Source organism: Etheostoma cragini, chromosome 6 (assembly GCF_013103735.1).
Source record: "Etheostoma cragini isolate CJK2018 chromosome 6, CSU_Ecrag_1.0, whole genome shotgun sequence".
Classification (NCBI taxonomy): Eukaryota; Metazoa; Chordata; class Actinopteri; order Perciformes; family Percidae; genus Etheostoma; species Etheostoma cragini.
Window position 1 is genome coordinate 22,029,752 of NC_048412.1, and position 132,946 is coordinate 22,162,697.

General features: G+C 38.6%; 5 protein-coding genes across 9 annotated transcripts; 1 reads left to right on the top strand and 4 right to left on the bottom strand.

The window, feature by feature from the left end:
- Positions 1-7,129: 7,129 nt before the first annotated feature.
- On the top strand, positions 7,130-11,052 carry pnrc2 (proline-rich nuclear receptor coactivator 2). Its single transcript, XM_034875346.1, has 3 exons — positions 7,130-7,364; positions 7,821-8,033; positions 8,281-11,052. Exon 3 carries the CDS (start codon positions 8,304-8,306, stop codon positions 8,772-8,774), a length of 471 nt encoding a protein of 156 aa, XP_034731237.1. The 5' UTR covers positions 7,130-7,364; positions 7,821-8,033; positions 8,281-8,303; the 3' UTR covers positions 8,775-11,052.
- A 385-nt stretch (positions 11,053-11,437) lies between these two features.
- On the bottom strand, positions 11,438-17,763 carry srsf10a (serine and arginine rich splicing factor 10a). Of its 2 annotated transcripts, none has more exons than XM_034875342.1 (6): positions 17,477-17,763; positions 15,858-15,962; positions 14,945-15,048; positions 14,653-14,821; positions 12,159-12,209; positions 11,438-12,051 (listed from the first exon to the last, which is right to left on the bottom strand). In XM_034875342.1, exons 1-6 carry the CDS (start codon positions 17,539-17,541, stop codon positions 11,778-11,780), a joined length of 768 nt encoding a protein of 255 aa, XP_034731233.1. In that variant the 5' UTR covers positions 17,542-17,763; the 3' UTR covers positions 11,438-11,777. The 2 variants fall into 2 exon arrangements, with proteins under 2 accessions (XP_034731233.1, XP_034731234.1); XM_034875343.1 differs by lacking the exon at positions 15,858-15,962 and adding an exon at positions 15,334-15,646 and having other exon boundaries at positions 14,945-15,040; positions 17,477-17,698.
- Positions 17,764-17,868: 105 nt separating this feature from the next.
- fabp10a (fatty acid binding protein 10a, liver basic) lies at positions 17,869-18,978 on the bottom strand. Its single transcript, XM_034875348.1, has 4 exons — positions 18,777-18,978; positions 18,432-18,604; positions 18,106-18,195; positions 17,869-17,971 (listed from the first exon to the last, which is right to left on the bottom strand). The coding sequence occupies exons 1-4, from the start codon at positions 18,841-18,843 to the stop codon at positions 17,921-17,923; spliced, it is 381 nt and encodes a 126-aa protein (XP_034731239.1). The 5' UTR covers positions 18,844-18,978; the 3' UTR covers positions 17,869-17,920.
- A 1,421-nt stretch (positions 18,979-20,399) lies between these two features.
- myom3 (myomesin 3) lies at positions 20,400-77,406 on the bottom strand. Of its 3 annotated transcripts, none has more exons than XM_034874822.1 (37): positions 77,149-77,405; positions 75,174-75,300; positions 71,000-71,104; positions 62,990-63,143; positions 61,435-61,592; positions 58,596-58,688; positions 58,116-58,204; positions 54,290-54,334; positions 51,534-51,674; positions 51,292-51,453; positions 48,814-48,955; positions 47,072-47,271; positions 45,505-45,558; positions 43,379-43,506; positions 41,528-41,711; positions 40,901-41,072; positions 40,571-40,695; positions 39,276-39,463; positions 35,392-35,518; positions 32,508-32,689; positions 32,066-32,180; positions 31,360-31,516; positions 30,682-30,788; positions 30,102-30,146; positions 29,862-29,998; positions 27,219-27,363; positions 25,777-25,836; positions 25,194-25,261; positions 24,481-24,591; positions 23,902-23,989; positions 23,616-23,654; positions 23,266-23,371; positions 21,764-21,927; positions 21,623-21,659; positions 21,427-21,449; positions 21,261-21,316; positions 20,400-21,124 (listed from the first exon to the last, which is right to left on the bottom strand). In XM_034874822.1, exons 2-37 carry the CDS (start codon positions 75,278-75,280, stop codon positions 20,849-20,851), a joined length of 4,290 nt encoding a protein of 1,429 aa, XP_034730713.1. In that variant the 5' UTR covers positions 75,281-75,300; positions 77,149-77,405; the 3' UTR covers positions 20,400-20,848. The 3 variants fall into 3 exon arrangements, 2 of the variants coding, with proteins under 2 accessions (XP_034730713.1, XP_034730714.1); XM_034874823.1 differs by having other exon boundaries at positions 40,571-40,692; positions 40,898-41,072; XR_004657054.1 differs by having other exon boundaries at positions 20,965-21,124; positions 21,544-21,659; positions 77,149-77,406.
- An 8,316-nt stretch (positions 77,407-85,722) lies between these two features.
- Positions 85,723-93,747, bottom strand: ifnlr1 (interferon lambda receptor 1). 2 transcript variants are annotated; one of them, XR_004657098.1, is made up of 8 exons: positions 93,429-93,747; positions 92,274-92,400; positions 90,402-90,574; positions 90,123-90,307; positions 89,683-89,824; positions 88,616-88,746; positions 86,020-88,198; positions 85,723-85,987 (listed from the first exon to the last, which is right to left on the bottom strand). XR_004657098.1 is itself a non-coding variant. In XM_034875125.1 (7 exons), exons 1-7 carry the CDS (start codon positions 93,469-93,471, stop codon positions 87,224-87,226), a joined length of 1,776 nt encoding a protein of 591 aa, XP_034731016.1. In that variant the 5' UTR covers positions 93,472-93,747; the 3' UTR covers positions 85,723-87,223. The 2 variants fall into 2 exon arrangements, 1 of the variants encoding a protein (XP_034731016.1); XM_034875125.1 differs by having other exon boundaries at positions 85,723-88,198.
- Positions 93,748-132,946: the final 39,199 nt, after the last annotated feature.

The following is a 132,946-nucleotide window of genomic DNA, read 5'->3' on the forward strand; positions in this document are numbered from 1 at the left end:
CATCACCTGTATGCAATCAATAGATTAAACTAAGTGTGCAGCCAGGAAGTTGCTGTTAGAGGATTTGATTAAAATGATGTGATAAACTGAAAGTGGTCGCCTTTAATTACGAAGCGGCTTAAACAGAAAGAATATATTTTGCAAGCCAAAACATGACCCAAACACATAAAATCAATGTAAATAACACCAATCTTAAAAAAAAAGAATAAGCTGAGAGTTATGGAGTAAATTACATAAAAAGCAACATTAAAATGCATCAAGGAAAGAAGTAGGCTTTTAGACATGAGCTTTTAGATATGATGTGTATAAGTGATTAAGAAGGGAACACTTCCACCTAATCAGTTCACTGTGCTTTTCAACCAATTGTTTTCTGTTTTATTCTTTTTCCAACGACCACTGTTTTGGTTTTTTATTACAAATGTGACACTGCGTTATAAAAGCACAGAAGTAGTGCAGAAGTGGTGGAAGTAAAATGACTTTCCAGAAAGGCCCTTTATTGACTGCAGGGACAATATTTCCCAATTGAACCATGGGCTATGGGTGCAAGCACTTGTGGGTATTACACCACCTCAGGCTCTGTTCTACCTTGTGAAAAATCTGGATTGCCAAATGGCAATTTTTTTACACTAACAAACCAGTTATTCTTTTAAAAAAAACATCGCCTATTGAAGAAAGCAGCAGCACACACAAAAAACTTAACTAAAAATGAAATAAACAGACAGGCATCTATTTTATTCAAATCACTGGCGACATGCACACTAAAAGATTATGTGGAAATAACCCCTTGAGACACTGTTTCACATTGCCACACTGTTTCAAAATATAACAGAGCCCTGAACAAGTAGAAAAAAATGAAATCATTAATCATTTTGTAGTAAAAGCAAAAAATATTAGCATTATAAAATAGGTCAAATGCAGCAGGTCTACTGCATAAATACACATGTTGAATACAATAACAAAAACAGACTACGTATTTTTTCTCACGACTTCTTAAAAGTATGTCTAATTTCACAGAGATATCTCCATCGGTTTAATTACAAATTTATTTTGTTACTAGAATTATCACTGCTGTTACTAGATTTCAAACCTGTAATAAAATAACTTTTAAGATCTTACCTTATGTGCTCTTTTGTGTGTGGTTTTCTAGTTTATTTCCTGTTTTAGGGGAACCAAAGGAAGTCTCTTAGCAACTGAATAACCAGCATGACTGCACGGACCTACAGATCTGACTGGTTCATGAGTGAGGGGAAGAAAACGAGGTTGTTTGTGATGACACGAGAGGGGGAGGGAGGGAGGGAGGGAGAGAGAGTGAGAAAACCAGATTGAGAGAAATGAAAGAGCCTAAATGATCTATTAGAAGTACGGCTGGAGTCTGTGATGAAACTCTCATAGCAGTGAAGTCCAATTTGTATTTGTTTGGTTAAATGTACTATGTGTGAAAGGGACAAGAAATAACACGTATCCAGTAATAGAGACCAACTGTAGTAATCACACATCTTGCAGCAAACAGGGTCAGGATGAACTCAGGGGAGGAGAGCACTCAAGCAAGTGTGAAAAAACATGATGATGAAAAAGAAGGAGAAACACACCACCTTTTATTCAACAAAAATAGGACTAAAGTTACCTTAAAAAATTATCTTTGGCTTTTAAATCCATTACTCCAAAGCTGAGAGTGTTCAATATGCATTAAGTACCTGATAAGTGAACCTTGTGCCAAAAATAGGACATGTTTTACACAGTCAAGGCAGCTACAAAAGACGTTTTGCCATTGAATTATTCTTAATTTGGCAAGAACCGTTTTCCCTTCCACCTCTACAGCTAATTAGTTTCTACTTATCTTCATTTAACAGACAACATATATCATCCCACATGCACGCATACACAGTCCTTATGCTATACATATATATATACATACATATATATATATATATATTACAGCATACTATTTCAAGGATGACACAATACACTAATTGCTAAAAAAAAAAAGACTTAACTCTTCCTGCTATTTTATTTTAAAGATTACACATGTGCACATTTATTCTTGCTGTCACACTTCGTGTTTGATAGATACTTGTTTACATCTACTCCACAGTAAGTACGGAGGTGTGTAAACCAGCCTTCCTCGAAAATTCACAAAGATTTAGAATGTCTACTGAAGCCAGTGGGTGGGTCTGGGTGTAATACTGCTTGCAGTACAGGAGGGGGCAATGCTAAGCAACCATGCACTAGTGGACATGACGAGGGACTCAGTAACCTCCAGTGAAAGGTTGCTCAGTCTTTTAATCTTAATCATTCTTCATGTGAACTCAACAAGTGGTTCCTACAGCAATTAAGGCTGTTTAATTTGGCTGGTGCCCCTCTGGTAAATTTAAACTGCATTAGTGGTTTGATACCAATTAATCAGGTCATGAAATCACATACCTAAGGCATTCTGAAATGAATTAACATCCCATTTTAGAATAAAACTATGCTGGAGGAAACTGAAACTGGGACTAACAAATACATCAAATGACAAGACACGAAAATAGGACAGAAAGAAAGCTTTTGTTAGTTTATACAGCTTTGAAGTAAATTGTGCTTTGAAGCTAGACGAGTCTTGAAATAAGAAGTGAAATCTGTTGCACTGTGTCCTCTCCTCCTCTCACCAGATAGATCCAGAAGGCAGGAAATGTGATTAGGAGCTGACAGCACGGCTTGAATAAGATTTCTTCTCAGTCGCTGTCTGGCCGGAATGAAGCACAAGAGCACAGACCACAGGACAGAATGAAGCCTGAAATGTTCACTTATTAGTTGGATTACGTCATCCACACAATGCCCTTTTTAGATATCACCCTGGACACAAATATCAGGGCTCGGTTTGCTGTTTCATTCGTTTAATTAATTAAATTTCCTCTCCTCATTTCCACATGGTCAGATCTTCAGACAGCAAGATCAGATCACTGATATGAAAAACACAAGAAAAATGGAACAAATGACACAAAAATCTAATTACTTCACTGTAAATGCTTTAATAACCCTAAATAGGATTTGGTTCTTAGAATAATGTAATGCAATTGTAAAATGTTTAAATTTTGAAATTAAAAATCGTAATTGACTAAAAAACACTTTACACAGGAACATGTAGGAATTCTTTAAAATGTTGTAAATGTTTCAAAGAATTCTTGCGGTTTTGTTCCTTTTTCTTTTTGCCTTTCCCATCCATTTACAATATTCATGTAGGTTAGTAAACTGTAAAACAAATTTCTGACGTCATGTTCTCAACAATTGTTTGATCATTTGGATTTGTCCATGGTTTTGCCATGGTTTAAAGCAAGCCATAAACCACTTCTCAAGAAACAATAACTGAATTTTGTTTGATAAATGTTTAAATGCACATATCTCATGAATGTTCAAGAACGATGAACGATGCCTAAAACCCAGAGTATGATGCTGTTGTCTTTTTATCAAGTGTGCACAATGAAACTTAAAAACCTCTTTGCAAGACATTCTCTGTAATTTAAACGATTATATAAATGAACTGAGCTAGTCAGAGAATTTAAATTGAATCCATTTTTTCTCAATCACTTTGGTAGCAATTTTTCTGTAAGTGCATTTAATTATCTGCAACTGAACATTATAACAAAGTCATGTTGTTGGCCCATTATCATATTTAACAGGATGAAGACTGCCCCCTTTTGGAATTAGATGTGATTGTGTTGCAGCAAAACTGATTCGGTGGGTGAAGGTCACTATAGAGATGAACAATCTTATGTAGTGGGTCCAATGAATGAATGATATTAAGAATAATCAGCTCACCACAACTCTCACTGTATTTCTCAGTATGGCTGTGTTCAGAAGACTGTGTTGTCTGGTGACTTGCAGAAGCTTGAGTGAAGATAATTAGCCTACTTCTTCTGTAGAGTCCATCATATTTTTTTTAATCCTCCGTTTCCTCCTTGGCTACTAGCAACTGTGTGAAGGAGTGAGGGGGGGCTTGTATCATTTGGACATGGGGACAGTTTTGTTGTCATTACTTAGGATACCTCATGAGGGCGACAGATACCTTGCACCATAATTGACTGAGGTTGCCCTCATTAAAAGTGACGTTGACTAACAGACAAGTCAAAAGCAGTTACACAACAAGATGAAAACAACAACGATCCAGATACACATTGATATCCAGTGGTTTGTGATCATGGTTTTGAACTGTGCATAGGTAGGATGAGTATCAATCTTAAAGTGTGTTGAAGGTAGTTCCAAAAACCAGGAGCGTTAAAAGATGAAGCAGGCTTTCCCAGATTAGATCAATCAATCAATGATCAATCATGCATTATTGAGTGTTACCTTTTTTTACTCAACAGAAATGTCTCAAATTCCAAGAGAGAAATACAGAAGACTTCACCTTAGTGTCCTCAATATTTACAGTCCTGATTGCACTGATGTCCAATAACAAACAGCACCCAGTCTTGTTTTCTTCTGGCTCATTGTTTTACTGCCTTCCATTACAGAGCAGTTGAAAAGAGCAGGAAGTGTGTTGAGTTTTATGAACATGTCAGTGCATTTAGAGTTTTGCTTATAAGGCATTTAAATCTTGAGAAAGACATCTGAAAGTCAGACATCTCAGAACCTGGAAAACAAAATGTTGAGTTAATGATCCAACAAACCTGTAAAAATCTTGATTCTCCATATGGCCTGCTTGAAGGAGGGTGGAACTGAAATATTGTGTCATATGGGACATCTACTTGAAACACATGATGATACATTTCATGTGTATATATATTGTTTCTTTTCAGAAGACATATAGGGAATGTTTATTTCTGTGCTAATCTGCCACAGTTCAATGTTTATTTGTTGTATCGATTGTAAAGATGGAGATGTGTGTCTTTGAATAGACTATATGCAGGTGTTCAATCAAGGCAATGAGTGCATTCAGGCTCCTTTGTTATGCCACTGTACCCCCACCAAGCTAGACGGGAGAGATATAGCAAAACTTGGCAACAAATGGGGGAGATGTTATTTGAATGTGTTTGCAGGTATTACAAAAGATCTTTGATATGGGCCAAACTTGCTGATTGGTGTGAAACTGTTTCTTTCCCACCTCACTTTGCGTGGGTGTTTCACAACACATTTCAGACTCTTCAAATTCATGTGAAAAACATTCACACAATAAATACTGCAAATGGCCTATGAGACAGAGATTTGGAGACTGTCTTTCTGTATGCAGCCCATCTATGCTGTGTAAAAGAAAACTATGGGTGTGTTGTTTTGAATATATTTTCCATTACAATTTTCAAGATGGCCTTAACTACATTTACGTCTGACATGTTTATACTGAAACTCTTTGCCACCAGTAGTTTTGTACAGAAGCCTACGTGTGACCACTCAGATATGGAGATTTGTCCACCTACTATGTTCTGTACGACCTAAAGACGCCTCAGTGACCTACTTTCTATAGTTGTCTCTTGATGGGAACTGCCCCCTTTCGGTGGTTGCTTTGCTTTGGGGTGTGTCCTTCCATGGCCTGCAGCTGTGAGCACTAGCTGACACAGGATGTGTTGTGCAACATCTTGACGCTTTAAACAACGTAGAAGGGGAAATAACTTTGAATTGTACATGAGTTAATCTTACAACCTAGTTTTGTATTCTTTAGACTTGGACCTGCAGACTCCCATAAAACTAACTGTAAGGGCATAGTATCATCCACATGTCCAATGTCCTTTTAAAGACTGGGGGGAAGGGAAATTCAAAAGAAAACATGAAGTGCTTGGAAAGACAAAAAAGTCCAGGGTGCTCAGGAAGTTAAGTCAGATTTTTGAAAGTGCTCTTTAGGGTCAGGAATTCAATTAAGTATAGAAAAAAGGGAATCCAAGGCACTGTTCTTCAAAATATTTTAAAAAGTCTATTTAAAGAGGAACAACCCATGCATAGCGGCACAGAAAACTTTCTTCAGGGTGTAATTAATTAAGTGCTGTAAGAAATAAAACACTCAGGTCAAATGACACAGAGGCAAAATTTTAAGCTTTAAACAATTATTTAAAACCAGATAACACAAACAATATTCCAAAGTTCAGTTACCGCATCAGATGATGCAAAAAAAATTGGTCTTAGCTTTAAATTGTCTTGTGGGGTAAACAAGCCTGATCTTTTTTTAGAAACCCCCACACACATCTGCTCTCTACTGGAGTCCATTGTAAACCATTTGAGGTGTTGTGGCTCTGGGTTAATTCAACAAAGCATCAAGGCAAGACATATGTTCCTACCTCAAACCCCCAGCAACATGTCCACATGATTTATAACAGCGTTAATATCAGACTGTATGAGGTTGACATGATAGGCTAGGTATATGGTAGTGTTTTAACTCTGAATTGGGCCTTTGTGTCAAAGCTCACATTGGATTATAGAACAAAGAGTGGTAACATCATTTGTACCATGTTTATTTGATGAAAAGAATATACCAATATTTATACATATTGATCAAAAGGCCTTTCCTATTTCGATTTCACTGTTCTTGCGCCAGCTGGAAATTGATAATAGGGCTAAAAGACCTGTTTGAATGGTCAAGGTTTATAGTTTCAGCAAGAGGGCAGAGGAGGTGGGGGGATGGGCAGCCCATAGACAACTGTAGTGTATCATTACAGCCTGTTGCAGCTGTTTCTAAGCAGCACAAAAGGTTTAACCCATCGCTATATAGCGAATCTTTGGTTTAACCTACGTACACAGGAACCGTCGTACAACAAATCCGTTTTAATAGGAGTAGAAAAGGTACGAAGTAGCCAGCCTATGTCAATAATTATAAACTCTTGACGTGTTTACGTTATTTTTCTAACAAAGGATTGACATTGCATAACACTAAACTACAAATAGTGATACCCCAAACCTTCATACGATGTAAGCGTTAATGTATTTCTTATGTAACATGAATATAACGTGAACGCGAAACTGTTTTGGTTGTTGTTCGTTGTTCATTTCTCACTACGCTCAGGAAATACCCCGATCTCCAACAAAGGAAATGAGAGGAGGTTCAGCGATTGACGTCACCAGTCTGGCAACAGGCGTGAATGCGTCTGGCTGTCTCTTCGGTGATTGGCCTTACGGTTCGGTTCGTACACGGTACGTGATTGGTCCATTCTGGGTTAGAACGAACTACATATATCTGCTGTAGATTCCATTTTGTTGCAATTCGACGGAGTCGGGAGGTAGAGAGAAGTGTCGTCATACGGCTACTTTTAACACCACATAACAGCTAGCCAATCTTCAAGGGAGACGGCTTTGTAAGAAATAAAGCTTGCTGTGTTTCCTTACATAGTCCACCGAGGGATCGCAAAGGCTAATCGCATATTTTCCCGGAGGAAGGGCTTTTTTAACACCCAAGCCTGAGGAAGTCGGTAAGGAACCCTTGTTTGTGCCTCGTCGCCATATTGAGCTCATCGTTTCTTTGTTTTGTTGTGGTGCCAAAGCAGTTTAACCGAGGCTGTAAACACGTTAGGGGCTTTTTTAAAACACAATTCACACAGATATTTTTTTCCAACTGTTTTTAAACCTTAACCTGAAACTACTAAATCGACTACACTTCACGTTATGCTAAGCTAGAGGTGCACAGACAAAAGTCAGTTGGTTATGTAACGTTTTGTTACTGCATTTAGATTATTTTTTAAAATGTATAGATAATGACAATGTTATAACTAAAGGATAGCTATCTGATGTTAGTAGTTTATTCATTTTAACGGCTCGATGTAATGACACACTGATATAAAAGCACGTCCCCTCCTACCAAGACAACAATAATGCAATGGTGGCCAACTAAATTTAGCATCTCTAACTGACCTTTTCTTGCCCCAAAGAGTTTCGACTTCTTGGATCATCGTGTGTCGAGGTGAATTGATGTTCAGCTCGGCTCCACGGGAAAACAACGCTCATTGGCACATGAAAGCTTTAGACCTTGCTGGACACAGAAGTACAGCGAGAAGTAGACAGAAAACTACTTCGAGGAACTGGGACCCGATTGGAGGTGAAATATTGAGGAGAGACTGCATCAACTTTCTGACAACAAAGAGGTGAGCTGGGACTGTTTTGCTCTTGGTTGTGTGTGGGGGAGGGGCGACGCAGGCGGGGCTGTCTGGTGATTCTGCACGTAGGCTCTGTGCTTGTTTTCACTGAGACGCGGTGCAAGTCTGTGCGTGCAGTGTGGAGGGATTAGGCTAATCAAGTTTTACCCTAATAACAATTTGAATATTGAGCGGATCACAATACATTCCCAGAAATTCCATGCACATTTAGTAATCTTATATTCTCATCACGCAGGTGACACTTAGTGCAGAAGCATTATGGGAGGTGGAGAGAGATACAACATTCCAGTTTCCCACCATGAGCGCCCTTTTCCCAAGAAGAACCATCAACTTGGTCGGGCTAAGCAGAGAAGCCGTGACCAGAACGGAACAGCAACATCTGCAGGCGGAGCAGGTGGCCTTCATCATCATGGCCACCGCCGAAGCGACAAAGGCGTGACATACCACAGATCTCCAGAGGCACGGCAGGCCGCGTCTGCAGAGAAGACCGCTTCTGATCGCTTTGCCACCAACTATGATCACAACTGGGAGGGCGCAGTGTCTCACCTGAACACGCTCCTGGCCACACAGGGAAGTCCGAGCTATGCAGGTCCTAAGTTCAGCGAGCCACCCTTGCCTAGCGTGTTGCCCAAACCCCCCAGCCACTGGGTGTCCTTCCCAATTGGCTCCTGTGACAACAGGGAGATGATGGCCTTCCAGCTCAAGAGTCTCCTCAAAGTGCAGGCCTGAGAGGCATACCCACACTTAAAAGAAAAGCCAATGTAAGAACTGGGACTCTTTTGAGGGCACCCACCCACCAGGAACACCTCCAGTGCTGTAATCCTTTTTAGCTGTTTTTAGATTGAACTGTTATGAGGCATTTGCAGTAATCTTTGCTGCAAATGTTTATTAACACTATTTTAGATATTTTGAGATTACAGCCTTGAAGCCTTGCTGGTCGGTAATGCCTTTAGTAGAGTCAGTTTCTGTGACTAATGACAAACTGGATATCCTATTTGACTTCTGTTTTTGTTTTGTTCTTTTTAATGTTGGCTGTCAATGCAGATTGAGTGTGCTTTTCCCTCCCAAACAAGGGTTATAGTATAGGTCAGGTAAATTCCCATCACTTTTTTACAGTTCATTTCTGTGGACAGACATGCTTTTTCAGTTTTATGATCACCTCACTTAAAGCTTCAGGTGCTGAAGTAAACTCACATTTGTAGCAAATTATTTTGGTTATAACCCACCTTTTCTTGTATGGATCACAATCCTTGTTTGGTATGGAAAATACACTCAACTGCAATTCTGCAGGGAAAAAAGCTATCTTACTGGAGGTAATACGATGTACAGTACAGGTCAAAAGTATAACCTCAAACTGAAGGGTAAAAAGAGACCATGGCACACAGGCCTTGGACAGTTAACTCCTGTACTTTTTTTTTATTGCGCTGTGCGCACATGCACTATAGGAGTTGAACTTGTCTGAGGCCCATAACACTCTATCATAGCATTATTTTGTACAAGTCCTTTTTATTGTTGTGGTTGAAAGATATATGAAGTGCTGTGTGTAACCAAAGCAATGTTTTTTGCTGTTTTTTTTTTCCTCTTCTTTTTCTCCTCTTCCTTCTGTTTTGGACATGGCCTGTGGTCGGCATTGTTGCCATTGCCACTTTACCTTGCCAGCCCGTGGTGAATGGGTCAGGGCCCCTAAAGTTACTTCTAAACTGTTCATCGTTCAATCAGTTCTGTTATTGCTCCTCGGCCTTTTCAGGACAGCGCTGCAGCTTTAACACGCGGAAGAGGGCCAGGCTAAGCTGTTAAGTTCCGCTTTCTCTCAAAGTCATGGTCCTGTTGTTGGCTGCATGCATTCGTACGCAAGGTAAGGAGGAGCTGAGGGAGGTTTCTGAAGTGAAGTAACCCCAGGGACTTAACATGAGGCAGGAGGCTGGTGTTATGTTTACAAAATAAGACTCAGTGGTTGACCATCCCATAACTCTGCCTCTTGTTTACCCTCTTACACTGCAATCAGACTAGTTTTAATAAGTTACAGGCCAGGATGCTATTGAACTGATGGAGGCGTAATTGACTATCCCCCTATGGATTCTCTATTTTTGTGATTCAATCCTCTGAGGCTCTTTTTGCTTTCCCCTTGCAGAATTGGTGTGTTTTTTTGTGGCCAGCTTAAAGATGACAAAACAAAGTAAAGAGCTTGTTAGTGTTCAAGAGCCATGTAAATAATGACATGTAAAAAGTACTTGTAGCATATGTAGATTTGCAGGCCGAGTTTGAGGCTTGTCTGACAAAAGTATTTTTAGTATATAACACTGAATGTATAAGACATGCTAAGGACATGTCTTGACTTCAATGTCTTGACTTCAATACTGAAGAATATTTTTGTTAAAAAAATGCCATTGCATTTCTCAGAACCCCTGCACTGTAATCTTTCCAGAGATCTTGCACATGTTTTTTTTTATTGTTTTGTATTATGCAGTGTAGGGTGAAATATGCTAAGGGCAAATCTAAGACTGCAAAATACCAATTGGATCCTGGAGGAGACTTGCCTATGTATGAATTTGAATTGTGAATGTGCTTACATTATGTAAGCGTAATGCTTTTCATTAAGTTGACCTGTTTGTGCCTAAGTTGAAATCCATGCTGAAACTATTTTCATTAGGTGGCAATGCTACAAATTTGACCAAATGTTTTCATCACACCATCTTCAATTCTCAGCTGTTCTTCCGCCAGCTGACAACTGAACGTGGCCCCTCGCGGTTTAGGTTTTAGTTATACTGGTTATTCATTTGAACATTTTCTGTTTTGCTAAGTCGTTCATGGCAGTCTCCTTTTTTTATTCTAAATTTTGAAATGTGTAATGAATTGGCTTTTAATTTATCCCCCCCCGATGATGTCACTGACTATGAAAAGAATATGCCCTGTTTTAAGATTAGTAACAATTGGTGTGTAAAAAGAATACAATCTGTGAATTGATGACCAAATTTGACCAAAAATAATAAATCCCTTTCCCTCCCCCATATGTGTCTGTGCTTGAGTATCTTAACTGGTGCGAATACTTGTTCTATTCTTGGCCTGTCCTACTACACTTTTGTAATTGACATTTTATCAAATGATGCTTCTGATTTCTTGCAATCCTAGGCACAGTATGTGTTAAACACTTTATTGACAAAGCATACAAGTTAAACTAGGAAAACGGTACTATGAACATTTTCAACTGACTGATTCACTCAAAGTACATGAGAAATGAATGCAGTTAATCTTAAATATCAATACTGGAAAACGGTAGCACCAACGTTCCATACATTGTGGCACCACTCTAATTACAGCCACTACAGTATACAGTTTGCTTGCTGTATAACAGAAGGGACAGCATAGTTGGGAAATACTGGCAAGTCAGGACCTGAAGTTTAAATGTAAGTTTTATTCATGTTGACAAACAATAGAGCCAAATGGAGACAAGCAGATTAAGAAATGTATGAACGTAAACATTGCTAACTCAAAGTACAAAAATATTATTGGCAACGCCAAACTGTTTCACCTTTAGCAACGCACACTACACAAGGTTAAAAAAAAAGTTAAGGATTAACTGCTTTCATGAATCCCTTTAAAAGAAATCTGAGCTTCCTTACCCCCCTTTGGCCACATACTCTAATGTAATAAACAAATTCAAAATAGAGCATAACACTCTTGTTGTCATAGCTGAACAGAGACAGATTAACAGGACGTTGGGGGAACAGACAATCAGTGGCCTCCAGACTTACGTCCAGCCCAGGACCTGGATCGAGAGCGAGACCGGGACATGGATCTTGAGTAGGAGCGGGATGGAGACCGTCCCACAGGTTGTTTCTGGGAGCTGGAGGTTGGATGGAAATCTTCAGCCGGGCTGTGAGACCTGGACTGGCTCTTTTTACCTTTGGGCATGGGCCTTGAGGTCGAAGGCGAGCGGGACGCTGAGTGGCTACGTGAGCCTGGTTCATGATGTGTCCTGTGGTTATCACGAGGGGGACCTCTGTACCTGGTGAAGGACATAATTATTGATTAAAAAAATTTGCATTATAAAATATAGAATAGTACAATTCCCCTTGCATATTTTACATACTAAAAAATGACAAATTTGCCTACTTGTCATTTTCATGGGTTCTGCTCCGTCTGTGTCGACTGTAGGACCGAGATCTGTAGAGAGAACAAAGACAAACTGTTTTTTTGGAGTGTAACTTAGATACTATTAAGGATTTATATCTAGGATAAGAAAACAATGAGTTCTTTTACTTAAAATAGTTTGCACCCATGTGGAGTATTATCTTGAGCCCCTGCCAATTTGCTTATGAGAAAGGGAGAGAGACAGAGGATGCTGTTGTCTTTAAACTGGACAGTGTCTACAGTCACCTGGATGCAGGGGGAGAATTCTGTCCTATAATTTTAGCTCAGCGTTCGACACGATAAAACCACACATAGTAAATAAGCTTTTAATGATGAAGGTTCCAAGTGTTTTTATCTACTTCATTCTAAATTTCTAAGAGAACAGGTCTTAATTTGTTAAGCTGATACGTTGTTAAATTTGCTGACGACACAGCGCTCATTGGGTTCTTTGAAAAAATAAGGACTAACTGTATTAAAATGAGATAAAAGCTTTTGTTGATTATTGCGACCGTCTTTTCCAAATACTCAATGCTAAGTAAACTAAAGAATTAGTAATTGATTACAGGAGAAATAAGATGACAGCTGAAACAGTGGAAATCAAAAGGTTCGATAGTAGTGGGTGAAGTATTTGGGCATTGTTTTTAATGACAGGCTATGGTCTGATCACATTGACTTATTGAAGTTATGGAAAAATTAAGTCCACTTGTATATTGTATGAGGAAGTTGCAGTCTTTTAAGGTGAATACTGATGTGGTGAGAAAGTTTTGTATGTCAGTGATAGTGTTTACTGTGTGGTGGGAATGCTGGGGCAACTGACAAGGCCAGGATTGATGGAGTGACTACAAGGGCTGGAAAAATGGTGGGAAAGTTAAATGCAGTGAATAAAGTATATGATGACTGCCTGGCAAAAAAAAAAAAATCGAGGTACCCGGGGCACCTTATGGAACCAGTGGTAGGCTAAGGCCTCCTGTGACATAAACCCATCGGTATGCTCTCTCTTTTAAGGCCCTGACACACTAACCCGATAATCGGCCGTTGGACAGTCTGGTGAGGTCGGTGATTCGAGTCTGTTTGGTGTGTTCTGTGCCGTTGTCCGGAGGGGCCGGCGGCCTTCATTTTGGCCGACCTGACGTGCTTGGTTGAAAGGCGGGCACTGCCGGAACTCGGACTGAAAGGACCAATCTGGTATGAGCACTGTAATTTCCATTTCTATGAACTTTCGGGAACAAATCTTTCCGATTATTCTGACCCCACATGAATGCAGCACAAATTCCCTATATTGCATTGTTGAGGAAAGTGAAAAATAACTGGTGCATCTGTGTAAGTCACAGTTTTAGGATTTACTTTAAAACATCACTAGGGTTGGGTGTTCAAACTATCTGATACAGGAGCCAATATGATAACGTCATTTCAGTACTCATACAAAAACAATACTTTTCCCAGCACCATAGTTTGTTGTTGAAGAGCCGGTGTTGTATTTGTTTGTGCGTTCTGGGCTACTGTAGAAAGAGGCACCACTCCCTATGCAGATATCAACGCGAATAGCAACAATGCATCAACAAAAACTTTGCCCAATATAAAATATAGTACACCGTTTGAAAAGTTTTCCGGGGCTTGTTGTACAAAAGTAGAATGAAGATTTACAGGATGGGTTTAATGTGTAGGAATTTCTACCCATCTAGTGTGGGGATCATATATTGCAATCAATTCTCTCGCGACACTGAGTTCAAAAAGCCGGTCTCTTGCTCTTTTAAATAAGACTCCTGTTCCTGATATTTGGATTTTGAATACCAGTATGTGTGGTACTCCTTGATTTTGAGGTGGATTTGTTTGTCTGTATATCAGTATACTGAATGAGTTAAAAAAAAAAAAAGGTTCTCCATGTTTCATACTTCAAACTTGCCGGGGCTGGGAAGCAATGATACCCATTAGCAGCACCTGTGAGTGTATCATGTGACAGCAAAAATGGGAAAGGCGGAGCAGTATATCCTGTATGTCCCTTACTTGATAACTTATTTTAATATAGCACATGAATACACCAGTGCATGCAATTGGAAATGTAAAATTTCAAGCAAATAGGAATACTTGGAATTGATGGTGGTGGTAACGCTGCGTTCCAGGCAACCCGTAACTCGTGTTTTCACAACCTTCTACCCGTGAAAGTGCCCTGGAACGGCAGTAACTTACTACACGAGAACTCGTACAAGATCGTTGTACTCCCAGTTACAGTTTTGACGTCACACACAAACAATGTTGACCCCTGGACCCACATACAATTGTGTACTACTACAGGTTATGTTATATTAAATGAAGCCCAAAACAGGTCGCTGACTAGAAAACGCCCCTAACTTACGGGCTGAAAATTGTGTCTGGAACGCAGCATAAAGATTCATGAAAAGGGACAAGTTTGTGAATGGGCACACTGGACCTTTAAGTTATTGCATGTGCAGCAAAAACAAAGTTGCCAACAACTCACTCTCTGGGGCTCTCAGACCTCCGAGGACGACGCTCATAGGAGGGGCTTCGGGATCTGCGTCGATCATAGCTGCGGCTCCGGGATCGTCTTCGGCGGCTATCCCGCTCATCATCGTAGCGGGAGGAGCTGCGAGGGGAATGCCGCTCCTTGGTCTTCATCTGGTTAGGGGCTTGACAGAATTTTTTTTTACATTAGAACATTGGGCAATTATGAACTCCATATCTGCCAAACAACGCTGAATGAGGCTTTACAGAATGTGTGCTGCTCAGATAGGAATACAAATTCTTCCTACTTTTTCTGTCACCCTGGGCGAACTGGATCTCGATTTGACGCCCACAAACCCATTTATGATCCAGGTTGTGAAGAGCGTCCTCTGCATCCCGGACATCTTCAAACGTGCTGTATTGTTAAGGCCTTTTATTTTTGTAATTTGGAAAGTTGGGACAGAGAAGGTTGCACACATGCACAACAATCTATAAGAAAAATAACAAAAAGGCTGCAACACATGTTGACAGCTAAAGTCTATGAAACACAACTATTTGATCAGTTATTTCAGAAAAATAAGTGAGAAAATGTCTTTAATCTGCAAATAAAAAACATAAAACTGAATTAACGGGCCCATTTGTGATCTCAAATTTAAGACAAGACAAATATTGATGGTGATCAGATTTGGTAGGATACAAAATGTTTGGCTTGTTACCTTTAACATGCTTGACCTTTGACCTTCAGCTTGATCTTTATTGTCTTGGCAGAAGAACTTGAGGTTTCCTGCTTGTCTTTGCCCAATAAACACTTTGCTTTTCCTCCCTTTGGTAGACAAATGGAAGCCTGGGTGCTCTCTTTTCTCCTCTTTGTATCTTCATGCTTTTGCTCTCTCTTTATTTTCCCAATTCCACTATTGCTTGTCGCCTGGGTGTCTTTGGCTTGAATCTACTCTACAACCGCCTTTCAACTTTCTTTGGTGTGGGATCTCCAGAACTGTATCTTTACCATTCTAAGGCAACAACAGAAGAAATATTGGTTAGGAATAAGTTTTAATCTTAATACAACAAGTATTAGAAACAAATAATTCTTAGAAAATACAATTACATAAAACAAAACACATTGGCAAGGAGTCACTGAACCAGCTGCAACCACAAAAATGAGATTGAATGCCTCACAATCCCTTACATTTCCAAATGAAAATGAAAAAGAATAAAGGATATTGAATGTAAGCAAATCCTCTTGCCCGCCGCGTATAGAAGTCAAGTGGAATGTAGACATCTACAATAGGCCCATAACGACCAAACTCACGTCGTAAATCCTCTGGCCTAAAGTGTCATGAAATAAGCACATTTATTCTGCTGGCTGTCATTTGAATATAGCTGGAGCCAATTGTGCAAGGTATGCACAAGAGATGGTGCCAGCACAGCATGTGAAAATACTTAATTGCAGACAAATCAAATTATTCTCCCACTTCAGAAGGAAGTTTCCTCAAAAGGTATAATAGTACAAATAAAAATGCGGCCAGCCAACTTCACACATCTGCAGGAGCAATACAAGCTAGAAATGGCATGTATCATCAATTAAAAGAGGTGGCAAAGTCACAGAGGTTAGAAAATGGCGCTGCTTTGCTGAATTTATCACAGTTACATTTCAAAAGCACTGGTGATGTAACAGAAAGACTTATCAAAGTGTGATACTGTATGGTGGGGAAAACAATGGTTAACTCGCCATCCTAAGGGGAATTATGTACATACATTTTCAAGAACAATTTCTTCTGTACAAAACGGACTAAAAACTGTGCAGAGTATGTCTGTGTGCTTTGGGTTTTTTTCACATGTATTTTTTCCTTGAGGAGAAATTACATTAACATGTAGGTGTGGTAAAAGAAGTTTTAGAGATGGATAGCTCAAAACTCATTGGAACATAACTACCAAACTGTCTGCATGGACTTAAAATAAGTATTCTTATAAAGATATCAAAACACACACACACACACACACACACACTTGGCATTTGTTAAGGGCTGTGTTAATGGAAAATGCTTTTTGCAATTCAAATAATTCGGTCATTCTTGAGTTTTAGAGATGAAGAAAATCAAAATGATAAAACTTATTTTAGAGGAAAAGGCTAAAAAAGGTGAGGCAATAAATACCAAAAGTAGACAACAGAAAAGGGCTTCTGTTTATATTTCCCCTGTCCTGCTTGACCCCGTCTTTTATTGTCCGTTTAATACGGCATTTTGTATTATCTTGTATTTCCCCACACAAAATAGACAGTAACCGTAGTTTGACATTTTACTGGTGTATGTCGGCGCACGTCTGTAGTCTGCTATTGGGTAACGTTACAATGATTTCTAACTTGCTACTGACTAAACTGGGGGCGTAGCTAAATTTGAAAATAGGTTGACGCTGGTTGCTAACATAAAAATAGACTGCTCAAAATAAGCCTCGCTGTATGCGTGTACACTGCAGACCAGAATTGTAGTCTCGCTAGATTACTGATTTACGTCCATAAACTAAAAAAAACCAACTTGCTTGTTTGGGGGAGTGACGTCACCTGCTACAACAGTCTCTCAGTTTCTTGTTAGCCTTGGTGTTAACCTAGCCTTAGCTTGATGCAGGCAGGGGGAATGTGTTTTATGATATGTTGTACGCTGTTATCTGGAGAGTATTATTCGGTTAAAAAGTGACTACCAGGATTTTTTTTCTCCAACCCTGATTGGGATAAATCGTAACGTTGACATCGGTTAGCCATTTTGGTCATGTTTGCTAACTAACTAGCATTATGTTAGCCTAACCATGCTTGGATGTACGCCTGCAGGGATAAAATGACAACATACCTGGAGTCGTCGGCGATGTTTCGAACGAAGAGAGATGTATTCGGTGGCCTCAAGTACCTCGCCATTTTCGTAAAGGCCCGTTGCTACTAATTGGAGGCCGTGAATTTGTTCACTACAACTATTTTATTCACAAATCCTGATGCTTTACTGCAGCCGACTATCTATCTACGTGGTCAAAGTGGTCTCCTCACACGGCGCATGCGCACAGACGTACAGCCACATGGGACATGCGCGCAGACACTCATGACCTAACATGGTATTCATTTATTCATTGTTTGATTTTTAGATTATTCCATTGTTTTTCTGCATAGTGTGTGTTGACTGCTTGTCTGACAGACATAATGAGGATGTTGGGACTATAAAGATAGCCATTTGCTCAAAAAAGACCACACTTATTAAGCAACACTTTTATTTAAATAGACATTGGTTTCTTCACTGCCAAGTTTACATCTTTTTGCTCTTCCTGATGAGAGTTGTTGAACCCATGGTCAATGTCTGAAAGGGGATAAGGGAAAATTAAACACATTTCATTTATGGATAGCATATAGGCTACGTTACATTATTTAAGCTTATGATACATCAATGTGAAACAGAAAGAGTGAGTTCTGGTAAGACATAGGCTGCCACACCTCTACCATCTCTGCTCCCTTAAGCTCTTGGATGTGACAGAACTTTCCTGTATTGCAAACCAGTTTGCCACCCTCCAGATTGACAATGCACTGCAGATCAAAGGAGGAGACAATACATATCACAAATATCCCCAAAACAGGCAGGAGTTCATGAGACACAGGCACACTTGTAGGCTCGTAAGTGACACATAATACTTACCAACTTTTGGAAAATGTTTACACAGATCTCGGCTTTAAACACAGTTATACTGTACTACATTTAGATAAACAAATCATATACTAAAACACTCGTGACATAAAAATAAAGGTAAATTAGAATTACAAACCTTGAGCTTCTTGCCGTCCATGGTGGTGATCTCAGCCTCCTTGCCGACGGTAAAGGAGTTGGTCACAGACTTTCCAGGGGTCTTGGAGGTGACAACAAAGTCATTGCCTTTCTGCTTGATCTCAGTAATTGGCTTAATGTCTTTGGCCATCTTAATTATATCTTCTGGGAGTTCTGGTAAGCAAAGCACATGTGTTTTGTTAATTGCACAGTACAAGTAAGGACTGATGAGTCTGTGGACTGCAAGGCTTTGTTGCCTACTAAACATTAGAAGGGTGTAACCACATCAAAAATAGCCACGTTGTCTTCAGCTACCAAAGATAGTAGATGTAGTTATATTGCTCACCCATGGCCCTGAGGAACTCCTCGTAGTTCTCTTGGGAGTAAACCTGCCATGTTCCATTGAAGTCCATGTTTTCTAGAAGATCTGGGTTCTCCTTTACCAATGTGGGCTGGAGGCTGAGACAGCTGTGTGAAGATCAACACAATGTGGAGAATGTGACTGGAGTGCTGCATCTTCTTATACAGGAAAGCAAGGGGGGGTGGATAGCATCGTGTCTAATGAGCAACAAACTCTGCTAGTTGAACAACCTCGAGGTCACTTACTCCAGTTTGGACAAACCTCAGCTTCCACCAAAGATGCATTTAGATTGGGTTGAAGAGCTTCAGTGATGATGAGAAATATGTACATATTTTTGTATACGTGCACCATGGCTTGCAGAAGGGTTTTGTATTGCATAATTAAAATGACAATTATTTACATGATCTTCATTTAATGTAAAGTTCACAGAGCCCGAGTGGAGTTTGAGGATGGTAAGCTCCAGAACTAAAATGAGAAAATGATTTACTTAACTACTGAGCCAACGTGACTTTACCTGACCAACGGGCCCAGTAGTAGGGTTGATGACACTACGGACTGTTTGCTTCTAAAGTGCAAGATAATAATAATCTCTGCTTACATAATACACAAACAAAGATTCAGGCCGCATTTTCTTTAACACTTGATTATAAATTGGACTAAAAGTTGACTTGACACAGATTTAAAGTTGAAATATAGTATTTGTAAGTGCTCATAAAAATAATCCAGTTAAAAATAGCTTAAACTTGCTTTATTCACAACCCACACAAACAAATGACACATCTGATTCACCAAAAGCTTAAGTAGCTGAGGGGTTTGCAGTTATCGTCATGACAGGTGCTTAGTGAACTTAAAAACAAAAGACAATAAAAAGGGTAAATAATAAATGTAATGTAACAGTCGCACAAGTAGAGAAGAGTCAAAGTCAGCAAATTGGCAACATAAGGGTTAATGCCTGACGTGGTGTCCCTTATCGGGAATTATACCATGGACCAGGGTGAATACACAATTCTGTTTGGCTGCAGGGTGTGCATTAAAAAGTGAATTAGGACACCTACTATTGAGTTCTGGTGAAGTTGACTGTTTACCGTTCTAAATGCATATGATACAGTAAATGGCTAAATAAAATCGGACTATTTTCAACACTTGGTGTAGTCCATCAATGACTCATCTTCACGCTACACTAACACACAAGCTGCAAGAAGTACTCTGACTTAGTTTCACAACAATCATTTCACATTGTGTCCGCTGTTCAACTCTCAAATGATTTCAGGCTGCGGCCGACAGTTTACATGCTGTTGAATTTGTTCTGTAAATTTGGTTAAAATGACATGGCTGGCTAGTTAACCTGTGTTGTTGGTAAACATACTGTCAAATTATATTTTTGAATTTTTAACTGCTCACACAATGTTCGTGACTGCTAGCGTAATGTTAGCTGGCTGGCTTGTAGCTAAGCCAAAGGGTTCTATGAGCTGAGCAGACTAGAAATATCTCATATCAGAATGTATCTATGGTCCGTCCTTTTTACTGAAGCAGTGAACAAGGTACCAGTCCATACTCTGTCCTCTGGTCTGTTTGGGGACCCTCTCAACCCAACTCCCAACAGAGTGTTATAAGTTGATTAATGGTGCGTTTTCCTGCTTATGAATTCAGCTAGTCATTTGTTAGAATTTCTTATATTAGAAATAACATAGTTTTCTTTTATTGAAAAAACAATCTTTATATGAAACGTCCATGAAGGACCTAGCAATTCTGCAACTCTGTCACAGGAGAAGCCTGAGCATAACATACTGTTTTTACGGCATACACTAGGCTATTTAAACGATATAGACAGTTTGCAGACTGTCAGATTACATTTGTGATTAAACCTCACTGGGCATTTTTCAAAAGCTCAATAAAGTTCCCCCATGCTGAATAAAGTTTTCTTATAAATGAACAATCAAGCATCATTCCATCTCATCCTCCAACATAATCTATCTATCCATCCACCTTCATTTTCATCTTTCTCTCTATGCATAAAAAGCTGAAGAATAGAAAAACCCTCATTTTGGACCCAGTTTTCAATCTAAACCCATCAAAACTGCGTGGATTGGAGGCTTCTCCCCATGCATGTAAACGCTCACTGTCACATCAACAGTTTCAGAGCCATACTGGTTGCGCACAAAGATGCTGTATTTTCCAGAATCTTCCAGGCTGACGTTGTTAATGTTGATAGTGCTGCACTTGGGCTCCTTAGTGAGGGTAAAATGGGTCTCGTTAACAATCTCCTTGTCGTTCCGAAGCCAGACAATCTCTGGGGTTGGTTCACCATCAATGTAGCACGTCAGACACAAAGACTGAAGAGAGGACGAGGAGAAGTCAAGCACTTATGAAATAATAGGCCACATAAAGGCTCAAATCAGTAAGAAAATATAAATATTATTGTGTTTGAAATTGTCTCTAAGTAGTCACGTCTTCCTGACTATGTCATACCTTGCCCTCCATGATGGCTACCACATCAGGAAGACCCTTGGTCACTTTGGCTCGATCTGAAACAAAAAAAACAACTATAACTCTCTGCAGCACTTCACCGTAGAGTCTTTTAACCTTTGTTGAGGACAGAAAAAAACTCAGGATTTACATATAACCTGTGACTCACTTTTCTCAGCAATGGCCGCCTGTCTGAGGGATGAAAACACAAAAAGTCAAATCAATATGACATTGATAAATAATCTGTGCGAGATGTTTTCAATATTTTAAACTAATGGTCTGTTACCTCTGACTGCTCAGTGCGTTCTGTTAGTGTCACAGCAAGCCATGTTAGACTCATCTACTGCGTGCAGTGGAGCACTTACTTTAACCTCTGGTACTCCAGCAAGGCATCAGCGAAGACTGTTGGAAATAATAATAATCAAGATCTCATAATGTATGCTCTAAAATCTTCTCTTAATCTGCCATTGTGTTTTAGATCCTTCAATTCAAACTTGCTCACCCACCTTGTTCAGACAGGTCAAGAGACCGTTTGTGTGTCTCTTTGCCGTCAAACATCTCCAAGGTGTATTTTCCTTTATCTTTCTCTGTTGGGTTAAAGATTTCAATCCAGACATTCTGCATATTGCTGCCAGGCTTTGTCTTGGCTTCCTGGTCAATCCTCTTCTCCCTACACGGAAGGAAGCAAATATATTTTTTTGCTACTGCTACATATGCTTTAGACAGAAACTTTCTAAAACCAGCAGATCCTTACAAAATACATGTTATGGACATACTCCTGCTTTTCCCCTAGCCCAAAGTACTGGTATCAGATCTAGAAAATAAAGGGTATCTGTTTCTTCCTTATCACTGTAACCTCAGTCACAGGAGCATAAGCACACAGGTTTATAAACTTATAAAGATTTGAACTAAAAATTCTGTTGTAGGAACATGTTACAGTTCAGACTGGAATCATACAAAACTAACTTTATTAATAAAATGTATTTAAAATCTGTCAGTCAGCGTCACACTAGTCAGATTTTCTCCAGTGTTTTGTTACGCAATTGTAAAGGCTATTCTTTAATCCCCCAGCAGGTGGTGCTAGTAGCCTTACTAAAGAAAGCAGTATCAGCCTCAAGCATGTAATTAATTATCTTTTAGTATACAGTACCTTTAAATAACATCACAGGATCATTCACTTTAATGAAATGCACGTGAAATCAGTCAATTCTTACGCTTTCTCTGTTATTTTACATGTGTTGTTCACCATGTTATACACATTATTCAGAATTCAGACTGCGATACATTTGGTATCTTTGGTAATACCTCCCCCAGACGTTCTCTGGGTTTCAACAGTGTTTGGCCGCACAGGATGATGTGTAGTATTGATTTTAACAGATAAGTAGGCTGAATCAGGTGATTTAGTGTCCAGATGTGGCCCCAGCCGCCACGTTTGCATGCAGACTTGAAGATCCGCTGTACCCAGTTAGATCCTGAACCTTTTAAGCTGTCAGTAGTTAAACTTTGATAAGCACTTTAGGGAACTTTAGTAAAGAAGGCCCAGACAAGGAAAGAGAAATGTTGCAGTAGATGAGTATACCTCTTACCTCTATTGGTTTGTGTGTGTTTGTGTGTGTGCAGCAGTCAAGCCAGTATGTGTGACTTCCTTTTATGGTCTTTGACCTGCAACTGCGGCCGTGTTGTTTACCTACAGTTTCCTACCAGCGAAAAAAGACTGCTGCCATGCTGATCACTCATAGAGCACCACCACAGCATTATCTTCCTGTCTTTAGCTTGACATTTACAGCGTTGCACTCCTGTGGCTTGCAGTAAACAATGTGACCACACTACCAAATGGCACTGCCGTCTAAATAAACTTTAAGCTACTTTTTATTTACTTTCCTGTGCAAAATTTGTATTCAGGTCTGTCTGTCTTAACAGAATTTAAGTTAAGTTTGGAATATTTCCTCCTTGGTAGTAGTTGCACATAGCGTCTTAGGTCAGAGAGGTGATCTGCATGTGGACTCACTTGAAGTACCAGCTGGTTTTCATGTAGGATATATAGTATTTGAGTGAGCAGTAGAGCTTAAAACCTTCAGCGGTGCTCTGAATCTTTAGTGGGCTGGCAGACAACGCTGCAGAGACAGAGAGGAAAAGAGAGAAGGCAGAGCTTCTGGTTATTTGATGCCACAGATTGCATACATTTCAGTTTGCTTGGCAATTTTAATTTAAACACATTAGTATTCTGAAACAACACACACAGCAATTAATTAACATGGCTTTTAGTTGTATTATCCTTATCCCAACACACCTGCTGCTAAAAAAAGACATCATTGGCACATTTCACAAAGGTAAAGCTTAAGACTGTGAATAACTCACCACACTGTTTACTCAGCTGCTGGAGAAGCTTGTCATACTCTGTAAATCAAATGAACAATTAAGTGTTCAGATAGTGTTTTCTATTACTTATGGAATACTAAACACAAGATTAGAGGTAGGTAGCTGAATACCGAGGACACATAATGAGACAAGGAGGCACAAAATAAAAGACAATCACCTCACTTCTATTATGGATGGGAAATGTGTGCCAACTGAATTGCACATAAACAACTGGGGGACTATCGTTTGTGGATACTTGTTCGCTGGTGACAAGGTCGTGTCTTACCATCATCCAGTAACTCTAAGATGCTGACATCCTCTCCTCTCCCATCTGACACCACAGCTCTGTATGAACCTGACTCTTTCTTGGTAACCTGAGGGAAAACCATCCAACGTATAAAAGTTCAACTTATTCATAGCTTCTCAAATGGAAGATTACTAACTAGAGAACCACCAACAGGGTTCAACGTTAAGGTTTTTTCTTCACTTCAAATCTGCCCTGGACTCAAACTTTGTAGTTGTTTCATTCATCCTCTAATGCCACCCAAGAAAACATTGTTTTTGAAACACTCTTTTTAGCTTGTATGCGGCTATCATCTTCTTCTTTTTCTAACAAGACAGCTGCCAGTCATGTGTCACTAGTGCCAACTTTGTTTATGATTGGCCAACTGCACATTCAAATCAAATCATTAAACAAGTGTTCTCTGACGGGGCCAAAGACGTGGTGTTAGACTCATTAACTCTTTGCTTCTCTTGATTTCTCTCACTACACTAGCTACCATTTCTACATGCTCATTTTCCTGAGTTCCCAACTCCCCTCTCCAGTCCTAGTAGTCTGAAAATAGAGCAGAATCCTTTTGGATACCTGTGGGATGGTGAGTGTGCTGACCCCTGATGACTGCTCATACACAAGTTGGGTCACCGCCACGCCTTCTTTAAACCACTTGAGTGACGTGTCCTTGTTTGTGTTTGTCACCTGTGAATGGATAGATTTACATACAACTCCTCTAAAATGGATTGGTTTAAAACTATATAGTCTATATAGACAAATAGTCAAATATATGTAATAGATGTCATTAAAAGAGTTTCTGTAATGACTGGTAACTGATAATAATTAGTTACCAGTAATCATTTAAAGTAAGAGTTTAAACTTATTTGCTTTCCTGTAAAAAGTCAGATGAGAAGATTGATTCCACTCTCAATAGTCTGTCCACTTAATACAAAGCTGGAGCCAGAAGCCAAAAACCAGTTAGCTCAGCTTAGCTTAGCTTAGCTTAGCTTAACATAAGAACTGGAAAACTAGCCTGGCTCTGTCCAAAGGTAACTAAATCTGCCATCCAGCATCTGTAAAGTTTGCTAATTAACACCTTGTTTCTTTTATTTGTACAAAACCAGAGAAGTCTTTCTTTAAGAAGTAATCACAAAAGTACAACACTGTCTTGCCCCGAGTGAGCTTTGCAACACACAAATAATAGCAGAAATGAATAATGAAAGATGAAACATTTCTGGGCTCTTAATGTTATGTTAGTTCTCTTATTACAATTAGCAAATGTATTCTATAAAATGTACAAAAAATACCTTGCACTTTATAATCACTTCACAATCCTCATTTACACTCCACGACAAGTATTCCTGGAAATAAGGCCCTGGGGAAAACCGAACACATGGATATCCATCTAGAAACAGTGACCTTCAGACAATAATTTATTCACAGCAACCAATGAAACACAAATGCATCATAATAAGGCAATTTATATCAATTATAGCTGTGTGATAAAACATAATGCTGAAAGTGAAAGCTGCCTGAAATAAAGTGCATGACTGTAAAGTAGCAAATGTTTGTCTTACATTAATATCTGTTTTGCATCATGTTGTTCTGCAGGTTATAGACAATATGTGATATGTGGGCTTTAAGTCTCACATGGACTTTGGATCGTAGACATAGTGTGAGATGGTCTGTTTGCACAAGTGGGCACTGGGACTGGGACTCAGGTGATAAAAACATGGAGTTGAGTAGCACATCCTTTCAACTATTTAGTTTCAAGAGGTTTCAAAACGAAGCAGCGGGGTCACTATAAAGACCCTCAAAAAGCTACTGCAACTGGTAGTTGTAATTGTATTAACTATACTGTATCTGTTACTGATGTTTGGAGACTCTCACCGGACTTTCTCTGGTGGTCGCGTCGGTTTTTATCAGCCAAGGCCAGCGTCTGACGAAACTCTGAAAGAGACAAAAACAGAGTGCAAAAACAGTAGAATCACACAAGTCATATGGGGAGTAGTGATGATAACTTGTTGCTCTAAAAGGTTATTGTTTCCAGAATAATATCATCTTCGTTTTTAACTGCTCTGCCATTTGTAGGAGGGGAAAATAGACTTCTGAGAGAAAGTTGCAAGGAGACATTATAATGTTATGAACTGAGAACAGGTCAGAACATTTACAAAGCAAGACAAGAATATTGATAGTTATACGATCATTTATTCATTAAATAGGAAAAAATTAAATAGGAAATCTTTACTGTAGTCATTGTGCTACAAATCAGGTCCTCTAATTGATGTTGAAAGACTGAGGAAATTAAGAAGATCAGATATAGTGATACTATCTTTAATGTGACCTCATGCAGCACATTCAGTGTAAACGATAATTGCAATCAAAAACACCATACCACATTTCTGAACTACCTCTCTTATAAAAAATCATCATATTTTCCATCACTCATTTCCCTTTGATTAATACTTTAATTGTGAAATTATTAATTAATCCTAGTGGGTTAGTGAATAAGATGTATTACAAGTACATCACAAGTCCAGAGTTAGGCTAGTCATTTTCTGGATTTACTGATCTTCCACTAAAAGAACAGAGGCTGATCAGTTTAATAACGGACGCACACAAAAGTTAATGCAACTGTCTTCTGCAAGAAGTTTACAGTAATTAAGGTCCTCTTCTCTTAAAACAGCAGAGAACATTTTGGGAGAAAATGCAAATGAGTTGAACCCCATGGATGTACAACAGAGCGTTTGCATTGCAAATAAGCAAGTTCCTTTTAATCTATTTCCACTAAGATATTGGATTTCTTTTCCATCCATCCATCCATCCATCCATCCATCCATCTATCCATGTCTCTTCCAGGGCTGTAACTAGGATTTAAAAAATACACAAAAAAAAAAAAAGCATTTCAATTAATTCAAATATGTTTTTTGTAAACTTTACTTCATTAAAAATGTGGTTGGAAAATTCCAAATGATTGATTTATGTGTCCTAAAGCTGTCAAAATGTATTAGTTTGATTCTAAATTCTAGAGTAACTGTAATTAATTAATTGCAGGATGATTGCTAAAGTCGCTGAACACCCCACATTCTCAGAAGACACACAAGACGACATGAGCTCAATGGTAGCTTCAGCCTTAGTTCCCAATATCCTGTTTCAAAGAAGAAAATGTCACAACAAGGAAAGGGAGATAGCATTTCATCACTGCGTGATGTCACATTTACACAGATTCCTGTTCTGTTCTATTGTCCCTCTACATTTGTGCTTATCTCTCATCACGGTATGAAACACAAAAAGTATTTGACAACTTAGTGGCAACTGAATTCAGAACTTACTTTGATCCACAAAGACGAAAGTGAACTGGTTCTTGGCGCGGCCGTCCTTCAGCTGAGCCGTGTACTGGCCCTCGTCCTCCTGAGAGAGCTGCTCCAACACAATCTCTACCAGACCTTTGGCCTTGTCGAAGGTGATCTTACGGTGCTGTAGAAGAGCAAACAAGCATTGCCACACATACAGCACATACACAGCAGACAGATGATCCCGGATGGCAGGTAGACATGCCGCTTGCAATCTACTGTATGGATGGCTAATCATACACAGTGTGTGTCAGTGCATGAAAATGGTCTGAAAAAATGCACACTGTAGATGAAACATTCCTGTTTTCTAACACACACGCACACACCATGCACGCACGGAAGCACACACACATGCACGCACGCACGCACGCACGCACGCACACACTCACAAACAAACAGGAAGCAGCCTTTAAGCTCATTTTCACGACTGTTATGTTGATCAAGATAAGTGCATGCCTTGCATGTTGATGGGCCTCGGTGCTGGATGTGATTTGTGATGTATGGCAAGCCGGAGGGCCCTAATCAGTTAAATGGCTTTTGAATTTGCAAACCTCAGCTGCGATCATTTAGAAATAACGTGTAATCAGTACTGTTCAGATGGAGCTCTGATATGGAGTAATAATGGAATAAATGAAAATGAAATTGAAGCGATGAATGGAAGCTGCTGAATATAAAGCAGTCGCCCACCTCCCACAAACACGAGACAACACAGACACACAAAATGTATCTGACGGAGTTGTGAAAACACAATAAATATACTGTGTTGTGTTTGCTTTTCCCTCTGTGGACACATTACTGCACGGTTCAATAACCATGACGGCAGTGCTGATTATTTTTAACTCAGCGTCATAACGCATATGAGTGCTGAGGAGGTTAGTTCACATTCAGTTAGTGTGCCTTGATGATTATACCGTTTTATTTTAGGTCATCTTGCAGTGGCAGGTGAAATAACTGAGTGCCTATTTTCCATATTTCCAAATTGCTTTTTGTTCTTGTTCCAAATAGCTACTGCTTTCACTGAGCTGTTTTATGAAAGTAAAGGAATTCTGAGGGCATTTTTGAGAAATATGAAAGACAATAAGTGCAAGCATACAAACATCAGCCTGACTTGCAAAATATGCCATACACTGAAAAAAGGGAACATTTCTTTATTATTAATATGTCATCATATTTATTTACATATCATGCCTTACATGGCTACAGTTTTCCATTTCACAGGGCAATTTCACCCCACCCCTAGAGACCGTATCTTAAGTGATGACATACGGTTGATTTGCTACCGTGACAATCTGACGGAAAAACAAAAGACAGAACGCTGTCCAAACTCTCTATTCATTCCACCTTTGCCGTTGTGGTAAAAATTCTAATACCTTGTAGGGCATCTAACCAAAAGTGACACGTGTACCAGATGTTGGCTCTTTCTCCACCTTAAGGCCAGTTGATCCGCCTGTCTCCCGGACTTTGTGAAATTAGCTAATTTCTCAGACCTTTCTGTTGCCTTGTACACCTGTTCTGCTGCGTTGTTGGCAGCCTCACTTTGCTTCCTTCCAGTATGGTTAACAAAACACTAATTGCTGTTTTCGATATGTAGTGACTTGTCATGATAGCCATGCATGTTAGGCTTCATAAGCCTTGTAGAGTTGTACTTTTTCAACAATAAATAAAGTGACTTTATAGATACAGTTAATGTCCTTCATGCAAAATCTTTGATTAAAAATCATGAATCTAAAAAAGGGAAGGTTTTAGCTTAATAATCAGACTGAATTGTCTTTTCGTTTCCGCCTGGAAGAAGCACTCAGATCTAAGAAACATTTGATTTACTGCTGAAACTGTACTTAATACAAGGTAAGGTAGTTTAGGTCAGGGCCCCTACAGAGGGCCATAAGATAAACCTGATGGTTAATTAGGTAGAAAAGAGAAAGTTCTGGGACACAGATCTGTATATATATATATATATATTTTTGGGACTATTCTTCAATCTTTGCTTTTCTTTTTACATATGGAATGTGGGAGAGTTTGACCTTTTTGGGTCTCAAACAGTTATTTAAATGAAACCATCCGAGAAGTTAGGGAAGGGAAAAGAGGGAACTGTCTCTGTAGTGGAATTGCTAACTCATTGCCATCTGAAACGTGACCAAGGTCAAATGTTTCTCTTGAGCGTATAATATTATTCACCTAACTATCTTAACCTAACTGAACCAAACACTAAAGTCATGACCACAAATAATGTAGCATTTTGCACACACTTCACACTTCTGCAGTGGTAAAATGATTTAGTTAAGTTATGGTTTGGCTAGTAAGGATGGGCCCCACATATTTCCCCTAATCTTTTAAATGTCATATCGTAACCTAGCAGCCATGAATTAAGCAACTTAATGAGTGGCAGGCTGACAAGATTAAAGGACTTTGCCATGTGCTCATCAAATTAAAGTAACAATTAATATCCTTTCTAGAATATAAAAGCAAAACACATGCCTGAATCATTTAATTCCAAAATATCTTACAGTACAAAAAGTGTTTAAGAACTCTGGATATTTAAATCCTCTAACCCTGATTGGGTTAGTGTCATGCTCGGACTTTCTCAAGTGCTGTATCGCAGGATGGCCTGTGCAGTGTGCTCACCGGAGTGCTGGTGATTTCTCGGTCATTGAAGATAAGACGGAGCTCAGCAGCGTCACTCAGACTCTCAGTCTGAAGCCAAAGACGCACATCGCCTTTCTCAGAAACATCCACCTGCCAGCCCGACTTCAGAGCTATCACTGCCAACAACAACAAACAGAGCATTTCAGGGCGTGCTCCATTGGATTAGATGAGCATTTAATCAACGCAGAATTGTTGTGCAATGTCTACGTTGGTGCGTACAGGGATTTCTGACTTGCCAGCTGAGTTCTTTGAGTTGCTCAAGGTCTGCAAAGAAGTAAAGCCATAGCTGAAGGTTAATTACACTTTATACCTACATATTGTCAAAAACAATGGCTAGTACAGCTCTATTTTTATAAAGATATTTTTTGTTGGCATTTTAGGCCTTTATTGGACAGAAAAGCTCAGACATGATAGGGGAGAGAGAGTAGAGGAGGAGTGACATGCAGAAATGTGCAGCAGGTTGGACTCGAATATGCGTTTGCTGTGTCGAGGACAGAGCTTCTGTATATAGGCGCTCGCTCTACGAGGCAAGCTACCCAGGCGCTCTATTTTTAAGTTGATTGAGAACATATGCTTAGTTAGACGGGTGACCTTGTGGAAGCGGTTGTGAGGTGCATAATTATTTGCTTGAGAGAAAAGCTTGATAACCCTTAAAATTAAAAGTCCTGCTCTTCATGCTGCCGTCAGCTTTTTTCAATAACACTAGAGACAACTGAACTGTGTTCTTATCTCTGTGCCTGAGGGGAAGGTGTGAATTGGACAAGACAGTTTCCTGACCTTCCACTCTCTTTCAGTTTACCTTCAGCGGTGAAGTCGTAGCTTGACGACAGGTTTGGGTTGTCGCTCATCTCCACTGTGTAGAGACCCAGATCCTCCTCAGAGGGGTCCATGAAGGTGAGGACCGACCTGATGGACGAATTGAAAAAACAGACAGATGCATCTACAGAGCCTATTGGGCTTGTTGTTTTATCTCTCCAACCTGAAGCCCTGGGGGATGTAGGTACTGTTTTGTGCCGTCAGCAATTACACTTCACAGTGCTTTCTGTCACAATAGTGTTACCTTTCAGCCAGCTGAGCTTAAAATGAAATTACTGTTTAACATGCTATTATCAGTGGAACAGTGTAAATGTAAGCTGGCAAGCAGGCTTCCCTAAAGCTAAGGGAAGGGTTGAGTTGAGAATTAAAAGAGACTGGCCTTTAATTGGTATCCCAGTCACAAATACTTCAAAGCAAATGGCACTTTACAGAGCAAATTCAATTGATCCAGAGCACATCTAATGTTAATCTTTATATTTCAATACTATTACTGAAAACTATAGCAGCATCTGTAAGATGAACTGTATCCAAAGTTGCAGGGTAACCAGCATTTACATTTTGAGATATACACCACTTGATCCTGCAGACTGACATAGATTTCTTGGAATTCAAATACATATGTAAAGACGTGGAGTTCATGTTGCACATGAACAACCCGTACCCGTTCTTCTTGGTTTCTTCCCGAGCTCTCCCGGCATCGATGCTCTCGGTGTAGTTTTTGCTCCACAGAATCATGCTCTCGTCATCCTTCTCATCAGCCTCGTAGCCCAGAAATATGAAACCATCGTTGTCAACTCCAATCTCAATGTCTTTGGCACCTGAGGGTGACAGAGTCAGCTCGTGTGGCTGTAATGAGCTGCAGACATCATCAGCAATTTCGTAGCATTATAGATGAGAAAACCCACAGTGTTAAAAATGCTACTGGAATTAATTCTATGTATCCCCTACACATAATGTACATACTAAATATTTTGTTGTACTTTATACTTTCACTTTTTTGTATCCTGAAAATATTATCATTTTATTTCTATTTGATTTAGTATTTTGTACCACTAAATTGCACCTGCATATGCTATAATAAAATATGTTCCCATATTGCATTGGGTTGGTTGCATTTTAATTAACATGTTACTAGGCTACATGTGCTGTGTGATTTAAATGTCTTTCTGCGATGTCACCACTGGAACAAAGATGGTCTCTGATCACAAACTTGTCTCTATGAATAACTATTAGGCTACACAAAGTGAAGTACGTGGATGTTTTTTTTTTAATTATTATATAGTCTTATGTTGAGCCTCTTCAACAAGCCTTGGATGGGATTTGTTTTATTGCAATATTTTGGAGAATCTGGATCCATGGAGGCTGACCTGGTCTGGTCTGAGCTGTTATTGGCTCAGTGGGAAGGGAAGCACGGCCGACTCCTGCCTCGTTGACAGCCGACACACGGAGACGGTAGGTCTGACCTGCCTGAAGACCTGACACCTGGATGTCATAAAAAACACATTAAATATTTACAGATTGTGGTCATAATTTACCATGACTATTTAAACGTAAATACTGAGCCACAGAAACACAGAGGAATGAAATACTGGAGCACTTCAAGTTTCTGCAAGGTGGAAGTAATAATACATTTGTAAAAATTTGAGTAATAATAATTTACTGGCACTTACAGTTATTACATATGCTCATACTTTAACAGGTAATAAACAAATCTTTATTATAACTCGTGACAAAGTTTATAATGAGTGTATTTACCTTGTTTACTTTCTGTATCTTGAACTTGATTTTTCTTTTTACAGCTTTACTCACCTTGTAATGGGTTTCAGAGATTGGCCTTTCATTCAAAGCAGTCCAGTTGTCCGATATGTCACCCTGGCTAATTTCCAGCAAATAGCCAGTGACGGGGCTCTGTCCTTCGTACAACGGAGCTGCCCACAGCAGCGCCAGGGAGTTGTTTCTCACCTCCCGGAACTCCACGTCACAGGGGCAACCTAAGAGAGAGAGAGAGAGAGAGAGAGAGAGAGAGAGAGAGAGAGAGAGAGAGAGAGAGAGAGAGAGAGAGAGAGAGAGAGAGAGAGAGAGAGAGAGAGAGAGAGAGGAGCCAGGGCCAGATAGGCTGTGTATCAGGGTGAATGCTTTTGCACGGAGGATATCAAAGTGCAAAGGAACAGAGAGTGTGTGTTTGTGTGGCCAAAAAACTGTAACAAAATATCACAGTGAAAGAAACTACAAGAATAAAAAAAAAAAAGGAACTATTGTTCTGGATATGTTCCCTTTATGACAATATATAATGTACTCATTTGTCTCAATGGGAAGTCTTGACAAACCAGTAAAGTCAAAATGAGTACAGCGACTTTCCTTAATCTACCCCCACTGTGTTCATGCTAGCACCTGGTAGGCTAGTTAATTTGCCTAATGATTTTGGGTCACTTTTGAATTATTAACGGCACAGAGGAAAGACCATTTGCCGAGATTAATGAGTTGGGCTTTGAAAGTGGCATGTACAAGAGAGACGCTCTCCATTTTCAATATTAATGTCACAAGAAGCTGATGGGAGTGGGACACAACCACTGGGCTGACTGCTGAACCAACACATTGCCTACTGGAATGACTTTGTGTGTGAGTCAGCAAGTGTGTGTTTGTGTGTGTGTTTGTAATAAAAATTGGGTGTAATTTCCATTTGGCTTAGACATTTTATTGTTTCAGGTTGATGTAGTTAGTAAAATGTACACTGTCATCAGCAACCAGAGGAGCCTGTTGAGTGGAAGGCTGCTCCTTCCCAAGTGTAGGACCAACAGAATTAAGTACTCCTTTATCCCTCATGCCATTACACTCAACAACTCCTCTCTCGGGGGGGAGGAGGAAATAGGGCAAAGAGGACAGTACACACCTGGACTCCCATAAATACCTGGACACTTTAACCCTTTAACACTTGACTCGACACTGATACTTTATGATAATTTATGGTAAATGTCTTTTTTTTTTACTGCCAAAGGTTTTTTATTGTTGTTATCATTACTGTTATATCTATACTGTCTCCCTTTTTTCCCGCTTGTACTGTATTCCTGCTAAAAACGGATGCTGAAAATTTTAATTTCCTTGCGGGAGTCATCCCAAAAGGATTAATAAAAAGAAGTCTCAGTCTTAAAACATAAGACTTAGCACGTTAAGACGTTAACATTTCCACCCGAGTCTCCTTCAGGTATAACCATAGACTGTATGTTAATTCAATATTAACAGTTTATGGGTATAACTGACTTTTTCAGGCTACACACAGCGGCACTTACTTGTTGGTGGATGTTGGTAGGGATGCATGCAGCCTGAAAAGAATACTTTAGTGTAGACACTTCTCGGGTTGAAAAAGTACCTCCACCACCTTGTTTCAAAATAAATAAATGTTCACGTAGCATCTAAGATAAGGCCGTAAAGGATTGAGTTCCTTGCTTTAAAGATGCACACTAAACATGGCATCAACAATACAGGAAAGGTTTAATATAGAATATTTAATTATAATTGTTCAAATGTTTTTGCTCTACTACCATTAATATGAATGGACATTAAAAAAACTATTTCATGATTATTTCTTAAGGGCTAGATTAATTGTAAATAAAAATACAGGTTGAATTGTGAAATATTTATTGATGGGACTCTTTCTGAGTCCTGAAGGGGAATCTGTTTTTGTGCCCTTTCAGAGCAGCTGATTGTTTCGGGACAATCAAGCAGCACAGACAGCGCAGCCAGGGAAATAAAGAACAAGTCGTGGAAAAGCCTTAAAATACCAAAATTATTATTGCTGGCAGAGTATTTGTATGTGTCTTAAAACATGTGTGGAGGGGATATTTCAATAATTATACCAGCAGTGAGAATTATTTTTATCAGATGCACCTGTCACACATTTACACTAATTTGGCAGAGAAATCTTTAGAATTATTCCTAAAGTTAAACTTGTTCCGCTTTCTGTATTGTTATGGAAAATGTGCCTCTGTGCAGTACATAACAAAGGTTTGGGAGACTTTGATTGACTTACACAGAAGCAGTTGATGAAATCTTGGTTGAGGAGACTTAAGATTTAACAATACAGTTTAAACACAATGTGGTGTTGTATAGTGCCATCCCAACTCTGAATTTCCTGTCTTCCTGAAGGTGCCTTTAAACTCATTCTGGACAAGATCACAGAATACCAAATATGGTCCGTCTTTACTCATCTGTGCATGTGTGAAGATGCTAATGGATCATTTACAACAACTTTTCTTACCTACGTAACAAGTCACATTGTGGCATTGTGGTACCCCACATTCATCTGTGACCGTCTGGGTCAAAAACATCTTATCCACTGTCATCACTGCAGTTTCTGTGTAAGTATGAATGTGAGTGAGTGTATGTGTATGTGTATGCACGTGAATGTATGTGAATGTAACTTCCTTCCCTGACCTTTGCGGGATGTGAGCGCTGTCTGTGAGACATGCACTGTCTCATAATACAGCTGTGATGCCTCCCATCCTCAATGGTGATAAAGAGTTAAACTACTACTCTGCCTGAGACAGGTTAGGACCTCCTGCTGTCATGTTGGACACTGACCTGAACGAAACCTGGTGTACAACTGTCTCAACTTACACAGCATGAGTTCGCAAGCTGGAAATTCTACCAGGTGTGTGAAATGATCTGAAAGTGAAGTGACATTTTCTCTCCTTACCTGGCTCTGGCATCGTCCACTTCTCACACAGGAAAGCTTCACTGGCTTCAGAGGGCTTCCCCACGCCAGCTATGTTGGCAGCACACACATGGAATTGGTAGAAGTGTCCACTAGTCAGGTTGCAAACCTGTGGATTTGCATCAGGCACAGAAAAGCTAATTAAATCTTGTAAAATGATGTGTAATAGTTAAATAGTGTCCATAAGTCAAGCTAATCATAAACAAGTGAAAAATACAGTGTATACTATTCATTTTAAGTCTTTCCAAAGAAGACAAGTGGTTTAAAGATACTATGTCTACATCATGTTTTACATCTCACATCTCACTTCATCAAAAGGTCTTTAGTTGCACATTTAGGAAGTGTTTTTCTGTCTCTGGTCACTGAGGTTGGCAGGTTGAAGAGAGGAGGAAACAGATAGTGTTATGGAAGAATGTCTATTTCCCATTAAATGGTTTGACAAAACGCTAAAATATTCTGGTATAGAGATAATCCAACATGGGATGGTTACTTAGTTGTTATGTTTTTTAGTTATTTAACTCAAAAGCCTGGAAGAGAAGGCCAGATGGACTTTCTAATCTGTATACTGTATATTCTGAATCCTCCACTATACTACAGTACATGTTTTATCAGAGATTTGTTAATTTTGTTGTAGAAATTGGGTTTCTTTGGTTTTTTTATGGCATTGTTTAAAAATGTATTTAACGCAATAGAACTTCATTCCTTTACACAAATGAAAAGATTTACAACGTTTTAAAAGGAAAAACACGGCTCAGTCAGCACATCACATAAGCGCAAAAGTTCCATGGTTGTACAGTTACACCTCTCGAGACTCAAGCAGGCATTTAACAAGGCATTAGCTCTGCTGCTGCTGCTGTCACTGCATTTTTTGCTGAGCCCCCGAGACACTTTTGCTTTGGGAAGAGAAGGGATTAAGCCTTATTGATCTGTTCATTGATCTTCCTATTCACAGCCACTTAGACTTTAAGGCCCTTATCGCCTCTGTGAACAGATTTGAACTTGTGCTGCTTCTCTCTTCTCTCTCCCGGCAACTAATTGATACAACCAGAGGGAACCTATTTCACAGTAATAGCAATCCCTATCTAAAAAACTTTCCCCCCACCTACCACCCACTTCATTATCTATAGATCCGCCTCTAACCACATTTAGGTAGAACAACTACCTTCTTATCAGATCAATGTACAGTCCACACAGAGAAATGCAAAGGTTGTCTGACAAAATAAGTGAAGGAAAGTACAGCTTTCAGCCACTAGATGGCAAACAGGCTGCATTTGATTCATTTGACACATATTTTTCAACTTTCAATGAGAAATCTAACTTTGCTCGTGATGCTTTATGATGACCAAATTATTTTTATTATTATTATAATTATATTATTTTCTTTATTTGGTATATACTGTATTTTAAATGATGTTGTTGTCTTTGTTGTCATGTACCGTGTGTCAGTTTCTTGCTACTGCAGCAAATGAATCGCCCCTTGGGGACAAATAAAGGTTTTGATTGATTGATTGATTGAAATTAATCACAACAAAGCATCAACTTCACTTGAGTATGTCCATTTAAGGTTTCTTTTACTTTCACTCTACTACATTTCACAAGGAAATATTGTACTCTTTACTCCACTACTACAGCTGGGGTCACAAGTTCCACTGCAGGTTAATATTTTACAGTTAAGATTTTAGCTTCTAAAACATAACGCATTGTCAAGATTAAAACAGTTGTCGCCAACATTTTTGGTTTGTAGATGTGTAAGTAGTTAGAAGTTCCACAAAGAAATATTTCTTTTCTAAACTTCTTTGATTTGATTGAAAAGTGCATGTTGCTTATGCATTGATGCATTGGTAGTAACAATCTAATAATGTGTTGTAATACATCACTGCTTTCTTTGTAGAATGAGTATTTTTACTTTTGATATAAAGAGAACATTTAGCCGATAATAGATTTCTGTACTTTAAGGTGACTTTAAACGGAATTTTACTAGTAAAGGACTATTGTTTACAGTGTTTTATTGGTATTTTCACTTAAGCAAACGCTCTGTGTACTTCTAGACAATTTAGGAGAGAAAAACCCTTTGTGGATATAATATAGCACGATTGGTGACACATTGACAGCAAAATTGAGTAAGCTTTCAGGGTAATGTCATTTACATTTTCTGCACAACTTCAACCCAGAAAAGAAAATCAATATTTCCAATTATTCTGCTTTACATCCAAAAAGTCAGCAACCTGATTTAAATACCAGCATAAAAGAGCTGTTGTGGGAAGTGGAGATTGCACTTTCAGAGAATGCAAAGTTGTTGGAATTGCTCATTTACCCCAAAAGGTAGAGCTGCATTTTCTCATCAGAGGTTTTTTTTTTCTTGGAAAGGGGTCTTGGATGCCCAAAACTCTGCAACGGGTAGGACTAATACTAATAGGACTATAATATTTGTATCCTTGACTGTAAATTAAATGGACAGAGCATCCGGTTTGGCGAAATGCGGCAAATCACAAGTGCCATAAACCTGCATTCTATCTGAGTTCCAGCAGAGGGCGACATGTGGGGTTGCAAATGGAGGCCGGTTTTTGTAGAAGTCTATAATCAAGTGACGCACTTCTCACTTTATTTATTATCCTAGTAAACATTTTCATAATAGGTTTATGGTCACAATCACTACTTTCAAGTCTTCTGCAACACAGAATGATATTTATTTGAATATGGTCTCATTGATTTAAATATCTTTGATAAAGCTGGGGGTGTTTTAGGGCGTGGCTATACTCTGATTGCTAGTGAAAATGTGTATCATAACGCAGAGTGTAAGGGCTCCTCGCTCACTCCTCCCTGTTGTCTAAAATTGTCACATCCGCAACCAGGATGGCTTCGCCCGTAACGGCAAAGTTGATGACTCACAGCAGATCTTCACAAATCAATGGGTGACGTCACACATGCTCTATCCATTAAAATACAGTTAGTGCTTTGTATTCGGTCATTTACTTTCTAATTGGATTTGTCTTTGTAAAAATAACCACTCACTCATAACACATTTTCACAATGTCTAATTACCGAGCACCTGTAATCTCCCTGAAACAGGTTAAAGATTTAACTTTCCTCGAGGTCTCCATGGACACCGCTTGTTGCCTAGTGACACAGCCAATGTAGATAAGGGAGCTTGAGCCAATATTTCAATATTTTAGGCCACTGCAGTGCTAAATAAAGTGGTGAGTTAACGTAATTATGGTTCTGTTTTTATACTGTCAGTGAACAGAAAAAACACTGCCAGATGTGAAAAGATGTGAAAGGAAAAAAGTCTACATGTTGAAACAAGAGTCTCCGGCAGCTGTGTGAGGCTTTACTTAGGCACAGTGGTGCCTAAAGCTAAATGTTTAAGTCGGCACGCTAACATGCTCATGATGACAATACCAAGATGCTGATGTTTAGCAGGTTAAACTGTTATCATGTTCACAAAGTTTAGAGCATTAGCATGCTAATATTTGCTAATTAGCACAAAATACAAAGTACAACTGACACTGATGGGAAAACCATTAGCTTTGCATGTATTTGGTTCATAAACTTTAATAAATTATTGGACAAATCAAACTTTTAACCTGATCTGGACGGATCAGCGAACTCATCAGGATACATTGTCTGGGAACAATGATTTTCCGTACAAAAATTTGCCTAATAGTTATATTTCACAAAGATCCAAAAATGTCAACCCATTGTTGGCCCTAGAGGAAAAGTTAGAGGATCACCAACGTTATTAGGATTCATTCTCTGGACACCATGAATGTCTTTAAAACTTGTATGGCAATCTATCCAACTGACTGACCGACATGCCGCCAGCATCACACTACACCATACTTGCATTGTGCTGGAGTTTTACTTACTTTGAACTGCCTTTCTTTAGTGGACTTAACGTTGACCTCTCTCCATGTATCCGTGTCTTTTTCTCTCTTGTCCAGGTAGTATCCACGCACAGGGTCTCCCCCGTTACATGTGGGGGCCCTCCAGCCCAACACCATCTCTGATCCAGTGCACAGCAGCAGGGTGATGCCAGAGGGAGCTGAGGGAACAGCTGGAGCCAGCAGGAGGAAGTTAAACAGAATTATTTATTTTTTCATAGGTGATAGAAGAGCAAATCTCAGCCAGCAACTATTCTCGCTAAATAGGCAGAGAAAAGCCAATAACTCCCCAACCGACTACAACTACATATTCATAACTCTAGGCCCATACTGAGCGTTCCTGAATGAGAATAAAATAAGATATAATACATTCAACTCATATTCTCTTTGATAAAACATGTATTCCTCACAAAGAATTGAACTGCAGCCATTTATCCTCAGGTAATGGCTGAGTGGAAGAGTGGATGTGAGGAGACTCTGGTGAGTGAGATGCAAGCAAAATGAGTCATCATTGTACTTTACTGCAGGCTGCAGAGAGCCCATTATCTGAACCTTCAACACAGCATGTAAGAAGGTTCAACAGGTGCGTCTCAACACAACTACAGTACAAACCAACCACAATAAGAGAGAGCATTCATCTGATGGGGAGGTGATGGCACAGTGGATATAACACATACCTCTGGTGTGGGAGACCCGGGTTTGATTCCCACTGTGATACATCAATCAGAGTGCCCCTGAGCATCCCCTAGTTGCTCCAGAGGTGTGCAACCTTTGATTTATAGCAATTGTAAGTAGCTTTGGACAAAAGCGTCAGCTGAATGACATGTAATCTAATGAAATGTAATGATGTACAGTCATCTGATTAGGGCTACATATGGAGACTGACATGTGGAAGGAGCACAATCTCAATTGAATAGTTTGCCAGTAGCATTAGACAGCTTTGTGGGACAATATTATGAGCTATCTTTCCCACACTCGGTTTAAAATATAAACAAAAATGTCTCTGATGTAAGTACAGCATTTATCTATCTCTTTTCTTCACTGTGTTGGTGTTGGGTAGATCTAAGCATGCGAATGGCAATGGCACATCTTTACTACACCTTTGACAAAAATGCGCTGATTGATAGATTTAACAATGAAATACTACATTTTATATAAGCTGCTTCAAAGTAAACCACTGCAGGAGTTGCCTCATTGGTAAAATCATCAGAAAAGACTTGAAAAATCCTTGAGTTTTGTGATGTTGACTATTTTGGGATCTGGCTTGCGGGTGCACTTACAAATGGCCGATTTGACGAGAATGGGACGAGACTCATCTGAATAGTTGCTGTTTCCAGCTCGGCTCACTGACTTCACCCTGAACACATATTCCCTTCGATTCTTGAGTCCATGGACTGTAAATCTGAGGAGCAGAGATGAAGTTCAGGCAGGTTGAACTGTTGGTCTAATCCTGGTCAACCAAAACATCTTTAGCTCAATGAATTTACCTCGTTGTATTAATAGAAATATTTAGTTGAATTTGCTTTTAGCTGGATTCTCCCCGCAGCCAACCAAAAACATGAGAATAAAACATTCTAAGACATTGTTTTAATTTATGTCCCCATTACCGAGTTTTGGTAACAGGCTTGTTGTTGACAGTCTTCCAGTCTTGTTTGCCAGTTTCAGTGTAGTACAGGTAGTAGCCCTGGATATCGTCTCTTTCTTTGGGTTCCTTCCACTGGAGCAGCACCGAGGTGTCTGTGTCTCTGATGGCCATGACAGAGTGAGGTGGAGCTGGCACCGCTGATGGGAATCAGATAAAAAGCCATCAGGTTCAACTTTAGCATCAATCATTGAATGGTAATTAAATACAAAATAGAACCAAATCAACTCTTCATTGATTTTGGAAAATTCACACAGAACTTGGAAAGTGACAAAGTGATTTACTCAAACACTGCATTTTAGTGATAAATCTCTTTACCATGTTCAGGTCAGTTGAACTAAGCATACATTGAAGATATCATAGGGTTATTCAAATCACTCCATAAATCAGTGTTCTTTTCAAGCTTGAGATATACATTTTTATCTTCCCATATCTTTAGAGAATGTAAACAAAACTCTAGAAAATCCAGGTGAATACAACCTGTTCTGGTCATCTATGTGTGCACAACACTACTACAAAATTCAATTGACCTTTACAACAGGCAGATGAGTAAATGAATAAATGGTTACAGAAAGGTACATAGTACACTTCTCACCTTGTGGCTTTCCCAAGGAGATGGGTGTACTCGGCTCAGATGGGTCGCTGACACCGTACTTGTTGATGGAGCGCACTCTGAAGCAGTACTGCTTGCCTTTGACCAGGTCAAACACCGTGAACCTGGGAGAGTTTACCATCATGTCCATACTGGCCAGCTCCCAGCTGCTCTTCCCTACCAGGGACTGATCCATGTACGGCAAAATAAAGAAGAAGATAAAAAACAAAGACGTTATCAAAAGCTTAATCTACATCTATCCCAAGGACATTGTGCATTATTCAGTCTCCTTTAATTATGCTGGAGGATTCAATCTACCAAGACAGCCAAATACTCATGGGCGGTGCTAAGCGCCGAGTGGAGCCACAGTGCCGTTGCATAATAACCTTCTGGAAGGAACTTGTTTAGGAAGACGGTGTACGTTCACTGGTTGTTTTAGTCATGCAAGAGACTCAGAATGGACAGATAGTCTAGCTAGCTGTCTGGATAAACCCTGCAGATATCTGAGGAGCTGTTAACCATAGTCCTCAGAAATCCACCGCAGTTTAAAATTACAACACAGAGAAAGCATAAGGAAGCGGCCGAAAAAGAGTGAAATTTGTGGTACGTCGTGGTTATAGACTAGGTGGGATGTTTTAGGCAAAAACTTCCATGCAGAAATATTATTACATTTTCACTGTCAAAATGTGCAAGATATATATACAAGAAAACAGGTAAATTGTGGACAGCCACTGACTCATCTTGACATGTTTTCTTCATCTAAACTTCTTTATTTTACTTTCTGCTTTTCTCTGAGGATTTACCATTATTTTCTTATCCAACTCCCTGTTTAAGAAGGAAAAACCTAACAAAAGAAAACCGGTACTTAAAAGAGATCAGTGATTATGAATCGCTTGCTTAAGGGCAAAAGGATATTTGAATGTTCCCATCATTATATAAGCGGAAGTGAAGCAGCAGACTTTAGTAATTTCAGAAGCCTTTGACAGATTTGACAGTTTTATTACACTGGCAACTTATACAAGTCCAATAAAAATCTATTTCCTGTGGCAGTTTTTGTGATTATTGGAGCTAGAAGCTGTGGGGTGTCTGGGTTGATATTGGAGAGCCAAAGCCGCTTGTTGTTGTTAGGAACCGGTCAGTCCCCACACTTTGATACGTTCAAGGACAATGTTGTTATTTTGGCATTCTTTGTGTTGGGGAGAAAAACTCAACAGTTAAAATGGCTTTTCTTTTATAGACACTACCTTGAATGCACAAAGTTAAAACTAGAATCAACTTTTGACTGATTTTGAAGCAGACAACACCTTCTGATCTCAGATCCAGGTAGTTTTAAATCAACATTCAGAAAAAAAACTCGACTCCACAAATCCCCATTTAGACTGACGCTGCAGTGACAGATAGAAGAGTATGTGTGTGTGTGTGTCTGTCTGTCTGTCTGTCTGTATGTATGTGTGTGTGCAGCAGTCAATGTATGGCTTCTTTTTATGGTGTATGATCTGCAACTGTGGATGTGTTGTTTACCTGCTACAGTATCGTACCAGCCAAAGAGACAACTGTGTGTGTGTGTGTGTGTGTGTGTGTGTGTGTGTGTGTGCATGCGTGCGTGCGGGCCTACGCTCACATTTCAGATGGCAATGCTCGCTTAAAATCATTCCTTGAATAATCAACTTCCACCAAAATAAATTGGATTTCTTATTTTAATTCAGTTTCAAGTTTCTCTGCAAGTTATCCTTTAGAAGGTAAGATGTTATGTTTAGGAGAGTTACAAATGGTTAACTGTCATCAACTAAATTCCCAGAGTTATTGCAATATGAACATTTGTGTGTCTATGTGTGCGTGGGAGTAAAGACTGACCCGCTCCACGTAGAAGGTGAGAGGCTCCCTGCCTCTGGGTTCAGGCTCGGCCCAGCTCAGCACCACGTAGGTGTCGCTCACCTCAGAGGCGTGGACATTTGTGGGAGGGAAAGGAGCTTTAACCTGACCTTCAGAGCAAAGAGAGGAGGAGGAGGAAGAGGAGGCAGAAAAATAGTTGCAGTAAGCTCAGTGAGAATGTAAATTACTGGTCTTCTGAGTCTTTTTAATGCTCTTTTTGTTAAAATATTTGAATCAGGAAATGTAATTATGTAATTGTTCTAATTGTGTAATAATGCTTTGTCTGGTGGATTAAAGTCACTCGCACAATGGGGTGAGATTTACCTTGCTCCCCCAAATTTCCCCTATGCATTCCTAATACATAAGTATACCGAATACAATACAGTCACATGGCTTTGGTCGGCACACTTTCAATGACTCCCAAAGTGACTTAATGTTGATGGAAATGTTCAGATTTTGTTGAAAGTCCTAATTTTTTGTGCCCGTCTGACTCTGTGGAAGTCTGGCCTCTTTGCCGTGAAGCCGTAAAAGGGCCCATTCTGATCCGGTAGAAACAGCAAGCCTGTGTGTGTGACAGTGTGTGTCTGTTTGTATTTTTTACAATGGGTGAACATATACGACTCGTATCCCTTTTTATTTTAGGACAATACAGCCGGAGAATGATCCTAAACATGCAGCTTAGAGGCCAAAAAGTGAAAGTGTTTCTTTTTGACCACTTAAAGTAATACTGTACATTATTTTATATTATATTATATTATATTTAAAGGAATAGTTTGACATTTCTTTCCTGAGAGTTGGATGAGAAAACCAATACCACTCTCATGTCTGTATGTAAAGTGTGAAGTTGGACCCAGTTGGCAACTAGCTAAAGTTTGCATAAATAAATAGTTGCAGCAAGTAACTTCCAGTTAAACCACAAAATATCACTTTTACATTCCTGTTTATGAACTGGTTAACAGGATGAACATGTGTTAAAAAGTTCAGGTAGGCGTTCTTTTTAACTAGCAGCTTGCAGCCCAGCCTTCATGCTAAGCTAAGTTAACTGCCTCCTGGCTCTAGCTCCATGCCTAATGACATAAGAGTGGAATTGGTCTTCTAATGTTATCGGAATTAAAGAAAAAAAGCATATTTGCTTGTTGTATGTCTTTAAGGAAGTAATTAACAAGCATAGCGTGACCAGGGGAGACGCCTGTGGATGTTTCATAGATTTTATTGACAGCAAACAATTTGCAACTAAATATGAAATTTAATGACATTATTTAGGCGTATTTTTGTCCGATAAATGTTGGTTCTCTAAATATGTTATTTGCGTATGTTTCCCTTAATTGGGGGACTATTTAAAAATGGTTGGTTCTTGATGTCCATGTGTACACCTCAGTTGAAAGTTGGAACTCTAACCTCATCACTGTTTCTATTGTGAGTTGTGCAGAGTAAAGAGTACATCAGTTATTCAGATTACACTAAGTGTGTGTACGTTTGGTAAAATAAAGTGTTTCACAAGTGTGTAGGAAGTTATGTATATAATTATGTGTAGTCCAAGTTTAATGGAAGAATAATCTCACAATTTTGCTTAAATGCTACTTGAAAAAAAGCTGCCGACAAACCCCATCCGATGCTTTTTCTCTTTCTTTCACACCTGCATAACTACGTTCTGCTACATTAAGGAACAGGACAAAGGAAGTATAAATGCAGTGTATTTGCTAAATTAATTTTCTGGCTTTCTCCTCAAACACATCTTCCTCTTCATCTCCCTTTATCTCTGTCTATGGGTTGCATTGCCAAGGTTATCAGCCCTCTTCACAGGCATTTGCACTACCTGGGGCCGTTATGTGCATTTACCAGGACACCACCCGGGACTGTTCATTCTTTTTGCTCTTGCAAATGGGGGAAATGTTCAATGCCTCAGCCATACAATTACTTCAGCTCATTGTTAAATATAATATGAAGACGCATTAAGCCACAAGCCCGAGGCAGCCTAAAGACGAGGAGATGGCACTATGTGTGCCAATAAAATATAGATGATGATTGAAATCAGGGTTGAAAATGTTCTAGTGGCATCTTTTTGTGATACAATTATACATGGGGAAATAAAGATATTGCATTCTCACCTTCAATTTCATCTTTTGTAATGGTAACCGTCCTTCCTCTGTCTACTTTGACCACTGGGGGGGAGAGAAACAAGAGAAGAAAAGAGAGAGAGAAAAGAGAGAGAAGAGAGAGAGAGAGAAAGAGGTGGAGTGAGAAATAGGTTGGGGGGGCAGAGGGAATAAAGAAGGAAGTAATATCAGGGTAATGAAGTTATATGAGAGCCCATGATAACACTATTAGTGTTAATAGTAGAGGAGCAGCCACTGGTAAGAGAGCCAGAGACACAAAGAGGTGAGAGAGAGAGACGGAGAGCAGGCTGGCGGCAAGTCAACCTTCTGTCTGTCCTTCATTTGTGTTTAATGATCCGCAACATTTGACCAGAGCCCATCTGTCCCCCCTCTAACACACACACTCATTCCTCCTTTGTATATAATGTATTTAACAAAACCTAAAAGCCTTAAAAGTCATGATTTAAGAAACAAAGTTCCATTCCAGGATGCTATTAAGAAGCTGTTGCATTAACAGCTGCAAGAACCTTCCGGCTTTATAAAAGGATTTTCACATCTACAGTACACACATCTGTTTTCTCTCGTGGTCCTGATGGTCTTTGCAGGTGTAAATACAGCAACTGAGACAGATGAGGTGAATAACCAGCAGGAATGATTCGCTGATATTGCGCTGATGCGCTTTGTAGCAGATGCAAACAAGTCACAAATTAAAGAACACCTACATAAATGAGTGGAGAAACGTGAATCCCATACACAAGAGGTCACTGAATGGTTAGACGAGTGTGGAAATGATGGGACTCATGTGCTATGATCTTTACAGTCACCAGATTTCAACGCAACTGAATACCAATGGAAGATTTTGGAGTAAGATTTTGGTATATATATCTTTTGTAAGAATGTCCCTCCAGTAGATTAAAAGAGACGTGGAGAAACAAAGCCAAGGACCACTGAAGCTGTTCTGGTGGCCCAATATCATCAGTGCTACATGGACCCTAGTGGGGAATCAAATTGTGGGGATTAACAGCAGGCCACGCTGCACTTTTACTGCACCGCATGTTTATTTATCTTCTCAGATGAGCTCACAAAGGAATTGTTGAGTATGAGCATTAATAATATAGACTGCAACTGAACCTCATTATGAACAGGTGTCTTTTAATGTAACATTACTGCGGGGGATAGTTGTGGGATTGCTACTTATTTTACTCACTTTGTATTAGGGAACTGGTAAAGTACAAGCTGGGGGAAACAAGCTCAGCACGCCTCTGTTTTTAATAGCTCTTCTGATTGAAAAGCTTACGTGGTTACTAGATGATATTGCATACATTTTTCAAAAGTTCATGATCAGCATATGGATTTATTAGTGGTTATAACAACATTGTGACAATCATATATCCTGTGGTTTGGTAATTCAAACTACAAATGAAGTTTGTCTGAACCAAACAGTCAGGATATTTTGTTTTTGCTATAATTGTGTCACCAACTTGTGTTTTCACCAACTTGTGTTTTCTAGCTGTTGTGTTGTAACATGTCACAGTCTTTTTTATATGTAAATTCAACAGTCAGAGTGTGTAATGTCTACCCATGGTCCGGGTGTGTTCCAGGGGGTCTGCTGTGAGGACGGGCTCGGTAGCCTTGGAGGGACGCCCTGCTCCAGCCTGGTTAACGGCACGAACTCTGAACTGGTACAGAGTTCCTTCCTTTAGCCCACACACTGGGTAGCAGCACATTTTCTGAATATGCACATTGCAGCGCACCCACTTACCATGACCGAGGTCATATCTGAGAGCAAGAGAGAGAGCGTGAGAGGAAAGATAGGAAAAGAGAAAGAATTAGAGGTAAACAAAGAAGAAATACATGATGTTTGAACAACTTAATGTGCAGTCTGCACCCAATGCAGTAAAAACAGATTTTAAAATAGAATGCGAGCTCAGATTATACAACATCGATAACAAATTGTTGCCATTTGCAATAAACAAAGACAGAACAGAGTTCAGTATTCTGACCATGAGGAGGTTGCTAGGGAACTGGGAGAAATCTTATATTTTCCTCCTCACCCAAAAACCATAACCTTCAGGAGCATTTAAGAACACTAATGCACTAATGAACAAGCTTCCTCTCTTCACACACACACACACACACACACACACACACACACACACACACACACACACACACACACACACACACACACACACACACACACACACACACACACACACACACACACACACACACACACACACACACACACACACACACACACACACACAGGACAATCCTGATTGATTGGTGTTGGTAATATGTGCAGCACCTGTTCTCCTGTGGGAGTCTTTGACTCTGCTGTCAACACAATGTCGAAGGCTGATAATTACCATGTATACCATCTATCTCATGTGAACTCTGCCAAATGGATACAACACCACTGCTGGCCGCCACCACCGCCATCTTCATCTTCATCTCTTATAACACCAATCCAATTTCTGCAGCCCCATGCAGAGCAAGATGAGGTTTAGCAGGATAGTCTGTAGGTCTATTGTTGACTTGTAATACAGAAAATGACTTAAATACAAACAAAAATAAGATTTTCTATGGCGATTCAATCAATGTGAGTTTACTGTAGGAGATCTACTGAATTTTGGCAATGGAAAATAAAATGAAGTCAATAAACTTTATACCAATACACCCATTTGTCAATCACAGTTATTTTCAAAATTAATTAATTGTTTTAGCCATTTCTCAAGCAAAAATGCCATAAAATGTCTAGTTCCAGTTTCTCACCTTAAAAGAATATGCTGCTTTTCTTTGTCTAATTTGACAGCAAAGTATATTTTTGGCTTTTGGCCAACTGATTGGACCAAATTAGAACTGATAATTTGATTTGAGATTTTCCCTTTTGAAATAACATTTACATTCTTCTCTGCTGATCTTTCCATTGTCAATCATATTCCAGATGGTACAGAAGCTGTCACTGGTCTGTATTCCCACGTGTGGATATAATGGCACGTTTGATACATATTCTGAGCTGCAATAAGCTCAATAATCAGACTTCATTACCAGAGAAGTGAAAAACAGAAGTCCTTAAAATTCTCAGCAAATTGGAAATTTGAACATCTACATGTCCTTGACAACTGGGCAAACTCTGTCTGCTGATGAAGGTTGGGCAAACAGCTACTAAGTTGACCTGGTGGTGTTAACTATTGTTTTCAAGTTCAAGCATGAATTAACATCTCACCGTCATTTTATTTCACTTCACTTGAATTACTTGAATTTGAATTGCTGAAAAATCCAATGATATAAGCTGTGATTTAGGCCAATCTTTACCTTTCCACATAATAACCCTCAACAGCTGAGGCTCCATCAGCACTAGGTGGCTGCCAGGTAAGGAAGACGTAGTCCTTGTTGATGTCAGATACCTGGACGGCCAGAGGAGAGGCGGGGCCTCCCACCACTGCAGCTGATGCATCTACAGCATGATGAGGAGAGAATTGGTTAGAGGAGGGGGAAAAAAACTGAGGAAGATGGAGAGACTGGATAAATGGAAGAAATACTTTGGGCAGCAAATAAGCAAAAATTAGGAGTTATACAGATAGAAGGATATTAGTCTGAAGTTGATAGGGGGCAAAAAGGAAAGAGTAGCAGAGAGAAAAGTGATGAGAAATAGGAAAGAGGGAAGAACAAAGTAGATTGAAAAATGAGCAGATGATAGGAAGGAAGTATTTAATGTATTCCAGCTCATCCAAATTATGTGGGCCAGAATGTGAAACGTTAAGGCTGTGGCTGGAGGAAGTAACATATTAACAGAATCAACATATTCTATAGAATCACAACCAGCTTATGTGATAAAACAGAGGGGAACGGAGAAAAAGAAATGAGAAAATTATGCTAAGCGAATAGAAGTGATCAGATGTGTTCCCGGACCTTATCTTCTGGCTGGGAATAGATGCTTCTTAAAAAAAAGATTCAACATCAAGAACATCTCTTTCTTGTTTTTAAATTTGCATCCTGGTCCTGTTTCCTCCTTTCTCATTAGTCTTTGCTCCCTGTAAAGCCCATTTGTAATGCAAATATGATGAATGAAAGAAGGAGAAAACCCACAAGCAGGGAAGTTTGCTGATTCACTAATAAGTCCCTACAGCTCTGGTAGAAAACCTATTTTAGATTATTTTTTAGATTTTTTGGGGGGCTTTTATGGCTTTTAATTTACAGGATAGCTTGAAGACAAGAAAGGGGGAAAAGACGGGGGGACTGCATGTGGCAATGGGGGCCCGGGTCAGATTCGCACCCGGGGCGCTGCCAAGGGTAAGTCTACATGGTGCAGACACTCTACTGAGTGAGCTAGAGGTGGACCTGAAAAGCTTCTTAATAAGAAAGAGGGACCTGAGCTAAGATTTTAAAGGTGAATGATGATGAGATGAATCAAAAAAGATACATCTGTGTGTGTTTGGACTGGTACGTGTGAAGCTTTGATGTATAGTTGCTCACCAAGTTCATGAATGATTCAGTGTACATTCTGCTAGGACTGTGGCAGTTGAGGTGCATTGCATACATAAGCAAGCACTGGAATTTCATTGAAAGATGCCAAACCTCCTTGCAGAGCTGCCCAGACACATTTCAAATGTTTGATGAGTCACGTGGGAGTTGTTCTCTGGTTTATTTGCATGCGGCAAACAATGTACGAGACAAAATAGCAGTCTGTGAAGAATATATAGTTTCATTGCACAGAGTTAACAAGCCCTCTAAAGCAGAACAGCTTGATTGATGGAGCAAATTCACCGTAGGAATCATGCTAGCCTGCTGACAGGAAATGAAAGTAGCACCAAAATCTGGTGAATACAAATAGTGTTTAGAGTAAAGGTTTCAGTCAAAACACCATTTATCCAGCTCGGAACATGAAATGATGATTCCATTCTCCAGAAATATGGGTATTTTTGTATGCAAAGTTCTTTGAGTCTCTCCAAATCCATTCTCAGGTTTTCAGAAGTATATAATTTGAAACAAGGTCGGCATGTTGTTTAGAGACACCATTCACTATTTTTCTGATGTGATCTGGTGTGACAGCTATTTACATGTCTGCCCAAGAGCAGATATTTACGTTATAAAGGACACCATAAAAGTAGTAGTTTCACATTTTTCTGGGGGTGTCTGTGATGACAAGACTCCAGAAAGATCATGGCCAAGAAATATTCTGTCAAATAATCCCTGTACAACCACAACTTGTTTCTTTTTGCACTTTTACCCAAACAAGATATAACATTGTTTATAATAATGTTTATTAATGAGCTTTAGAGGGGCTCGTGGGGGAATTTCTTTGGACCGACCTAAGCCCGTTTTCAGTCTTTGTGCTAAGGTAAGCTAAACTAAACAAACTGACAGAGTGATATTGATCTTCTTATCTAACTCTCGGCAAGAAATTAGATATGCATAGTTTCCTAAATGGTGAACTTTACCCTAAATGTTGACAAAACATTCTCAACACAAGGACCCTTAATTAGCCTATTCCATGGCCATCAACCATCTCAGTCTTCATGATAGCCCTGGTAAGAAGCTAGAAAGTGTAACTTGTGTTAAGATTGTTTTGCCAGACTATGTTTTGAAAGGTTTAGGATTGAACCATTATGCTCAATACACTGAACATTTATGGTTAAATGTAATTAATACCAATACATTTTATTAAATATATTTTTATCATTTTGTTATAATAATAAAACACTTTGATGTCTGAGAAACACATGAATAATTACACCTATTAAAAGTGAATGATAAAAGACCAACGATTGTGCAGTACTTGTTTGTCCTCACCTTTGACGTAGACAAAAGCACTGTGCTCCTGGATATTATCCCCGGTCCTCAGTCGGGTAGTGTAGACACCTTCATGATCCTTTTGTGCATCTTTTAAAGTGATAGAGGACTTGTTGTTGAGTGTCTTAATCTCCAAAGTGCTAGACTGATGCAGCTGGATGCCTAGAGAACGAGAAAATAACTGACAAACCTAAAGCACACATCTTAATTCAAAAAATTGGCTTGTCTTCGACAGTACTTACCATCTCTGAACCAGCTGACATCCTGCTGGAAGGGCAGCAGAGCTGAGGTGAAGGTACATTGCAGGGTGAGGCTGTCACCCTCCTCCACCCATGTTGGGGGAAAGGTGTTGCCAAACTGGGCTTCTTGCTCAAGCTTCAAGGCTAGGGGAGTAAAGATGGAGGAGGAGGTGAAGCAATTAGGAGGAAAGGAAAGATAAAGGGTAGGAAGGATGATGATGTAGAAGTAGAAGAAAGACAGCATGAGCCCATAGGAGGAACACTGGCAGACAAATCACTAAAAGAAAAGTAAAAAGAAGAGTTTTGAAAGAGAAATGAAAAGGATAAAAGCACTTTCATTAATACACACACAGTCACTTTCCTTACTAGTGCTGGACAAAGATAAAATTGATGTTAAAAAAATAGGTCCAATTCAGAGACACGCTCAATGCAGCAAAAAAAGAAAAGAAAAAGACATTCCAGACAGTAATAATTTTGGGTGGATGTTGCACTAAAAAATGCACTGACCTCCTTTTGGCCACTAAGCAGCATGACACATAAAGAGGAGAGGAATCAAAAAGCAGAGGATGTGCTGATGTAAGTTACAGGCAGGAAGAAGTATGCTGATTCTGGATAAGAGATGAGAGCTGCTTCCATTGTCTCTCCAGACCTAGCTCTCATGTCTCTATAACATTGTTTGTGTGCTATGACATCAGCTTTTCACTTTTCTCTGCAAGTTAGCTGTAACAAGCGCTTCCTTCCTCAGTTTCTCTCACTAGTGGCAGGAAATGAAACTGAACAAAGCAACTTAGAGGGTCTTAATTAACTAAAAAGACCATCTTACGCTGACACGCAAAGCCATAATAGACCAAAACCCTCTGCTTCACCCAAGAGTGCAATGAGATGGAGGACAGTGAGGAGAAGTGTCCCTGGCAACAGAAGACGCCATAAAAAGCTGAATATGTGACAATTATTTTTTAAAGTGAACGTCCTGACAAGTCATTCCTACAGCTGCCATTCTCTTACTTGTCAAAGCACTGAAGCAACACAATCTGGAAGTGAGAGATATGTGTGCCATAAGGTCCTGTCCATCCCATTCTCAGGGAGGCATCTGAGGGACTGTGACATGTTTTTTTATATAACGATCTTGTTCTGCTTAGCAGCCCAGGAATGTGCATATAGCATCATCAAAAACACACCGCTTTGATCTTTGTTTCACATCACTCAAACCTGCCCTCAGTGTAATGATGATTATGATAAATTCACCACAGTTGCGCTTTTGTTTATTGAGTGATTCATGTTGTAAAATATGATGTGCTTCATATAATCAAGTATCAGTTACATAACAATGGCAGCGTGCAATTCTTCAGCACATTCACGCAGCAAGGAGGCCCCACGGACATTTCATGGTGATGAAGGTTCAGTCAAAATGATCGCTTCTTAATTTTTGATCGTGGGAAGACTGTATTGCATTGTATTGCACCTACATATTACAATTTATATTTTGCAAACTAGTTAACAATAGATTAATAAAGACATCCCTGCATAAGGAATGATGACTTGTATCTGTATTGGTCCTTGTTAGATGTGTGTACTGCTGGTAGACTTTACTTTGGCAGTTCTTTTGGCCCTTTGAAATTCTTTAGTTCTTAGCTCTTTAATTTCATAGTAAAACAAAAATGGAAGGGATAGGTCTTTAACTTACTCTTAAGTCAGTCCATAATTTTCTTTTTCTTTTTGATGACTCACAGCCAAATATGAGAGTAATAGAATGAATTTTATTTCAAGGGAACATGACCAAATATCTTTGTCCATATGTAGATTCTTGTAGGATGCTTTACAAACAAATGGAGTCCAAAAGGGCAAGCAACACAAGTGGTCAGAGAAGCAGACAACAGTTAAACATATTTGTACTTGAATTCAATTACGTAAGCTTATACTGGATGTGAAAATGAGACAATGATCACGATTGGGACCACGGTTAAAAGGAGAACAACTTGGTTAAGATATTGCGGTCATGAACAAAATAAATAATTGTTGGAAGGAAATGGTTGAAGGTGGTCTCCCCTGTTAAATTTACATTGCTGACCCATCCTCAACCCTCATGTCCTGCCTGAGAGAATTAGTGACACTAAAACATGTTCATGCTTCTGATTTGCTTCTGATAAACAAATGTCATAATTCGCATTGCAACAAGAGGCTCTTTATAGGTAAACACATTTTTGCTGTTGTTTTTGTAGTTAAGGTCTCCCCATTCTTGGCAAAATACCATCACAACACTCATTTGCATGCCTGATCAGATACTGAGCACATAACAGGCTGAAAATGTCATGATCCCCACACATAGTGCAGACTAATCTAGGCCAAAGAGTGCCACAGCCAATATGAGACGCTCCACAGCTTGGAGCAAAACGAAGTAAATCCCCTGCTGTCCCTGAAATGAAATATACATGACTGTCGTTTTTGCTCAACTGGAAGCAAGTCTTTTTATCCCTGCAGCAACTATCCCACAAATAGTCTTACTTACATCCAAGGACACGCTCACCCACACAGAAACAGAAACTCCTATGACAAACAAACATTGTCTGTGCGCAGCTCCATTTCAGTGCATCAATATCTTTTTTCATGAGGTGCAGCAAGGACAGCAGAGCAGAGAGCTGTGACACAGTCTTCAAAGCTAACCCAGCCCTCCCTCGTTTACTGGTGGAGGGAAGAACTTCAAAGGGTGGCAGAGAAAATGAAAGGGGACACTTTTCATTAGGGCCTAGTTTGAAACTTACCGGGGGTCTGCGAGTGCTCTGAACCAGCCACGACTCCTTGATATGCTGAATCGCACGGTGGCAGAGCAGGAGAGATTGGAGAAAGGCAGGAAGGGTCAGAGATGGAGACATAAAAGAAAGACACATGTGAGATAGAGAAACACGGCGGCCAAATCAAACCTGGCAAATTGTCACATCTAATATTCCCTTTAACCTATTTTTAACAACCGAAGAAAGCGTGTGAATTATAGATGACAAGCAGATGTCTGGAATTGCATCATTAAAGCTCTGACCATCTAATTGATCTACAACATTGGGGAACTTTACTGCCAGGCACCTTTTAAGACTGGGTGGGTCCGTTAAAAGGTGCAAAGAAAAATCATTATTGTGAATGTCTCTGTCACAATGTTGAAAGGCCACAATGCCCACTGTAGATGTTTGCCTATTAGTCACCACTACACCCACTGTCCTCATTATAATTCATAATGCATGAGATCTGTTTTTCTCATCGTTTTAGTCTGGTGCTGATTCTCTTGCAAAAATCTAAATTATATAGAGGGTAGGATAATGGGGATTGAAAACTACATTATAAAATCATTCCCTTGGGGCTTTCTTGAAAAAGAAAGAAAAAATATATGACTGGAGGCTCGAGCAATGACAAGATTGGAGATATTAGAATGGAGATACAGCTATGTGGTCAAATTTGGCCAAGCCGGAGGAGTTGGCATCAATTCATGTTTGTCCCCCTGCAAAATAAAGGAACATTTAATTGTTTTGTAGCCCGATTTCTAGGGCAAATGAAATGCAATTTTGATATTTTAAATTTTAAAAATCTGATGATAATATATCACCCAATTTTCACATTTCAACCAACAACATAACACATTCATAATAATTAAATTTGATTATGAGATTTGGGAGCTGTGACCATATGTGATGACCATACATTTTACTACTGATAAAGAAACTTCAGTGCCCTCTAGTGGACAAACACCCAATTTCTAAATTACCTAAGTTTAACATATTTGGCATTGATGCTCCAATTTCTTGTTACTCATTGGCAGGCAGACACATATAATGTCAGTATAATTGGCCAATTTATCAGATGGGATATATCATGAGTCTTGGCCTTTGATTTGCAGTAAACGCCTAATGGAGCTTCAGTTGTTGAAGGCTAACAAAATAACCGTTGTTCCCAAGTAAAGTAGCTAGCCTATTTGGAGAGATGGTAAACAGATTCTGGCACATCTTCTCTTTGACAGTCTAAACATAGGCACGCTACGTTTCATCTGGTGTGCAACAGCATCCTTGCACTCTTTTTGTTTTTACATGATTCATGTTTTATTTCATTAAAGTGTAGTACTTGAAAAAGCTACGGGCGGGGTTTTGGATAAGTGGATACTAGCACTTCGCTACGCTACCAACGTTAATTTCAATGAAGTAGCTAAGCTAGCCAAATTCAAAAGTGTACATTTCGTAAAGTATATCGTTACTCTAGCAGTAGGAAGGCCGGACGTTGAAGCACGTGGGAACAATTTGGCACGATTGGAGTGCAAAACGGAAGGAACTCTGGCCACTAAATTAGCAGCTAACTAGCTAGTGTTGGACAGGTACTGTCGTTTCCACCAGTCGTGTGTACCGCCAATACATGCTATGGAACCTTTAAATAATATACAGCATTTCCCAGACTGTTTATCCAAAAGTTACAAGCGCTCATATACGATGTTATCGGGACAAAGACTGACTGCAAGATACTGTCAAGACATAGCTAAGCTGCATATTGTTTGTACAGTTCTGACTTAACATCCAGGAGCCACGCTTCACAAACAGATGGCCTACCGTTACCTGCTGAGTGACTCCAGCGGAAAGCACAGACGGATATCGTGAGACGCTTCAAATCCAACACTGGCTAACTTCAACAAATAGTGAGTAACGAAACGTTACGCTTTATTTATTTACTGTTTAACGAATCTGTTGTTTGTAATATCGCTGCATCTCTGGTTTTTGGATGTATGTCAACATTTGTTGCTGCCATGTCGTTGAGTTGCTGATGACACAGGCCTAACGTGTGTGTCTTGCTCTGTGCCATGTTGCTGGTTTCTGGGCTTGTGTATTCCTTTCGCCGTTTGGTTATTCCTTCATGTAAAACTGTCCCTACCTGTCTGTAAACCTTGTTGATTTTTTTTATGTATCCTATAAAATGCAATGTTAATGTAGCATGTATAAAACAGAATGTAGGCATAGGTTATAAATAACTACCAGCTAACAATTTTTGGTTCCCATAAGGTTAGGTTTGGTTGTGCTTTGGTTGATCGGAATTGGAACGTTAGTTTTTGGTTACATCGAACGTTCTCAGAACGTTGCCCTAACGTTGCAACCTTTAGAGAACGTTACTAGAACGTTCTTTTTTACATTCCCCAAACCTTTAAAAACCTTTAACAACCATGATACTAATTGTATTATTACTTTAAACTTGGCATGAATTAATGAAGAGGCAAATTTGATGGGATTTCAAACTTGAATATACAATATAAACTTTAATATACAATTACAAAACATATATACAATAATCAGAATCAATTTTATTGGCAATATAGACACAATAGTGCAAATGTAGTGTGCAAGAAGCATATTGGAATGATAAAGTACAGTATTTTAACATGTATATAACACTGGACTATAGTTGCATTCGGTAGGACGTGTCCGTTATGTTAACGCTAACACATAAACAGTTATTCAACTAGCTATACGAGAGCACATAAAACAACAAGCTGAATACGGTAGGTGCCCGCTATCTTAACGTAACACATTAACAATTATTGAACTACGCAAAGAACTAGCACAAAGAACAACTACCGGGGCGTGGATTAGTAAATACCGTTAAACCCTCTCAGTCCAGGCAGCACGTTGTTTGTGCGCCCATGTGGACCCGTCCTCCAGCTCTGGCCTTGCTGTCAGCCCGTGATTAGCTTCCGTTGTTTTCTTCATTTCAGTAAGAGTAACTGTTGGACAGGTTTCTGACTCACTCTAAACTTTCTTTCCTGCTCGATTACCATTTTCGGCTGCATATTTTACTACCTGCAGTTTGTAATCTGCAGACAAGGATTTTCTTTTTGGGGGCATTTGTTTGTGTTCAATCTTTCTCAGTTGTCTTTAGGAAAAGCATCGAGTTTTCACCAACCCAGAGCGACCTCTCGTGGCTTTAGACGGTAATGTTTTAATTACGAATAAACATTTAAAAACATGTTAAATTATATATATTTTCATATATAAGTCTCACCGAAATATAAGTCACAGGACCAGGCAAACTACAAAAAAAGTGTCTGTCTGTAAAATACAGTATGTAATGTGTAGGTGAATGACCAAAGTGGGGATGACCACAAAGTGTCTGGTGGTTTTTAATTAAATTATAATATAATAAAGTCCCCCTAAGTTTTTATTGATCTCCAAAGGGGAAGTTGAGGTGTGTGTGTGTGTGTGTGTGTGTGTGTGTGTGTGTGTGTGTGTGTGTGTGTGTGTGTGTGTGTGTGTGTGTGTGTGTGTGTGTTGAATGGACCAGTTGTGCCAAATACAGTTGATGATGCAGACCAGTGTATGTTTTGTAAGAGAGGAAAGGTGTGTGGACCAAGTTTGAATAGTGTAAATTCTCTTTGGACTGGTTTTACAGCCTTTAATCTTACAGCTGCTGCTTCTTAGAGGATTTAACTGATATCCTACTTCAGTGACCTGTTACCAGTTTAAAGCCTGCAACTGAACTCTCAGAAGTCATTTTATTGTAACCCATCTTTGTATTTTTGTAATAGTTTGCCAACAAGGTGTAGCTAATATGAAACAGGAATTTACTTACAGTTCACCAGAAGTGTTCCAAATGTCATAGCTTCCCCCAGGGGACTCTTGGCTACTACTTTATACTTGCCAGCATCATCAGGAGAGCACCTAAAGGATACAGAAATGTATTTGTCTGGAGCTGAAAATGTATCTGTAGTGGTACAAATATGTGCTCTAATGGCACATTTTTAGCAGTAGCATACTTTACTACATTGTGATGGCTTATAATTTATACAGCATAAATAAAGATGTGGTGCCATAACATCAGACCACTCAACTAAATTAACTCTTCATTCTTAGGTAATTGAGCAGACATACAAATCAGCACCAGCATTCCTTTCTCAGTTAAAAAGCTACGTTTTATCTAATTTTATAAATCAATGGCCAGGTTTTGCTACCCACACATGCCCCATCTTACTCACCCATGCCTCATACTCAAACCACAGTTTTCTGCATGAAGATTTTCAGCGTTAATTAGGGATTAAAGCAAGTGACCTACCGTCTGATCTCCAGTGAGTTTAGACCAAATCTTTGTTTAAGGCTGTAATTCCATGGTTGGTCAGACACTCTCAGTGGCACATCATCCTTATACCTGAGGAAAGGAAGGTAGAAATAAATCTAAATGGGTTTAAATTGGGTTTTTTTGAAAAAAAAAGAAAAAGGGAACAATGGGCTAGATCAAGGTCAAAGTTTATTTATATAGAACCTTTACAAACCGTCACTTCTGCCCCAAAGTGCTGTACAAATACAGATAACATCATAAGATAAAAAGCATAATAAATAGCTGGAAAAAAAACCTTCTAAAACAGAATATGCCAAAAAACAGACAACAGATAAAAACGTTACTCAAGGCAGTTACAACAATAAATGTCACAGTTTAGCTTACGTTAAAAGCCAGTGCAAGAAGATGAGTTTTTAAAAGTGATTTAAAACTCTCATTAGAGGTAGCTGCTCTAATGTTAAGAGGAAGAGAGTTCCAGAGATTAGGACCTGCCACTGAAAAAGCTCTGTCCCCTCTGGTTTTCAGTCTGGATTTGTGACAGTCTAAAAGCAACTGGTCTGCAGACCAAAGTGCTCTGATTGAAGGGTGCAAAATCAGCATATCAGATAAATATGATGGTGCCAGCCCATTAATAAGATCTTAAAGTGGATTCTAAAAACAACAGGCGGCCAGTGGAGAGACGACAGTACAGGGGTGATGTAATCACTGCGCCTTTTTCCTGTCAGCAGGCGTGCAGCCACATTCTGATCTAATTGTAATCAAGAACTGAAGACTGATCAAGGCCCTAGTGCAATGAGTTCCTGTAGTCCAGGCAATTTGTGGTCAGGGCATGCACAACCTTTTCCAGTTGGCTATAGGGCAGGTAAGGCTTGACCTTCCCAAGAAGTCTGAGCTGAAAGAAGCTTGTTTTTACCACTGAGCTAATCTGTTTGTTTAGTTTAAAAGAACTGTCAATACAAATACCAAGACTTTTTACAAATGGGCATCAGTTTGAGGATAATGGGCCAAGAACACTGTTAAAATCAGACCACCAACACGACAGACTCGCCAACATTTACAACTTAGTTTTTTTTGGCATTTAAGGTTAAAAAATTCAGTGACATCAAGTCTTTTACTTCATGTAGGCATTTTCTCAGTGCTTCAACTGAGTTTGTTTTGGTATTCAAAGGTAGGTAAATTTGGACGTCATCTGCAAAGCAGTGAAAGGAAATGTTGTATATTTGGATATTGATCTCAGGGGCAGCATGTACAGCGAGAACAAGACTGGGCCTAAAATTGAGCATTGAGGAACCCCACTTTCGATCGGGGCTTTATTTGAGTAAAAAGGCCCGAGGTTTACAGAAGAAGACTTATCTGTCGGATATGACTGAAACCACTTCAGAGCTGTGCCTTTAATGCCTGCACAGCCCTCAAGTTTTGACAATAAGATCTTGTGGTCAACAGTATCGAACGCTGCAGTCAAATCTAAAAGCACAGCAGAGCTACCAGAATCAGACAAGAGAAAATCATTAAAAACTTTTAAAAGAGCAGTTTCTGTGCTGTGACCAGATTTAAAACCAGACTGAAATTTTTCAAAGATGTTGTTAGAGTTAAGGGGCCATTGAAGTTGGGAATATACCACTTTTTCATTAACTTTAGATAAAAAAGGTAGTTTAGAAACTGGCCTGTAGTTAGACAAAGCAGAGGGGTCCAAATTGTGCTTTTTCAGGAAGGGTTGTAAAATGGCCTTTTTAAAATTAACCGGAACACACCCAGTTAAAAGAGACGGTTTATGATCGTGCCCGCTGATTACTTGATGCACGTCTTTCACTAATCAAATGTTAGTTTAATAACAACCAGAGGGGCCCCTCTGATCTCTCATTCTGTCTTGTGCTGGGCACTGGTGAAGGCAGTTCATTGGGCCCCATGTGGGAAGGTTAAACCCACGAGCTTCGGGTTATCTGGATCTCAGCTTATGTTAATGAATATTGAGCACACTGTCTATTCATCAGCTAGTCACACAGCAGCTCAAGTATCAAGGTCGACAGGTTGGCACGTTGTCTGAATTAACACAGGTAATTTCATATTAATTCAGAGGGCGATATTCAAGTCAGTGTTAAGAACTGTAATGTCATGACTTTAAGTCTAACTTTGCATGCAATCATTTGCGTACATGTGTAATACATAACTTACATACTTACCTCTCACGCTATATAGCCTACGCCTAATGATTGCATGAAAAATCCAACAGGGTTTCACGGTGTTATGGATGAGTCATTAATTAACGATGCAATGCAGGGCTGCAACTAAGGACTATTTTATTGTTTTTCAGTAAAGCAATTAATCTTATCTGTATAAAAGGTCAGAAAATTGAGACATAAAATAAAATGCAATGCCTTATAACCAAAAGTGTTGTTTGTTGTTTTGTCTGACAGTCCAAAACCCAAATGTCTAATTTGCAGTGATATCAAAAAGAAAAGCAGCAAACAATCAGAGGCAACAAGTGATGAATGACTTAATTTGTGATCCATCAGAATTGTTACATTTTTGTTCTTTGACTGATCTAACAATGTGTTAAGTAAGATGTGTGCCCTTTATTATACACCTTAAGGCTGAATTAGTACATTCCAAGCAGAACCATAAATCAAGGTTCATTCAGTGTTCCCTGAAAGCAATAACTTTGTGCCCAGAGACTTTCTCTGCTCAAATCCACTCCAACCAAGTGAGAAACTTAATGAAAATGACACCAGTGTGCATTGCGACCGGAGCAATAGACTTTAATAGAAACCGTTTTTAAAAATGAACCACTGTAGGCCAATTGAGGCCAAACAAATGCAGCAGAGTAGGAAGTTCTTACCATGTGACCTTTGGGGGTGGACAGCCCTGGACGGTACAGGAGAGTGTGACCGTCATGCCCTCCCAGACTGTGTGAGCCCTCAGGGGGATTGGGAAGTCTGGGGCCTTCTGACTCAGACGCTCCAGGTACTTCAAGTGGGCAGATGCCTTTTTTTCTGCCTGGAGCACAGACAGAGCCAGAAAAATGATAAATAGATGTTGAGAGAGGAAAAGTAATTGGCTGATATTTGATGTGTCTCTTAAAGCTTTAGGGCTAATTAAGACTATCAGCTCCACAAAACTCTCTGTGTTTCAGTATGACTATGTTCAGAAGACGCGTCGTCCAGCGACTTTTGCGTGCAGAAGCTCAAGTGAACGTAATGACCTCTTCTGAAGCGTTGTTTTTGTTTTTTTTTTAATCCTCTGTGTCCTCCTTGGCTACTTGAGTAGAGTAGAGGTGGGGGACTGTGAGCAATCATGGAAGGCTTATATTACATAGACACGTCAAATGTTTTTTCATTACTTACATATTCTCATGGGGGCAACAGTAACTACGCAATAAAGCTTAAAGTAAACTTTATTTATTTTCTACAGCAAACGTTCAAGTGCTTCACAATTCACTCAAACAGAAGGAGAGAAACAAACTCGGGAAACACAAAAATGAAAGTAGACAAATACCCTGGAAAATGCAATGCTGGAGGAGAAACATCTTAGTAAACAAGAAGTGAAAATACATATATTTAGATGCCAACAAATAACACTGACATTTTTGTCACTTACATATCACAGTTGATTAAACTAGGTTGCTGATGTAAGCATATTTTCAAGGGTGCTGTATATTTCTTCTTTTTTTAACATCCGTCCTGCAGCCCATCTCAAAGTAGATGCAGACACTTGCTTTGTATGTATTTCAATAAGTGCAGACAAATGTCAAAATATCCACTGTGTTCTAGTTTTATTAAAGATATAAAATAAACAACCTGGAAGATTTTAATTTATGTGTGCAAATAACTAGATATGTTAAATGTTTTTAATTGCCAAACAGAATGATCTGATATTTCACACATGATAAACCATACACAATAATGAGTGACTGTGACTATTTATCACTGAGACTTAACAGGGTTTTTCATGCACATAGGAATTTTGGCACCCCCCAAAGAGGATTTAGCCACGCAGAGCCAAAGAAAAATAACCAGTGCCACAATGATTAGAATTGAGAATAAAAACATCAATTTGTATTTATTTTACCAAACAACAAGCAGAACATATAAACGTGAACATGATCTCAGTTTACCATCCAGACTCAGGCTGTGTTGCACCGTCCTGGTGATTTTTACGGTAGTATTTAAATAATAATAGTACTGCGGTTTAGTAGTATTGCGGTTTCATTTTACTCACGCATAATAGACATTTTTGCATATCAAATTGTCTGAAATTACAGGAATTTGCATAGATTTTTGTAAAATGAGATGACAGAATCATTGCCTTTATTGTACACAAGACGATCACTGCGCCCAGTAAATCATCTGGTCATCATTATGTTGACAAAGCTGAGACCAAAACTTGACTCTCACCTGCTTGCGAATGGCCAATTTATCAACGCGCATGCGTAACAAGTGCTGGTTCCTGATCACGTCCAGCTCCACCTTTTCAGCCTCGTTCCCAAACATGGTCCACTGATCTCTGTGATACTCTTCCTCAGCATTCAGAGTTTCATTCAGGATTTCCCTGGTGGAACATAACACAACACTTTCAACATATTTAAGACTAATATTTTTTAATGTTTTGTGTAAATGTAACTAGTTAACACGGCTGTTGAATGTAGATGCAAGACACACAGATTGCAGACTTGTTGCAAACTTTCAAGATAATCCAGACCACCATTAGAGGAGGTGACAAGTAGAGCAGTTCAGATGATGGTTTGAACACAGGAGTCGACCTCTGAGAGAAACAACAATTTAACATTGATTTCTTTTGGCACGTAAACGTTTCTTTCTGTCCCAGTCCATTTGCAGACAAGTGCTAGTTTTATGATATTTGGCCGTTTGTCGTTTAAAAGGCTCAGTGATGAGGTTGTTTTTTTCTGCTCCATTTAAACCTACGTGTCATTTAACATGAGCACCATATTCTCCAATGTTCAAAAGTTTTGAAGAGTTGGTCTTTTTATGAGTGGAATACCAAGCCCTGCTGCCACTGTTGATTCACATCACTCTGATGAGATGTGGTGCTGGTACTCACATCCCTCACATCATGATGTGTGTTTCTGCAGGACTCCTTTAGGTGTGGAAAGATCAAATTGTTTCAGTGGCACTGCCTGTGTGAAATCCTTGCCTTCCTTTTCATCAAGTTGTTTTTCTTGGAGATGGCAGGTTGTTGTGATAGTCTATTCTCTCAGAAGAAACACATGTTTTCTTTCTTTGTATGGGCAGCAAGTAGGCATAGTAAGTAGGGTGACTGTCAGAACTGATCTATGGCTGTTGAAACTGAGCTCATTGTAAAGATGGTCATCAAAACCAGAAGGCCCCCCTGTTGGTCTATAATAAAACTAAGCACACAAAGTAATGGAATTTGTTTTTGGTAGATTATTTCTCTGTAATAACAATGCTTTTTGGAAATACATCTTAAAATGTTGAAAAGCCTGTTTAGTTCCCTTTCAAATGGTGCCCCGTTTGTAAGGAACATACATTTATGGGATGAGCAGCAGAGCTGAGTATGTGGCTTGTGCCCATGAAAGATTTGCCAAATTTTCTCTGCCAATGCCAAACAGCTTATTCTGCCATTGACGTGTTTGGTGGATTGGATGACTGAAGTTTGAAGAAACAAGACATATTGGCAATTTAACAATTTATTAATTTCACAAACAGCCTCAGTAGCTTGTGAAAGAACCATTCACAGCCAGAACAGCCTGGCACATCCTCCTCATGCTGGTCACCAGCCTGGTCACACACTGCTGTGGGACAGCATCACATTCTTTAACCAGCATTAGACACTTACTGACTGTAGCTGTACTTACAGTAGTAGGGCTCACGCTCACAGGTGCTGCCAATGAGGCACCTGATTGGCAGCACCGGGGGGGTACCAGAAGCTCAAAACAAGTGTCAATAGCAACAGCAAAATAAGCTGTTTGGCAAAAGCAGAGAAGATTTGGCAAATTTTTCATTGGTGCAACCCACATACTCAGTAGGGCTGCACAATTAATAAAAATTTTGATTCACGATTTTGACTTCCCACGATCAAATTTGCGTGGTCGAGCATTTTTTTGTTGTTGTCCGGTACTAGTTAGCATTTACTAACATAGACATTTGTGTACAGTTTTGTTATTAACACAGCTGTATATTGTTAGATATGAGGGGCAAACCTGTATTTGTACCAGTGTTTCCGCTGGTAACTCTGCTATCGCGGCCGCCAGGGAGAAAAACACAGAAGAAGTTATTGAATGCAACTAACTTCAGTTGGTAGAGTAACAGCGTGTGAGACGGAGCTGCTGGACCTGGACCAGAGATGTGACCCATGGCCAGAATATCATAGTTCATAAAAATGCAGCGCAGTGACGATACAGACATTTCATACACACGATGTGTGTATCCGTCGTTCGACCTGTGCTGGACCCGTTCATAATGAGTCAGCCGTCTCTTTGAGCCTGATCAAAATAATCGTGATTATAATTTTGGACATAATCATGCAGCCCTAATACTCAGCGCTGCTGCTCATCCCACAAATTCATATTCCTTACAAATGGAGCAACATTTGAAAGGGAACCAAACAGGCTTTCCAGTGGTATAGGATTTATTGCCAAGAAAGCATTGTTACCAAAGAGAAATAATCTACCAAACACAAATTTCGTTACTTTTTGTGCTAAATTTAAATACACATGTGTGCGGTATGTTGTAGTTGTGAATATATGTACATGGCATCGTACTTCTCTTGTGTACATGCAGTTCATCCATATGTATTCAATTATATGCACTCCCAACACGCACAATCATGAATGTTGACTCCCTTTAAATGCAGCATTTTAACACTCCTCTTCTCTAATCGCCAGAGGGGTTTGTATCCTGAACCATGTTTTGATTGGCAGTCCCCAGGGCTTAATTATTTGAACATGTACTTCACACACACACACACACACACACACACACACACACACACACACACACACACACACACACAACAAACACTTTTCTGAGCTTTGATGGCCACTAGAGCATGGATGGCCCTACAAATGCTTGCGATAATTCAGTGAAATGCGCAAACGGCATGAATAAATTCACGAATAAATATATGGATACACAGAAGTGCTTGCGCACAGTCACACTCCCAGGTGCTCAGAAACATGGTTTTGACTTTTACTGCCACAGGCTCGTTTAGTAAAGTGTGAGCTTGTCAATATTTTTATTCTCTGTAGGCTCAAAGATTTTAAGCCTTAAGAGAATAAACCACTGGAAAACATCAAGTCAGTGGGTATGAGAGGTGTTATGGATTAATTATTGCTCCAAATGGAAATTTTATTATTGCTTATTGGTGCAAACACCTCCTGCCAAGACAAACCAGGCATGCATGAGCCTGCTGCATAATTTACATGTTACCCACAAGGAGAAGATAGTAAAGGAACCATTACGTGAGTCACATAGTAATGTGCAGTTGGAGCCACACTTGCCAAGACACAAAGATTAGGCACATTCATTTCCACACAAATCAAATGTCATGCTCCTCTATCTCAGGCCCTTCCAGAAATAGTGTGCCAATCCGCGAGAGCTTTTAACCTCATCCGTCCGTCCTTCCTCTTTTACACTGCGAGGAGTCACTCATTTCCAGCATTACTAGATGTTAAACCTCCACCCTAAAATTCTTTCATGCACACCCTGTTCGTCTCGGCGCTTCAAAGGGGGATAAGATTGGTGAACTGAGGTTTGATGGAGAAATTGCGCTCCAGAGGGTGTCAACCTTGCTAGTTGAAGGGCTGTAACGTGTAAAAATTTGAAAGTGAAACGAGACCCGATGAATTAGACCTTAGCACATTGGCGGATAGGATAGACACTCAATGATGAAATGGAGGGATGTGGTGGTGGCATAAGAGAGGGCTTCTAATGAGATGGAAAGTTGGCAGGGCCACATCACTGCAGCTGATGCTTATTACTGCCGGATGTCTTTTGTCTTTCAAGAGGGTGAAGTTGCACCCTCTATGACCCCCCCCCCCCCCCCCCCCCCCCCCCCCCCCCCCCCCCCCCCCCCCCCCCCCCCCCCCCCCCCCCCCCCCCCCCCTTCACTCTCTCCCTTGGAAACTGTCTTCTAGTATAATGCATCTTCTCCTTCAGTAGTCAGTTTGACCTCTGTCCTTCCATTTATTTACTGTTGCCAGCCAAAGCTTCCTTTCATGGCTTAAAGGAGAACATATCTGTTATCTTTAGCATTGATGAAGAAGTCAACATACATTAGAGATGTCAAATCCTTTTTCACACAACAAGACTCTAATCAATTTCTGGACGGATTAGACAGGCTGCCACTATGTCCAAATGTAAATGTGATGTTGAGTCACAGAGACTACGTGACCAAGACAGTTCAAGGCACCCCAACAGTAGGAAAAGGAATTTTGGTCAAACAAATCCTGTCAAAGGCTAGAATCCCCTCATTTCCTGTTCTTAGTGACCTAAGCATGCCTTTTTGGGGATTTATGTTTAGATATATGAAATCCTCTCTATGACAGATGAACAGTAATCCCATCCTCCCAACATGATCATAAGACGCTTAAAAAAATAAAAGATGGCTCATACATGTAAAAAAAAAAAGTTGACTGATGCACAACAATCATGGAAATTGGTCCAGTATTAAGCAAGAATTCTGTAACTGGCAGCTGTGAACCCAGGCTGCAATGCACTGTAACTAGGGGTGGGAAAAATGATCGATTCCTAGAGAGGATGGTATAATGAACAACTTAGTTTTGCCAAGAGTGCAAAACCCCCCAAAAATGGCCAAAAGTAAAACATAGTGTGTGTGTATGTATGTATATGTCTGTGATTTATTTTTTGTTTTTATTTTTTTATATTTATATGCTGTTCATGCTCATGTTTCATGTTCTAAGATGCCAATTCTCCATCTTGAAGCATGACTGAGCCTCTGACATGGAAGATTACTGTGAAAAAAGGTGTCTCTCACGAGCATGTCTAACACTTGAGTTGTCTTCCCATTGAATTAAAAAACAACACTTTGTTGAGGCTTTTTTATCAATGTTTTCAACTGTTTTTGATGTTTGACACTTTTTTCTGATGTTTGACACTACATAAAAACTACCTTATTAGCCTTAGTTTTACACTTATTTTTGGAATTCATGTTCAATAAACCTAATTTATAGGAATTATACCTAATGTTTGAGTTAGAAAAGCTGAAATTAGGAATTATTTTGACTAAAATAAAGGAATGTATGGATAATCACAGACTGGAATATTTCAACTTTTATTCAATAGTATTTCAAAACCACTTCAATTTTTTTCAAATGCTATAAAATTGAATAAGACCCCCCAAAATGAATGAAAGTAGAGATTTGTACTTGCCAAAGAGCATTGTGTGGAATCAATCATGTTATTTGGGGTCGTTAAAAAGAACATTGATATAGGAAAACGGGTCAATTTGAACCGAGGACAACATGAGGGGTAAGCCTTAAGTATGGAACGACTACAAAATTAAAAACCTCAGTGGACAAAACATTCCATTGAAACTTGTGTGTGACAAATACTGTATGTGTCAAAATCTAACAAACTCAGATTTATGTATATTTTTGTAAATCACGCATGGAAATGAACGTACAAAAGTGAGCAGCAGAGAATGTTACACAGGAAATTTTCCATGAAGATCAATTTTCTACAACACTAGAATATGATGCGTAATATCTCTCTCACTAGCTTTCTCCCTCTCTCTAATGGGCTAAAATATAAATTACCTAGGTCATTAACTGCCACTGCTCGCTTTTATGCATTTTAATGCGAAATGTAGAACTTTTCATTTTTGCAAATTACAAGTGACTCATTGAATGGTTTCAGTTAAACGCAGTAATTCATAAATGTATATTTTTAGACTATCATTTAGTTGGACCACTGTTATCTGCAGCGCTTTTTCTCACAAGTTTTTTTTTAACAGAGGCGGAGTTTCCTTTATATAATATATGCTTTGCTCCCTCGTGTGTATGAACATAGAAAAAAAGACACTAAAGAATTTAGACTCTAAAATCTAAAAACTAAAGATAATTAAGTAATAAATGTCATGCACATTGTAAATATGAATGTAACAGTTAACAATGAAATGTTATTTCCCTCAAGCAAACTTTCAGGTCAAAAACCATTGGGTTGTCCTCCTTGTTGTATAGCCACTGATCCAGTGAACTAAGTTTATCATTTAGGAGGATTGTACAATTAGATATGTTCCCTAAAATTTTACAATCCTCCCAAATTATAGTTGTATACAAAAAGAATACAAAAAGATAAATCCATTAAAATAATTTAAGGTGCAATGCTCCACTATAGATACACTCAAATATGTCACTTTATGTATTGCCCTTAGTAACAGACTTCATTGAAACACATCTTGCAACTTTATCAGCCTTTTTTTATTATCTCAACAACTGCCATAATATATTCATCAAACAACAATATGAACAGCAGTCTTCATACAGCAATATAACAGTAACATTGTCATATGAATAACTATAAAAAAATGGTCTTTAATTTAAATAATCACAGTACTTAAGTGGTCAGCAAATAAACCTGTTGTATTTTAATGAAGCCTGATAACAATAAGGTAAAACCATTTCTCAGTAAATAGAAAAGGCTCCAGATGAATAAATCCTGGCTGTTAGCCTGGTCAAGAGCATTTGTGAAACCGAGTCAAGGCTAAATTGAGCAGGGATAACTAAAACAAATCCAGGTTTAATCCCTTATCTTGGATTTGTGGGGTAGCCCTTTATAAACTACACTTTGTCTATTGTTTTTTCTCCAGACGTAAGTGAGTAGGTGGGTGTGGAGAGAGGAAAAAAATACTTTGGGAAATCACCAATCCTGCATCTGATTTTGATAGTTGAAATCAGAATTTTGTTTTAAGCAATTTTTGACATTTGAGAAACTAGAACTAGAAAATATATGGCTTTTTTTGCTCGATGAATGACGTAAAGATTATTAGATTTTAGAAATTGTTGCAGATTGAATTAAAAACTTCCTTTCAGTAGGATGTGAGGCTTCTTCCTCTTCTCCATCAATACAAAAATACAAATACAAAGGTTCCACTGCATGCTGAATGGGTATGGCTTATTGTCTTCAATACATCCGTGAGAAAGCAAATAATGGGAGATGTCCCCATCTGGCCTTTTACAGACAGAGGAGAGTGAAGAAATAGCCCTGTTTCTGATTTATCAAGACTTTCTGTTGGCATAAGAGCCTAACTTAGCAGTGAATCTTGCCCCCTCCACTTTCTCAAATAAAGTGAAAAGAGAGAATGTGGTGGTGACTGATGGAGAGGCAGAATTCTATAACAAGCACACATCCAGGAAGGAAGGAAGTCTTCCGGAGAAGAGTGGAGGCTTACAGTCCTTTTTTGGTACAGCATGAGAAGAAGAAACCCATCCGCAAATTATCCCCATCCCAGATGAAAAATAAAAATAATGTGCCTAAGCTGAAAGCTGCAGATGGAGGCGTTTAGAAGTAGGGCTGCAATTATGATTATCTTCATTATCAATTAATCTGTAGCAACAGAGAGAGAATACCTGAATTGTCTCCATGCAACAATTTGTTGTTTTAAACATTGGTTATTAGTTTTGAGACTACATTTACTGCTACATTTCCAGTAGGGATGTACAGCTTATCTGTTGTATTCATTTAATACAAATAGCTCTTAAGTATACCAATTTGAAACCTATGAATAACTGTGTGACCCATATTTGAGAATGATGTGCTACAAATGTCTTGAGCAGATCCTAAGTATCGATGGGTATATTTTAAAGGATTGGTATCTTCTGAAATTTAGTTGATCAAATGCAGGTCTTACGTACGTTTACCATTTGCATGGTGGGTTTGGGTTGTTGATTAGCACAGATTTTTGAATTTTGGGCATTTACAGATTGTCTTCCATAATGGGCTGATTGGGTGCGACTGACTAATGAACACAATCACAACAAAGCTGCATTTTTAATCATTCAACCACTGTTTTACCTCCAATAATAACAAAAACACTACCTCCTTAGCAGAGGTAAAATGGCTGACAAAATTATAAGAAGTTAAAAGAAAGAAAACATTTTGACTAAAATCGACTAAAACTGAAATAAATCATTTTGTTATCAACATTTAAAATTACTAAATTGAAACTAAAACTTATGAGCATTTTGTCTCAAGACTGAATCTAAAATAGCTGCCAAAATGAACATTGACCCTCAAGAATTAATTGATTTTCCAAAAGATCTATTATTTCGAAATATAAAAGGATATTATGATATATATCTACATACACCCCAGTAGAGGTTTTTATCAATATCATCCACCCCTAACATATTTTTTAATGATGATCAACAAAATGGCCATATTATTAAGCTGGTTCTTATATCTCACCATGTCCTGTGGCGGGGGAAGTTGTCCATGTTCAGGATCTCCTTGACGGACATCAGATCAGCAGGGATGTTGGGATAGATATTGGAGTAGGAGGCTTCCTCATCACTATTACATTCAGAGAATGTTGGGGGGGGGGGGGGGGGGGGGGGGAACAACAAAACCTGATTAACACAAGATATTCTGCATATTATCAAATGACACAGGTGAAAGATCAAAAAAAGATACTTATCCTTGTCATCCTTCACAGTTATTTATTCTGTTGTAGAAGGATTGAGTGTTCATATTAGCATGCCTATTCATTTTATCACGGTTTACGGCACATTATCCTATCAAGATCATCAGACTATATTCTGCTCTGCCACTAGAAAGCAGCAGTGGTTCTCCTATTCTACAGCTGAGGTGGCCTTACATCAGAGAGAGCTCCGGTAGATGTAGGCAAACATATAAACCCCCTTTCATTTATTCAAGCACTCCAGGGATTCAGTTTAAAACTGGCAACTGTTATCTTATCTTCAGACTAAAAACGGCTTTAATGGATATTTTTTGTGTGCTCTCTTCCTGTTGTTGTGAAGAACAAGCAAGGTAAACATTGACAAACCAAAATCAAACAGAACATGAACGGCAAAGAAGTGAGAATCCACGAAAGACAGACCCCACTTTAAAATACAATGTCAATATAGTATTAGTATAGTCACACTAATACCCTCTGCTATCTATGCAGCTCAGGGGTAAGCCACCAAATGTGGTTCATTGTGTGGCACAGCAGATTTGTCACTGTTCAGTATAAACACACTAATGTTTTCTAACATATTACAATGGAATTTGCAGATCCAGATGTAAATGTATTGTAATTTGAACCATCTTTTCTTAAAAAACAATAGATGAGAAAGAGACCCCAGTTACAATGTCAGCGGTTTTGTGTTACACAGCTGTTACTTCAGTGTCTTATCAGGTTGATCCATTGCCTCCCATGAGTTGGGTTTAAAGCCTAATCTACTCAATCCATAACCCTTTTTTCTCTTAAGTGCGTGAGAAATGTTATGGGCATTATCAGCTGCTTCTGCTCTGTCGGAGTTCCCCTTTCACTCACTGGTGTACAAAAAACAAATGCTATCGTCTACATGGAGCTTATATAATCAGGAGGAACAGGGACTGCTGATGTGCACACATAGGCATTTGCTGACAATGTGGTGTTTATGAGCCAAAGGCTTTTGGATCTGAGCCAATAGATTGTTCACGGTACAATGGCAGTTGTAATTGTTTGGGCATCATAGCATGCAATTATCTGCAATGTTCAGTTTTTAATCCACAATGTGTCTGTGGCAATTGGTGGGAAAGCTGAACATGATGACCCAACACAGAGCAGTCACTGGACAGTGAAGTGATCTAAATCAGAAGCGTTGACAGGTGCTGTGTCGTAGGACCTTAAAATTAGTGTATGCATGACTATGGTAAAAGACACTAACATACAGACAATAGGCACCCATGTGTAAGCCTACACTAAAGCATGAGCTTTCCATTTGAAGCACCGAGCTGACCTTTTCTATGGGCACCCCTATAAACAGAAGAGGGGCATTTGTTATCAGCGACAAGGTCACTTGAGGCAATGAACAATAATTTTTGTAACGAGAGGCATTCATTTTTGCTCTCCCTTAATCCACAGATGACAGTTGCTCTTCTAAGAAGAGTAATTACCACTACAGTGGGAGGATATTTTAACTTTGAATGCATTCCTTGTTTTTCACATGTTATAGGATCTATATTCACACCAGGATTTGGCCTAACGTTGAAGTGAAGTACACTGCTGTACAACACAGCTCCATTGAAAAGAATAGATAAAAGTTTGTGTGCCAGAACTGTGTTAACCCAGGTGTTTATTACACAACCCCCAACTACCGTTGCTGCTAACATCTAGCCTCAGGCATTACTTTCATCAAACCATCCTTCGATTGACAATGCAAATTAGCTTGACTTCTCGTTTTCCTTTGTTTGGAAGCTGGTGTATTTCCCCATTTCACGGTGTTCAGAGGACAACTTCTGCTTTTGCCGTCTTATTTTTATCTTTCCCTTTGTTTAGGTTCCCTTTGGTGTTTCTGTGAGGCTCGGACCGTTGAATAATGTAATGCAGAGCCTACGGCTGGGCAGTATTGCTTAAGTACAGCGCACAGATATGTACACACTGGGACACAAACACTCACGGCATGCATACAAAGAGGAACATGTGCACACGTGCACCCACGCAAGCAAGCAAACACTTGCCTAGCTGATACTGCTTCTGTGTGCAGAAACATGGAAGTTGTACATGCATGTGTTTATAGGCTTCCTCAAAATATTAACTACAATAAAAATAAAAAAGAGGAGAACCTCGAGAGGCACTGTATGATCAGCCCTCATTGTTGAATGCATGTCAACAACTTGTTGTAAGACTAGTCCTATACCTACTGTGCAAACAAGAAAAACTAAACTGGGCAAAAGTGTTCTCTTCAAGTTTGCTAAACCTTCCCAGAGGACATATTGTTCAATCCAACATGAGGATACATTTAAGTGTCCTCTCACTGTACTGAAGATGATTTAAGCAAAAGTTCTCATGCTTCTTTTTTAAAAAGCGAAAAACATGTTTAAAACTTGCCCTGTTTAAGACTGTTGGGTGCTAACTGTACCAGGAGGATAACATGTTGTTGGCACTCCAAATTTACAAACAGAGCTACATGTTGAAATTGACCGGAATTCTCCTTTTTAAAGGTGGTGGCTTGAACGGCTGCAAATGGGTTGACTTAAAAAACACATTTTAACAGGAACAGAATAATCCTAATAAGGAACAGAATGTCTTGGGTGAAACACATTAAGTATTTATTGTCTAACCCTAACCCTTGTCTTGGTTGGTAGGGTTCAAAGTTCATCTTGACCTTGACATTCTTTTTGCCGACTGCTGTTTTCAAGCTCAAGAATGAACTTTGACAGTCAATCGCAGACGTCACTCAAGGACATAGTAGAGCCATTAAATTGTGTGTGTGTGTGTGTTTACTGAAATTTATCATTATTGACATATTGAGAAACTGAATGTGTATGACTGTCAGCTTGAGGTGGTGAATCATCCCCAACCAGAAGCATCTTAAAACCAGAGACAGACTGTTTGTGAATACTGCATGTGAATGTGTTGTGCTAGCAGCTACCACCAGTGGCCCACAGGTTGAGTGGATGCAATGTCTCATTGAGCTCAGAATAACCAGCCTGCCATATGCTACTTTGTCATCCTTTAACAAAAAAACATATCAGCTGTGATCAATCAGGACAACTTTAAGCAAGAATACTTCTCAGATGTACCTACTCTGTCATTAACAATAGTTTAAATATGCATTTAGTGCAGAAACTGTAAACACCACAGGAACGTCATTTTTCTGAAGCATGTAAATGTTCTCTATCTGTAAAATGTAGGTCTATTTCAAAACAATCTATCTTAACATGTGATGTAATTCTTACATCATAATTTTTTTTTAAACAAATGAATAAATCTGCCAATGAGGGTGAGATAATTTTGTTGATATAAGTGCAATTTTTCTGATTCATTCAGTGATATCTGCTTTTGTCTGATTTCAACAAACTCTTTTCTGAAAAATGCATAAAACAAGAGATGCCGCACTGGTGACAAAACTGACTTCTCTTAACTCATTGGCAGACCTTTCCTCTAGTTCTAATTACAATCAGGGTTAGGGGTTGAATTTAAGACTTGATGACTTGTCTGGATGATCATTCTTTTCAGTGATTTAATGTGAAACCTCACGTTATAACCAAACCATACTGATCATACAGCTTCTTTTTTTGGCAGGAAATACAGAAACAGTGTTGTTCCAAAGTTGACGGCAGTTTGTGTTCACTAGGTTCAGGTTCCCAAACAAACTAAAATAGGTGGTAAAAATACATGAGTCAATGTCTTGTCTACCCTGCAACAGAACAAGCTGCTTATACATTGAGGCATCAGTGTTAATAATTTGATAATGTCATAACAGTATATTAGTCACAGGAACAAAATAAGTCCTTTAACTTTCATTATTTAAATACATTTCTGCTGATAATATTTGTATCTGTGATGTATTTCTGTTGTATTGGTACCTTCACTTAAGTAAATGGTGTGAAAATCTCTTGCACTACTGAAGTCAGGAGAGCATGTTTGCACCTGGAACTGAAGGTGTTCTTCTTGATCTGAGAGGACAATTGCACGCTGCGAGACATCTGGGACGACTGCTCCTCCTGCTCCAGCTGCATCAATGTTCTGGTTTCCATGGTAACCCCCCAACTGGCACCTGTAGAGGGAGGGGAGGCTAGAAGTGAGGATTCAGAGGTGTGTAGGAGACAGCACGATAGTGTCAATGATAGACAGTCAGACACAAAAGCCGCAGTAGACAACTCACTGCTGTATGTTTCATATTGAATGCAGATGAGTTGCCAAATTAATGGCCACTTAAAACTGTAGACACTTTTGTCTTGGCAAGAGACACAACTATTTATATTTTGCTTAGTGTTCAGATGGGACCCAACAGTATTAGTACAGTACAGTTGGGGTGTTAGAGTAATGACTATTCCACATGGTGGTGGTGCAGCCTCATCCCGAGAGAATTATAATGGAGCCCAAAAATGTAAACCGTGCCTGTTTGTAGTGATTTCTAGGGAACAGAGTGTAAATTGAACTTTCTCCACTGGGATCAGTATAAAAATAAATGTCATTTATGCACATTGGAGAGGAAATTTGGTGTCTGAAATTCAATACTTAAAAAACAGAAGCAGTCTTAGATATGAGATAGTTTTTAAGAATTAGAAAATTCTGAACTTTTACTAACTAGGGCTGCATTTTATGATTATTTTCAGAATTGATTATCTACTCAATTAACATGTTTTGTCCAAGCCCCAGATCAAAACTCAAAGATTTAGTTTACAAGACCATGGATAAAAGCAAATATTCACATTCGAGAAGGTGGAATCAATAATAAATTTGGCTTTTTTGCTGATGTTTTTTTGATTAATTGATTGATCATCTCAGCTTTCTTTTGGTTGAACATTTTTGTCTTTTGTCTTGGTCATTTTGAAATGAAATACCTTAATTCATATAAACTACCGTGCATGTTGTGTTTTTCTTTTCACCATTGGAGCCCAGTGTGGTTTTAGGTAGTTGTGGAGACAAGGTGTGTATTAGTCCCACGCTACATGAATCACCCCTTCGTGGGCCGCTGAATCACTAATAATTCATCAGTTGAGGTCCGCCATGCTGCTGCCCTTACCCTGCCCATCATTAATCATGTGGCTGCTCTGGGAAGGTGATTGTGGAACGCGCCTAACAAACAGAATCAGGTCGCGCCTGACTGATGGCTTCATTCAACTACTCCCAAAAGCAACCACCTGTGTTAGCGCCATAAACAAGCCTAATGTGTTATTTCTTTTCATCTCCCTCAATTACACCATTTTTCTCTTTTTTTTTGGCTCACTGTAGTGCAAAAAGAGGTGTTTGTTTGAACAATGTTAATGGAAGGTCGACCTCTGGCATATTAAAATTGATCAATCTCCATCGGTAGACCTCGATCCTGGGCCCCTGTAGGGAGTGAAAAATAGCAACAGCAAAGCTCTTTTCTACACAGTGCAGTTTTCAGTCTTTGTAATGAATTGAGAGCTTTTTTTATTTTATTTTTTTATTTTTTAAATCTATCATAATAAAAAAACAAATACTGTATCAACACAGCAATAAGGGGACAATGATTTACTATTCTACTCATTGGAGATAAAGGGGTTTTCTGAACAGGAGCTTGCTATATGCCAGACCCCAGAGAGTAATTAAAAGCTATAGATTCACCGAGGCCACAAAAGATGAGACCATTAAGAAGTTCAACTGGCAGAAGAAACAAGCCAAGACTCAAGAGAAGAAACCTTTCTGACAACACAAAGAGAGAAATTCCATCATTATGCAGATGTACTGTAGATGCAGTGTGTGCATTTTATTTTTTACTAGTCTTAGTGTTTTTTTTATATATATATATATTTCTTTGAGGGTTATCACATATGAGGGTGTCATTAGTCTTATCTGATGCAAGGCAAAAATAAAATAAGACTATGCCATTTGTGCTGGATCTAGAAGAAGGTTGAGCAAAGAAAATCCCACTCACGTTTTCTTTAAAGAAACAATCCTCTGGGTTTTGAAGATCTGTAGGACGGATATATCCCACTTCCTTTTCTGTCTACCTGTCTTTCTCACTCCTTGAAGATCTTGTTAAGTCTTGCTGTCTCACCTCTCCGTATTTCCTGTCACTGTCTGTCTGTCTGCGTATAGTACCTCACTCATTCCTGCCTCTATTCCTCTCTTGATAAAGTGGTGAGGGTGACCCTGAACACAAAGTGTCCTTCAGTGCCAAGAATGTGGACAGCACAATGCTCTTTCATTCTTAATTAAATATAGACCAATGACAGCTCCCCTGAAAACGTGCGCGCACACACACACACACACACGCTTTTACAACACACTCAGTCCTAACACAAAACCACCACAGGCACACACATAGACACAGATCATTGCCATCCGCCCGATCGATTTACAGACAGCTCCAATGACAGGCGGCTAAGAGATGACACAATGGCTCCCTGTATAATATGACCGGGGCAGCTGAAAGAAACAACTGGAATGGCCTCAGGAGAACAACTGGCTGCATTGGAACAACAAATGTCTGCTCAATAAACGTTGCTAAAAGAAATATAAATTTATTTCAGCCCGCTCAGCCCTATCCCACCTGGGTACAAAGAATACAAAGTTAAAGGCTGGGAAATGACAAACGGGAAGAGAGAGGAGACAGAGCACTGTGGGGAGCGAGGGACGTTGGAAAGAGAAAAAGGAGAAGGATGTAAAGAGGGCATCAGAATGGAAAACAAAGGGAAAGGAACAAGTCAGTTGTAAGTAAGAGAAAGTCTGAGAGTAAGACTTGGACCATTTGGTCCCTCCTCATTAAAAATCTTACCTTGGACTCTAAAAAGCAAGAGGTTAACAACACTCACCCAAGACTTTCCTGCTGATTCTACTTCCTTTTCTTTGAATCCTTTATCTCTTCATCCACTTATTGTATATTTCCTGTGTGGCTCCTACATAAAATACAATCTGTTCCTAATGCCATTTTTGCTTTTTTTTTGCATAAATAACGTATGATGCTGTTCTTACCCAGGGAGCAGTAGAATGCTATATCTTATCTACTGTACATACAGACATTATTGCTTAATTACTGTATTCTGGCTCAAGGTTTTTTCTCATTGACCAGTTTAGTTAGATTAGTTGACTTGATTCTTGCACTATTTCCTTTTCCACATCATAGCTGTCGGGCAGACACTTTTGTATCTCCATATTTCATCATTTTAATTTCTTTTCATAGATGAATTCTCTTGGTCAACCTTTAAATCGGTCTGTGTGTTTCACAAGTATTTAAATGTTGACAAGGCAATTTCATCTGGCTTTGTCTGAGCTAAATGTCTATTTAAAATATTTCAATTGTTAGCCTTTTTTTCATTTCCTGAAAAGCAACGCTTTCGGACCTACGTTTGTGCCCGCAAGCAATAATATTCTTTTCCAGTAATCTTTGAGAAGTTTGTGGAACTTGTTCGTTGTTCGTCTCTATAAATGCAATATTCTCTGTCTGGAGTTCATTAGAATTGTGTGTGATATCCTGGTTTCTTCTATTTGCTCTGCTAACAAGAACTTAAAGGAATCAGTCTGTGTGTGTGTCAAAGTGTTTTTCATTCTTCTGTACAAATAATTTGGAAGAAAGCCCACATTTTTATAATTATCTGTGTTGTCAAGGCTGTGTATATATTTGTTGTCCAGCAGCACTGACTGACGGGAACCAAAAGCACACAGGCTGTGAGGAAAGAAGGCATCACTCAAGGCTACAGCATTGTGTGAGGATGGGTGGGTTATTTATAAGCTTTTAGTGGCTACACCTGCCTCTGGAATATCAGCAAACAATACGAGCTACTGTTGCCAAGCCTTATCTTCTCATCATACACCAGCCGTGACTGTCTGACTAAGAATAACTACAGAGACAAAACGGCTAAAGGTTACTGTTCTTAAAGACTCCTTAGCTTCCAAGTCCACCATCTCATGTCAGTGTTGTCTCTTTCTTACAGCTCATAGTTAAAAGTGGGGGTGCTGCTGTGTTATTGAAAGATCTGAGACAAAACTTTTTTTTAGTTTTAGTTTTTTGAAGTGCGGGTTGAATCCAGCAGGTCATTGGCGTTACATACGTCTCGTTTATGAAATTGCCTTTTTATGAACAATGATAATCTTGTCTTGGGTCAAATTTCTTGTCTGTGTCCAGGCAGCATCTAATTTGTTCTCACACCTAGAACTGAATTTAACATTAGTAGTACTAGTAACTACAGTTTTTCTTTCTTTATTTGTTTTGCCATAGCGGCTGCTACTGCAGAAAATTTTTTGGGTTTTCTCCTCCTGCCTATCAAAATATACAGCTGTGAAAATAACAATTTAAAATGTAGGTAAAGAAATGGCGCTGTTGCAGAAGAGTTGCCTGGAAAATATGAAATAGAAAGGTGCAAACACAGGCCCAGCTCTACGGAAGAAATGGGTTGTCAAACGCAACAATAAACTATAGGCCTATCAATAAAATTGGAATTGGCTTATCCCACATCTTGCCCTAGTCCAGAAATCTACTCAATATTGGCAAGCTCAGATTTGACACTCCTTAGTGTTCAATGGACTGTCAGTTTCAAGACTAAAGCGGACATTGTTCCACAGGGAATTGTCCTGGTGGACACTAAGCATTACACAACTTTCTTTTCATCTTCTCACTCCCCTGTGATTGGCCCAGAATGAAACTTAATAGACAGTAAAATCTCCTGGACGATCCATCATTTCCTGGCAAGCCTCGACAGCTGTTTTCATGCCTTTTTCTAATCAAGGACCTATTAAGAGCTCCTTAAAATGCAAGAGAGGAGAGGGAGGGGGCGATGTGATTGTATCCAAGTACAGACTTCAATTCATCAAGGGATTTGGTCTGGGAGAGGTGTAGGTGAGTTTTTCAATGGGGATGGCAGGAAAAGTGCTGTGTAATGTTATTCACTCATGCCACATCGAAGTGGAAAAGCACAATGATGTTTTTCTGTTGGATGCAGATAAACTTCACACTGCCAGTCATCAGTTTGACAGAAACAATGTACATATCACTTCATTGGTATAACAGAAACCGATACATGATACTAAATGAAGCTTTTACTAGACAGTAACCCAGTCTCTAGGGTTATGCACCAAATTCATTACATTTTAAGTAGACTGAATTGCCTCTACAGTATTAAAAAAAAAATGCCTGGTCATTTAATACCCAAGGAGCAAATCTCATCAGCAAGAGTGAGCCAATAAGCATGCAGCAGGCTTTTACCAAGGTCTAAGACTGTTAGGGATTGGCTGTCTAACGTTACACGTCATAGAGGCAGGCAGGAAAAACGCTACCTTACGCACAGAGACAGGGCTGATGTAGTGGGAGCTATAAAAATTTATAAGATTTATGCTGTTGTATTCTTTTTTTATAAAATTATAGTATAATTTATAAAATATATAGTATAGAAAAAAAATACCTGTATCAAAACATTTTTAACAATGAACACCCCTACTGTTTCCATCCTTTCGAATAAGCGCCTACATCTCAGATCTGTTTCATCATTCAAATAGGTCTGGTACAGAGTGCCCCTAGGGTCAGCTGAGAAGAAAAAACAAAAAAAACGTGAGCACAGAATAAAAATCCGTTCCCTCAGATTAAACTCATAAACTGTTAAAACATATTCACAGATTCAAATTTACGGGATCAATTAGTCTATAGCAAAATGTTATTAAAGCCCAAATGACTCAGTTTTCCTAATGTAGTAAGATTAACAACGAGCTAAAAACTATTTTCATAAAACAAGCTGTCCTCCAACCTGGGGAAATAACATTGGGCTCCACGAGCCCCCGGCGGTGAGATTAGTGCTTAGGGACCGCCTACAAACTGCAACACCGAAAAGAGAAATACAAATATGTATTTATTAAAATGAACTTACCTCAATTATAACTTGTCTTCAACTAGTTGTACTGCAGTACTAAAAATAAGCATATTCATGATTTGGGTGAATATATATGTTTTATTTTAACCGAGGGAGCGGACATCTATTCTGTGCACACAGTTTAGTTTTTCCTTTCTCAGTTGACCCCAGGGGGGCTCTGTAGTCTTGTTTTGTTATGGATGGCTGTATCTGCCAGGTGGAGAAACTGTTTAGCAGTCAGATTAAGGTGGTAAAATTAAAAATGATGTCTTACTAGCTGCTCAGCTGTAGAGATTATTGTCTTGACTTTTACTTTTACTTTTTTATATATATATATATATATATATATATATATATATATATATATATATATATATATATATATATATATATGCTGTCAGTCAACATAGACTACAGAACTCCTAAGTGGACCATTTTCTTTTCTTGTTCAGGATGACCATGACTAGCACCATGTCAAATTGGATTTTATTTTACTGTACTATTGTGGAGAGAATTTAAGGGGACATCTGACTCAATTTAGGCCTACATCATAGCATAGCATTCAAAGTGTCCTCATATTTGAACTGTAAGTTACTTCGTTCAGATCTAGCCGTGGTGGAAATGCAGAGAAAAAAGGACAAATGCACCAAAAATTGTTTAGTGCAAGTAAACCATTTTGGTGGATGTACTGTAATGGTATTAGTTCCAAAAATTATTTTGAGCGCTGTGAACCAAGGGAGTGCTGATACTCTTGCTAGTGGCATTGCCTTATATGCCTGCAACACAATCTTAACTAGCAACTCATGCGAGTGATCTCCTTTAGAAACACCGGAACAGTCTTTTTATAGTCAAACTTTTTCTTCCCATTATCAACTAAAAGAGAAACGGTCACAAAGTAAAGTTATGGATCTTTATCAAGCTTAGAGATCAGAGTACCGAATCATTAGCATGCATATATTTCAGTGGATTCAGTTATCTCTGCACCTTATCAGATAAGACAAATGTAGGAAAAAGATGGCTACCATCAAGATAGGATGAGTGTTGCATGATAGTTTTATGACAAAGACACCCAAACCTAACCTTTCTTTCAGTATCTTCTAAAGGGGTGTCATTTCTTTCAAAGGATGTCTCCATGTGGATAGTGAACATAGTAAATTAGGCAATCATAACTGTGAATACTCTTAAACATCCTATTGTAGACTGCTTTGGAGTTTATACCTCCAAGGAATCTTTAAATGTTAATGTGAGTCTCTACCAATACACTGTATCAAGAAAATCCAAGGGCATACCAAGTTTTCAGGACACATTGCAGTGTGTTTTTATTATTCTGAAGGAAGAAAGAATCAAGTATGCATGTATGGATTTTTACCCTGCCTTGAACTTTTTACAAGAGTGGAACCTAGTTTCCTTCTGTCATGTGCCATGTCCTTTCCAAACATGGCCAAAACACTAATTTCCCTTTAGTGTGTTGTCAGGGTTGATTAGCTATGAGATATAATCCTCTTTTGTTTCCTTTGTTCACTCCTCTTTGTCGTTGAATGTTGTGTTAGATTCTTGTGGACTTAGTTGTCCCTAATGTTTCTTAAGTGGATCTACCCCAATTTCTTTGTCTATCTACCTCCCACTTACTCCCCACTCACACAAGCCAATTCAGACAGTCATTTCTTCGTCATATTCTTTTTTTTGGTAGTTGTAACATTGGACTTTGCTAGTGCTTTGCCAGTTCCAGTGTTCTGCTCTCTGATCCTCTTTAACAAGGACATTTTTTTCTGTTCTTTATCAGCCTTATTCTCACTACAAGCACATAGCCCACTCATATGTCAAGGGCGGCATAGCTGACTTGATCTCAAATTGCAGAACAGAAGCATTTTGGTCATTGATATATTGGGCTTTGATGAAGAGAAGGTCACAGGAGGCCTTAGGGCTAAAAAACAAAACGTGCACTATACTGGTTTATACCTTTTTGTTCTGTTTGCATAGAAAAATGTATTGGCAGCCCTCAACAACATTCACTTTTGCTGTAGCTATTTTCCTACAGTACAAATGAGCAAAACCTTTTCCACCGTGTCCCTGGTCCTAAAAAAACAAATTTTTACACTTTTACAAGGTTTTAATTAAAGCATTATCCTTTGAAAGTTGAATCAGACAATATTACTCCTTTGCATTCATGCAGAGGCTTATCATCTATACAGGGATAGTAGTAAACAGTTGTTAAAGTATTGTTAAATAAATGACACACTGGTATCGGCTCAGTACTCGGCATTGGTCGATAAACAAGTTCGGGTATCAGAATTGGTATTAGGAAGCAAAAAATGGGATTGGACCATCTTTAATAAGGGGCAAGATTCCCAATCTGCCCATCAGAGCTTTCATTTTCTCAAAGGCAGAGCAGGATTTACACCTATCGACATTTCTAGCCACTGGGGGACCATAGGCAGGCTGGGGAAAGTCATTAATGTGAAAATTAAAAAAATAAAAAGTGAATTTTTCATGACATGGGAACTTTTTTAAAATATAAAAATATAAATATCGGAATCAAGTTATCCTTAAGTTCCTGTCATTTCCTTAAAAGTGCCCTGCCACATAAAACCATTTTTACTTGCATTTTTTAGTAAATGTTAGTGTTATGTGTTTATGTTGTGAATGTGAAAATGAACTGCTACCTTGTCAGCTCTAGCCACTGAAATGAAATAAGCGGAGAAATCAGGCCATTTATAAAAACTGGTCAGTCTGGCGTCTTGTTGCCTGAGCTCATCACTATTCATGAGCTCGCCCAGTTGCGCTGGGAAAATTATACTTATAGCCGGGCTCTCATTGGCTAGCTGTTAGCCAATCTGAGTCAAGCAGCTTACCTTGTTGAATAATAATGAGAACTGGCACAAATCAAGTCTTCCTGCAGGGTTTCACGCTAGAATGGCTTGAAACAAGGTAACCAAGGCAGTTTTTTCAACAAAAAATGTTACAGAGACCATGGTAGAACTTCAGTCATTACCACAAAATAATGAAATACGTGTGGCAGGGCACCTCTAAGACGCTCTTTCCAAGTCTTTAAACATTGGATATCTGCCAAAAGCAAGTCCGATCCTTAGGATTGTCTTAGGACAGAGCAGATCTACTGCACATGTTTTGGTCATGTTCCAGGTTGAGAGATTTCTGTACATCAATATTTAAAGTCTTAAATGAAGCCTTTGATTTAGATTTACAACCTAGCCCTACATTGGCTGTGTTTTGGGTACAACGGGGTGATTTTTGTAATGCCTAATAGGAAGAAAAGTGTTGATGCTTTTGCAACCTTAATAGCACTGTGGAGAATACTTATGGAATGGAAATCATCTACACCACCAAAAGCCTCCACATGGCTTTCTAATACTATGTTTATAAAAATAGAAAAAAAAATCAATTATTCCTTACAGGATCAACCAGAACATTTTACAAAAATTGGGACCCTTTTTCTGGCTTACTTTGAAGACTTGCTACTTCCCACTATTAATAACTGCTAATAATGGTAAAGCACAATGATTACACAATATGCTATCATGAGTAATAGAAGAAAGGTGGTTTTATTATTTATTTATTTTTCCTTTTGTTCTTATTTTTTCCTTTTTTTATCCTTTTTCTTTTTCTCAAATTCTCTTCTCTTCAAGTGTTTGTTGTGGGTGGGATTAATAGAAAGATTTCTTGTTATAATTGACGTTGTAATGTTGCACTGTATATTGTACCTGCTCTAAAACAATAAAAATACTTGAAAAATTGATTATTTTGGGACACCTCTAGAAAACAACAAATAGAGTTGTCTGACCTCTTTTTAAAGGTAACAAATATTTGGCTTCTACTGTAATAGTGACCCTTATAGTGACTTATAGTGATTTCTTAGATCCTTTAAATGAGACACTATTACTTCTATCATGTTACCTGTGGGTGTGTATATAGGTCAGGCTTTTATTGTAAAACTATTCATTAGGGTATCTGTTAGCAGTTACACAAGCAAGCACACAATAGGTTTTAAACCAGAGATCGACCCAAGGCTCATATTATCCCTAGGAAAACATCCAATGCATGGAGATAGATGCACTGTTCCTCTCCTCCGTGTTGGACAGTTAAATGGGAGAATCACTTCCTCTTCTTGCTGCTCGAAAAAAGGGCAATCAAAATGTCAAACTGTGGGGAATCCCCTTCCAGTTCACAAAAGTTGCACTGTATTATTGAGGTAATTTCAAACCAGATTTTAAACTGTATAAACTTTCTTTGATATTCTGCAAAAATAATCTTGATTGATAATGAACATTGCTTGGCAACAAACCAGCTGTTGAATTGAACTTTGGATCCTTGGCACAATCCCTTCCACCTCACTTCCTTATTGTCCTCCACCTAACTATTATTATGAACGGACATTTCAACCTTTCTGGTTTAAAAAATTACAGTGTGCACAGCTGTCAGTTTTCCGAAAGGTGTTTGTTTACATGTACCCTTGTACATATGCCGGTATGCAACAGAGCTTTGCCTTTTTAAATACAACACCTTTTTTATATTTAATATGCAACAGAAGTTCATTTCGGGATGTGTTATTCTCCTCACCTGGCAACTAAGGAACTGAAGTTAATAATATAACTCACACTTTCCAACATGCATTTAAACAGTACAAAAATCACAATCTGTAAATACAGAATAAAACAAAGGTGTAATTTTGTAGACTATTTATTCATTTATTTGCCTTCCATCTGCACACTTTTGTCCACAATACAGATGTACAACACAGTCTGTATTGTACATCTACAATGTGTCAATATGTGACTCCTGTCACACTGTTTCAATACACCCGACGTCATTATTTTGCAACTGTGTATAAAAGATTGTGCTCAGGCTATTGCAAACCTTGCTGTTATCAGTTTGGTTTAGGTTGCACCATGACCCCACCTTCTCTATTAACTTTACAAACTGTATTTTATTTCCCTGAAAGAAAAGCAAACAATAAGACTATCAAAAGAAGTTCATGACCTGTGTGAGTCAGAGATATGTACGTTTCTTTTTATGTACTAAAAATTCTTAAATATGTTGGTGAGTGTAAAAATATGAATATGTTAATTTCTAGTATACATTCAGCCATTTCAACCCCATTTTAAACAGCTTAAAGGGTGACAGTAGGTGTCAGACTTTATTGAATGCTTTGTTCAGCCACAAAGCAATCGGGTTTGTTTTCACATCTAATCTTTTAGGCTGACTGTCCACATTGTAATTTTAAAATGACCAGATTGGGTTTGTGTACTTTAAAAGGGTGTATTAAGACGCTATAGTGATGGCACACAAATGCCCAGGCTTACTGTGTGATTGCAGCTCTTTTGAAAAAGAAAATGCTTATAAACGGATTTGAGTGGTCAGACTGAGTTGAACTGGAAAAAAGTAATCAATATAAAAAATATATTTAATGCATTTCAAACCACTTACAACATGACAGATATGATTTGTTTTTTCATTATGCAAACCAAAAAGATTCTAGCTGTCTGAACTCAACTTTTAGACAATCATAGCAAGTTTATGTTTAATATACTGAGATACACTGAAATATTTGGATTAAGGGACACTTTGAACTTTGTATCGTAGTTGCTACATTCCCATCCCTCATCTACACTAAAACATGACAACGGAAGTCCAGAGTAGATTATATCAGTAATGATAGATGTAAACTTTGGGTTTAGCTTTCAACAATTTAACATCTTTTAAAATACATTTTCTGTTTGTAAAAATGTGGTTAATTGTTTCGAAAGGAAAGTTTTACAATGTAAACAATGTATACAAAATTATTTCTTATTTAAACTCACAAGTTAGGATGCCAACAATGGCCTGTCGATACTTATTTTTTATATTTTACAATTGTGGATTAATAAATAAACCCAGATTTGCAGCAAAGCATAATGGATCACATATTGATATACAATTTATTTAAAGTTCCAGATGTTAAATATGACTTGTTTGAGGATAAACTATGTTGAAGGAGAGTTTAAACATGTGTCTCTGCATCATCAGACACCCAGCAGACAGCAAACCCATTCAGTTCTGTACTGGCACTAAAGCCCCTGTCAGTGCTCCCATCAACTTCCTCTCCTCTTTTGTTAAAAGAGGGAACTGCTCTAACATTATTTGATAAACCAAATGTGAAAAAGCAAGCCTTAGACATTATAGAGAGGAGAATTGTTCTTGAATTTGTATCATCCAACCTTGAAGAATTTGCTCTCCTCCTCTGTCTTCATCTTCCTTCTCTTTTTTGGGACCCGTCCAGGTCCACGGATAGTTTGTCTTTCTGTATTCGCAAGAGTCTTGGGATGCAGGCATCCAGTTTTGTTTGTAACCTGATTTAAAAATGGCATTATCAGGTGGTGTGTTCTGACATTCCTGGTGGAAATAAGGCGCAACTGGTTGAGTTTGGAAATAATGGTTGTTGCTGTAGGGATGGGTTGGTGAACACACGGCGCTGTCATCACACCCTGAGTCTGACCACTCTGAGCTGTCGCAGCTCTGCAAGGATGCAAACAATGGCCCGTCCTTCTTAGAATCTATGAGGTCAGATAAAAGGGGTTTTCTCTCTGGATTAAGAAGTGATACTGTGTCATCTGTGCTGCTCTGTAACTGAAAAGGGTGTAAAGGCAACACAAGTTGGCCATTGGTATCCCGCACTGTTTGCAACAGCAGTGCCCTGGCTGGATTGTTCTCACAAGGTTCCAGATCAGGTGACGGTTGTAATCCATTTGAGGTCAGGTTTGGACTCGCTCCACCTTTATCACAGCTTTCTCTACTAGAAGACAATAGGAGGTTCCTGGTTTCTCTGTTGCCATTGGTTGTCTGCTGAAAGTCTTCATTCTGTTCAGCAGGGACATGGACAGCCACAACACTGTAGATTGTAGAGGACTGGGCGCTCGTGTCCTCTGGATTTGAGGCCCCACTGTGTGCACTTGTGTCCACAGAGGAGCCAGTGCTGCCTAGCAAGTGAATGTCCTGGGGGGAATAACCTCCAGACCCAATTGAAGGCATATTTGGCCTTACTCGAATTGTTGTGTAAATTGTTTTGTCACGTGCAACACAGACCTCCGGTTTGGAAATGATGAGATTCCTGTCTAGAGACTGCAGCACTTTTGGCTGGGTGCTGGATGTTATCTGTTTTGAAGATAAGAAAGACAGACCCATCAAAGTCAAATAAGTGCTTGATTTTTGTAGACCAATAAACATCTATCAATGAAATTAGAAAGTACATACAGAATATTAAAATGTAGGAACTATACTATGTAGTTGAACTTTAAAATATGTTTATGTTTAAATAAACTTCAAATATGTTGGCTTTTTATAAGATGTATTAAAATAAAAAAAAAAGTGCCTTCATCACCATGCAAAACTTGGACAACACTACGTTTGTCTTGCCATCAATAAATCCCCATGAGTCATTTTTAATTGGATTTAGGTTCCTGTGTCACATAAGCACATTCAGCATGCACGTAATGTGCCAGAGGGCTTGATTTTCCAGTAAGGCAACATTTCGTTGTCTACACACAAAAAGGACACTGCAGAAATAATTACCAATAGCTGTGGCATGCTCTTTTCCATTCCACCCTTCACATAGTTGCACATACACACAACTGCCATTATGATTATGGCCGTCAGAATAGCAGCACTCACGAGAACCCATGGCAAAAGCATCAGAGGGTCGTCTGAGGGAAAAGAGACTTGGTGTCATAATCAGTCTGGAAAAAACACAACAGATCTGTTAAATCAGATACCCTCGAGCTCTTTAAAAACGAGTTATAAATAGACCCATTGTGACTCTCAAGCTTAGGCATGTTCTCAGGGAGTAGCACTGTAGCACAACCGTGTGACGTAGGGCTGTGGATATACCAGTATATATAAGTACTTCTCAGAAGTATGTTGGTTAACAGGAACTTATTTCAACAGATATTTACACAGCAACCTATAGAAGAGGATTCCACCCCATCAGGAATAGTAATGAGTTACAAAAATATAGGGGTGTGTGTGGTTGCTGTGCTGTGAGAGAATAAACAAAAAGGCAAGCTAAGGTGAGAAGAATGACACCTTTTCAAATCTAATCTCCCGTCTCATCATAAAGACAACAGAAAGTTGTTGTCCTCAAATGAAGTTTTTTGTATATATAAGTGGTATATCTGCTTCCTTCAGTCAAGTCTTTAGAAATGTAAATACAGTAATACAGTAGTAACTTTATCGATTAAAGATTGGCAAGTGATTTAGTTTATACGTACACTGTGTGTGTGTGTGTGTGTGTGTGTGTGTGTGTGTGTGTGTGTGTGTGTGTGTGTGTGTGTGTGTGTGTGTGTGTGTGTGTGTGTGTGTGTGTGTGTGTGTGTGTGTGTGTGTGTGTGTGTGTGTGTGTGTGTGTGTGTGTGTGTGTGTGTGTGTGTGTGTGTGTGTGTGTGTGTGTGTGTGGATGAAAACCCTATATGAAACCCCAAAAATCTATTTAAAAAAAAATCATCCACACCTGAAATTTGTATTTTACAGTTTTTGTTGTTCCATTATAGAGTTATTACCAATAATAATGTGTTTATCAGTAGATTTTGGACTTTCAGTAAGTATGTGAGAGGAGAAAAAGTTTAGTTCTGCATTATTCTCACATGGCAGTGTGACGCAGAAGGAGGCATTCTCACTGCTGGGGCGACCCCATTCAGCCGTTGGCTGGTAGACCACATATCCACAGTACTTTGTTTGGTTGTTCTTCAAGTTGATGATGAACTGGCCAGTTGTGGTTTTATTAACCTGGAGACACAGATGGTGATATGGATGATACCTTACCGGAACTGATTTGGTCCATTGCAGTTTTCACGGGTCAGATTAACAAGAACCTTATAATTTAGTTTGTCTGGATCGTTTTAAAAATCATTAAGTGGTATGTTTTTCAACCACATTTCATTGATGAAGCCTGTTCTTACTGCTATGTAAACATACAATCAACGGAATCTGAAATATTAACTTATCGTTTTTATCCAATGGCTTGTATAATTTTATGACTAAATATTTGTACCCATATATATATAGTGTTTCAATGGAGACTCACCAGTGCAGCCCACTCTGGATAGGTGATATGTAAGGTGTAAACAATTACAGTTTTGGAAGGCCCATTTTTGCTGCTGGATATGATGTCTGCAACTGAGACTCCTTTCGGCCCCAAGGGCAGGGTGACATTAACATGCAGGGATGACACTGTTGTGTATTTAGACAAGATCGGTGGCCCCAAAATAGCTATTAAGACAAAAAATGATAATTGAATTAATGTTGCATTAGAATACATCTGGAGGAAACAAGGAAATGCATGAATGAGCATTGAGATTCTTACTTTCTGCTATAGGTTTAAACCTGTTGGTGCGGTAAAGTAAGCTGCCGTTAGAGAACACGTGAGCCCAGTAGTGAACGTCAGGAACTGATGGGGTTTCTGCAGTCAGGTTACAGGATAGAGAAGTAATGTTCTGGCACTCCTCTTTTATCTGTTTTGCTTCCTCCTTAGCATCACTGTAAAAATGGCAGTACATTGTGATCAAATTGTGATACTGGAACCAACTGAATATGACAGTGTATTGCTGTAGGTTCACTGATCCTGTATGAAAACAAACGTTCTGTGTGGCCTTTAATTAACCATTTTATAAAGTCGATTATTCACTAGTTTAAGAGACTTGTGTAAAATTCTGGCACTGAGGCAGTTCTGTGCAGTACATGGCAACAGTGAAACAACCACACAGAAATCGTCCTGACCATGCTAAATCAGCCATTCATCATTGAAACACAGTTTCTTTTTGAAGGAGACAAATTACAGCATTTGGTTGTAACCAAAAAACGACATTGAACGAGCATAGTTAAACCAGTCTTCGTCTGCAGCTGATCTGATGCTGGAAGGCACTCCAGGTATTCCAGCTGACAGTGGATAGGGCTGGGACGGTATGGATTTTTTTCTACCCTGGTTGAAACGCAAGACATTCCTGCGGTAGTGTGGTATACCTCAAGCCCCTTACAAGAGAAGTGTAAATTAGAACAACACTGGGTGCCTTGAGTGACGATAGCAAAGTTGATGTAAAGTGAGTTAAAAGTGAGCAATAAAACAACAAGCTAGAGCTTTTCAACACACTGTGGCTTTATCTGTTGTCAATACTGTGTAAAGTGAATGGCGTTATCTCAGAAAAAACATCGGCTGAAACCTTAGTCTCCAGTATATTTTGCAATTCAAGTGCAGTCCGTCTAGCGGCTGAGCGGGCAGTTGGGGTGGGAGGGGTCCTTAGTGATTGACTGAGCCCTGGTCCGGCAGCGTCTGCAAGCAGCATCATAGATGGAAGGAAGTGCTGTCCCGAGGATTTTCTCGGCTGTCCTCACCACTCTCTCACACGTTTTCAGTCTGAGTCGGTGCAAGCCCCAGACCAGACAGAGAGGCAGCTGGTCAGTATGCTCTCTATTGTCCCTCTGTAGAAAGAGGGGAGATGGAAGGGGGGAGGTTTGCTCTTCTCATCCAACACAGAAAGTGCAGACGCTGCTGTGCTCTCTTCACCAGAGCAGAGGTGTGGAGGGACCAGGTCAAAGTGTCTAGGATCTGCACCCCTAGGAATTTGATGCTGCTGACCCGCTCCACTAGGGCGTTGTTGATAAGGAGGGGGGTGTGACTTGGCTGATTTTTCCTGTAGTCAAGGACAATCTCTCTTTTGTTGACATTCAGGATTAGATTGTTTGTGTCACACCAGTCCACCAGGTGTTTCACCTTTTCTCTGTAAGCCAGTTCGTTACTGTCCCTGATGAGACCCACCACTGTTGTGTCGTCCGCATACTTGATGATGTGGTTTGTACTGAGCCTGGCAGGCAGTAATGGGTCATCAGGGTGAAGAGCAGTGGGCTCAGTACGCAGCCCTGGGTGGAACCTGTGCTGAGGGAGATGACGCTGAAGGTTTTTTGTCACTACAATCACTAGAATGACAAAAACGTCACTAAACAGTCCATGTGGTGGCCAGAGTTACATTCTTAATTTGCTAGCGGTTTACAAAATGCACATTTTACAGAGCCTCAACATCGACACTGACACCTTGAGCAGTGTTTACCCAGCAAACACATTTTTCCTGATTTGACCCTCCTCTCTATATGGAGCTTTACATGGAGTCTCAAAGGTGCCAAAAGGCAATAGAAGTGAAGGTGTAGTAATAAATCATCACTCATTCTTCATCCTAGGTCTTACCTCCAGTAATGGATGCTATAGAGGACCTCTTCCCCAGGGGATGCATGCTCCACAGGGTCCCACTGGAGTATGTTGTAAAAGTTCCTAGAGACAAAACGCACTTTGCCATTGCCAGATGAAAGATAAACTGTGGGGGGAAAAAAGGGAACAAGAGCAAAGTCTATGTGAGATGGATATTAATGTTTTGGGCTTCTAATCATTGAGCCTAGTTCATTTTCATAATCATCTTTATAATTTATAAATCCAAATCCTAAAGAAATGTTATACTTATATACTTATAAATTGCAACTAAGTAGGGGCAACATTCTTTACTATACTACTACTGTACTACTACTACTACTACTGTTCAGCCGCAGACAACCTTCGCACTTGGATTACATCTAGCTTTTTTCTGTGTTTCAGCCCAAAACTTTTAATGGCAGCACATACTGTAAACAACGTTTAAACCCCAGCATCCTCAGCCGGTGCTTCTCCCAAGTAAATAAAGACCTTTTTTTACAGTAGAGCTGCGATGGCCTCAGTAATACAGCATGGGAGGAAATTATGGAAGATGGACTTTGTTTTGGCTGGTAGCTGAAACTAAAGACTTCTCTTTGTTTTTTGATACAAGGAAGTAACTGCCTGCTTTCGTGCTGGCATACAGTAATGTGATGCAAAACACCATCCTATATTTTATAGCTTGAGTTTTTAATACATAAACAGTTTAATTTTGAGAGGCCATATACTGTATGCAGTGCTTGTGGTATACGTACTAAATCACGGCATTTTACAGTTGTAATGTTATAGCCCATGTAGTTTATAGAAGCTGTTAAATAGAGCGTTATAGAATAGAATTACACACAGAGTACTTTATTTAAAATAAGCATTTATATAAGCTGTAAAATGATAAAGTCATTATTTAGCAGCCAGACTTTAAAATAAAATCACATTTTCCATTGATCACTACAATTTAAAGCGACCAAGGTCCTCATTGTGTTCTTGGACTCTCATTTATTTAAAATTATAGAGAATCACTTGCAAACACATTAGGCTTCACTGCATTGTTATTGTTCTCCTAACAGGACTATTTTTCGAAAACACGACCCATTACATATTTGATTGCCTGTAATCAACATCTGTAAAGCAAAACATAAATCCGAATTTCACTGTACTCACCATAGCAGAACAGAAAGAAGATGCTGACGCCCATAGACCACATCTTTTATTCTGGATGTGGGTCACAAAGAAAATACCAAAGTACTACTCTGAAGCTGCCGCCGCGAATTTGTACGTTTTAAACCGAAAGCAGCATATGATACAAATCAACGTAAACTCCTTTATCTCCAAATTTCCCAAAACAAAACCAGATTCAAAGTCAAAAGCGCTGTAAATATTAAAATAGGGTTTAAAATAAATAGGGTTTCAATGCATATTTCTGGCCTCCGCTTTGCAACCATCTCTAATGTGTTCTGGGAAAGGAGTGGCTTTTCTCAGGTGTGCAGGTGTACTTTGACTCATGTTATCACTGTGTTCCGGTTTTTCTGCTTAATGTTCCGCCCACTTGCATTCCATCTCCAGACTCTCTACTTTCATTTCTCTCCACCCCCCAGCCCCCCCTTGTCTGATCGGGACAGAAAGTGAAAAAAACAGACTCAAACGAAAATGGTGTTGAGTTGTATAATTCTGGTTTTAAGACCATTATTGACAAAGAAGCTAAAACAATCGGCTGTCGTCACATAGACGTTTGGTATTGAACACACAGCTGAATGAGTAAATGTATGAAGGCCTGACATTTATGTTCCTATTTATGTCGTATAATTAAAAAACTAGAGCAATGATTCAAAACAAGTTTGTTTACCCCTGATGTTAACCTTCTATGCAGACGTATTATCAGTTTTTTCACATATCATTAAGGGGCTTGTGTACACGTAAATACAACCTAAGGCCCGTTTAATGGAAATCAGTTGTGTCATACAGGATCAGCTGTTATGGTAGTGCTGGTACTCCAACATGTATATTTTCCCGAAGTGCAAAGTAAATTTTCTTTTTTTAATCAAATAGCGTTTTGACATTTTTTTTTTTTCAACTTTGTCAATTCAGAAGCCTGTTAGAAAAGAATCATAAAATTACATCATAGCATGCTAGCGTACAGTTGCATCAGGGGAAATCATCAGGATAATCGCACATACTGTAAACACTTTGCTTTATGTAAAAGCACCAAATGTGCATTGTTCCATTAGTGCATTTACAACTCAGTAATATGTCAAGTAAAATGTTACAGTGTCAAGCTGCTTGCACTTTATTGTTGATACATAATCCCATGTCATAGATTTACATAAAAGCCAACAGCTGATAAGTAAGAAAAAAGCAGACAGTACAGGTTGTACAGGATAGGAGAGGTATGTTTCTTTCAAAATAACCAAGGCTTAAGCGGGAAACGGGTGGAATTTCCAATTAGGAATGAATGTAACAGGCGTGTCCATCAAAAGTGTCAGTGTTGACCCTTTTGACTGTTCCAAACTCTTAGAGGTCTGGCACTGGAACACCTACTGTAAATGGAATGCATTATTATGCATGTTATTAGATACACCTGTGAAAGGTGTGAACACCTCACACAGCAATTAGGAAAGTTTATTGTGTTAACAGTGGACTTAAGTCTCGATGAAGTGACACATGATGTTTAAACTCCCTGTAATGACTAGTACTAGTACTAGCCCTACTAGGGCTGGGATGATATGCTTTTGTCCCAGTTTGATTCTTTTATGATACATTGGTGACGATTTGTATTATGAATTTCCTTTATTGTATTCTAGAAGTATAACGAATCAATTGTATTGAGTATTGTGATTTTCTTTTCCTTCTTTAACAAAAATAAAAGTTGAATGCACACCACAAGTCAGTCAGTCTAATATTTATTTAATTTGCAAAGAAATACATATTTACTTGTTGTTATTGCTCTGTTTTGCTGGAAACCAATATGATGTAGTCATGCCGTCATCTGTATCATTATAAACAGAAGATATTTAGGTGAGTTACAAAAACAAATCGATACATGGGAAAAAATAGATTCAAAAAATCATTGCAAATACATATAGTGACATATACATACAATTTGTGATTATTTATTTTTCACCCCTAGAACTTACATTTTATACTACTTAGCCAAATGTACATGGAAAGCCAAACATTACACCCGTAAAATGTGCACCAAAGTAAGTGCTTGTTTGGCTATTCAAAGACAAGGTAAAACGCATACATACATGTCTAACTAATCTGTATAGAAGACAATTTATAAATTTTTGCTTAGAGAAATGTTTTCATAGCTTAACAATGTCAATTAAATTATGTTAGAATAAATAGTATTACTCACTGCAACCAGGTTCACCCGTACTGTACGTAAATGATGTATTGGTTACACTAACTCTCCCTTGAGTAACAGAACTCATGCTTCTCAAACATGTTGGGCCTGTATAGCATTGGAGTTGTAAGACCTCTTCACTAATTGCTTGCTGTGGCAAAGAGCAAATCCACTTTTGCAAAACAGATTCACAAAGATAACATTTTAGCAGAATTGTAGTCTGAACTCTGTTGCTGTTTTAAAATTACTATCAGCCTCTTAAATGCCCTACTCGCCATTAGATAGTTGCTTTTTTAAAGACTTAAAAATATAATGCTTACATCTTTTGTTTTTCTTCATAACCCTCCCCTTTTTCATGCTTTGTTACAGATGGATAAATCATATGTTGTTAGGGGCTTATCATTTATGCACACCGTTTGGAATACTTTTGATTTTCTCTCTCTTTTCTGTCTCTTCCAGTCTCTATTGTATTACCCGTTTTTTTGTACAAGTCTGTAAAAGAACTCCCCAAAAAATGCTAAAGTCTCTCCACTGGCTTATTTCTCCTATAATAGAAAAGCAACTTCTCTGTGGGACTGCTTGTCTCTTAATATTTCTGAGTTTTGAGCAATTAAAAAAAAGAAATTGATATTGCTGCTGTAAGTTCGGTGTTGAAACTTCATGTCCTAAAGGTTTTTTTTAGGCAATTTGCTGTAAGTCATAATTACGGAGCTTCTATTCCAGTACTGAGATTCAAACCATTATGAAAACAAAATATTTGATTAATCTATTCTCAAACAGACTGAAAGACGTTTAATGGATAAAGTTTTGGTTAATTGTGTCTCATAAAGACAGCCTGTAAAATGAAAAGCACAGATTGATTTGTTCCACCAAAGTAAATCCTATCTACTCAAACAAATCTCATTAAAATCCTTATTAATTTCAGTCTTTTCCTAATATTGCATGTACTGATCTTTTGTGTACACAAGCTGTCTATCATCAGCTGTTGTCTGTTTTCGGTGGGTTATGGTCAGTAACACCTTATTATAGGCAACAACATCCTGGCAGTGATTTGCTCCGATGGTAGATTTTAATAAGGCGTTTGTTTGACTACTCTCCTGTAACCGGTGTCATTACAATATGCCACCTGGCTGCAAAATGATAAAGGCTCTGCCTTTGTAAACCTTAAAAGATCACGTACGATTTGAATGGGACATTTTGAACTGTTTTTGATTATTTGATGATCTTGGTCTTCAAGTGGCTAAACTGAGAACACAGTTGCTAGACAACAAAATTTGCTTTATAGTTGTTTGAAAACTAGTGAATTATGTTGTGTTTTCTGTATTTCAAAACTACGGCTGAATGATTAATCACATTCTCAATAATATCGCGATATGTTAAAATGCAATTTCCTAATTGCAAAGGCTGCGATTTGGTCACGTAACTCACAAAAGCAACGCTATGCCGTACCTTTTACAGCCAAAACCATTCAATGAAATGAACCCTGCCTTCTTTCTTTACGTCTATGTGTGCGCTAGAGTTGTTCGTTCGTTGAGGCAACACTGCCGAATACAATCAATCTTTAGAATCAAAACAATTATCGCTGAGTTTTGTTAGTGGCCATGATGTTGGGGCGTTCCACCCCACAGAGTTCGGGAAAAGTGGGATTTTCCTGCTTGCTTCGCTAGTAAGCAGCTGAACATAAGCCTTGTCAGTCTACCCTCTTGTTTAACATGCGCATGACATACATCACGACCAAACGTTAGCGGATGGTAATGGCAGATCTATATTAATCTGAGCCTGTCAATGGCAAAACGAGCACTTTTGTGAAAGTAAATACAAGCTGAACAATTGCCCCATAATTTACATTGTAGCGTGTTCTGCCATGGCCAACTGCAGCAATCTTGCGTAATACTAGACCAGTGTCAAAGATTGTTGTTCCTATTACTTATTCCTCCTACTAAGTTATAAGAAGTTGATATGTTATTTATTAAGATTAATACGAGGAAAAATGAAATAACCAGGGAAATCAATGCTTTGCTTTACAGTGTAACACCATCTCCAGAATCCACCTCGTTTTTGCTCCACGCTTCAGGGGATTTGATTATTGTGAGAAAACCTTTCCTTTCCTTTTCCTCTTGTCGCCAAATTAATTCAGTGGTGGCATCCCTGATGGGAGGAAAAGCTTTGATGTTGTATATCCACTGAGGAGATGTAATGTTCTTCTGTGGGCTCTTGCACTTCAAGAACATCATCAATGAATCATCCTTTGCACTGTCACAGCAAATCAAATGCATCTTGCATCTCTCACCTTGCCAGCCTGTTTGAGTCACAAAAACTGAGCGATACCTTTTGATCTTATTCAGTAAACACAGGTTGGACTGGGCAGATTCTGGCACCGGATCAGGTCACGGGATGAGGAGAAACCAGATTTCTATTTGATATGTAGTACAGCAGATACATTTGCATTTTGGAGCAGTTTCAAATTCTCTAGAAACACATTTCTTTCTATTGTTCTCTACTTAATCCATAACACTCAAAGAAAATAAGCTTTTTTATTAAAAATGAAAAAGGACAGATTAACAACAGATGGAGTACAAAATAATGATGCATTGAGCATCATTAGCATCTTTAGCATCCTTTTATCAGTATTTTCCTTTGTGTATTGAGGACACAACAGCCCAAAAAGACCAATTTTTCCTCATTGTTAAGCTGGGACCTGAATGTGTGCTCATCAAAGAGATTGGTTGGAGTTAGGGTTGGGCGATATGACGGCATATTTATGAAGGTACATATGGTGCAGAATGGGAGAGATTTTTAAATACGATGTGAAAATATCTGAACTTATATGTTAAAATTTGCATTCGTAGAAAATATTCACACAGCTGTATTCTGAATGTTAAGTCACAGAAAATGAACACAATGACAGCTGCAAACTAGAAACGCAACATTTACTTGTATACTTTTATACAAATACTTTTTTTTTAACGTGTGTGTGTGTGTGTGTGTGTGTGTGTGTGTGTGTGTGTGAATATTTTTTATTTATGTATTGTGCAAATTTTAACATACATGTTCAGATTTTTAGTTCAGCAAGCTCTCACATTTTTGCACCATATTTATCTTCATACATAAACCATGCGGCAGTACAAATGAGTCCGTTATAGATTTCAAGTAGGTCTATCTGTGGGCCCTCACTAAAGGACTCGCCTACAACAAAAAAACTAATAAGTTACGTTTAGGCGCAAAAAACTGCTTGGTTAGTTTTAGGAAAAGATAATGGCTTGGGTTGAAATATCCAGGAAGTTATATCGGGGTGTGTGGTGTGTAGCCTGCAAGTCTGTATCAGGATCCTTCTCAGAGATTTGGCAATACCGTTTACATAGCAGGTACTATTCTCACATGATCTTGCAATCTCACAAATCCAGCTGCCTCACAAGGTATCGCGATTTGGGCAGACATGGAGGAGAGTGAAGCTGTAAATACAGAGTACGATACGGAGCAGAAGTAGGCATCCCAATCTTTAAAAAACTTGAAAATATTGTTATTTGTATTGAAGCTGGAGTTAGATGATTACCAGACATTTGCGGTTGGCTTTTTCCTTTTATTTTAGTGTCAGTGGATAGACATGAAAGGGGTAGAGAGATGGGGAATGACACGTAGCAAGGGCCCGTAGGTCGGATTCGAACTGCTGCAGAACTCAGCTTACACGGGGCAAAAGCTCTTACTGGGTGAGCTAGAGGCCGCCCCAATGCGGACAAGGTTTGGTCAGTTTTTTTTTTTTTTTTAAATGAAAGCTGAGCAAATCCTGCAGGTCAAGTCTTTTGTTCTTTTTGTGATTAGAAGATCTTGGCCATATTGCCCACTTCTAGTTATAGGGGACAATGGTGATCACAAAAACCTCTTCTGCCATGAGTCCAGTCTCCTCCTGCTACCTCCTCCACCACCAACCATCACTTTCCCTCAACGGCACCTCAAGTGAAAATGATAAAGGTTTATTAAAACCTGACAGATGAATGTTCTTTTGAGAAGCAAAGAAAAGGTGTGTTTCACACAGTGTTTAGGGGAAGTTATCACTGAGCGGCTGATGGGTCACAAACAAACAAGTAGACAAACCGGCTAACAGCTGCTTAGTTTAGACAGGCAGAATGAGAACAAGATAAAAAACACAGTTCTAAAGATAGGCAGGCAACACAACAGCTGCGTTCTGAAGACAGGTAAACGGATCACTCCTAAGCCGGAGAATTTAAATCAAGGTGACATTGATATGCTCCCATTAAAAGCACACCAGAGACTACAGACCCAGCTTTATGCTAAAAAGAATTTCTTAAAATTGCATTGCATGTCACTTCTAAGATGCGGTTCAAACCGGATGACTCTGATCTGAAAGCCACATTCTGCCTTCTGATAATCATGCACAAGTTGAAGGAGCTAATGAGATGACTTTTCACTGGAATCATACCTTTTATGATTTCATGTGACAAATAAAATTGATTCATTATTGCTTCTGCATTAATGTTGATTTAAATACATAAAGCGCCCGCAGCGTTTCATTGGAGACAAATGAAAGATAAATCTATTTTAATTAACCACAGAGAGGTAAGAAGGTGTTTATAATGAGGCGGTAGTGATTAAGTTCTGAACATGTATAGTACAAAATATTTATTTTTCGAAACAACACGCACACTAATGGCAGCATAGTGGTGGTGTGAGATGTGCCCTTTTCATAAATTAATGAGGAATGATTTTTCTGAAATACTCATCTACAATGTGTCTTGAGGCTAAGACCCTTGGTCTTATCAGTAATGTGATTTGTGTGGTTCATGCCTGGCCTCATGCCATGGCATTATCCAAACCCATCAATTAACAGCAGATCATAGCATTATAATTTTAGCAGGAGGTGGAGGTGTTCGTGAGGGCAATGATTTAAAAGGGAAGCTGACTGAGTGATTGAACACCATTATTACTTGCATCAGGAAGGAATGCATCAATGAAATGTAATGGCGATGACTTCTATACATTGCAGGCACATATATTCTGCCTATTGCAGTTATTTGTTTGAACATGGGATTGTTGATCAATACAAGTTATTCCTATGAATTATTTTTATTGTATAATACGTTGCAACCACACACCGGTATTCATGTTTGAAAAGGATTATGTATGAGTCTAACACCGGCCCTGCAATTACATTATAACATTAAAACGCATATCAAGAAACATTTTACACACAACTGGTTAACATTTTAATTAGTTTGAAGTCACTGCTGATGGAAGCTGAAACTCATTATTCCCAACCATTTTAAACCCTTGAAAACACATAATGTCTACTTTTGACCCCGTTTCCAAGCATTTCATTGCACTAGTTGAGACCAGTTTTAACACAGATACATTTTTTTTTCTTGTTTTGTTTGAATCAAATTTAAAATACATTAAATGCCTACAATTTACTAGAAAAAAAGCAAAGATTAGAGGAATGTCTAAACATAAGCATACTCTATTTGCTGCTCCACTATCCTGTTCTCCTCTGGAGACCCCTCACGTTTAACCTGCAATCTTTTGTGAGGTTTCCGGCACGTAGGTTAGGAACCACTGTACTAAATGTACTCCTAGATTAGTCAGGATATAAATAAAATTGGTCCAGTTTTGGTACATCTTGAAAACCAATAGTTTTTTTGGGCTATATTTCCCTCTTGCAAAATGTTGTTAAACTGGTGTCACAGCTGAGGTCAGAGCGTAGACAAGTCCATGTCACTAGAGCATGCTGCCAAAAGTTAAATAATGGCATCACAGGACCCTGCCTGGCTGTGTTTGTAACAAAAATACAGAGATGAAAATGGAAGCTCACAGGAAGCGGAGGAGCTCTGTGCCAAGTGGTGAGACTATCAGCAGTGCAGGATGTGTGATTACACAGAGGAACAGGGCCTCTAGAAGACAAACTAATACCTCCTGTCCATTCAGTCACAAGATAGCTTTATTGCATCAGTGCTAGGATTCTCAGAAGACTTGTTCAAGTCCTGTTTGATATGTTGCCAATGCAACAACCTTTTGGACATCCATCCAAGGTGGGTGATAAGACTTGTGTGACTAGATTACATATTTGAATACAAGTAATTTCAGCGGGTCGAGGCAGGCAAGAAGTAGCAGGCAACAACTTTAAGTTATCATCTAAAACAGGGGACTGAGAAACACCAGTGACAGCTGGTGGACAGGTGAAGAATAGCAGGTCTGAAACAACTTGAGGTGCTCAAAACTACACACAGTCTCTCCTATTGAAATGAGACAAACGCTGTGTTGTCATTGTGAATTGCTCAGCTAAATATAAATATAGGTGCATTAGTTCATGTTGGAGTCAATTTTAATTTGTTAAGGGCTAGAGTAAATCCTTGATTATTAGAGTGCAGACTGCCAATATCCAGTGAACTTAGCTGTAAGGGTTTTAATGCCTGCCATCTCATTTTTAACTCAACATTAGTGAGTGATGTGGATCTGCAGCAACCACCTTGGAGAGCTTGGGCTGATATAGGCTAGTGACAGAGTTTATCGCAGGGCCCATGCGTCATCCCGGGTTGACAACCACTATCCATCATTCTTCCCAGGGAAGCAGGCTTATTGGACATTTCAGGCGTGGTTAAAACACAAAATTCATCACAACAGAATAATGCATAAATGAATGCAAGTCCCTTTTGGACTTTTCTTAGGATTCACAAATCAAAACGTGACAATTTAAAGCCACAAACCAGCCTCTAGCCACATAGTCTGTGTAATATTTTACCGATCTGCGCTTCACCTTGGGAATTGAATTATAAAGGAGTCATAAATGTGTCCTCAAAAAGGCAAAAGGTGTCCTAAGTCCCATTTGTCCTTGTTGCATTTTCAAAGAGGACTCTAGATCCACATGGTTGGCTTTTTTCTCTTCCTCAACATTGTCTGTTTTATTGTGGATATTTGTCAGAATTTCCAGTGTGTAGTAACCTATTTCTCAGAACATCTGGCAAGATGATATCACCCCCTTCTTCTTCTGTACCCTCACCCTAAAGAACCTGTCTTTTAATCCAAATCCTCCCGAACAAACACTGCTTGGGAGAATATTAGTGATGTCAGTTAAATGCATTACAATGTTGTTAACACAAATCCAATTTAACGGCGTCGATATTTTATCGCAAGATGAACGTTCTTTTTTGCCTTTCAAACTTTGTAGTTTTTTTACATGCCATTGCAACAGCTAGTAACGTTAGAGAAACAACAACACAGCACCGGATCTAGCTAGACCGGAAACTAAACAACAGGCACGCCGCGCACACTGGTTTGGGCTTGCGAGCCAGCGAAAGAGTAGTAACAGTTTTGAGAAGATGGCGAGCGCGAGGCATCGAAATGGATGCCAATAAGATTCTGGATGGAAAATTAACTTTTTAACAGTTGCCAAATGGTTCCATTGACAAGACCAAAGTTATCTGTGTGTTTTGTCGTTCTGAACTGAGCTATAATTGCAGCACATCCAGTCTGAAATATCACTTGATGGCCAAGCACAGCTTGGGCCATCAAGAATTTTCTGCCCCCCCTCATCAAAGTATGTTTAACCCTTTTATTGATGGACAGTGTCACATTGTGTGAGAGATTATTTGCTCCAGCTACCTACAGTAGGCTATAAGCTAATGTTATTTAAAAAACCAGAACATTTGCACAAAGCAAGCAATCCACTTTTCCATGTTAAGAGCATTAAAATGAGAAAAAAAAAATAATGGGACAAAAAGTAATCAAGGGACATTTAGAATAGCTAAAAATGTATGATTGATTGTGAGTTAACTATGATATTAATCACGATTAAATATTTTAATTGTTTCACAGCACTAGAAAATATACAAAATGAATGAACAAATGTAATGCTTCTAAGTCATATAAAGTCCATCTTCACCGAGCAAAAGCGTTTAGGCACATGTCATCAACTTAATAACTTATATTATTAAGCTTTGCAAGACAAAAGTGAGGTAATTGTGAATACTTAGTACGCCATCACCCAAAGACAAACAGTCGTTAAGCACCGCAATCCCAAAATAAACAACCCTGACCCAGCACTCTTTTTTTCCCTTGTCATTTTTTCATATTGTATAGCTACTTTTCTTTTTTTGTCGATCTGACATTGACCTTCATCAGGATCATTTAGCTTAAAACAACCAGTTTAGTTTTTTGATTGCAAGTAAGTGAACTTAAAACGAGAGTAGGATCTGGCATTAGTCTGAAAGAGTAAGTTTGAAAATTGTTTTTATTGTTATTGATTCAAGATAAAATTTGACAAGAAATCTAACTAAATCACAACATTCCCTTCTCTATTTTAAAGCCCCTGGGACAAAATATTGCAAAAGGTTAATGGAGACCCCACTCTACAGTTCTCTACATCTCCAATGTTAACTATTTTTCAGTGGCAGAAAGCCATTCTAACATCCATCCATCTCCGTCTGCTTGGATGGATGGTTGTTAGAATGGTTTTCTGCCACTGAGAAATGTTTTAACATCTGTGCTCAAAATTTGAAGCTTGCATTCTCACTGCAAATCAGTGTAAAAGCATCAGTGGCATGCCTAGAATATAAACATGTTAGTCAGGCTACATCAGTCAGTGTTCGAGCCATCTGTGATGTGTACAGCCTTGAGTAAATCTACAGGTTTCTCTCAGTGCATCTTATATTTTTTTACCATATCCATTTTGAAAAAAGGTAGAAAGAAGTCATTGCAATGGAAAGTTACTTGCACAAAATAAATTGACTGTTCCTGTGCCTCCTTTTGCTATAGTTCCAGCTTCAAGCTAGGTTTACCATTGTGACCAGAACATATTGTACAACACTAAGGTTGAGTCGAGCTACAAAGACACTTTTAAACGTCAGCTTTATGATTGTGGGTAGTTTCTTAGCGTCTACTAAACAATTTCTTGCAGGTTTTCACATCGTTGACACAGACCAGGCAGGCTGCGGTTTGTTTCCTACCCTCAACCCCACCTGAGTCCTCATCTCATCTTTTTGTTGTGTAGAAGGGAGCTTCCATGTCCTTGTTCGCAGAGCGTCGTATCCTTAATTAAACTACACTTACTAAGCCGTTGAGCACCAGGATTATTCTGCATGGTGGTGACATTTTGTGTGTGGCTATACTCCCGTGAGTTCCTCTCACATTTGGAAAGCTGCTTACCCATTCTGACAGCATGACTTTAAGCCAAAGCATATAACACCACCCTTTAAAATCAGTCAACGTTGAAATGACATCAAACAAAAGCAATATAATAGGACAAAAGGTTCCAACTGGCTGGTAAGAGAAGATGGTTAAATGAAAGCATTATTTCTCTAAACCATTCGCTTCATGTTTAAACTAGGATTAATAAAGAGAGGAGATGCAAAGACAGACAAATAGGCAGGGAGATGGAATAATGAGAAATTTAGAGAAAAGTTGAAATTAATAAACAATAATTCAAAATGTAATCAGTATAAAGGTTTTGTATAGCATCAGTACTAAAAAAATATAGCTCAGTGCATTATGATATGGATAATCATAAGCAAATGTTAGGAAATTTTTTAGTGCAAGATGTGTAATAGTGGTAAAGATATAAATAAAAGTGCAAAGAAATTGGCTTTTCTCTGCTGGTTTAGAAGCGTGCGTAACATAGCTAATAATGAGGCAATACAGTTGTGGTCACTGTCTTGATGTGTGATTTACAGTAAAAGCTTTATTGAATCTGAATTGATCAGTGGAGCCATGTGTTTGGCACTATACCTTTTTATCAGACATCACAGAAAGGATAAGGCATTGTGTGATGGATGGAGAGGAGACCAATGGTGTCCTCTCTCGTCCCTTCAGAGTGGCTCTTCCTATACACAGTATCATCAAATAAACAAAAGGACAGTAGTTGCTTACCTCATTACTGGAGATTGATTGAATCATGCATTTTAGTACATATATTGTTCCATCACCAAATTTAATTTTAATAAAAACAATACAGATACAAAGATCTAAATATGCTCTCTGCACCAAGTTCATTTCCCACAGTATTAATGTGAAATCTTTGTGGAAAGGCAGAAAAACAACCTGAACGTGTTGACATTGCAACCGGAGCCTGGAGACAAATGTGGAGCAAAACACTCCTCTACACACTCGTGTGTAGAGGAGCAACAGCATGACTTGAATCCACGTCAACATACAGCTGTAAAAAATATGGCACTTGTTATTTAAAATTATGTGAAAAGTCACAACAAATGTAAAATAAACTCATTAGTCATTTCATTTTTTATATATTTTTTGATCTGTGTCGTTATGAATTACACCACCACCCCTAGAGTGGAATATTTTTTTTTTTCCTCCTCATATGGTACGAATACATAAATACAAAAATGTCAAAGTTTGTATCGTTGCATCATTGGTTCCTGGTGTTGCCCCTCTGTTATTGTCTGCGAAACAAATGTCTTTTATAATGTAGTGTCTGCTGACGATAGAATTTAAGTAGTAAGATAAAATGAGTCAATTCATAGTCTTTGAAAACGGTTCTGTTGTCTTCACATGGAACGGAACATGGAAATCAGACCATAGATTTTGTGCACCAGAGTTTGTTGTTTTGTATTTTTGTATAAAACCGTTCTATAAACCCAATGAATTCCAGTTCTTTAAATAGTTATTCTCATGCCAGATAGAGTATTGAGTTTTAGTATTGATGTTTTGTTTGCCTACAGCATGCACCACACTCATGTTTGTCCAAAAATTTATGTTTTAGGAAAAAGTAAATTTCCATCATTATAAAAGATCATTATATTTCCTCCAAAATGTTAAAAAAGGAGTTGCAGGTCATGATGACGTAACTGGCACCCAGTAAGGTCACTCTTGCAATCTTTCTGTGAAAAATATGGTAGTAATTTTGAAATTACTTCACGTCAGTCAATAGCAATTCCTTCCATAAATGTGTGAACATAAACTTTTAACTGCCTATCATCCTTTTTAAATTATTTATTTCAATCAAATCATTTCTGCTGCATTTTCCCGGTTTGTTTCAGCATACCTAGATCAATACAGTTAGTTTTCTCCTGTTATTGCGAATGCTAAGTGTTCCCAGAGTCGTCCTATATATACTACATATAAAAAAAAAAAAAAAAAAGTTTATTTAATGTAAATCTGTGGATTAGTTTCAATAGTTTTCAGTATTTTAGGCAATCTCTTACCTCAGTTTCTTTCAGATCCCTGATCTTGTCATTTCATTTTCTTTCACCTCTCATTTTGCGTGTGCACGCACACACCCACACGCACACACAGACACACCCACACACACACACTCAAAGTTTTCCTCTTAGGCACCCTTGGCTCCTCGCTTCCCTTCTCCCTTACTCTGTTTTGCCCTTATCTACACATTTGAGAGTTCTTGTGAGAAGAGAGACTCTGAGCACATTAGCAAAGGAGTCATCAGGAGTTCACTTTGAAGAGAAGAAAGTCATATATCCATGACCTCCAGCAATGATCTGTGGATGGCACGGCCAAATCTCCATAGGGTATCTTTTGGTTTTATTTTCATATGTCTGATACAGGAAGAAAAGAAGTTTTTTTTAAATCCCAATAACATTTTCATAGATTAAGTTTTCTTAAGAAATTTAGGCATTAAACTGAACATAAAAGTACTTTAAAGCCCCCTTGAATACAAGTAACTCAAGTATTTTTAGGTCAAACTCCATATCTGGAGCTTCTGGAGGTCATTAAGTAAGCAATTAAACTTTATTAACATAGCACTTTTCAAAAGAGTAGTATAAAAGTATAGTGCTTTATAAAGAGAAAAGAGAGTAGAACAATATGACTAAATAAAAACAATGTAACATGCATATACTGTGAACGTAAACCACTCTATCGACCCATGTTCTCTCTTGTTCCCCTTTTTGTAACGTGGAAGCACAACAACCACCACATTTAGAGAGATATTAAAAAGTATATTTGCACGGAAATGTGCCTTTTGGGATGGTTTGTTGAAATGCAATCCCTCACCGGAGAAAAACTAATAAAACCTGCTCAGAAATAATTCAAGAAATGGCAAGGGTAAATTCTCCAGCAACAAAAAATAGAAAAGTATAATCCGCAGCTAAATACCCCCATTCATTAATCTAGGATAATCAAACTATATTCTTGCATACTGTAATTTCTTAATTTTGATGTTTTGATTCTCCAACTATGGTCTCATCAAATTAGAGAGAGTTAATTTCAGGCTGGTGACACTCAGATCTGAATCTCATCACATGCATATATAATGAAAGAGACAAAGAGAGGCATTTAAGAGCAGACCATAAAATACCCAAGGAGCATTTTAGTTTTTTAGTTTTTTTTAAATTACTAAAGTTACATCAAAATTTGGTTCAACACACATTTAAAATGAAAAAGACAGTTTTTTATAATCTCTTTTAATCAGCTAATTAGAAGAGCGTGATGGAGAGAAATAAATGAGACTCACAGATATTAAAGATTAACGGTCTCTGTCTCATTTCCCCTTCTTTATAGTTCTGATTAAAAGACTCTAAAAAGACTTTATTCCATTAACCTTCTGGATACAGTAAAGGGCAGACTTTTTTAAGCAGTCTCTCGGTTTAAAAAATAAGTTTTTTTGTCCCTTTTTCCCTGCCAAGGTTTTGAATGGTTCAATTTATATGTCAAAATCTTTGGCATAAATAGTGAATATTAATTCCTTTTTTTTTGCCTTGGCAACCTTGGCACAAATGGGTTTTCTACGACGTTGTCACCCTGAAGATTAAAAGCGTTTTCTGTTGTTGAAAGTAAAATAAGTGACTCAGAGTACATTAGATGTGACAACTAAATGCTCAATATTGTTATTTAACTTTGGACTTTCATCTTTCACAAGTTCTTAAGCCATACAAACATGAAATGACTTGCTCATGGTTCTCTTTAAATTTATTCTCATAACACTTAAGATAAAGGTTTTGTAATATCCAGTGCATCAATGAATAAGATATGTTGTTATCTGCACGGGGGTGGGGACAAAAAGAAATTCTCAGCATCCAGTTTAAAATATTGAGATACAGTAGCTATTTCTGACAAACAAGTCTCCAAAAAATATATGCAAAATGGAAAAATAAATCCAAAGGAGATTTTTGGATTTTCTGTATCCAAACTCAGCTTGTTATACTTTTTCTCCTTATGTGACCCAGAAATCCTCTACGGCCCTGTGATAAAATTGTCAACTCCAACAACAACCAAAATACTTGGAAACGGTGGAAACAGGTTGGCAGGAGAACTTGCCAGACTGGTTTTTATTATCGTTACTTAATGGTGGAGGATCCACAGGGCCATCATTGCTCTGGAGCTCTGTCTCCTCTCGCTGGAAAGAAGGCAAAAACTCAGATAAGATGTGACAGGCTGATAGCTGCTTTGGAAAGCAAGACAGGCTCTGTTTGTCTGATGAGAAATGCTCTGGAGGAGGAAAGACGTGGCTGGGAGGTAGAGAAGGGGGAGAGAGTGGCCGAGGGAGAGAAGGAGGGTGGTACAAAATGAAAATGAAACGGCAAAGTGTTGGACTGTCTGGTGTGACCTTTTGCAAATAGATTTTTGTAAACTTGCTCATTTCTTTTCTTGAGAAATGATAGGTAATGACCCTGGCATTCTGATTACTTTGTTTTATTTGTGGAGATGGATCTTGCTAATATGCACACACATAAATACTCGGTGAAACACATGCACACCCACAAACTCTAACAATATGTGTCGTGCTTGCGGGCCAATTGTCTAGGTAAAGGTCAGGACTGACAATGATTTGAAACCTTCTTTGTAATCTGCTGGCCATGACAAATACACAACATTATTGATGTATGAATGAATAACCTGCAAACCAAAAGCTGTACTTTTTTTTTCAATAATTACTTTTATGTATAAGGTTAGTGACTTTTGTCAGTCATACTTTAAGCCATAAATCTCTTCTTCCTTCATCTTGGGAGGTAAGACTGTAAAACAGACTGAAGAAGTGGCAGTGAAATAGAGAGTGGAGGATCTAGCTGACATGAGACAGACAGCTGTTGGCTAAAAGCAGAACTGAGGCCGTATGGAGATGCAAATAGACTTGACAATACACAGGAGACGGCTGCCAATCCACCCGACATGGCCTCCAGGCTCTATCTATATGACAGGCTATCCATAATTACTACTTTCTGCATTGAGCCATTATGATTTAGTCCATAAGGCTCTGCAACATTGATGGCAGTAGGTACCTTCAGGTATTAACTTGTCAAATGCCACTTTTTTTGTAATACTGACATTGTCTTATTGGCACACATCTAGCAGTGCAGTCTTACGACAGTTTATCAAAGTGTCACGTTATTTAGATTTATGATTTGTGTACAGTTCACGTTAATGTTGTTTTATTCCGTGTACATGACACAATGTTATACCACTCGCCACCATAATTGTTCTGTGATCACAAAATAGGCTTCCCATTGAAATACATTGCTTCAAGTTTGTAATCAACACACGGAAATAACGACATTAACGTGACCTTTACACAAATCAATAGATTAAATAACATGACAATTTAGCAAACTGCCATGAGACTGCTCTGGCAGCCCAGTGAACTGAACTTTTTATTTCATTTTTTAAAATTTTGGCTCTTGCTTACCAAACCTCTTGTAAAGCCAACATTTGTTATACTTAATACATTTACGAAGTCTGTTTCTGCATCCGTTGCAGCAGCTTTTCCAGCCAATTGCCACTATTTTACAGAGGCAAATTCCACATAAGTGTACTTATTGTGTCAATAAAACCTTTTCCGATTCTGATCATCAGTTCCAATTGTGATTTAAGCATGTTCGTGTGAGTGTTTTTGTACTAAACTATACAATAGAGCTAGGAGTTAGGGTAGCACGATATTAACTAAATTTGATATTGCAATATCAATTATGAATATTGCAATACCGCCATCTACTGGAGACCACTGGGATCGTTACTTGAGACACGAATTGTTTAGTGGCAAAAACAGCGTGGAAAAACAGTCTCAAAAGTACCCACACAAATAGGAGATCTACACACATATTTACATAGAAAATAAAAAGTTAATTTACAAATAATGAAGTACAAGTTACAAATCAGACACACAGACACAGATACACATTTGCAGATACAAATAGCTCTGCATTCATTTGCAACTTCTGTTTGCAGATACAAATCACTCTGCATTCATTTGGGAATTGTGTTTCACAAGTTACAAAGTAGAGGCACAGATACAACACAGATTCAAAAAGACAAATCACTCTATTCATTTGGGAATTGTTTTTTACTAGTTGTAAATAAGACTGTTTATCACTATATTACTTTCTCTTTATCATATCAACTTTTGCCCAACAAATCATCAGGCACAGGGTGAATAATGTATGTAGGGGGCGGTTTGGTGTGTGTCCTAGTTAGCATTTGCTTTGCTGACACCTGCTGGTGCATCCACAACAAAAGCAATTAGATGCACGGCCCTCCAAAGACACTCTGGCACTTTTTTTATCCCCAATCAAATACTTTTGCCGTGTACTCGCTCAATCTCTTTGCTCCTCTCCTGGAGTTTCATGACCATAACTTCCAACTGACAGATTCCCCTATGCTCCGCTGCCTTTTGTTGTTATCTGATTAGCTGGAGCGAGAGACCAACCAGGATTCATTTCACTGCTGTCTCTCCTAATTTCATTCCAGGCTGTTTCCCAAACAATGCCTAGAATTTTAAACTTTTCCTCATACGTCTCCTCCTAAGAACACCAAAGCGTGAGATACAGTATCTGTACCTTTTTAACGTATGCTCTATATCGGATATGCAGCTGGCAGTGCATTTTCATTTAATTTTATAATACCAATGCTACCAAGTGAGTTGAAATGTTGTCTTTTGAAAAATGTGGGTGACATTCACTTTGAACAGCCGAGCTGTACATTTGCAATGTTGTTATTTTTCCCTACATTTCCCACGCTGCTTGTTCTAGCAGAGGGTTTAAGTATCATAACGCCACCTTGTTTGTTCACAGTGGCTCTTTACATTTAAGGTTTGTGTCACTTTGGAGTTCCTGTTCTGTGCTGACATGTAAAGTTTTCTCAGTCATCACAAGTCTTGTCTGTCTATTGTATTCGATAACATAACAAAAGCATGTTCCTTGTTCAGTTAACCAAACCTGCTCTGCCTATTTTTGTAATTGGGATTCCAATTACTAAAAGACTTGCTATACTGTTAATTTAGAAATAACATTGTTTCTTTGATGTGATTAGATGTAGTACATTGTGAAGCACTGCAGTTTATTGACAGTATATATATCATAGTTTATAATTTTGCAGTTGAATAAATGTTGTAAATATTGTAATCAGTGGTCATAATGTTTATCGGCCAACCCTAAGAATATAATCTGTTTCAGTTAGTCTTGCTTCGGCAGACCCTCGCCGGAGCGTGCTGAAGGAGATACTGGCTTCTCCTCAGAGCAATCGGAGATGGAAGGAAAACGTGCTTTGCTGTAATGGCATTTCTTTAAACCACCAGAATCGTCATGGGCGGTTCTAAGCGCCGCACAGAGCCGCTGCAAAATACTTGTGCGAAGGAAAACTCAGATTGGAAAGATAGTCTAGCTATCTATCTCAATTTACCATGGAGAGATCTCAGGAGCAGTTCACAATAGTCATAAATCATAAATCCAACGAATTTAAAAGTCCAACACAAAGAAAGCGGAAGTAAAGCGAAAATACATGCATCTGGCGGAATTTCTTGCAGCACCCTAAAAATCCCAGAAATGGAACGTCAATGATATAGACTTGAATCGACTTTAGAAAGAACTCGGCATTACTGCTAATAATGCTCTCTGGATTACGCTGTGTGTGTGTGTGTGTGTGGGTGTGTACGTGTGGGTGTGTGTGAGACTGAGCTCTAATCTAATCCTTGATGTGTTGTTATTCTTTCACCTTTGGTGGAATTTACAGTGTCGAGATGGTGGCACAATCGTCTACAATAAAAGCACAATATAACTTAAAAGACAGGAATGAGGAAACCACAACCATCATCAACAAAACAGTAGCATGCCTTGTTTTTCACGTTAATTTGTCTGTGGGAGCAGGAGCACACGTTGAGTGGGCTTGATGGCTCAATCAGTGCAAGTTAATTACAGTCTCAGCTGGGAAGAGGCGCGGACAGAGAAGAGCACCTCAGTGCAGATTGTGGAGTATAGATTTAGGGGCTCCTGAAGGGCACATTATGAGAGCTGAGAGGAGAGGGAAGAAGAAGGCGATGTGGCAGTGATGGGGTTTTGAAAAAAGCAGCAGGCACAAACAAAGCTTCTCATTAGCAACTTGCAACTGCGGGGCATAAATGGCAAGTCTCGCAAAGTGAAAAACAGAATCAAAGGCACATGAAATGAGGAACATCAATAAATAAGCCCTCTGTGTGACAAATGAAGAAGTAATTAAATTATGTTGACAATGTCTGCCTGGTCAAAGAGACTGCTGAGAAGCCAGCAAAGTGACTTTTATCAGTGTGGTGTCAGTTAAGAGACAGGTGGAGAAAAAATGGTTAATTAGTTCCTCTTTGGCTGTGCCATTGTGCTGCACATTTAGAAAGAAAGTATTTGATTCTCCTCTCATATTTGTGCTCAATTTCTTTATAAACTGTATGAAAATAGTGTCTGAATACATAAAAAGGTAGGTGCCTTTAGACTTCTCTCCTATCTTTCACTGAAGACAAGCCCCACTGTGATGTTTTGGACGAGCTTAAAAAAACTGACGTAAAGTTTGACAATATCTGATAAAACCAATGTTGGCCCAAACGACTTCTAGTCTCTCTATAGAAATTAATAGGAGCGCACCAGATGGTTCCATAATTTGATTAAAAGCCTGTCATAGCACCCCTCTCTTTACGATTCGATAAGGTTTTTGTTTAGTTGTATTGACACCAACATTTTCTTAATTTTATTCACATTGTACTCAAAAATAAAAATAAACTAATCTTCTACAATTTGCCTCCAAAGATGTTGCACACAATACTAGAAGCTGATGTAATTTGAGTTCAACAATGGCAAGCTTAAAGCAATCTTTAACTAATACTTACATGATTTGCAGTACAATTATTAACTTTGTTGTCCACTTGAACAATTGAATAATTTGGCACATTTATGTGGCACCCAGATGCTGAAATTACTAGACATAACAGCATTCATCCTTTAGAAATATTTCTTCTGGCTTGGCAATCAACCAGTCTCGATGCTAAAAGTATCAAATTATATGTAAAAACATCAACATTGTTTGGAATTACATAAAAACCATACAAAAGAACAGCAGGGGACTCCTTTGCTGTATTGTTATTGTAAAACCATACAACTAGAGATCCCTGTTGGTCTTTCCAGCCCTGTAGAACAGCATCAGACTACTTTGACAGAGCCCTACTTTGGCCTTTTGGGAAAATCCTGCCGCTTTTAAAGTCCTTCATCATAAGGAAGATTTCACCACCATCCGAGTCAGCAGCAGGGTCTGTTACTATGTCAAGACGACACAACTCAAAACACCGCAGGGCACAAGATGAGCAACACTCATTATTGATCTTTTCTGCCACATACTGTGAGACAAAGTAGTTCAACCAGACTTGGAGCTGTAAACTGGCTCCGCAGTGCACCCAACAAACTTTACTCCATTGCAGAGAGTTTGGAATTAGACAACTGAGAACTTTGAGGGGTTACTGGAAAGTCGAACAGTATGATCTGCTAATTACACATTGGTAATATACTGTGTGTGTTTATTTATATATATATATATATATATATGTATATATATATATGTGTGTGTGTGTGTGTGTGTGTGTGTGTGTATATGTGTATATGTATATATGTGTGTGTGTGTGTGTGTGTGTGTGTGTGTGTGTGTGTGTGTATATGCATATACATATACAGTATACATGAAATTCGAGATATTGACTTTCAAACTCGAGCTCTTTGGGGTTTCTTCCCCTCCATGTAAAATTCAAGATGTCACAAATAAAACTTGAGATCTCGGAAACAAAGTCAAGATCTCACAAATGTGTTTGTCCCCAGTACTTTAAAAAACTAAAAAAACAAAAAACAAATCGTTCTTTTTTTTTTTTCTTTCTTTTTATTGGTTTCTTTTCCCCCTCTACGTCACCTCCGCAGCTCCGTAGTTTTGTGTTGTGCAGGTGGGATTTATTCTCTTCTGGAAGTCCCATGGTCTCTACACAATTATAGCTCGAATTGTCTTGCTGACTAAACAGGGAGGGACTAGAAATCCTGTCTGTTGCCTGCAAATTGCTCAACAATATGAATCCAGATTTTTTTTTGGTAACCGTTGTATAGTCACAACATTACACTCCAAATGTCAAATTATCATATAAGCACCTTTTGTCTACCAGAGAGGACAAGTTAACTGTAAGTAAGCTAATATTTGTTATGTTTTAGCAAGCTAAGGCACTTGTAAACATAATACTATAGCTTTCTGATTGATCCAAAAACCAGTATAACACAAGATGCATGCTGTGTGCAAAATGCAGCTTTAGCTGAACTTGTCACTTGTTTACTATGCAAGAAATCTTGATGACGCCCATGCTCCACCCTCAAACCTTTAGTCTTCTTGCCATCAAGAGCCAGGCAGCCTCTTTGAGTCATTGAGTACACTTTTCGTACTGTCTCATACTCCTACTACTCAGCTAAGTGTCATTGTTAGGTGCTGGTATGTATGTAAATGTCTTGAAGTAGAGTGCAAAGATGGGTCCTGTCCAACTGATTGTGGTGAGCTGATCTTTGTTTTTGTTTTTTTTACCCCAGTCCAGCCATGTGTATGGGACATGTTTCTCAAAGCTACTGACTCGTGCTGGAGTTTGACAAACCAGGATGACTGGGTGCGAGATCTGCAATTGTTTGGCATCAACAAGGCCGTTCTGGGCTCATTAAATCCCCAGATGGCAAGGGCACAGGAGCAGCAGAGTGAATGGTATTATTACCCAGCAGGGTGAACCGTGGACCAAATGGTGTCCTGATCTGGCTCAGGATCATCAAACCACGTCAAACCACTTCTAGCTGTGAGCTCATCTGCTAAATGGTTTATCTCATTGGATAAGCTTTTTTACTGCTTTGGGGAGACAAAAAACTACACTTGATTTGAAGTCTAGAGTGTGTAATGTGTTGATTTTTGACAAACACGACTATAAGGATGATTTTACATCATTCAAATTTGACGAACACAGTTGAAAAACTTGGTTATGGGAACAGGCGTGCAGATTTTAGGCACTTTGGCAGTTAATGCAGCCAAATCAAACTTAGAACTTCACTGCTATTGTATCAGCTACAGTACTACTAACATAAACCTAACAACACTTAACACATTTTCTTTTACTACTAGATCTTCATAAGCAGGATTTAAAGTTGTGTGGTAATGTGGTATGGCGTAGCTGTGGAAACTACACGTGGCCCATAGAAATGTAACAACATGTCTGCTAAGGTGGTTACGGAGATACCAAGTGAGACCGCAAGAACTGTAACTTGTCAGCTTTGGCAGTTTTCTCCTACACGTTTTAGATGGAGACTCAGACTGTTCAGAGTGGAAACAACATTAAGCGAGTTGAGTTGACTTTAACTACTTTTCTAGATTTTTTTTAAGTGCCATGTTGCCAGGTCCCTAATGACTCTCTTCTACAAATCCTACATCAAATCAATTCTACCCCTTTTTATATCAATACCAAGAAAACACTGGCTGAAATAATCAATACGAGGCGCAAAATTACAGATGTCCAGCAGAGTAGCCTCTCTGTAGCACGGTGAGGTAGTGAAGAGGACAAATACCATCCATACCCACCCTCGTTATCAGCAGTTTCAATCCCTACCTTCTGGCACCCACTTCAGATTTTCCTTAGTCACGAAAACAGATACACTCAGATTGCCTGCCAGTAAATATTCAGGCCTACTTGTAAGATGATGTTTATGTTGAACTCTGATTAGGATGTTGCTGCCGGATGATTCTCTTTGATATATTTTGATCTTGATTTTAATGGTATGCTGTTTGTACTTTTATGTGGGAGGATGACAGGATAGTTGTCACCATGTATTGTTCCTATTGCTGTTCTGGTGGCTATGCTTGCTCATTGATGCAGTGCTGCTGAGTCTGTTTTACTTTGATCTAAAGTATTTGTTTTATCTTAATCATGAATCTAATTTTAACTAGAAATCCAAGTCCTATCATCACCGTGAGGACCCATCGTATTAACGTCATATGCCGCAGAGATGTCTTCATTTTGTTGTTTTCCAGTATAAAACTCAAAAATGGTCATTGCAAATACGGAAGTGAAAACACACACAAGCATGACGTGAGTTATGTCAACAGTGTGAGAGAATTTGCAAACAGATGTAGCGACCGATCCGACTGCTTAAAAAGGGAGAGCTGTTCCAACAGTGCAGATGGTGTTGGCAGGGACAAAATATCATCCAGAAACCCTGCTGTTTCTTACAGCCTAACTCACCTCCCACTTAACGCCACAAGTACTTGGAAAAAATAATGGAGTTGTTCTCAATCAATAAAGCATAGACTAAGACAATGTTCTGTCTGATTTCAGATTTAAAGAATAAAAATAAAGACCTCAACAGTCACTCGTCACTTGTACTTGTCTGCAGAGTTGAATCAGCACATCTAAATTACACAAAAGTAAGAAATAATTTTGCATGTTTGGCCTCCAAAAGCTCATTGAAAAGTTCCTGTTCATGAATTGCATCCAGCTCATCACAATTCTTCAAAGACAATCGGAGCCCTTTATGGGAAGAGAGAGTAGGAAGACCTCTGAAAAGCAGCATCTACTTTGGGTACAGGAGAGATTCATAAAGCAGAGAGAGAAATGTTTAGCTTCCTTATTATCTGTGGCAAGCAGACAGCTGGGGGAAACTGAGAGGTTTATGAGTAATAGGATGAAGAATAGAGCTGTGGGCACTGCCTCTGTGATTAGTTTATATTTGCCAGGCTTTAGATGTGTCAGTGCGTCCATTTCTTTGCATCTCACTATATCACCATTCCACACAGGCACTATAGCTGTTTTTAATGGACTCAGATACCCAGAGGAAATTTGTTTTTTACAGACAAATCTAATCAATCACATGAAAATAAAAGTGATTTTTCCTTTGTGCATCACTGACGTTCGGATCACTCTACCGCTTAATAATAATAATAATAATAATTTATTTATACAGCACCTTTCCACAAACCCAAGGACACAACTACAGAAATACGGTGGCTAAGCTAAAGGAGGTTTTAGGCTGTGGTAAACATGTTTTTTAGTAGTTTATTTTTTATTTTTTAAAGATGTCCAGAGATGTAGCATTTAAGAAATATCTGCTGGGAAGGTGTTCCAACTGATTGCACTGCAACACTAAAGGCTCTTTCTCCAAAGGTACAGAGCCTGGTGTGAGGAAGGGAGAGCAGGCCAGCGTCTGAAGACCGCAGGTTTTGTATGGTAGGTGTATGGATGGAAGAGGAGAGGTACTGTGCGGCCAGGTCATGGAGGGATTTGTAGGTGAGGAGGTTTTTATATGTGATGCATGTCTTAATTGGGAGCCAGTGAAGGTGGATGAGGGTTGTGGTGATGTACTGCCAGTTCTTGGTGTGGGTGAGGACCCTGGCAACAGATTTGGACATACTGGTGCCTGTTTAGGGAGGTTATGAAAGCATGAATGATGGTTTCTGTCATGGAATCAGAGAATGATGGCCAGAGTCTGGAGCTGTTTTTGGATGAAAGAATCCTGTTTTGGTGATGGACTTGCTATGAGTATGGAAAGAGGGTGGAGTCCAGGATTACCCCGAGAACGCGGACCTTAGGCAATGAAGAGCCCAGTTTTATTGCTGTTTAGTTTGAGAAGGTTGGTTGACATCCAGGCTTTGATGTCATGCAGACAGTTGACCAGGGAGAGGGGTGGGGGCTGAGTGGATGGATACCAATAGTTCAGACCGATAAAAAACGATTGAAATATTATTGACTTACAAAAGTTATTCATTCAATCAGGGAGAGGAACGCCAGAAGTTATCAGAGGAAAGGAAGCGCTTGTGGTTGGCAACACTCAAACTCACTTAGGTAGTGTAGATAGCAAACTGGGGCTCTTTGAAATGAAAAAAAAAAAAACGATTGACTCACTTGGCTACACCAATTGTAGAGTATCGCAATGATGTCATACAGTTAAGGTTAGGTTGATTAAAGACGTTACTTACTTTGGCCTTCACAACGCAACGTTCATTAAAGACTTGGTACTGTGTCTCCCTCACTCATCCACACACCATCTGGTTATAGGCCTCCAAACCTTTGTAGGATATTAGGTCTGCAGCTGTGTATGGGCTCGGCTAGAAAAGCAGGTTGTTGACTAGCTATGTCGGGATAAGCAACTGAAGAAAGAATCACCGGATTGTCATGGATCTAAGAAGAGGACGCCAACTCGTAAACATAGATCTGCACTGCCAATAAACTGTAATACCTGTGGTTTTTCTCTGTATGCCTTTGCACCCTGCATGCTTTTCTGTTGTTTAGACATGGCTACATTCACTTACAGTATCCAAAGTGTACAATACTCCACTGTACTGTACGTTCACTTGTTAACACCAAGTGCCTCCAATATGGCCGAGCATCTGGGTTACTTCCCAGAATGTGACGTTGGTGATCACATCAAGGCATGAGATTGAATACGTCTGGCTCATCTCATCAAATCCTACAATTGATGAAAGATTTTTGTATAAATACAACATTTTATATACATACTTATTCATATACTACAGTTATACAGTTGTTCACTTAAAAACCAAAATTAAAATTATGCTTTATTGATGCTGTAGCCTTTTTCATTAACAGATTTCTGAGGAATGGTGTGAGATCAGTGAGATTTTAAAACTGTCATTCTGTTATGAAAGAAAAATAACGCAGTTTATTTGAGATCATTTACAGCTTCTGATACATTCAACCTAAAATATAGTTGCATGCATCTTTTAACAATATTGCTTGCTTTACAGACTTACAATAGTGTATATTAAACAGGACTGTTTAAATCTTAATGGATTTAATAATATGAAAACCAATTAAAGCTTTGACTGTGAATTAACACCATTGTGTAAACACAATTATTACAGGAGGGAGGCACAAGGCAGTGTTCCCAATAATTATGAATAACGCTCATCTAAAAGATTAAAAAAGCATAAACAAGCATAAACTGTACAAACACCTAGCAATAGCATTCATTCCTCAGTAAATGAATAATTCACGTGTAAGCATGCTCCAAATATCTATTGCACATTATTTATAGAGACATCTATTACAGCTGCAATGCATACTAAATAATTCCTAAATACATAAATACATTACTTTGGTTTCATTGGACTCTCATACCAATTATACCCAATTGCCGCTGCTTTTTTCCATTTAGGGGAAGTTGTTGGATAGTGCAGCAGTTTTTCCTAAACTGTGAAAGATAGATATGTCTTCCTTTTATTTAAATTCGTTAAGAGGATTTTGTCTCACACATGTTTTTAAGATGTTTTCTCTTATTGAGCTTGTATCCAAAAGGTATTTGTCTTTCTCATATTTAAGAAAATGGTTTGTCCTTGGATTATCTTGTTTGGATTTGGAAAAGCTTCAGTAAAGACGGAAAATGTGAGTCCTTATTAGTGTTGCTTAACTTTTTGTCTTTCACCAAATGTCTTTTATAACTTCAGATTCAGTAAATTCTATGCATGATAATCTGTTCATCTCATTATTTAAACTTTTAGGCAAATACCTGTTTTGCCAGGAAGAAATGGTATAACTTTAGGAAAAATAATTATAAAGTTTTAACTGCACTTTTCCCTGATTCTGAACATAATAGCTTTGTATAAAACATAAAAAGTCATTGTGTTTAAAAAACTATCCTTTAACCACTTCTACTGAGCCCTTTTTGGCAGTGTTATGGTCAAGACCACTTAAACAAGACCAAGTCATCAGCAAGACCAGGGTGTATCGAGACCGAGAAAAGAACAAGACTTGGATTGGTATAGACCAAGTTAAGACCAAGACCAAGGCAAGGCGAGCCCGATTCAAGAACAAGACCAGACCAGCGTGAGTCCCACACTGCATCAAAAGATCAAATTTGGGAAATAGCCACTCTTAAAATTTATCTGAAAGATCCACATTCCCATAAAAAACGAGTCCGGCCTGCGGCCCTTGGCTGCATTTCATCCCCCATCTCTCTCTCGCCCTTTAATGCCTATCAACTCTAATAAAGAAGAAAAGCCCCAAAAAATAGACTTACTCTTTACATTAGCTTGTGTCATGCTTTAATTAATTTACCGTCATTTAACAAGATCATCATCAACACAGGTGAAAAATCACACTGCGTATTGTGGTGCTTTGCCTTTCTATTCCTCCACCCATCGTTCTGTTGCCATTACGGTTTGGTTATGTTTTTTGGAAACACAACTTTCTTTGCAGAACATTGTAGTCTGCTGTGCTGTTATTGTGTGTTTCTTTGAGTACGGTGAGACAAGTTTGATGCTTCGACTGACGACATTAGGGTCCTCAAGTCATGTAACGCAAGCTATAGCTTTCATAATTACACTGATTGACCTAAACAGGGGGCTGTATTGATGGGTTGCAATTTTGTTAATTTCGAGTAGTATTAACTCTAACTCTGGTGTTGATTAAATGTGTCTGGGTGTGATTAGCTCAAGGGGTGGTCGTGTCTGTTTTTAGGGTTTTGTTTGTGCGTTTGCCAGGAAAGCAGTCTATATATGTATTTATATATTTAATTTACTGATATCAGGCTGACAATTAATAATCAGTACGTAATTACAAACTACTTCCACATAAGGAAACGGTGCACAAATGAATAATAATATTGAGATCAACCTTGATTACAAACTGCAAAGAAAGTTTCCTTTTCATGTTGCCGAGAGGCTTTAGATCTGTTAGCCTGTTTGTCAAAAGAGAGGCAGGGATTTTGTTGCATGAGCTTGTATGGAAGACTGTGAGCAGTCTTTGAAGCTGCAGATGAGGGGGAAACCTGCCTGTGAGCACGCAGGCAACTTTGGCAACAATCTTTCACCTTCCATTTCTGAGGTGCAATGGTAAACAAAAAAACTTTATCTCCAGAGGTGGAGTTCTCCTATGTGTGTTTTAGTGTGCATGCATTTATGTTTAAACGATTCGGTGCAATTTGATGAGACACGATTGTGTCTGATAGAAACGGTTAAGATTTGTTAAATGTAAACACGTTCATTTCCCTTTTAAAATAAGCCAATTCTATAAAAGAAGCATTGCCAACCTTCAGATAAATATAAATTTTGTAAAAGGGACCAGGAAATGCAAAGGATTCCTCAAACCGCTAACTCCAAAAACGAAACCTTGCAGTCGGTACGATTTTTTCTGCAAAGCCAAACAAAGGCACTGATTGGCCGCCACCCAAAACATGAATGACCAAGTCCTTTATTACACAAATGGCAAGGGTTTTGTCTCTGTCACACATAAACACAAAGCCGTCTCTTTCATCGGTGTTGCAAATGCTGCAGCAGCTTTGTTGGATTCACAGCAAAGTTCAGTCAACCGATTTGTAATGTTAGAACCGGGCCATTGGCCGAACCTTAACTTTATTTATCCAGGTAAGCCAATTGAGAACAAATTCTCATATGCAACAATGACTTGTTACAGTTACACACTCATACCTGGAAGCCGCCCGGTACAGCCACAGTCTGATCTGCTGGCCACTGAGCAGTTCCACTGGAGTATTTTTTGGGGGGTTAAGGTCCTTGCTCAAGGGCACCTCAGTGGTGGTAATGAGCGAGGGACAAGCGCTGCTGTTTCAATTCCCCCACCCAGATTGATCCTGTCGGTCCGGGGATTGAACCCACAACCTCCCCATCACAGGCTCTCTTCTCTAACCTTTGGGCACCACTGCCTTCTTATCTGTGATAATACAACCGGATGCCAATTTGTATCCCCTATCAAGTACTATAATTAAGTACAATTTTAAGGTACTTTACTTGAATATTTGTATTTTCTGCCACTTTTCTGCTTTGACACCACCACAATTTAGGGACACATATTGAAATGTTACCACTTTCATCAGCTGCAACATTAGTGATGCACACAATAATGTATAAGTATACCAACAATTTATTGCACATCATTCTGAAATGTATCATTTTGCATAATGAGTATTTTTCTTTGAAAGTAGGATCATATTTGGATGGTAATACTTTTGTACTTTTACTTAAATAGAATTTAAATGCAGAACATTCAATGTACAGTATTTCCACACCTTGTATTGCTACTTTGACTTTGAAGTAAAATATTGCTTCTACCACTGTCCAATGTCATTTTGTTTCATAAAATTTAAATTATCTTATAGTATAAATGAATAACACAATAATAAAAATTCATGATACATGCTATTACAATTATTTGCATTACTTATATACACAGATATGCATTATAGTAAACTAGAGCTCCAGTATATCAACTTACCGTTATTAATATCGATAATTGATTTCATTCATATTACCGGGCCCTGCTAAATTGTATCCTCACTTCTACTCCTTCCTTGAATCATTTCTTCGCCTACTCAAAGCAGCAATACGAGATCTGAAATTACTTAATGATGGAAAACCACCATGGATTTCCAGGTCACACGAGACCGGAGGTTGTGGGAGAGATGAAATAAGGAAAATTAGATGCACCTATGATATATCCCCTCTCATATGTATTGTTGAAAATCCTTCTGAGAAATGCAGTTAATCACTTACTCATGAAGACAGAGACATAATGGGTTCACTAAGAAAGTAAATTAAAACGCTTCATTATAAAATAAGTCCTGGAGTGCTATAAATATCCCATGTTCATCTGTCTTTTCTTTTTTTTCTTTTTTTTTTAGCCATGATGTGAATAGTGCTTATTGCGAGACAGGTTACTACTAAAAGGCTGTTAGATATTATACTTCATGGTGGTACTGAAACAATTATTTTATTAACCAATCATTTGTTGTGTTCGTCGTTCTTAAATGTGAGGATTTGCTGCTTTTCTCTGTTTTATGTATTTGGAGATTTAATAATTTTGCATCTTACACTGTTGGTCAAAATAACAAGCAATTTAAAGACTTGGGAACATGTGAGAGTATACAGTGGGGCTCGAAAGTTTGGGCACCCGAGGTAAAAATTTGTATTAATGTACATGGAGAAGCCAAGAAAAGATCCAAAAGGATCAAATGACAGATCAGACATTTGTATAATGTGTCACACAATTTTAGATTTTATTTCTAACATTTACGCTTTCAAAGTAAAAAAAAAGGGTGTCTGCAAAAGTTTGGGCACCTTGCAGAGTTAATACCTTGTACTGCCCTTTGGCAAGTATCACAGCTTGTAGACGCTTCTTGTAGCCAGCCAAGAGTCTTTCAATTTTTGTTTGAGGTATCTTCACCCATTCTTCCTACCAAAAGTCCTCCAGTTCTTTGAGATTTCTGGGCTCTCTGTCACGCACTGCTCTTTTAAGGTCTATCCATAGATTTTCCATTATGTTAAGGTCAAGAGATTGTGAAGGCCATGGCAAAACCTTCAGTTTACGCCTCTTGATGTAATCCACCGTGGATTTTGAGGTGTGTTTAGAATCACTATCCATTTGTAGAAGCCATCCTCTCTTTAACTTCAGCTTTTTTACAAAAGGCATCAAGTTAGCGACCAAAATTTGCTGAAATTTGATTGAATCCATTTTTCCTTCTACTCGTGAAATGTTCCCTGTTCCACTGGCTGCACAACTCCAGTGTCTGCCAGGTCTTTCTGGGTAGACCGGGCAGACAAACGTGGGTTTGGACTTGCTTTTCTCACAATCCTGCGAACTGTTCTGTTTGATATTTTCTTGGTCTTGCAGATCTTGCTTTAACTTCCACTGTTCCTGATGACTGCCATTTCTTAATTACATTCTGAACTGAGGATATTGGCATCGGAAAACGCTTTACTGCCCAAACATTTGAGCCCCACTGTATAGACATCTTATAGTATTTGTAGTCCATATCCTTTCTATCACTTCCAGAATTGCTGCCGGATGCATGTATTTTCCCTTTCCTTCCTCTTTCTTTGTGATGGAATTTTTAATTTTATGGATTTATGAGTATGTATGACTATTATTAGCTGGTCCTCAGATCTCTGCATGGGAAATTGAGACCGCTAGCTAGATGATCTGTCCAATCTGACTTTTGTTTTGCAGCGGCTCATATTATAAATAACAACCAAAGTAACGCGTTATAAATATAAATAATATAAGTAACATTATTTATAATACATTTATTCCCGTCACTGCCTTTGATACGTTTGATTGTGTGGAATAATCTAAAACATATAAAGATTACCCAATTGTAAAAATATAATAATGACTGAGGTTATAGAGATCTGTGAGATACAATCTCACATGATGGTTTGTATTTACAGTAATGATAGTGTGTCGAATACCTGACATAGGCACTCAAAAATATGATTAAAGCTCATTTCCAACGTATTTGTGCAATTTGCTTGTTGGTAATAAACATTGACTTTATTATGTTTATAATAATATTGGAGGAAAATGAAAACACAGCTTAGATAGGGATGTTGTTTGGCTTTTCACAAGTTTAGACAGCTAGCCAACGCTACGCCACTGGACGTTTGCTAACATTAGCACAGCAGTGTTGGCCTAGTCTACTAGGTAATATTACAGCTGCCTTTGATGTTTCCTGTATGCGTCCATGTTGTCAACATAATACCTTTGTTATTAGTGTACCTTTTGTACCATAATTGTATTGAATACAATAGTAAGCTTTGAGCCTATGAGATGGGTGGGTTTTATTACTTTACACACAAAGCTAGCTAACTGGCTATAGGTAGCCTGTATGTATGCTAGCGGATATAGCAAACGTTGCGTAGCCAGCCAGCAGCTTTGGCAGTAGAGTTTCGGCGAGCTAACCACAACAGCGTTGTCACCCCCAATCCAACTGCAGTGATATTTGAAATGGAAACATAACATAACATTTCTTTTCCCGGAGATCCTGGACATATTTATATTTATCTGGACATTAAAGACAAAGGAATAGTAGCCCAAGTGTGTGCAGCCTGGAAAGACGCGTCCTACGACAAGTCTGTTTCCCAGTCTGCAGACCGGGGGAATGAAGTTCAGGTTATCAGTTTCAAACAAAGTCTGGGCTAAATGATTCAAGGGATGCCGCACATCAAAAGCCTGTACTTGTGTGGATTTTTCAACCTCACAGACAACAGACTCGAACAAGCCTAAAATAAACTTTTGAAGACTGTGTACAAATACTTGTACTGTTGAGTATACTGTGAAAATGTTTATAATGAATTTCTCAGCTAATCGTAATCTGTAAAATATTGATTTTGCTCCAACCTGCTCCTTCCTTAAAAAAGTTTCATATGGATTTATTAATATTCTGCACTTTGTTCTCAAATGAAAATAGCTGTTTAATGTTGTTTAACCACAGTCAATGTTTTCTGAGAAAACATGTCTTTCCTATTACCCACGTCGGAATAACAATACAATTTTTTTTTTTTTAGGGCAGGCATAAACCAATCATAGGAGTACACTGTAATACTGGTCACTTCTTTTCTACACTACATCTGGAGTAAAGCTATATTGTCATTGAGTTGTTCAAATGTTGAGTACTAGTACCTACTGTAGCAGTATCAGTTCTACCACTGCTATTATGATGTATCACCATATGTCATTCTGTTTTCTTTAGATTATATATCCACGGGAATGGCTGTTATGGCCCAAAATGATTGTCTTAAAACTGTCATACATTGCTTTTTTATAGCCTGCCTGTATGCAGTGAACTGGTGTTGTCTAGGGATAAGTAGCCTTTCATATGACTCTTTCTAAAAAGAATGGTAAAGTAAACATAAACAATTAAAATACTCGTGCATGCTGGCTTGAAGAAGACCATGATCCTGTCTGAAATGTGTGCATACCATCTTGAGTACAAATGGATTCAGGCAGCATGCCTCAAATCCTGGATGCTGAGTGAGGCACGTCACATCTGCTGATCGGGGCGCAAGCTCCTCGACCGGCGGCAAAAACGCGCTCACTCCCCTACAGCACAAGCGCTCCATCCCAGTTTTGGCACCACAGACACAAGCACCTGCCAAACACAGCAACACGTTTTCACCGAGGAAGAGGTAAACACTTAGAACTAACACTAGCCAAATATAGTGTTACTGCAGCTAGTAGGCTACCATCAAAATGTGGGCTAGCTTATTAGAAATGTGTTAACGTCGGGGGAAAGATTTAAATAGGGACTATCTTGGAGGGGGGCATGATGCCTTCTATTCCTATATCTAGCTAGATAAGTTTACTAGTACTTACCTGAACTAACGACGTGATCACGGTCACTAGATGTAAAGAAAACGTTGAAATTCAGTCTGTGCTATTCACTGACAGTAAAAAGAAAAGTAGATGTATGCACTGCTGCGCTGGCACTGCTGCGTTGCTAAATGAAGAAGATAAATGAAGGAGACTTCCCCAACTCTCGTCAATTCCTCATTGCCCTCTCACATCTGGCAGGTCGAAATTATACGGCGGCGGGCGTTTCCACCTCCTCCTAGTCCAAATCAGTCGCCATACTTTATGTACCAGGATAAGGCTCCTCTTCCTAACGTGACGTCATCACCGAATTGATTTAAAAAACCTGTGACTAACAAAAATAACACTATTTGGAGACACCTTTAAAAATGATATACATATCTTGAATGCTTTTTGTACCCAATAATCAACAGTGGTAGTTAACCTGCAACACGGCCTTTTGTCCTTGTGTTGTCTTCCCGTCAACCATGAAAACAAAACGTTTGTCACTTTTTTCCAACTTTATTATCGCTTTCCAACTTTTTTTGTCACTTTTCCAATGCTGTGGGTACTTTTTGTTGTTTCTTCCCATTTTTCAAAAGTTCTTTTGGTTTTCTTTGTCCAAAAGCTTGTTTCAACAGCCCATTTTTTGTGACCAAGAAAGAAAATTAACTGAAAACGGGTCAAATTTGACCCAAGGACAACACAAGGGTTAAGTTCTTTGTAATGCTTCAAATTGATGTCAGGACATTGCTCACAGAGACTCCACCACTCAATCACGCATTCTTTATTTGCTTCTTAATTTAAAGGAATACAGTTTTTATTCCAACTGTTGAGATGTCAATGTTGACTATATACGCTTGGAATTTGGAATAACACTACAAATACCTGGTGATGTGAGTTGTTTAATAGAAGCTGGCAGCTCATCTGGTGCTTCCTAATCACTTTCTGCTGAAGTGCAGCTTCTGCACTCCTGTCACAGCATCAGATGAAGCTGTAGCAGACAAGTTGTACCGATTAGCAAAGACAGATGAGTCGACTTTGTCAAAAGTGATCAAATATAGAAATGCTCCATTGTTTATTATAATTGATGGTGTAGTGACAAAGTTACAAATGCTTCAGGACTTTAAAATATAAAATCAATCAAACTGTGTTCACCAAAGAATGTGTAAAAAGAGCCAAATAAATAACTATGACAAAACAGTTTGTTAGTTATTAAAGTAATTCATATCAATAAACCGGCAATCAGGCCTGAGTCATGGTTGTTAATGTCCATAAGTAAAACGGTAATCATCATGTTATAATATTCACTTATTTTGGGAATTAGTGATAGGAAAACATTTTCCTGTGATTTACCTTTGACACTTCATTCACATCTTAGTTCCTTCGACCTTAATTTTTTAATTAAGGTTTGGTACCGGGTAAAATAAAAGGGGAGGTACAGATCTAGTGCACAGACCTTGCTGAACTACCAGCCTTGTTCCCACAAAGCAAACACACTTTAACCATCAAAGGAGCATACACATTAATCTGCAGAACATATTCTCTTGCAGGCAGTTGTAAACCATCCATTATGACAGCTTACTCTGCTAATTGCACTAGCAGACTTGCTGCCTATTGCCTTTTCAGACATTCTTCTTAAGTTTTGTCAGTCTCAAATAATGGTGTGACCACTGATCTTTGCCGTCTGTGATTTGCCACAAGCTGCACAGATGTCAACTGTCGCTAGCGAACAACATCATTGACTATTTTATTTGTAGGTGCTGATTGTGCCAGGACAAATTTATTAACAAAAACGTGAATAGTTAAATAGATGATCTAGACACAGGTTCAGAATAAGTACACCTTTTTTTTATTTGGTTGAAGCATTTAAACCTCAGGCGGTAGGCTCTTCACCTCAATTTGTGAAACAACTGACCATCACGTGTCATGATGCTTTGGCTCTTAATCTTTCCATTGATTTCATACAATATGCAACTACGCTGTCTCTAAAATCTCGCCACACCCAATTTCTAAACAAATGAACAGCCTTGACCTTCCTTTGAAGGAGAGAACAAGCTGTAGCCTCTGGATCCAAGACTGTGGTTTATTATGTCTGAGAGAGCTGCAACAATGAGTCACTTAATCAGTTGACAGAAAATAAATAATTTTGTATTATATCAGTTTAAATTAACTATCTTTAGGTTTTGGACCGTGGGGCGGACAAAACTTGAATTTGAAGAAAACTGTGATGAGTATATTACACAATTTTCTGATGTTTTCCTTATTATATAATTCAATAATCCCCAAATAATTATGTATGTAAAAAGGTTGTTTCAACCCTAATTTTTATTCAGTACATAAACAGCACATTGATTAAGAAAATGGTAACAGAGTTCTTAAGAGAATGATATGCGAGAAATGGGAAGATGAGTATGAGGGAGCAAAAAGATGAGAAGAAGCAAGAAAGGGGATGTAGAAAAAGAACAGAAAGAGACAGGCAAAAGCACAATCCAGCTGTTTCTCATGGGTCTCTTTCATCTCCTCCCTTGATGCTGAAGTTGTGGTGTTGGCAAAGAGTCTTTCCTCTCAGCTTATTGTTTTCTTAGAAGTCAGATGTTCTGAGAAAATCTGAGCTTTGTAATACGTATCTGAATGTAGATTACCCACCTATTGCTCATTATTTTTTATTCCAAGGCTATTCTGCCGTATGTGTGGGCATGACAAGTCTTTTTGCAACCTAGATACTCAAAGAGCTCTCCTGGTTACAAATTGCTGTTGTAGTTCTTGTATTGACCTTTTTTAAGTCTGGCTTTGTTTGTTTTTGTCTGTGACATTTTTTATTATAGGTCCCAATATAGAAACAATTAAATACAAATATAGATTTCATACTTTCACACTCAGATCAAAGGTAATATACTGTGATTAAAATGAGGTAAAAACTAAGGCTCAGGACCACCGGATAACTTAGTTTGTAGAGTGGGCACCTATATATAGAGGTTTACTCCTCAACGCAGCGGGCCTGGCTTCAACGCTGACCTGCGGCCCTTTGCTGCATGTCATTCCACATCTCTCTCCCGTTTAATGTATTCACTTGTCCTGTCAAATCAAGGCCTAAAATACTCAAAAAACATAAAAAAACTACTAGTTGATTGGTTGATTATTTTGATATTTCACCTTTTTAGGTCATTTTTCAAGCAAATATTTACATGTTCCAGCTTTTTAAATGTGAGGACTTGTCTTACAATATAGTAAGTGTAACATCTTTGTGTTTTTCAGACTCAAATTTGAACTGAAGTGGCAGCTTAATTGATAATAATCCTATAGTTTCAGCCCTACAAACAAACAACCAACGAACAACCAGCAACAAAATATGAATACATGTTAATTACTATTATTATTGCTATTATTATTAACCATTAAAAAAAATGTGTTCACCAGTAATAACACGTTTGTGAATCATAAATGAAATCTTTTTCCTATGAAGCACAGTCACATGGGGCAAACAGGTGAAATAAGGATAGCGACAAAGGAAAGGAAATGGGAGACGAATCAGCATTTCACCCTTAAAAAGAGCTTTGGGGGATTGAAACATTGATCCTTGGTGTAAAGGTAAACACCCTGTGGGGTAATTACAGGAGATTGTAGACTCAATCCTTCATTCCTGATCCTTTTTCATTGTGGTAAATTAGGTATCTGTCATTATTGTGATGGAGGGGTGTTGCCTTCACTCTTTCATCTGTGCCAGTACTCCCACATAGCAGCAGGATCACAGGTGATTAATGACATTTGAGGTTAAAACTGCCATCAATCTGCAACAGTCAAGAAGAAAACATTGTCTAGGCAAACAATAACTTTCAACTCAATTGCCCAATCATACCTTTTTGTCTTCTAGTTGACCAAACTGCTACACTGTTCATCCATGCATTTTCAGATGGGACGGGCTATAACAATAAATCTAAATCACACACTTTTGTTCATCAGTTTCTCAGATGATGCTGGTTGACTGGCTGAAAAATACCAGATGTATTAAACATCACTTTGTGTGACAAGTGAGTGTTGGGAAGATAAATGGGTTTTTAAAAAGTACCATTTGTTTTACACACTTAAACTCAAATTTGACCAATAAAATGTGTTATATTTTAAGAGTTATCTGTATTTTGCTACACACAGTGCAGGCGCCAGCCTATAGAGGGGTTTTAACTTCAATGGTAATTACAATGTTCCTGAGGGGCTTTTACACGTTCGCTCAAAAACATCTCTTGGCTGTAAAACTTACAGTGTTGGATGGCTATTTTCACAATATTTGTAGTTGATAAAATAAGTGTATTTTCATCCAAGTGGAAACGCTGGATATTAAAATAAAATAAAAAAAAGTCAAAACCTTGCATATAAACAACTCTTGGCTGGGGTAGAAAAGTAGTATTTAACACAAAATGCAGCAAAGTAGAATTGAAAGAGATTTAGTGAATAAATCATAACCTACATGAACCAGCTACTGCTTAACTGAGGAGACCAATGAAGAGTTGGGATTAAAACATAAGATCTGGACTGCCAAGATTTTAATGTTACTTAAATTATTATACAACAAACATGAATGACATTTTTCCATTACATCTTCCACATGGTTTTATTCCCTTTGAGTTTGACTGGTGCTCCTCTAATCATGTCATCTTGTTACACCCTTTTGTCACGCAATAGTTTAATGACTCTCAACTGGAGAATTAGGATTAAATTATTAACCTGAAGTAAAATTATTTCTGTCTACTGATAAAGACATCAGGCATGACAGTGTAGGCATGACATACTACACTGTATTTCTGACCCACATGATGCATGGGATTCTGAAAAATATTTATCCATCACTTAAGATGATGTACAGTTAAACATGCTGGACAGTTAGAGCTGCTTGCTTTGTAACACACAGTCTCATACCTGTTGGTGCGCCCAAAGTCACTTTAGTAGTTAATTTGCGAAATGCTTAACAGGGGAACAGTATTAGAATTGGATTTATTTATTAAGATATAATCAAGTGTCTCTCAGCCCAAGGCAGCATCCGATCAAAAATAAGAACCTCATGTCTTGCATATTAAGCTCCATTAGGCAGCTAACAGTGTCATGTGATAAATCCCAGAAGACCCCAACAGCAACAATAGTGTTCACATTGTACTGTATTTTACAGACTAAATGTTACTACAGAAGCAGAGACTATAAATCAATCAACACAAGCTAGTGAGAAGCTAAGATAAATAGGTAATATACTGGCATGCCGTATAGGAAATTATTATATGTATGTGAAGTTTGTATATGTTGAATAAATCTTATTCTGAATCTATTGAATGAAGTCTAAATATATTAAATGAAAGTCTGAATATATTAAATAAAAGGCGTATTGACGTTAGCCTGATTAAAGGGACCTGCCTGACCAGATAGGTTCCTTTCATTCAGCATTTGCTGACAACTTAATCTGGTAATATCAATGAACTCAAAAACCACTGAAACTTCTGTACGAGATTATTGATTTCATTTTGATGCATTGTTTTTAATTTTACTTAATTTGAGGGTAACATCAAGAACCATTGTAAATTAAACTATGCATTTAAATGTAGAGTTTATATGTAATCACAGTTCATAATTATGTTTTTACTCTCTCAAAACACTTAGGAATTGTCTTAATTTGAGCAGTTTTTAAATGTGTCCTTTAGTCTGAAGATGTTTAAAAAGGCCATTATCTCAACAAACATTTATACAAGTATCTTTGCAATATTGAGAACAAGGATTTGCAAGTACACCAATATGAAATCAAACATTCTATTAAGATTAGAGACACTGTGCGTATCGAAGATGAAAACAGTGGGGGACATTACCTTTAGCAGGTAAATGGAGCACATAATTGCTTAATTGACTCAGCTTAATATCATATTTGAGACTGTCCAGATTAAGCTATTGTAGAAACCCTATTTTAGGTACTTCTGTCGTAACACTAATGGCGGTTTTCCACTGCGTGGTATCTACTCGACTCGCCTCGGGTCTACTCGCTTTTTTTGGTTTTCCATT

Bases quoted from the DNA above. Each gene is read 5' to 3' on its own strand.
- pnrc2 (XM_034875346.1), top strand. From the start codon at position 8,304: ATGGGAGGTGGAGAGAGATACAACATTCCAGTTTCCCACCATGAGCGC.
- srsf10a (XM_034875342.1), bottom strand. From the start codon at position 17,541: ATGGCGAGGTACTTGAGGCCACCGAATACATCTCTCTTCGTTCGAAAC. The intron at 14,822-14,944 runs GTAGGAAGAATT...AATTCTGTCAAG, and splicing joins CGCCCAGGGTGACAGAAAAA to CCCCTAACCAGATGAAGACC. The intron at 12,210-14,652 runs GTGAGTTGTTGG...TTCTCTCTACAG, and splicing joins AGGTCTGAGAGCCCCAGAGA to ATCTCGGTCCTACAGTCGAC.
- fabp10a (XM_034875348.1), bottom strand. From the start codon at position 18,843: ATGGACTTCAATGGAACATGGCAGGTTTACTCCCAAGAGAACTACGAG. The intron at 18,605-18,776 runs GTGAGCAATATA...TTTGCTTACCAG, and splicing joins GGAGTTCCTCAGGGCCATGG to AACTCCCAGAAGATATAATT. The intron at 17,972-18,105 runs GTGTGGCAGCCT...ATCCCCTTTCAG, and splicing joins AGGGAGCAGAGATGGTAGAG to ACATTGACCATGGGTTCAAC.
- myom3 (XM_034874822.1), bottom strand. From the start codon at position 75,280: ATGGAAACCAGAACATTGATGCAGCTGGAGCAGGAGGAGCAGTCGTCC. The intron at 45,559-47,071 runs GTAGACATTACA...TCTCCCCCCCAG, and splicing joins GGAACACACCCGGACCATGG to TGGTCAAAGTAGACAGAGGA. The intron at 39,464-40,570 runs GTAAGTGCACCC...TGCTGGCTCCAG, and splicing joins TCTCGTCAAATCGGCCATTT to CTGTTCCCTCAGCTCCCTCT.
- ifnlr1 (XM_034875125.1), bottom strand. From the start codon at position 93,471: ATGTGGTCTATGGGCGTCAGCATCTTCTTTCTGTTCTGCTATG. The intron at 88,747-89,682 runs GTGAGAATAATG...CTTTTCCCTCAG, and splicing joins CTTCTGCGTCACACTGCCAT to ACGACCCTCTGATGCTTTTG. The intron at 88,199-88,615 runs GTAATTATTTCT...TCTTCAAAACAG, and splicing joins AGAGCATGCCACAGCTATTG to ATAACATCCAGCACCCAGCC.